This window comes from Prionailurus viverrinus, chromosome E3, assembly GCF_022837055.1.
Source record: "Prionailurus viverrinus isolate Anna chromosome E3, UM_Priviv_1.0, whole genome shotgun sequence".
Taxonomy (NCBI): Eukaryota; Metazoa; Chordata; class Mammalia; order Carnivora; family Felidae; genus Prionailurus; species Prionailurus viverrinus.
In genome coordinates, this window is record NC_062576.1 from 35,338,990 (window position 1) to 35,483,168 (window position 144,179).

Sequence of the window (144,179 nt, forward strand, 5' to 3'; positions counted from 1 at the left end):
CAGGGGGAAACCTTTTAAACTGGCCAAATATGGGACCATTTGAGTGTTGAAATACATAATGACAGAAATGGATTATAACTCATTGAATTAAGAAAACATCCATGAGTCTACAACTATATCTATAAATTAACTAATAGGGAAGATCGGAAGCTCTTTCTTACCTTAAATTGACAAATAATAAGCAGGGAAGGAATAAGAGACTTAGACAATCACCAGTGGCTGCTAAAATTAGTGGTGAAAGATTGATAGAGAAGATGATACTTACACAGCCTCACGGAACTTCCCCACAGATCATTTACGAATTACAAAGGCGAAACTATGAAAATTTGAAAACACAGCGGGGACAAGAAGAAGGTGAACCACACTTTCATCATTTGGTACTGACTACTGGCAACATGTTTTCTTTGGTACTTTTTCTGAGAGAGAGACAGAGACAGAGAGAGAGAGAGAGAAAGAGGGAGGGAGAGAGAGAAAAGGTAAAGGCAGGGACACCATGGGCTCAATCATCCTGCTGTATGAATGACGCTATGATCCATCCTTCTTTGCTGATTGTATAATTATACGATATTCGCAGGCCACCCCACCAACCAAATGCCTTGGGTCAAAATATTATCTTATAATTTTTTGGTTTAAATAGTGCTTCATAAAACTCCTCCATGGAGTGTTTTCCTCTCTGCACAGCACTCAGACACTGGTCTGTTCATTATAAACCACGAGGGAGCCGTGCATCCTGGATGCCTCTGTGTCAGCACAGCCCAGCATCAGCGGAATCTAACGGGCCACATCAATCACTTAACAGTAACAGACAGAGGCCAATTTCTCTCAAGAAGTGAGGTGGAGCCCAATGATTAAGAAATTTGGGGACTCGAGGTTTCTTTCCATCTTTCTTTGGCCCTGTGGATGTGGTACATTACTCTAAGTCTGCATCTCTTGGCTTTACCCTTTCTAAAAAGGGAAGGAGAAATCGAATTTTATGCTCACGTGTATTCTTGCAAGCTTTGGACCAAGTAACATCCACTGAGCACCTTTCCTAGCCGTCTCCTCTGCTGTTGGGCAGGTGCACTAAGCAGAACAGAAAACCCTTCCACCAGGGGTTCTGAGCACAGTGGGAGACACAGGAATTAAAGAGCAAATTATAACGCAGGGCAGTTTCATAATTTCATAGTGTTTCATTGTGAGGGAATATTCCCCATGGTAGAACAGTTGAAAAGTGAATCTTATAACTGGTCTAAACAATGATGCAGAGTCAAGGGAAGAATCCCATAGAATGCTGCAAATCGCAGGAGAGTGGCCACGGGTGTCCCAGCCTGTGTCCTTGGCAGACGTCATTAACCAATCCTTGTTTCCCTCTGAACTCCCATTCCAAAACCCTCCTTAAAAGTGTGTCTCAAAATCCTGGGGCCACCGCATGAGAGAGAGAAGATGGTCTAGAATCAGACAAATCTGGGTTAAAACTCAGCCTCTGCAATTATGGGATGTGTAACCTCAGGCCACACACTCCACCTCTCCTTCCTCGTCGAATCCCTCCCTGACACAGCTCACATGATCATGGAGAGAAATAAGGTGGGAAAAACTGTACCTGAGATGCTGCTGGTGGGGGTGCAAAATTACACAGCCACTTTGGAGACAGGCAGTTTCTCAGATAGTTAAATGTTAGTTTACCATATGTCCTGGCAATTTGACTTCCAAGTTGTGACTCGAGGGAAAGGAGAAGGTATATCCACACAAACACCCGCGTGTGAATGTATGTACCAGCGTGATTCCTATCAGCCAGAAGGTGGAAACAATCCAAATGTCCGTCACCTGATGCCTTGGAAACGAGATGTGGTCTATCCATATAACGGAATCTTTTTCAGAAGTAAAAAGGAACACAATAGGAACCTCAGAATCATTAAGTTAAAAAAAAAAAGCTGGATACAAAATACTCTAGATTGTGTGGTCCCATGTATATACAAAGCAAGAAAATGCAAATTATAGACAAAAGAAATTGATTTGTGGTTGCCTGGAGCAGGAATGATGATTAACCAAAAATGGTCTTCAGGGAGGTTTTGTTTGTTTGTTTGTTTGTTTGTTTGTTTGTTTGTTTTTAGGGTGATGGAAATGTTTTAAAACCGTTTCCTGGTGATGGCTGCAGAACTCTGTGATTTCACTAAAAATCACCGGACACTTAAAAAAATAAGTGAATTTTAAATTATACAGATAATACCCCAATGAAGCCATCAAAAAAGATTTCTAAAGTTTTAGCATGGAGCTGGGGGCCTGCAGAACACAGACAAAATTGTTATTCCAACTCCCTTGTTGCAAAAAGTCTTCTCAGGCTGTTTCTTACATCCAACGTGAACTGTTGCCTCTGCGGGACTCTAGGTAGCTCTTTCTTGGCCATAAAAACTGTCTTGCCTTGTGGGATTGCTTGTTGTTGGATACTGCATAATTTAACTTTTGGTATACATATTTTAATATTCCTCCCAAACAAGAATGTAAACCTCCCAAAGGATAGGGATAATCTCCTATTTATTTTCATATCCTCAGCAGCAGCAGCTAGCCTTCAGCTTGGCCCCTGGCACAAAATTTAAATTCCAATATTTATTAATGGATTATTAACTTCTACCCTAAAAAAAAAAATTCTTGCCGACTGTGATTTCTGATTGGGGAAAGGAAGTAATGACAAGAATGGCTACTTTCAAGGGTGAATACATTTTAGAAAACAGAGCAGCATAAAAGCAAGATCCATTTAGAGAGGCTGATTCAGGCTCAGCGTGGCTAATTAATTTACACTGCCATGATCACTGCAGACACATCTAAATTTTAGATTATTTTTATCTTGGCAAAGAAGCTCTTACCCAAGCCAGCTTTTTGTTGCTAAGCATTTAACAAAACAGACATTAAAGGAATCGGAGGAAAAAATTAAAGCTACCATACAGTATTCTTTATGACAAATTGATGTCTTTTAAAACAATCCAAACAGTAGCATTTTATGCGAGAACAACACTTAAGTCGATTAAATTAATTGATGGGTGTGTTAAGATCAACCAATGCACTCCCTGTCTTTTATCTAAGCAGGAAAAAGCAGTTGGAACAGCTTTCTAGAATCTCACATGTGACGGTTGTTTTAAGCTCACAAAGTGCTACTCAGACTTCAAGGCTTGTTCAAGGCAAACACTGAAGGCGGTGCTTCAGAATTTTGAAGTTTTGTTCTACAATGAAAGGAAGATAATAGCTGGTCACCTGCTATTTTGCCTATCTGGATCCTCCTCTTCTTATTCTGGGGATGGGAACCTCAATGTCTCCAGAGGAGTCCCTGTTCCTTCCTTGTTTAGGTAGGACTGAACTGTCTGTGAGGAACATACCCCTTCTCCTGGTTTGGGTTAGGGTGCTAACCAGCCAAGACTGCATGATTCAATTCTGGTACTGCGGTCACCATGAAAGAAAACTAGTGTTTGTGTTTCGTTTGTTTATTGCCGTTCTATTGTAAAACATTTAAAAACCTAAATCGAAAAATTTGCAAGTTGCAAGGAGGCATGGACCATCTGGATACTCTTCAGCTAAATTCACAATCGTTAATATTTTATGTTTGTAGTATGCTTTCATTCTTTATGTGCATGTGTGCGTGTGCGCACACACGTACATATGTGTGTGTGTGTGTCTATATACGTATATTTTTCTGCATCATTTGAGAATGAGTCACAGCTATCATGACCCTCTATTACCAAATACTTCAGCAAGAATCTTCTGGTCTTTCTGTGACGTAATTCCAATAGAATTATCAACTCGAGAACTTTAAGTGTTGATCCTGTATCATTACCTAATAGACAGTCTATATTTAAATTTAGGAAACGATCCTAATAGCATATGTTACAGCATTTTTGAATCCACAACACCATCCAGGGTCATAGTTGCACTGTGGTCATATTCCTGGTAGAATTACTAACAAAGTATTCAGGGGAAAAAAAAGCAAACCATGTTTCTCTACTTCATGAGGGTTGGGGGAGGAGGGGAGCAGATACAGAAATATAAATCATGGTATCATACTGATTTTTCAGGTGGGAGAAGCTAGTAATTATGGGAGGCAATAGCTTTTTCTACCAGAGTTTCAAAAGTTCCATTCACTGGACAACTTGGACAGCCATTAGCTAGATCCTTTCTTGTTGACCTGAGCAGGGTTTAACACAGCGACTTTTTCTCCACAGGGTCCAAAGCAAGCCAGGCTTCTAGTAAGTGACAAGGAAGAGTCCTGAAAGACCAGGGCCACTTTGGGGGCGCCTGGGTGGCTCAGTCAGTTAAATGTCTGCCTTTGGGTTACGGTTCATGAGCTCAAGTCCTGCACTGGGCTCTCTGCTGTCAGCGTGGAGCCTGCTTCGGATCCTCTGTCTGTGTGTCTGTCTCTCTCTCTCAAAAATAAATAAACCTTAGAAAAAACTCAAGGCCGCTTTTGTGCAAAATTGCGACTCACAACAAAAATCCAGCATCACCCATTTTGACCCTCTACAGACAACACGGTTTCTGCATCCCATGATTTTATGTGGCCTTCTCTCTCTGGCAGTAGAATTTCCTCCCCTGCCTTCCTTCCTTTTAGGACTTAGGGGCTTCATACTTACATGAATGTAAATAAACAAAGCAGAACTAACAAACGAGAACCACACATAAGAAAACTCTAAGGACGCTCATTTGCCTGCCTGTCTGTGTCCACTCAGGACAATGAACCTCCCGTCCCTGGTCCCCACAATGCACAAAACATAGAGTCAGGCTTCTGAGTGACCAGGAATGTTTCACAAAAAAAGATCCCCTGGAATTCAAGCACTTTGACCTAGGAGACTGCTCCAGTATTCTTGCTCAGGGTCTAGTAGCTTGGGCATTGGCCACAATTATAATGAGCCTTCATAATCTGGTTTTACACTGGGAGGCAGATTAAAGGCCAGAGATTGGAAGAAGAAAGAGAGTTTGCTGGCAGTTGATGATAACAAGAAGTGAACTCAGATGCCAGTCTTCCGGTGGGGAGGAGAACTACTCTTTAAAAAAATCACACAAAGAGCAGACACAGTTGTTGAAAAGCCTGAGAACATCTGGGGGCATTTAGCGCAGGGAGGAGCCCGCCTCTCCATGTGAATGAACCCAGAGCATTATTTGTTACATCACCCTTCAACAAAAAAGTGTGGGACATTTGGCCTTGAATCATTAGAGAGAAGTCATATTATTTTGGACAGGTTTTGCTTATGGAAGCTGAGGGGAAGGTGAAATGTTTGTTTGAAATGCTTCCACCAAATTAAAAACAAAAAACCAAACTAAAACAAAAACGAATAGTGAGGGTGTTTAAGAGGGCCAATTTAAGCTTCCTGGAAATTAATTTTTGTGGAGTGGTTCATTCCCTCATGTTGCTTTCATGGATGGGAGAGGCATAAGTGACTAAACGCTATCATGGAAAGAACAGAAATCCATCCTTAGAGGAACCAAGGACTTTAAGACAGTGTTGCATGGGACTGTCCCTGCCATGGAACCTCTTCACCTACAGATCTCAAGCTTCTGGCGTGACTGTGGAATTTATTCTGGTCCAGAGCTGTGAACAACATCAAAGGCAAGATGCGTCAGCCTTGCCCATCCGAGAGATGGGCGCAAAGAGTCAATGCCCAAGCACTGATCCCGAGGAGTGCGGTTCAGTTCTGAGGCTGGGAGTGTTTGTCAGACCTCCCTTTTCGCCACGTCTGCCTAATGAGTTTTTAAGGCCAGCTGCCTTGAAGGCTGTTTTAATGTTGATTGGTTCCATATGGAATCCCTTAAGGCTCTGTCGCAAACTTACTGGTTGAAGTCTTAGGGTCACAGAAGACACAGAAATACCAGAAAGAAAAGAGTGACAATAAATCTGTCTTTGTCTCTCTCTCCGTCTCCGTCTCTGTCTCTGTGTCTCTGTCTCTGTCTCTCTCTCTGTCTCTCTCTCTCACAACACACAAAATAAATTCGCATATTACTAGCATGGAACAAATGCTGTGAGAGGGGTAACGCTACCCTGATTTTGACAGATGGGATGAAAGGAGAAACCAGAAAGTTTCCGTACTTTTCCTTACTTACCCTCCAAATCAAACACACATGTAAGAAACATCCAGCAAATAGGGATACTCTGCAAATCCACTACTGCCTAACCACCTAGCCAGAGATCTTTTCATTATACTATGTGCATTAAGAATAAATCCCAATAAAGACAGAATCCATAAACCAGAGAGAAAGCACACAGGGGGCTAGGCGGATTACCAGTTACATATGCCGAGCGTGTTCAAGAACTGAAGGCGGTGTCTGCATCAGGCAGTAAAGCCCCAGAAGGAGCCCCACAACCAACCCTTATTCCCAGCAGCACCTTGGCCTAGATGTAACAGGCTCTCTCTGTGGGTTTTCTTTGTACCTCCTTCCTTTCTTTCGTGACACAGTCTATCACAACTTTTCTCTGGGCTGGACTTGGCTTCTCTAGGTAGATAAAGTCCACTTCTCTTAACAAAGTATCGACAACAACAGCCCCAGCCGCAACCATCCAGTTTTGAGTGCTCAGTGACTTCCTACAGGCTGACCACAAGTGTCACACACCATGCCACTTTTTATCTTCAAGGTATCCCTGGGTACTGGCAAGATGGAGAGAGGTAAACACTTTGTAAACTGGAAAGCACAATGGACTTGCTAACCAATGTCACTGCTGTTGTTATTATTTAGCTAACTCTGCCTCCTGAGCATAAAGGTCTTGCTTTCTCCTTCCCAGAGAGACTCCCCATCACCAGGGCCCCTAACCTAATCAAGAGTCTCTTTGGTCTCACATCTGACCTCCTTCCTGCCTTCAGCGCCCCTCTCCCTCAATCCATGCCCCCTCCTCAATAGCCAGATTCATTGTTTGATATGAAAATCCGATCTCACTTCCATCCATAAATCCAAGGGACGGATCGCTGTAATCTACAGGATGCACCCTAATCCCCTGTGGCTGTAGGACTTTGCTCTTCCTGTGGAATCATTACCGTGGTTCCTTCCAAACAAGCCAGACTTGCTCAAAACCTGATGCTTTCCCCTAAGCACACCCTCTGCCCACATCACTCTTGGTGTCCTTCATCTCGGTGAGCAGTTGTGTATGTGTCAACAGTGGACAAGGAAGCTCAAATGCCACTGTTCCATGAATATGTTCTAATATTTCCTTTCAATGCCTGCTTCAGTCACAGTATGGCGAGGGGCTCTCAATTCAATGGCTTTGCAGCAACGTGGGTGTAATTTGTTTACAAAAGTGTGATGGCGATGACAACAACAGTAATGCTGATCATTGCTAATATTTTATCAAAACTCTTTTAAACTTTATTAAGAGCTTTAGGTGCATGGCAATCCCATCATTCTTTTTACTACACCTGTCTCCATAGATGCATGCTCTGGGCTCAGACAAGTTATTTAATTTCCCCTTTCCCTTATTTCATTGACCCTTCTAGGTCACAGAGCTACCAATGGTGGAGGCTGCAGACACCAGCCTTCATCATTGTCACCGGCTTGCTCCCCTACCTCATTGCCCAGATTGGTGCTATCCAACATGGTGGCCACTAGCCTACATTACATTTGAATTTTAAGTAATGAGATAAAATTAAGCATTTGGTCCATCAGTCACACTAGCCACAGCCAAGAGCTGTAGTGGATACGGCAGGGGTAAAACATTTCCATCATCACAGAGAATACTACTGCAAGCACTGACTCAGACTGCGAGTCCCTGGAGACGAAGAACCTGGTCTCCAAGTTGGAATCCCTGAAACATATCACCATCGATCTCAGCGAAGCTGCACAGAGAGCCAGACACTTGCTACCTTGTTTAGACTTCTTGCACTTCATCGACAACGGAAACGAAGCTTCTTTTGAGCAAATGGCAACTCTAGCCTTACATCTGTCAGCCCCCATTGATGCCAAGCTTGGTCTGGAGCTTAACAGCTCCTACGTGGCGAACGAGGAGAGGTGAGAGTTTCAGTTCCCGAATCCCAGAAAGCACAGCCTCATTTGTACCGTGGTACACCATGATTAGAGCTCCGCACACAAACGCCTTTGCCATTCCGTGGGCTTGGGTCTGAATTCTAATGGGACACTGCCAAACTCGAAATCTGTTTTGTTTCTTCAGGTTGCAAATGAGATCTTTTCTCCAGTACACAATCCAATAGTACCAAACCTCCCGGAAGTTCAGTTTGTTTAAAGGCTCCAATTCTATCCTCCGCCTCCTCAAAACTTGCAAGGCTCAATTCTCCAATTATTAGCATCACTTCTCTTAGTAAAAGCAACAGTGCTTGGTGTTATTTTCAAGTGTAGAAAATGTCCTTAATTTAGTTAGGTCTGGATTTGGATCCTAGCTCAACTGCCTTAGTAAACTTTAGGCAAAGTCCTCACTTCTCTAGGCCTTTATTTTCCTTCTAGCTATAAAGTGGGAATGATATTCACCTTACTCATCTCAAAGGACTAAGGTGGTGAGGTTACCACAAGAAAATACGTGTCAATAGCTCAACACAGTGTATGATACACAGAAAGTGCTTAATTTGATGTTTAGTCATGGTCCTCACGATAGGTTTCTATTTTATTATTGGCAATACATTGGAAACTTTACAGAGCACCATCCTCTTTAACCTTTTCAAAGTCCTGATGAAGTGGGGGTTAGTGGTGCCACTTTTCAGGTGAGGACAAGGCTCACAGCAATCAAGAGAAATGCAGGGCTATCCCCTCCCAGGTCTCACGACCTGCAGGACCAGACTCCCAAGCTCCACGATGCATCAGTTCCAATTTACAAGAACAGCCGGAAACTCAAACCAGTTCGTGTGGCCCAGGGCGTCTGTCTGTAGACAGCGGCTTGACTTGCATAGAAAGTACCAGGCTATCTGGAGTATTTCTGCTGCACATCCTCCCGCTAACACTGTAGAACCCACCAGGGAGTGTTAAACTGCAGGTTTTCCTGAACAGGCTGAAAGCCATTAGCAGGGAAGAGCATTCCACTCTCTTGCTACCAGAGATGCTTTAGATGAATGCTTTTGGAAAAGAACCAGGAAGGCACAAATCAGGGGGAGTCTTTCTCTCCTGGTGATGCTGAGCAGGTGAAAACGAAACAACAACCAAAAAACAAAACAAACAAACAAACAAAAATCACGGTCATCTCTTTGCTTTTAACCCCTTTATATGAATGTGACTCACACAGCACCGAAATAACACATCTACAAGCGGGTAAGGGTTTTCCCACCCAGGACTTTAGGAACCCACAGTGCTAGTGATGCTGAGATTCATCCACTCCCTAAAACCCGCACTTCACAAGGAAGCATGCTGCCATCCCCATGCTTCGAGCCCCCATAACGTGTCACTGTTTCTCAGCTTGGGCTTGGCCTCGGGAAACACACATTGCTTTGTGTATCATTTAGAAATTTCAGCTGGTTCTGAAGGTTGAAGAAAACTGCAGACTTTCTTGGGGGAAAAAAATCAAGTGTAACATAGCAGTTTGAGGAAGATAAAATTTTATGCACATATGTAAATATATATTTAAATTTTACATATATATATATATATATATATATATATATATATATATACATACCCAACATGCACACAGTCTTTTACCTGAAAATGTGCTGGTGCATTTCCACAAAAAACAAATTTGCAGTTGATGCTGATGAAGGAGGTTGCACATTTTATTACTAATAAGTGACACGAGGGGCCTTATTACAAAATATTTCTAAACATACGAAATTCAGTAATGGGACCCCCAGGGGCCAGGCCCACAAAGTGTGTACCCTGGTCTGCATATGTGCAGCCACGTGTCTCCACGGTAACTAAGGCGGAGTACAGGAGGAGCTCAGAAGTGCTGGTGAGCAGAAACCCTAAAGCCTGCCGACTTTATTTTTAGTCTGAGCAGTTAGATTTCACATTTCATCAGTGTTCGGCTTGCTTCTGTTTCCTAACAAACACCACACGCACTTGCACACTCCACCAGATGTCTACAGTTTATCATGCAAATATTACATAGAAGCGATAATCATTATTAACGAACATAATCACCCTAAGTCGGGAGGCATATCATTCACTGCCAGTGTGTGCTCAATCCCTTATGTCCCAGAGTCAAAAGGGAAAAGGAGAAGGAGAAGAAGAAAAAGAGGAGGAGGAGGAGGAGGAGGAGGAGGAGGAGGAGGAGGAAGGGTGGGGAGGAGGTAGAGAAAGAGGAAGGAGGAGGAGGAGGGGGAAGGAGGACAGGGAGTAGGAAGGTGGAGGAGGAGGAAGAGGAGGAGGGCGATGAGAAGGAGGGGAGAGAAGGAGGAGGCAGAGAGGAGGAATAATGGTAAGAAAACTATGAGCAATCAGATGCATGCTTTAACAAAGAATACAGCTCATGTCCTGCCTGGGGGTTGGTCTGAAATTTCTTTCTGTTTTGCCAACATGTTTCTTCCTCTCCAAGAACAGAATCTGCAAAGTTGAAAATTGCCAGGATAGGTCAACAGTTACTCTTGGGTCCGCAAGCTTCTAAAGATGTCTCCCACCCCCACCCCAGCCCTTCTACCAGTGGTGATACCAATGAGTTGTAAGGTGGGAGCAAAATCAAGCAACTGTCTTCTTGCTTTCGCCTTCTCTTTGTTCTTCTCTTTCTTAGCAGTTGGTCCTTCACAGTCGGGCCACCTACTGCCCTTTTGTTTCTCCACAACAGAGGCCACAAACATGCAGCCTGCGGGACACGAGGGCTTGCAGAGGGCTAAGCTCAGCTCACATGGTGTTTACAAAACAAACACTGTCAACATTTAAAAATTGGAGGTAGCACATAAAAATCTAGATTTCTAGCTTCAGGGAGTTAGGAAGGGAGGGAGGAAGGGAGGGAGGGAGGGAGGGAGCGAAGAAGGGAGGAAGGGAGGAAGGGAGAAAGGGAGGAAGGGAGAGAGGAAGGAAACGTGGGCTACCCTACCTGTGGCCCACATTGGATGAAGCAGAATAGAACTGACCTTCTCTAAATGGGACAAGCATGCTTCATATTCCTAGGACTGTCACTTTTCTAATCTTTGCCAGGACCTCATCACATATTTAGTTGTTTAGATCCTTTTCCAAGCTATGATCTGTAATATCCCTCCATCATACCCTGGAGCAAACAGATCTCCTCACCGCCTGGACTTTATTGTTCTTACTTCACCCCCTACTTAAGGGGTAAATTCTAAGCTTCTCCTCCCTCCCTCCCTCCTTTCTCTCCTTCTTCCCTTCCTTTCTTCTACTTTCTCTCCTTCCCACCCTCCACCCCTCCCTCCATCCGTTCCTTCCTTCCTTAGGTAATTTCTAAACACTTTCTAGGCACCCAGCATGTCCCCAATCACTGTGAGTGACCTAGAGAAAGGTCACATGGCTTGTCATTTCAAGAATGTGGCACCTTTTGTTGTATGATCATATTTCCCAAACAATAAACAGAAACGTAGGACTTGGCCCTTAATCCAGTGCCACAGTTTCCTGGTCTGTAAAATGACCTTCACGATGACAAGGGTCAGGTTTGATAATGCACACTAAGGACTTATGCCAGGGCCTGGCAAATGACCAGGAACACTTTCAGCAGGGAGGCAATCTGGCACAGCGGGCCACCCCGGGGCGCCTGGGTGGCTCAGGCAGTGAAGCATCTGACTTCGGCTCAGGTCAGGATCTCGTGGTTCATGGGTTTGAGCCCCGTGTCGGACTCTGGGCTGACAGCTTAGAACCTGCTTCGGATTCTGTGTCTCGTTCTCTCTCTGCCCCCTGCCTGCTCACGCTCTGTCTCTCTCTGTCTCTCTCTCTCTCTGTCTCTCTCTCTCTCTCTCTCTCTCTCTCTCTCAAAAATAAATAAACATAAAAAAAATTAAAAAAAAGTCACAGGACATGGGCCATACACTCCAGTGGGACTGGGTCCAATCTCTGGCTCCCTCCACTTACAGCTTGTATGATCTTTGGGAGCGAAGTCTCTTTGAGGCTCAGTTTTCTCAACCAGAAAGTGGTTTGCTTACTAACACTGACCCTATACAGTGGCAGTGAAGAGTGCCTAAAAAGCATGGCACATGGCAGCAAATAGTACATAACAGCATTTTTTATTTTAATTATTATTTTGATTTTATTTTTATTTATTTTTGAGGGGGGTGAGCGAGAGCAAGAGAGAGAGAGAGTGAGTATCCGAAGCAGGCTCCAGGCTCTGAGCTGTCAGCACAGAGCCTGACATGGGGCTCGAACTCATGAGCAGGGAGATGAAGACCTGAGCTGAAGTCGGATGCTTAACTGACTGAGCCACCCAGGCACCCCATAATGGCACTTTTAAAGACATTTTTTCTGCAGTCTTAGAGACGTATGTTTGGGCAGTTGGGCAGAAAATTAGAAATGGAGAGTGTTGCTTCAAATTCAGGTCATGTTGTACCAGTTACCCACGACCAAATAACAAAACATCCCCAAACCTTGATGATTCAAAAACAATAAGCATTTATCATCTCTTACATTTCATGGGTCAGGATTTGGGGAGTAGCTTAGGGGTGTTGGTTCTCACTGGGGGGTCTCTTGTGACTTTTCAAGGTGTCATTAGAAGGCTTGACTGGGGCTGGAGAAGCCATTGCCAAGATGGCAGCCTCATATGGCTGGCATCACCCAGAGCCAACAATCCAAAAAACAAACGAGTGACACATAATACTTTTTATGTCTCATTATATGCTCTGTTGGTCACACAACCCAGACCAGATTCCATGCGTGAGGGGATTACACAACGGCATAAGCACAAGGAAGCAAAAAATCATTGAGGCAAGTTGGTATCACACTGTGATCTTCTTACGCATATACGATAACTGCCCAATATTGTTAAAGATGATGCATTATCCATTCGATTATCTTATGATTGATGGAGACTGGGAGTAACAGACATTGTATATTTAAGACCTTGGGGAAAAAGTTAAAAGTAAAGCTCAACTACTTCTAGAGAGTACGTGAAACTTGGATTGAATTTTAAAAAGGGGGATACACAGCCTGTCTCTAATTAGCAGATGTGGACAAAGAAAATATTCAAGATTCTTCAACCGTGGGGGCAGAGAAGTCTAACAGCAGGGTAAAGAACTAAGAACTCATTCTGGGAAACACTGCCATGCAGGGACGGGGTCTGGGCCAATTTAATCCACTTTCTCCAACTCTAGCCAAGGTTCGGGGCTGAAAAGATATTAAAGGGTTGCATCTCATATGATGAAACTTCCTTTGGATAAATAGGCTCTAACACTGGCATCCAAAACTCCATCTGCAACACGTCCATTTTCTGGACTAAAATGGTAAATCAGGTAAGCTTTGGAGACCTTCCTCAAAGCTAATCTTAATATTGGAGACCACATCTTTTGGCTTTATTTAATCAAATAGTCACTCATCACCCCTTGTCCATGCATCCAGGAAATAGTTGCTCCTTATTATAGAAAATACATTAACGATGAAGATGTCAATTCCTTTGCCATAAATCAACATATAGAATGTCATCCCAAGAATGGGATGTCAAGGACTGAGCACAGGCATGGTGGCTAAAAGGAGGGACTCTGGAACCAGATCTCCTAATCACAAATCCCAGCTCTATCACATAACAGCTCTGTGAGACTGGTTGCTTAGCACTCCATGACTCAGTTTCCCTACCTGTAAAATGAGGTTATTAATAGCACCCACTTCATAAACAACAGTTAAGATTAACAGGTTAATATACACAGAGCATCTAGTATGTACATAAAGTGATCAGAAGAATCTCAATAAATATCAGGTGGTTTTTATTACTTCTGAAATCAGCTAAAAAACCACTCGGGAAATGGAACAAGATGGGCGGACAAGAAAACAATGCACTGATTCAGCTGAGAGGGAAGGCTTTCATTTTATGTTATTTTTCCTGAGTTGAAGGAAGAAGAGAAAGATCTAGCACAAACTTCCATCTTAAACCAAGCTGGCATCTCTTGTTTTTATCTTTCATGTCTGGAGCCTGAGTCTCCAAAGACAATTGCGAAGGGATTGTGTTTGACTGATCAATCAAAAGCAGCCCCCTTGCTTGTCTTCTGAGACTCTGAATTAAAACCTCCAGGCAGGATTCTGGGGAGGACAGGACTGGCGAGGGGGCGGGCAGTACTCAGCACTGAGTGGGCTTTGATGGCAGAGAAGCAGCTGAGATAAAAAGAGCTCCTCCCAGCAGAGCTGAAATTAAAATGGGAAACATTTCATTAAGTCCAGTCCCGGGGAAGGAGCCCTGGGCAGTGAGGGCAAGCCCAGGGGACAGAGGCCAGGCACCAGCCCTGTCAGCCACAGGGAGGTGGGTGGGCCACTTTGCAAGAACAGCTTTTGCGCTCACGCCTGTTGGAGTTACTGTCACTCCAGTCACCTTGAGGTCTCTTTGCCGCAGAAGTACCGGGAAGTCAGCAGCTTCTGGAGTTTGGCATTCAGGGCACTTGGCAATCTGATCCCCACTGACCCCTCTTCAGTCTCCACCTGTCTCTCTTTGTCCCTTACCATGCTCGAAGGCCACATCTGCTCCCCCCAGTCTGGGCACCCACCAACATCAAACAGACCTTCACTCGGCCAGCCTTCAGCAATGTTATTTCCTTTGCCTAGATGGCCTTTTCTCTGCCTCTGCCTGTCAAGCTCCTACACATTCTTCAAAACCCAGCTCAGATACCTCTTCTTCCAAAACGCCTTACAGTTTCTATCAGTAATGCATCTCTCGGATCTGTCTAGACTCACTCCTTCCTTGTACTTAGATTTTAGACACATACTGCACCTAATAAGTTATGCACAGGTCACTGGTCCCCCTGTTTTTCTGCCACATTCCAGTGGTAGGTAGAAACAGGAGAATGTAATTCATCTTATTCTCCTATCAAGTTGAGTCAGAGAACCTTAGAGTGGAAAACGACCTTAGGCTCCCTTTAGTTCAGAGACGGTAAGTTTATAGCACACGGAAGCCTGCTTCTTCCATCTGTGCTCATGGCCGAGGCCATGAATCATTCAGAGCCTTCTTTACTCCTGTAGAGCCTGGCTTCAGAACCCTCACCAACAGGCTGTTCCAGGCAGCCACCATCAACATATTTGATTTGACATACAGCGTAAGACCTTGGGCCACCCCCTCCCTCTTTATGTAAGATAAAACCCATATCCTGAGAAGCAGTGTCCCACCCTGAACTCCCCCGTCTCCACTTCTGAGTCCCCCAGCTCGTACGACAGTAGGTACCCCACGCTGTTTCCCCAAAAACAGTGCTGCAGACAGAACAGCACATGTGATGCGCGTGGGTGTGGGTATAAAACGAAGGTCCAAATTGAAAATAAAAATGTGAGAAAGCAACATTTGCGAAGATTTGTTTGGGTTAAGGATCTTGAAGTCTCTGATCCTCAGTTACTTCATCCATAAAAAGGGCATAGTAACTACCTCAAAGGTAGAATGAGCTAACATACTCCAAGTGGCCGATGACAGTTGGTACTTAAGAAATATCAGTCCCAGGCACCTGGGTGGCTCAGTCAGCTGAGGGTCCAACTTCGGCTCAGGTCATGATTTCACAGTCACGGGTTCAAGCCCTGTGTCAGGCTCTGTGCTGACAGCTCAAAGCCTGGAGCCTGCTTCTGATTCTGTGTCTCTCCCTCTCTCTCTCTGCCCCTCCCCTGTTCTCTCTCTCTCTCTCTCAAAAGTAAATAAACATATGGGGCACCTGGGTGGCTCAGTAGGCTGCATGTCCGACTTCGGCTCAGATCATGATCTCACAGCTTGTGAGTTCAAGCCCCGCGTTGGGCTCTGTGCTGACAGCTCAGAGCCTGGAGCCTGCTTCAGATTCTGTGTTTCCCTCTCTCTCTGCCCCTCCCCCACTTGTGCCATGTCTCTGCCTCTCAAAAATAAACATTAAAAAGAATTTTGTAAAAAGTAAATAAACACAAAAAAATTAAAAAAAAAGAAATATCAGACCCATAACCTAAATTCTGATGCACGGGCCTGTGACCTATTTTCTCAACTGCAATGCAAATCTCTTAAATTAAAATTATGTTTTGAGCCACTGTTTAATTGCTGGGTAAACGTGTTGGCTCTTGTGCCTTACTTATTCAGTATTTGCTGAACATGAACTTCCCTCGCACATCAGAGAGGACACGATGTGTGCATCAAAGCATTGCATTTCGGTCAAATATTGCTTGAGAACGCAGGAGGGCTATTTCCCAGCCCTTCTGGAAGCTGGGGACGCCCACAGTGCTGAGTCTCAGTCGTCCTAATGTAAGTGGGAAGGCAGTACCGCATTTCCAGGCCCCGCCTCTAAAAGAGCCACCTAATCATCCACCGTCTTCTCCTTGTGTGTAAGGCTACTAGGTATGGCTTCTAAGATGACGAACCCACATGATGGGAAAAGCATGGAAGCCGGCATCCTTTGGGTACCAACCACCTGGGGGCGCTTTCCTCAGAAGGACTGAAAAATGACAAACATCAGCATTCGATCTTGGGTAAGCGGGCATACAGTAACAATAACAAAAATTTACACCAGGCTAAGACCCTGGATTGGAGGGCTTCTGTGCTGTCTCAAACAGGCTGGCTCATGGTTTCTCAACACTATTGACATTTTGGCCTTGGTAACCACTAGCTATGGGGCCGTCCTGTGCTTTGTAGGATGTTTAGCTGAACCCATTAGATCTAGGAGCACACCTTCCAAGTGTGACAACCACAACCGTCTCCAAACTTGCTCTAGATTCACTTCCCCTGGATGTTGGGGGGGATCACTGCTCCCACGGAGGACCATTGGCCTAACCCAAGCCACCCAACTCGCTGTGGGACAGCAATCCTAATGGCTTGCGAGCTTGTTGAAATACCAAATGAACAGGCTACAGACTTTACAAAACTGTTTCAAAACCAGACATAGAGGCACTTACTTAGGCAACCCTCTAACTCCTGAGTCACCGATAAGAGTACTGTGCCATATGTCCTTCAGAATGATATGTCCGTGCAGAGAAAAAACATGACTCCAGCCAATCTAATAACTGTGATTTGATTTTCAAGAAAACTAAAGTCTCCTGTGACACCTGGGGTCTCATCTGTCTACATCGGGCTAGCTCTTTGTTTGGTGGCCTGAGAAGTGGTGCAGCTCTGACTGAGCTGGCTGAAGCTCTGACTTTGACTCAGGCACTCCCTAGACCTCAGTTCCCCATCTGTAAAGTGGGGATAACAATGTCTTGCTCGAGGGGTGGAAACAGTGCGTGCAGAATGGCTTGGCGTGGCTGTTGACAGAAGAAATAGTGGATAAATGTTGGCTTTCATCATTATCACCACCACTGCTAGGATGATGCCTGGGATTCTCTTACAGAAAGAGTTTTCTTATCTAATTTGCCTAGTAATCAATCAAAAATCCAAAGGGACTGTCGAGTAAAATGTTAAATAAATCCTGAGGAATAACGATGAAACATTCATAATATATGCTCTACACTAAAACATCTTTACAACTCTCCAAGGGATTAGTCTTTTTAATGTAATATGTGAGGAAATGCTACAGGGGGGATAATATTGATCTGAAAGCCCTTTGGCAGTGACTTTTAAATACGGGTACTGTGTGCCACACATCATGTTCGAGCTCATGGCAAAAGAGTTGGAGGGGAAGGGAGTTGAGACTGAGCCCCAGGCAACACTCCCAGGTTGGTCCCATTTGTTGTAATTTCATTACCCTAAAAGTACTGAAATCTTTCTGGACATGCAAAGCTTAATCTCCACGGAGTTGGAGAACTATGAGGTGTTAAAGAGAAGCACACGTGTCATCTGTGAAAGAGCGAGAGGTTCACTTTCCCCAAAGATTTTAACTGCCCCAACTCCTTAGCCCTGACAAATGGAAATTCATCCTCTCATACCCTGAGACCATGCTCTGTGCATTCATGCAATTAGACTCCAACACAATACATGCCTGTCAATGTCTCTTGCGCTAGATGCCGGGTACAGAAATGAAAGAACAATCACCATGATTAACTCTTCAGACATTTGTCACGGGTTTATTGCTGGTACTGAGGTGGCCAATGCTCACTGTGGGCTGGATGGTAAGCAATTCAGCCTCTCTTTGTTCTAAGAGACAGAAACTCAGCTCAAATTAACCTAAGCATGAAGGGGATGTATTGGGAACTTCACAGCTGGAACCTGCTTCTGGTATAGCTGGATCCAGGGACTCAAATGCTGATATCTAGAATGTGTTTCACTTTTGTCTCTGCTGCACTTTTCTTTTCCTCTTCGTCCTTAGGTTGAAGCCTCCTCCCAGGGACAAGATGAGTGCCAGCAGCTACAAGCTTACATTTATAGCTCTCAGGAAATGTCATGCAAATAAGAAACCCATCTTCCTGCTGACTTCGGCAGAAATCCACACGTTGACTCTGACTAGACAAACCTGAGTTGTGAGACCGTCACAACCCAATCGTCATGGTGGCTCAAGGGTATAGAAAATGCTCATTGGCAGGCCTTGGTCAAGTTCTTACTCCTGAATCCCCCCCCCCCCCACTGAAACCACATACACCAAGGTGATTTCCCCAAGGGGAAAAAAATTGGCATGATGTAACAAAAAACAAACAAAAGGGAAATGGACACGGAGGCAAAACTAATAGGGAGTCATTCCACTGCTTTCCTATACATTATCTTTAATACCAGAAGCACCGTCTGCATTTTGTAATGAGAAGACAGAAAACGTGAGGTGGTTAACTGTCCAAACTCACTGGCTGTTAACACGTGAATGAGAGACGTTGGCCTCTGAATGCACCCTCGAACACTCACACTTTCTGCAAAGAGAGAGTAGGCACTATTTTTCTTGTGTGTTTTCTGAAGGGTCAGAGACATGGTGAGATGGAGGGGAGCATATGGGAAAATCGGACCTTAGGTCTGAATCCAGCTAGGTGACTCTCAATCCATCATGACCTCTGAACCAACCTTGCCTACCATCCTTGGGTCTCATGATTTTCTAGGGAAGTTTAGCTGTGAACTATGGCTCTTAGTTTAAACAAGGGAAATGGGCCGTGGCTTTTTAAGCACAAAAGGGATTTATTAAAAGCCAGTATTTGGGTTGTTTACAAGGTCACCAGAAAAGATGGAGGGCCAGGAGTAAAAGACGGGGAAGATGGCAGTCTGCATCCCAGCCAAAATCATGGATATTTGGATGACATCACTGACAGTGAATTTGCAACTGCTTCACTCATCCTGGGCTCTGCCGTATCTCTGTGCAAAACTTCCTGTAGTTTGTTATAATTTCAGAACTGGGCCCCAATTCCTTAAACAAAGGGAAGGGAGTGGAAAAACAAGTCTCCTTATAGAAACCACAAAGCCATTTCTGGTGATCGCTTACCATGCCTCTCCTTTGTTTCTGACATCTCCTTGCTCTGGTCTTATCTCAGCCCTTCTCCAAATTCTCCACCCTGAGTCCCACCCTTATATATCTGCCTTCAGACTCAGGGTAGTTTGGTTTCGTGACCACCCCATGCACTGTAGTTTGATCATGCCAGTTCCCATTTCTTCCTTCTCTACCAAAGCCCCGTGGCCCTTGAAATCCTCTCCTGGGTCCACCTTCCAAGAAGAACCACCTTCCTTCATGGCTTCCTCCCCAAGGCTGCTGACTGCACAGGGAGAGAGCAGAGCCAGAAAACACCACGCCAGAATGCCTCATGTGTCATTTCCAGCTCTCAAAGCTCCTGAGTTGATAATCAATGAAAGTGCTAATATTCAGAAACGAGCAGCTATCTGTGTAAGATTTTACGTCTCAAGAGATTGAGTGCCCAAAGCCGAGAACCATGATGGCTCCAGGTGAGAGGAAGTGCATAAGCCCCTTGCTTCTTGGCCCTCGAGAATCCCATGAAGAATGAGATGGCCGGTTAGCCCAAACAAACACTACATGGGGGCATTAGGAGGGAACAGCATTTCCAATGAGCATGAGCGACCCCCCCTTCACTGGGCACCCAAGAGTAGGCTCCAGGAAGAGGCTGTGAAGCCAGAGAGGAAGTGGAGGAAACAAAAACCAGCCCATGCACAGCATGCTTGCCCCTCAGCCTGTAACAGGACCCTACAGCTTCAGCCCCTCATCCCAGAAAATCATCCTTAGGTGAAATTATAGTTCAGACAGCATAGAAATCCAACAAATGAAGCACTTTTTTTTTTCAGCCCAGCAAGCTTTTTGGTGTCATTTCAAAATTGCAGCTGACACTTTAATATTTAAACAGAACAGAAGAGATATGGATTATTTATTTTCTTTTACTTTAATTTTACTTCTGTACCAGCTCCCAACTTTTTTTTTTTTAACTTTAAAACAACAAAGCCCTACATTCGAACAGCGGTTTCTGCTCGATTCATCAGGTTGTGAATGTTAACCTGACACTTACAATCCACCAAAGTCTTTTTCAGTGCCCCTCTCATCACCCGCTTCCATACTGCTATGAAATTACACCGCAAATATTTTTTGCTTCTGGGCAAAACCAGTCATATAGAATTTGACTATGATCTATATATGTATGGAGGAAAATTAATCTTCAATGCTTCAAACTTTTTATGCCTCATAATTTTATCAAAAATGTCCAAATGCATCATAATGGAGCTGCCAGAGACATGAAAAATGTCCCACTTTCTTCCTAAGCTTTTTTTTTTTTTTTTTTAAACATTGGTTTCAGGATGCCTTTTGAAGGCATTGTCTGGTTATCCTGTTTTATGGGCCACTCAACAACTGTATCAGAATCGGATGAAAATCTAAAATGGGGGAGAAACTATGTAATAGCCCATTTTAGATCTGTCATGGATAGGCCTACAAAACTGTGCCATTGGTCTAAGCAATTTTAAAACACTACTTATCCAGTCCAAGAAATGTTTTAAAGCCACATTAACGTGAAATAAACTACAGATGTTTCAGCAGTTGCAAGTGACAGGAAGCCAACTCGAGCAAAACGAAAGGAAAAAAAAAAAGGAACTCTTGGGCACAAATAACCAAAACATCCCGGGATGTTACTGATTCCGGGCCAAAGGCCTAGAGAATGCAATCACGCATGCATTTCTCTCCACTTCTCCAGGTGTGCCCACCCACATAGTAGGCATGAGGCACATCAGCCCCTCCAAAACCACAAATTAGCTAGAGCTTTGCCCACCCATCAGGCTGAGAGGGACTTCCTCCTTAGCAGAGCAGTCTCCAGGAAGACTCTGATTGGCTCAGTTTAGGTCACATGTCCATTTCAGAACCAATGACTGTGAGCAATGAGACAGAGCCCTCTGATGTAATGGGTAGGCAGGCAGGGTCAGTATTGATTCCATGGAGTGGATTCCCCATCAGAAAGAGCCACTGCTCCAGCAGGAAAAGAAGGTCTGCAGGAAATGCAGATGGAGAGACCCGCTACCAGCGGGACTGCGTTTGTCAACAGGTATGTCCACCCATAACCTACTGATCTATTCAGTTTTGGTCTCCACTGACAATTCCAGAAAAGGTTATTTTTTGGATGGGTATTACATTAATTTGACTTACATTCTGACTGTAGGCTTTGTTCTTCTAAATTAGACAATGGTGTTGAATTTCTCCATCAAGCAACCCTATTCCGACCATCCTTTCTCGTCATTTCTGTTTCCAATTCTTTCTTCTGAATGAATTTTTAAAACAAAAATCTCCTATGAACTGCAAAGATGTTGTGACCCACTACAACCTTTTAGCACCTATTTCGTGAAGAGCGCCAGAATTTGGGCACTTTGTCTTCTAACTTTGTATGTTGTGAGGAGAAAATCAGATTTGACCCTGTGATGACTCTTGGGTGTCTACACACTTAGGGATCCATGTAGCAAATTTTAGTGAGCTCAGGTTAGGTCCCCGGTACCATGCGAGGGACCAGCGATGGAACCAGGTTCAGTCCTGTACTCCTGGGCAAAACTGAGAGTCTCAGAGAGAAAACAGACTGTCCAAAAAGTCACGCTATTTGATAACTGAGACATATGTTCATGCATGTATGGTAGGTGGGTAGGCGGAGGCAGGAAGTCATAGTAATATAAAAGGTACCACAAAAGGAACATAGACCTAGTCAGCTCAGAAGAAGACTTCCCAAAGAAGCCATGTGTGCACTGTGATTCGAAGGATTAAGTAAGAATTAACCAGACAAAAAGGAGGAGGCAGGCATAAAGACAGTCAAGAAATTTTTCTTTGAGCCTCATTTTCTTGGTCCCAATCTTGGCAACTGTGTTACAGGAAATAATTCCAAATTTGCCTCCACGTTTGGAAAACTTTCATTGGAAAAAACTCATTCAGTAAAAAGGCGAAATACATATAGTTTAAAAACTGTGTATTTCCATGCTTCATAGGTACTTCATAAGAATCTTTTTTTTACTCCTATGTTTTATTTTATGTGTTTAAAGACATTACTCTCAGAAGAAGTCTATAGTTCTTGCCAGACCACCAAAGGATCTATGACACAAAATAGGTTAAAAACTTTTGCTGAAGGTAGCTTGAGTATTTTTTAAAGAAAAACATATTACAGAGCGCTATGGGAGGTAGCTATATATTTGGTGGCCGTTGACTGAGAAGATTCATAAAGATATAGCATTAGTATAAGCCCAATGTTTTAAATGACATTGCATTCTATTCTTTATAAGAACATTTATGCTTACTTGAAAACTAGTCAGATATATATGCAGATATCAGTCACCTACTCTAAAAAGAGTGGACGGCTGTTTCATAAAGACTAAGGAACTTGCTGGAACAAATTCACTGAACTCACGCCACCGTTGGGATGCTGTAGCTCACAGGCTCTGAACAAGGGAAACATCTGTTACTTGTTTGTTCTGCCCCCATCCATTCATTTTGTGAACTACCCCTCACCCTCTGTGATAATGAGATACCTGTCAATCAAGGTGCCCATTTCTACCATCCCAGGTATGGGGTGGCCTGAGTTCTTTGAGGAAATGGTTGCTTTCTTGTATTCCCTGGAAACAGGTACTCTAAGTGCCATGGAAGCCTGAGTTGCTGGGAGCACCCTCCAGCCAGGTGGAGGATGGACTCATCTGAGAATTAAACCAAGACCGTGGAGATGGAAGAAGATCCCAATGGATTCTTCATGTGAACCCATGGATTCGATTAGGCTTGAGGGCAGTTAGCTTCTGAACTTCCCAGGTATGCGAGTTAATGATTTCCACTTCCTCCTCCTCCTCCTCCCATCTTAAGCTATTTTGAGTTGGTTTTCTAACATCTGCAACTGGAAGTGGCTTGACTATCACTGTAATTCCTACTAATCCAGGCATCTGCAGGTTTGTGCCTATGTTCAGAGAGTCCATTATTACACACAGAGCTCATTATTACACAGGAAGTCAATTATTACAGGGAGTCAATTATTATGCAGAGAGACACTTATTACATGGAGACTCAATCTTTCCTCAGAGTCCATTATGGCACAAAATGGTCAGTATGCAAAGAGATGACTATTACGCAGAGTCATTTATTACACATCAGTTGTTACACTGAGAGTCAAATGTTAAGCAGCGGTCCCTTACTACACTGAGATTATTACATAGGATATTCCATTATCACACAGAAAGGCAATTATTACACAAAGTCACAATTAGCCATTACCACACACTGTGGCAATACATTGGAGAACCCTGTCTGTTTTATGTTGAACCTGGTCTTGTTATTCTCACTCTGGGTTCTAGTGCTTTCCAATAACCAGCCACTGTTGCTTCTAAGAAAGAGATTTCCGAGGGCCTGGAGGACTCCAGTGTCCAGAGACAAGCTGTAGACACTGTTTCCAAGAATTAAAATCTCCACCAGAAGGTCTGACAATATATTATTTATGGAGAAAAGGTAGGAAATAGAACTGCCTGTATGCACAGTACACCCTTCACCACACAAAACTCAGATCTGTGAACAGTTATCCCATCCCCCATAAACACACACACGCACGCACACACACAGAAGTGAATATAGACACACGCATACAAGCACACACTGAAAAAATCTAGAAAGATAAAATAATAACTATGCTTTACGGAACTTCACTCCATGCCACATACTGTGAGAAACGCTTTTCACACAGTACCGGATAAGGCAGTATAGGCTGGTGTGGAGGCTCACAGACTCTATGGAAGCACTATCCAGTAGAACTGTTGGCACTGTGAAAGTGTTCCATAATCCTCACTGACCAACACAGCGGTCACGAGCCATATGTGGGTACTGAGTCCCTCCCATGTTGCTCTTAGAATGGAGGGACTGAATTTTTAAATTTGATTTAAATTTAGTTACTTTAAATTCAAACTTAAATGGCCACAGGTGACCACGGGCCACCATATTGGAAAGCATAGTTCTAGAGCTGATATGCCTGGGTTCAAATCCCAGCACCACCACTTACTAGCAATTTCACTTTGACAAACTGCTTAAGTTCTCTGTGCCTCAGTTTCCTCACCCATAAACAAGGCTCTTTATAGTTCCTACCTCACATACCACATCTCTCTCATATAGACGTCAATCATATTTGTCTCTAGTTGATGGAGATATGGACTGTATTCGTTTCTTTGGGCTGCCATACACACAACCACAAACTGGTAGCTTAAAACAACAGAAATTTATTCTCTCCCATATCTGGAGAAGTCAGAAATCAAGGTGTCAGCAGGGTGAACTCCTTTTGGAAGCTCTAGAGGAGGATCTGTTCCATGCCTTTCTCCCAGCTTCTGGTGGCTGCTGGTAATCCTCAGTGTTCCTTGAAGACCCACCACGCCATCTCTGCCTCCAACTGACATCACCTTCTCTGTGTTTCTGCCTCAATTCTGTGTTCCATTGGACAGTGCTTCCATAGAGTCCAACCTCTAGTCTACACTCTGTGTTTCAAATCCCAAATCTTTCTCTTCTAAGGGCACTTGTCACTGGATTTAGGACCCACTCCTTGAGATCTTTAACTTAAAAGTGTCTGTATAGACACGTTCTCTACATAAGGTCAAATTCAAAGGTTCTGGGCATCAGGACTTGGGCATATCTTTTTTTTCCCACCACTCTTCAACCCACTGCATGAATGGCTTTCATTTTTTGTGATTTTTATCTTCACCTGTTTCACAATCTTTTTGAGAAGAAAAAATTACTTGTATAAACAGGATATTTAGATATCCTGCCCACTTCCCTCTTATAACTACTTCCCATTTTGAAAAGCCCTGAAGGATCCATGTTTCCATGTTTCTGCTCGTGGCAGGATATGTAAATCTATAGCAATTATTACCTTGATGAAAAGAGTACATGATAAGTCTTAATACAATTGCAAGCTCTGAAACCGAGGACTAATTCTAAGCAGTGGCTGACATTAACCTGTGTTCCCATGAGTCCATTAGGATTTTCAAAATACAGCACTTTCTCCTCATGCTGCATGCATACAAATGGGACTCAATTTATTGCAAATGGTATTCCTGAGCACAACACCAGTGACATAATTAAGAAATGTATTCAGCCTATTACTAATTTAACACTGTTCAGGGTTCTTATCAAAAAGCCGTGTGTTGCCCCACAGTGTTGCCGTCACATTTATGCATTGTAAATACAAATATATTTTATTCCTCGTGGGTTCTTGCAACTTCAATTATGCAATAAGTATTTATTTGGAATTCATTCTTTTCCCCCCATTTGATAGCCATCATTAATTCATGTGAAACTGATTAAGCCTCTTGTAAAGCTCCAGCAAACACCTTAGAAGACAAACTCAATTTGTAAGGATGTTGTCACAGTTCTTTCAAATGAGGAAAAAAATAGCCTCTAGATGGAATAACTTCTGGGCTGGTGGTTAGCAAAATGGTGAAGTACAAAACGGTGATTTTTACTATTGTTGTTAGCATCCTTCCCTCCAATCGGCATCCCAACTCCCAACGCCGGTGACCAAATGGCCTGACATCCCCCAAAGTGCTCTCACCATCTCCCTCAGTTCCTTAAACAAAGGCACCATCCATCCAATTTCCTGCCCAAATCTAGGGACCATCTGGACCCTCCACCTCTCACCCTGAACAAAGAAGCAAGTTCTGGTGACTCGGTCTCCTGCCTATAACTCCAATCCCTTCATTTCTCACCAGGGTAACCAATCCATCCAGGGTTGCCTGGAACTTTCCCAAGTTCTTCAACAAAAATCCCACATGCTAGGCATTCCTTCAGGCCCAAACTGGTATGGTTTGGCAGCACTGGCTCCATTTTGAAAAGAAATCCCTGTATTTTAGGAACGCCCTCAATCCTTAGCAAATGGAAATGGTTGGCCACCCCACTTATTACAACCTTTGCTTCTACATCCATATCCACAGTCACCCCTCCTCTTGACATGTGCAACAGTAATCAGAGCCTATTCTTTCACTGCAGAGGCGAGATTTCCATATCAGTTACATTATCCCTTTGCTTAAAACCCTCCAATGATTCCATTACATCTAGATTGCTTCGTATTGTTGCTATAACATATCACCACACACTAAGTGGCTTCAAACAACATAAATTTATTATCATGTAGTTGTAGAGTTCAGAAGTCTGAAATGAGTTTCACTGAGCTAAAGTCAAGGTGTTGACATGGCTACTTCCCTTTGGAGATTCTACAAAAGAATGTTTCCTTGACTTTTCCAGCCATCTTGGTTCCTTGGCTCGTGACCCCACATCACATAGCCTTTTATCCTCTGCTTCTGTTGACACACTGCCTTCCCTCTCTATATCTGATTCTCCCACTTCTTACAAGGACCTTTAAAGGGACCTTTGTGATTACCTTGGGTTCACCCAGATAATCCAAGATAATCTCACCCTCCCAAGATCCTTAACTTAATCATGCCTGCAAAGTCCCTTTTGCCATGTAAGGTGACATTTACAAGATCTGGGAATTAGGGTGTCCCCATCTTTGGGAGGAGGCTTTGGTAGGCCTATCCCCCCTTATTTTAGTGCTTGCCCTCACCTTTGGGATCTTAAATAGATCCACACAGCATGGAAGTCTTATGCTGGCTTTCTCTCAAGTCTTTGAATACACCAAGCTCATTACCAACATATGACCTTTGCATCTGAGGATGTCTTTCCTTGAACTCCTCATTCCCAGGTATTTAAAGGACTTGCTCTTTCTTATGTAAGCCCCCAGCTCATATCAGAGAAGTCTTCTTTAGACCACCCCTACCTCTGCCTACATAGCCCCCCCCCCCCTATTTTCATTACATTGGTCAGGGTGCTTGTGGCACAAGTAGAGACAACTCAATTCAAACCAGTTTCAAAGATAAAGAAGATACACTGTGCCACATAATAGAAGTAAATGGCCCTCAAGTTGGTAAATTCATCTACTCAATGATGTCTTCAAATATCCTGGTCTGTCCCACTGTCCTACTGAATATCTGAGCAAAATCAAACTTTGAAAATATAAGTTAGGGAGGTAACCCTCCTGCCTTCTACACCACTTCTCCGTTTTATTCCCTTCATTGTGCCTAGTACTGTATGTTTTATTCATTGCCTATAGTTTCCTAATAAAATATAGACTGCATAAGAGTAGAAACTTTGCCCGTCTTGCGCACGACAACATCACCGAACAGCCTGGCACATAATACATGCAGAATAAATCATATTTGGTGAAAGAATTTTGTTTGCTGAATGACTCATCCTGAATCAACCTTCATTCTTTCATATTTTTCTTTGTGTATATCTAATGAATGTCCACCGAGCACTGTGATATGCTGGATACCATGCTAGTAAGTTGGACTAGAACAGTGAGCAAGATAGATATAATATTTTTTTTAAGTTTACTTATTTTGAGAGAGACAGAGACAGCACAAGCAGGGGAAGGGCAGAGAGAGAGAGAGAGAGAGAGAGAGAGAGAGAGAGAGAGAATGAGAATCCCAAGCAGGCTCTGTGCTGCCAGCACAGGGCCCGATGCTGGGCTCTAACTCATGAAACTGTGAGATCATGACCTGAGCCTAAACCAAGAGTCAGATGCCCAACAGACTGAGCCACCCAGGTGCCCCTCAGATTGGATACAATCTTTAAGAGCCATCCCTCTGAAGATGGATAAAACAGAGACAATATTGGAGTAGGTCTTGACTTTTTCCTACCTCCATGCACTTAAGAACTAGGCTCCAAAGTTTCATACCAAAGCAAAGTGATTTTCTTTGGCATAGATTCTCAAACTTCAGTGTGCATTAGAATTGCCTGAGTTGCTAATTAAAAGTGCAGATTACTGCCTAAATCCCCTGACCAAAATTTTAAGGTTCTGATTCATTAAGCCTAGATGGATTCTGGGAATCTTTCTTTTAATAAGTTAAACAGTTACTAACTTTTGTAATCTTTCGAACAGTTATAATCAGGTGGCCTACAGCCCACCCTCGACGTAACCAATTCTATAAATTCTCATTCTAGTGAGAATAAGGATAAGCTTAATGGAATTTTGGGGTTAGGAGGATATGAGGAGCTTTTAAAAGACCTTCCCTACATCCTGAAAGGGTTCCAAGCAGGGTTTCCAGATTAAATACAGCTACATTTAATGTTACATAAACCACATATGTTCTTAGTGTAAGCATTTCCCATGCAGTCTTTGGGTCATACATTATAACATATTTTATACTATTTTTCATAGAGAGTAAAGAAAGATAATTTTTTGTTTTTGTTAATTGGGATGTTTTCCATTATTATTATTTGTTTTCATTTATTTTTTAGTTTATTTATTTTTGAGAGACGGGGGAAGCAGGGGACAGGCAGAGAGAGACAGAGAGAGAGAATCCCAAGCAGGCTCCATGCTGTCAGTGCAGAGACCAATGCAGAGGTCAAACGAATGTGAGATCATGACCTGAGCTGAAATCAAGAGTCGGACACTTAACCAGGGCATAAATTGATTACCTGCAGTTCACATTTAACTTGGTATCTTGTTTTTGTTTACTAAATCAGACAACTGTTGCATAAGCCTTGAGTTAGGCGCAGGGGGGGGGGGGGGGGGGCAAGTCACGTCCAGGAGGCCTTCCTGTAAAAGCTAGCATTTAAGTAGCCTGGTGAATGGAAGGAACACGTGTTCCACAAACTGAGGATGGGTTATGAGCCTGGAGACCAGAGAGACCGTGAACTTCTGGGAAGCAATACAAGCATTTCTCTACAGACAGAACACCGAAAGTCAAGGGGACAATGGTGAAAGGTGATATGAGAGGGAGGTCCTAGGCCAGATGATCAAGAGACTCCTATGCCAAGGGTAGGAAGCTACCACAATTTAACCCACCAAACTCAGGCTGAACTCTGAACCCCTGTCTGCTGGACGGTACATAAGGATTTTGAGTTAAAAAAAATCTCGTGTTTTCTTAGAAAACTTAAGCATAGCAGTTCTCAACCCTGGATGCAGAGGGATGCTTAAAAAATATATATGTTGGTGATGAGGCCTTATCTAGAGCAAATAAATCAAGTAAATCAGAATCTGTTAGAGGGGGCTTGGCCCCGGCATGGGGTTTGTTAAAGCTCTGAGTGATTCTACTATATAGACAGAATTGAAATCAAAGCCTTAGGTAAACCACTTCACTGGTTGAGCATCAGTTTCTACGGCTCCAAACAATGTGACAGATACCCCCTCCTTACAGCATTTGCTGTGTGGCTTAACCAAGAGGATAAAGAGGAAAAAACACTTCATGAGTTGAAAGACAAAAGATGTTGGGGTCCAGCTGTGTGGGTTGGAATCCTGGCTCCAAATCTCGGTGTGACTGGGCACAAGCCATGGAACCTCTCTGGGCCAACTTCCTCCTGTTCACGAGGACCGTAAAGCCTATTTCACAGGGCGTGTGGGAAGAAATGAAATCATCTATGTGAGTGTTTGGAATGGCGGTTGCACACAGACTTCACAAACGTCGGATATTATTATTATTATTTTGACCACCGGCTGTATAAACAATACACGCTCTTTTGTCAGAGGACTTGCAACTTGTAAGTGACCCGACGATCTCATTCACACCTGGGGGTTCATACCTGGTGAGGCTGAACAGGGAACTTTCTGAAGACAGATACTGAGTTGTGCACGCATGCCCACATTTCAGAGGCAGCTCTGCCTGGCGAAGGGCCAGTGAAACCTAAAAACACAAGCTGCAGATTCATCAGCCATGTGATGAGGGAGGTTCTTTGGGGCTGGGAGAGCCCTCCTCAGGCCTGGAAAAATGACTTCTTACAAAGGTATAGACGACGGTACTCTAACTCTACGTCAAAATCTTTCACTTGAATGTCCTCACTGGCATTGTGCTCCCTTCTAGCAAATCCAGCTGAGTGGGTATCTTTTGGTGCTTTCCACCAAAAATAGACAGAAATCCACTGGATGGGAGGGGTGGTGAGTGGATGATGGGCATTAAGGAGGGCACTTTTAGGGAGGAGCACGGGGTGTCATATGTAAGAGATGAGTCACTGGGTTCTACTCCTGAAGCCAAGACTACACTGTACGATAACTAACTTGAGAATAGTAATAATGAGGGGAAAACAAGAGAGAAGTTTTGGTTTCTGTTTTTAAGGAACATGGAGAGACGTCTTCATTGCTGTCTCACCTTCCTCCCTGCCTTCCTTTGGTCTCAGCTAAAATTTTCTTGGAACTGGTAGAGAATGGCTCCTACAAGACACACAGTGGCCGATGATGCTTTGGGCAACATGGTGGAGACTGGGGGGGTTGAGGTTCAGGGAGGCTGCAATTTCAGATGGATGATCTGAAAAAGCCTAAGGAGAGGACACTCGGGTAGAGCAGTCAATGAAGTGCAGGAACCAACACATGTGCGGAAGAAAGGCATTCCTGTAGAAAAGCGTCTGCACAGGAAGTAACCTGAAGCCGGGTTCCAGAATAAAAATGGTTGGGAAACTATGATATGCTGCTAATTCAATACCCATGGGGTTTGACGCAAATAGGTTTAAAGGCCTGCATGGGTCACAAGGAAAGGCCAGTTTCCTTCTCCCTTAATGATGCTACCATTTTCTGCAGCAGGATCACCATTGTAGGCAGGGCCTGGAGGGAACGCATTTCAGAGGAGACTGATCATCAAAGCAAGTGGCCAGAACACTCATCCCAGGAAAGGGAGGTGAGAGACAGCCCCCAGGCTGTGGGCTCCCATCCTCCAAACCCCTGGCCCCATTGCATCTGAAGATGGCTCACTGGCAGGATCTCTTATCACGAAGCACAGACAATGGCAGCCGCCAAGTCTTCCAGCTTCTCTGATTTATTGTCCAAAGCCCACTGTCTCCCAGCACTGCAAATCTCCTTCTGGGAGAAATGATCTTGAGCTGCTCTCATGACAGGCTTGTTTGCTCTTGAATCCCTCTCTCCTCCTGCACACGCCGTGTAAACTCCTGCTTGATCAACTCAAATGTCACTTTCATGGGGGATTCTACCCTGATCAAATAGACAATATCAGGTCCCCCTGTTATAGACTCTCAGGCTCCTAGGAGCCCACACGTGTGTGTTGTATGAGATAATGTGGTTAACATCCAGTTACAGGATGTAACTTCCATGAAACCTGTGTGTGGCTAAAGGGTACATGTTTAAAAATGGTAAAATCATGGCTTTTTTCCCGTTTATTTATTTACTTTAAATATAATTTATTGTCAAGTTAGCTAACATACAGTGTCTACAGGGTGCTCTTGGTTTTGGGGGTAGATTCCCATGATTCATCCCCAAAAATGCCCTCCTTAAGGCCCATCACCCATTTTCCCCTCTCCCCCGCCCCCCATCAACCCTCAGTTTGTTCTCTGCATTTAAGAGTCTTTTATGGCTTTTTTTTTTTGGTTTTTGTTTGTTTGTTTGTTTGTTTGCAAATATAACAGGAACACATTTCAAAAATTTCTATTTAACTCTTTCATTAACGAGGAAACCAGCAAGATGTGGATGCTCAAAAGGGCATTGAAATCTATAGCACAGGCATCAGAAATGTTGACAAAAAATTACACACAGAAGCAACTCTGGCAAAAGTGGTCAATATCCACAGGGCACAAATCGCTTGCCTTCCACGGGACAAGATTTGAATTTCTATGACTAAGAATCATTTGCACTGCTATCAGTTTTCTACCATTTATACAATTTACAGAGCTGTAAAGTAGCTCGAAGACAGGGAAAGACAGAGATAATGCAGAGCGGATTGCCAGGCAGGACACCCACTAATCTTTCTGGTTCACGTCAAAGCCTTTCACAGTGTTTCTGGATTTTCCTCGTTGTTGTGCTCTGACCGCTCTGCAGAGTGCTCTCAACATAGTAGATATGCGGCGGACGTCTGTTACATGCAGGGTGGTTTGGTGAGCACATTTATTGAAAGATGATCTCTTTTGTACTTAGCTCGGTGTTTCGACCTCTGCACATTTCCTTAGAGAGCATGTCTGCTGGTGCTAATGGACAGGGGAAGAAACTCCCCCCACCCCAGGATCTTGGGGGGACATCCTCAAAGACACGTTGGACTCCATAAAAAGTCCTCACTGGACAAAGGGGAGCATGTACAGCCCCCTCCAACACACACACCCCACATGCAATATATGAGTGGCTAAAATAGGCTAGATGCTATGGGAAAACTTAAGAAAATAGCTTTCTAAGGAGATCATAGATGTAGAAAGGTTTTGGAAATGGTAAAATGCCAAACTGTTGGAAAATGAGACAATAAACTATCCATTCCAGACCTCTGTCATCTGTGTCCAGCAAGACTAAGATGGCCATTCAAATAAATTACAGTCCCCAGAACTTTTAGTTTATTGCATAACTAATTAATCAAAAGTCTCACCCCCTTCTCTCCCTTTTATTTTAGTTTTTTAGAATTTTTTTCAAAGTCTTATGTATTTATTTTGAGAGAGAGAGAGAGTGAGCATGGGAGGGGCAGAGAGAGAGGGACAGAGAGAGAATCCCAAGCAGGCTCCACTCTGTCAGCACAGAGCCTAATGTAGGGCTCGAACTCATGAATCAAGAGATCATGACCCAAGCAGAAACCAAGAGTTGAGTGCTTAACTGACTAAGCCACCCATGAGTCCCAGATTTTTATTTTTAAGTAATCTCTACACCCAACATGGGGCTCAAACTCATAACCCCGACATCAAGAGTCATACGTTCCACCAACTGAGCCAGACAGATGCCCCCCACACCTCTCTCTTATCACATCCAAGAACATTTCACAATTTCTGAACCTCAACTTAGGGGTCAAGGCCCCTCTCTCCCAGTGGCTCTTTCCAAAACCCTGGGATGAAGCTTGGCAATGTGTTTCTATGGTCAAGCATTCTTTTCTAAAAATATCAAAGGCAAAATATTTTGCCTGCCACTAGTTAGAATTATTGACTATATTCCATTACCCTCTCCATCACCTTATCCTGTCTTAGGTGATAGTCCAATGGCATAATAAGGGTATTCCATCCAAGGGAATTTGAGTTGACCATACCTTTTTTTTGAACTGAATGTGATACAAAGATATAGTTTTCAGTCCCTGTCATAGAGAATTAAATTACTGCTACATCCCAGGATAAGAATGGCTTCAAGGAGTGTGTATGTATCTTCCCCATTGTGCCTATTCACAAGGAGGCATGATATCAAAATGCTGGGCAGGGGCTGTATCATAACATAGCTGGGTCCTTTAGTGTGAAGCTCTACAAATACGTGAAAAGTGAGGGAGGGGGGAGAAAGGTTTGAAATGTAAAGAGGTAGAAGCCAGTCCGCGAGAAATTCTTCCAGTCACTAGAAGTGTAAAATGGTATTTCATCGATTTGGTTCTTACTGTTAATTACTCAAAATGGAATTGATTAACATTAATAATATAGGAGAATATACTAGAATGTACTAGAATATACTACACAACTAGTATAAGTTGTGTAGAAACATACAACTTATACTATTTTAAGTTATACATACTCTTCTTTCTTAAACAGGAATTATACTAAATAGACTTGATAAAATTCTTGTGTTCAATAGGGCACAAACCTATAGCAATACGACAAATAGTGATATTGGATGACAAATCACCTATTTAATGAAGCCCAATCATCAATAATAATGGAAAACAGGGTCGTCTGGGTGTCTCAGTCAGTTAAGTGTCTGACACTTCATTTTGGCTAAAGTCATAATCTCACATTCATGGGCTCAAGCCCTGCATCAGTCTCTGCACTGACAGCATGGAGCCTGCTTGAGATTCATTCTCTCTCTCTCTCTCTCTCTCAAAAATAAACTTTAAAAAATAAATGAAAAGTAATAATAATAATGGAAAACATTCCAATTAACAAAAACAAAAAATTATCTTTCCTTTCTATGAAAAATATTACAAAAAATATTGTCCTACAAAAAAACAATTAAAGAATATGAAGTCAGAAGATGTAACAAAAAAGTATGCTATAAGTATGTCAGAGATAATAAAGAGAAAACATAGCACAATTTTTTTTTGATTTTGTGATGTTTTTGCTTTTTGTCAGCTTGTAAGAATTTATAACTTGTTATGATGCATGTTCTCATTTTAAATAAATATCTACTTTGGTAACACATTTTTGCTCATTATTTTATACTCTTCTCCTTAAAGAAGGCCTTGGAAATTGTATGACCATCAATATACCCTAGACCTACCCCCCCACCCCCTGCGCATGCAAGGTGGGGAGATGGAGAGGTCACTTCACTGCCTACCCCATTCCTTGTGCTCACCTCATCACTGACTGATTACAATAATCACTGATTATTTTTAAAAAATAGTATTACCTTAGTTGCTGCAATGTAGGCAGGCAAAAATGGCAATGCCAAAATACCAAACATCATACAAAACAGACCTGACATCAACTCCACATGACTCCAAATCTCTACTACCAAGATGCTTTTTCGGTCAACATGGCAGCAGCTTTGTGTCATGGAGGAAATTCTCAAATAACTTAAATGAGGCAGGCAGAATTGCCTCTCCAAAATGCCCGTATCCCAATCCCCAGAACCCATGGATATATTACATTATATGGAAAAGGGGAATTACAGCAGAAGATGATGGAGTTAAGGTAGCCTACCAGCTGAACTGGAGATAAGGAGATAAATCCAGATGACTCAAGTGGGCCCAAAATAATCACAAGAATCCTGAAAAGTACTAGAGAGAGGCATAAGTGAGCTGAACAAAGAGAGGTGACCACAGAATCAGTATCATAGGGATGCCTGTTGCTGGCTTTGAAGATGGGGGAAGGTTTCCCCAAACTTGAACAGCCTCAAAGGTAGAAAAGTCACAGAAATAGATTCTCTCCTAGAGTATCCAGGAAGGAAGGTAGTTATGCCAACACCTTGATGTTAGCCCAGTAAGACCAGTGGCAGATTTATGACCTAAGTCACAATAAATTCATGCTGTGTAAGCCATTAAGTTTGTGGTGATTTGTTAGAGCAGCTGTAGAAAACCAATACACTAAATGCACTTGAGTAATCAAGACACTGAGATAGGAGACCACTCTACTAGTCGAGATTCTTTGGGTTACAAATAATAGAAAACCCATAAGAACTGACCTTATCATGAAAAGAATGTTATTATTGGCTGGCAAAACAAAAATGGCCAGATTAGATCCCGTACCATAGATGAACCAATCATGGTAGCCAAAGAGGATGTCATGACCCAGTCAGCTTACCCCAAGTTGTATGCTCCACTCTACACCCTTCCAAATGGGGCGTAAATCAGAATCACACAGGTCCCCAGATGGAGATCGGGCATCACTGGACAGGAGGAAGGAGCAGCCGAGTGTAATAAGACCACCACAGATGTCCCTTTCACTTCTCTTTTACCCAGTGTGTGAAGGACAGACATTCACCCAGACCAGGGCGAACACATGAAAACAAGGCAGGAAAAAAAAACCATTGATATTAGAACACACATCTTCTGGATGATTGATGATTTTGTTTGTTTGTTTGTTTTTTTGCTTTTATCTTCTGTCCAGTTAAAATAGTCTGGAATTGCACCTGAGAGGTTGATTAATAAACCTTCAAAAGCTGGTTGTCTTGAAAGGATCTGAGTCCATTTTGATGTTCTTTTGTTTGTCCCTGTAGCTTAAAGGCCACCAAGTCAGAGCTCCTCTTGGTTGATTTTCTCTTCCACTAAATGTTCAGTTGCTATTGTTTTATTGCAATCTATTTACAAGAAATGGGCGATTTTTTTCCCATGATGCCGGGAGCCCTGGGCTCTGTTTGTTTATGGCTCCTCTGTGCACCAGACCTGTCCTTGGGGTTCAACTGCCAACATAAGGGATTAAGGAGCTAAGTAACTCTGACTGGAGGAGGAATCTTTCAAATGTGCTTCTCTCACACAGCTCTTTTGCAGGCAATTTTTATTTAACGTACACACACACACACACACACACACACACGTTACAGCCTGGTAACAGAACAATTACATTTCCCAAGGTCCATTCAATCTCTTTTTATGCCATCTTGGAAAATAGCAGAATACACAGGTATAACAACTGTAATTGTCCAAATATACATATTTCCATCCGTTAATAATCTGCTTTCTCCTTTGATCGAAAGTACCCCAAAGGGATATCTCTCTGTCTGTTCTGCCACCAAACAGCCCACTTTCTGTTGCGATGGAACGGAATCCGCTCAATTGCCTGGAAACCATTTCTGTCAGAAGTGTTTTAGCTCTGACCCAGGTGATGGTCAACACCACTTCGCTTTACTTGGTAACACGCTATCACAGGGAACATGTCTATTTCTTAAGACAGGGTATCCAGGGAATCTCCAGAGTGGAAGGAACAATGTACCCATCCTAAAGGCAGCGTCCACTGTCCCTCTGGCCTGGACTGCTCCTCACAAAGAAGGAATTGAGGGCCCCGATGCACAACCACTGAAGCCACCCTCTTCCTGACTGGCATTGAACCCTGCCCTTGCATCCGTTAAGTGTAACTCAACACGTTGGTCCATCACACAAAATGGGAAAAACAGTAAGGATGAGGATGGGAGTCTTCTAGAGGGCTTCCTAGCACCACACCCTTGGCACGTATTAGCTCATTAAGTCCCCAAATGCCCAGGAAGCAAGGATCCCTGTTACTCCTGCTTTGTGGCTGAAGGAAACTAGCTCTAAAGACCTTGAGAAATGTTCTTGATAGCACTGTATTTCTCAGTATCAGCACTATGGACACTTTGGGCTGAGTGACGCTGTAGTGGGCAGGGAAATTTGGTTCCCTGTGGACTGTAGGATGCTCAGCAACATCCCTGGCCTCTCCTTACTACCTCCCAGTTGTGATGATTTAAGTCTCCAGACTTTGGACATGTCTCCTGGAGGACACGCCTGCCCCAGTTGAGAGCTGCTGCTTTATGTCACAGCTAAACAGCGGAGTCCAGATTTGAGCTCATTGATTTAATTCTAGAGCCCCAATTCCATACTGATCCTGGATCATCATATCTCTAAAGTACTTCTCTTCAGCCTACTGTCCAGTAAAAGTACTGTCACCTCTCTTTCCACAGAGTCACCTCCTTAATCTTTCTTTCCTATTCCTCTGCTGTCATTTATATTCCTTTATAGTTGGGCATCTCTCCTCTCATAAATGCATCCCTCACCCCCATCATACACCTTGCTATTCTGAATGTTCCCAGGCCGGGGGTTTTCTGGGACCCTACACTCCTCCACGTCTCTTCTATGAGACAGATGATCTGATGGAAAGAGCATGGTCTTTGGGGCTGGAGAGTCCCAGACCTTGCTATGTGGCTTGCTGGCGGTAGGTAGTAATACTGCCTCCCTGAACCTGAGTTTTCCCCATTTGCAAAGTGACCAACATCTCTGTCATGATTCTTCCCTTCTCCACTCCCCTCTCTTGACTTCCAGGAAACCACCTTCTCAGTCTCTTCCTTTCTGGCTCCTCTGCCTGCTGTGCTTAAGGGTCCACCCTTGGCCCTCCCCTCCCACCCCTCTCTCTGGACCCATTCACTTTCCTAGCTCTGGAGATCAACATGGCACCCAGTTTCTCAGGCTGGAAGCCTGAGAGCCATCTTCGAGCCCCTCTTTCTAAACCACCATGCTCTGTGGGGCTGTCCCCATGATTCTTCTGCCCCTCCTTCCTCACTGTGCAAAGGTACTCACAACCTACAAGCGACTTAGTCTCTCCACAGTCGATCTTCATAGACAATTACATTGATCTAGAGATAAATTTTGATAAGGCAAATTTTCACGAGGGGTTGTTGGCTTACTTTTACGACCTCGTGCCTTGTTTGACAATCTACTCCGATCTAAGGTGGGTGCTGAATCTATTCCTCAGGTAAATGCTAATCACCTGGAACCACTTATATTTTTTTGGCAGGACCCACCCAAAGTTTTGAGGACTCCTCAGCTTGTGTCTAACATGGACAGAGGAGAGAGTGGACACAAGGTTGACACGACAGCTGACTGCTCTGCCAGAATGGGAAATGGACCATGACTCGTGTTCCAAAATTTAATTTCTCCACATGTCAGAGGCACAGAGTGATGATGTTAGTGTGGCCATACTTACTGGGGACTCCATGTTTGAGCTTCAGGAGTTTTAAAGTAGCTGGCATACCCCTGGGCTACATTATTTCAAGATCATTAAAATGACAGTTGCCAAAATATTGGAAAAGTCCCAAGTTCCCTGCCATTTTTTTTTCTTTTACTCCCTAATTGCTAAAATAATAATACCAAAAAATTATTCTGCTCCAAAACCCTCCATTACTAACTAAAAACTATCATTTTGCCTGTCTTTCAGAGGCAAATATTTAGATTTAATTAATGGGAAAACATCCATCAAATCTCAAGACCTGTATCTTCTGTGGACCAGTGTATTTGATTTGGTTGCAAACAGCAGAAACCCAACTCAATCCAAGTTTTTGAAAAAGGAAGGAAGTGGGGCGCCTGGGTGGCTCAGTCGGTTAAGCTTCCGACTTCAGCTCAGGTTACGATCTCGCAGTCCGTGAGTTCAAGCCCCGCGTCGGGCTCTGGGCTGATGGTTCAGAGCCTGGAGCCTGCTTCCGATTCTGTGTCTCCCTCTCTCTCTGCCCCTCCCCCGTTCATGCTCTGTCTCTCTGTCTCAAAAATAAATAAAAAACGTTAAAAAAATTAAAAAAAAAAGAAAGAAAGAAAGAAAAAGGAAGGAAGTGATTATTTCACGTGGGTTAGAATCCCAGAGGGTAGGTCCGGAACTTTAGGCATAGGGGATACAGGGATTTGAACTATATCTTCAGGACTTTCCATGCCTGTTCTGTGCGGTTCCTCTCAAACAAATAGCATAATGATCACTGGCAACTCCCAATCTGTACTATTTTTAGCTGCTTCCGGGGGGGTGGGGGGAGCGGGGGAAAATAGTATGGAGAAAGTGTTCTAGGGAAGCTTCTGGTTGGTTCTGCTAGCTTACCCCTGAACCCATCATTGAGTCCAAGGTGGTGAAGAATGTTTATTGGCCAGTCCTGGACCAACGTAGCATGCCCAGAGTTTGAGATTTAATGTTTATTCATTTTTGAGAGGGAGAGAGACAGAGGGCAAGCAGGGGAGGGGCAGAGAGAGAGAGAGAGAGGTGACACAGAATCCAAAGCAGGGTCCAGGCTCTGAGCTGTCAGCACAGAGCCCGATGTGGGGATGGAACCCATGAACCATGAGATCATGACTTGAGCCAAAGTCGGACGCTTAAGCAACTGGGCCACCCAGGTGCCCCCCAGGGTTTGACTCTTAAAGGTCTACTTGGCCCACACAGAATATAGAAATGGCAGGACCCCAAAGGAAAAAAAAATGGTGCAGCTACGAACAGAATAGGAAAAATATGCTTGACAGTCTTGACCACAAGACATGTTTATCTTAGGCGCAGGGTTTTATTCCTTAAGTATCCTGGACTGTGACCATCTTCCCATAAGATTATTCTGTTGAAGGTCCATACACTTGTACCAAGGTTGGGGTTTAAGCTTTGTCTTAAAATTTACTGTTTCATTTGATTGCTTTTTTCAAAAACAGTTTTTTTAATTTATTTTGAGAGAGAGAGCACAAAAGCACACACAAGCAGAAGAGGGGCAGAGAGAAAGGATATAGTGCCCCAAGCAGGCTCCAAAATGTCAGTCCAGAGCTGGATGCGGGGCTCAAACTCACAAACTGTGAGATCGTGACCTGAGCTGAAGCTGGATGCTCAACTGACTGAACCACTCAGGTGCCCCTCATTTGATTGCTTTCAAAGCCCTTCAGTGTCCAACTTGGTTCTTTCAAACATTCTAACCAGAAGGTCATTATTCTAGGAGGAGAGAATTCCCAGCCTCTCTGTATGTTCATGGCATTCCCACATGACATAGTTCCTTCCAATAATTCGTCTCACTTTTTCATTCTTGTGATGATGCTCTAAATGATCTATTTCTGTCAAATTTCATATCTCAGACTTTTTTTTAAAAATGTATTTGCTTTGTCTAAACCCCATTTAAAATGGTAGCCACCAACCACATCTGGCTATGTAAGTTTAAATCAAGCAAAGCCATCACAATAAACCATTAACTCCTTAGTTGTACTAGGTAGGCTTCTAGTGCTCCATCCACTGTGTGCTTAATGGATCCCACATTGGAGAATACAGTATAGAACATTTACATCATCATGGCAAATTCTACTGGACAGCACTGGTCTCCATTACAAAAGGTTTCTATACTAAAGATAAAATTGCATTGGGTTACATATATATTCCATGCATATGGCCCCTCAGTACAAAGTGGAAACGTAACTGACCTTAAAAAGACAAGGAGTGATATATGTAGAACCCTGATTATACACTACCTATCATTTTAAGTGAGCACTGAATATTAGTGTGATTAAATACTCCATTGCAATTTTCTGAAAATGTATAGTTCATTTTGCAATAAGTTAAGTATTCCTTTTTCCCTTACTTCATCCAGACTAAACCACAGGCTTTTTTTTTTTAAGCCTTAACTGCATCACTTGCCCCCATTTAGTCTATATTTTGGCCATACTGAATTTATCACAATTCCCCAGAAGTACTAGAATCTATCATGATTTCAAGTCTGTCTTATGTTATTCTTAGTTCCTGGAAAAACTTCCACTCTGTCTTACATTTGTTCACCAGTACCTTCTCCATGCTCCCCATTGGATGTTAGATATTTGCTCCTTTAAATAACTGCATTAGAGAATCAATTACATATTTTAGTGCAATTACCACTCTGTATGGGATCCTATATTACAGTGTACTGAGGGCAGGGACCTTGTGTATTGTCCTTCCAATTCATACATCTATTGCATGTTGGGTTTTCAATATCTGTTTTATAAGTTGAAGTAAATTAGATTACCATTTAAGGGCCTCCAAAATCTGACCATGATGGAAATCTCCACCCTTTTCCCACCGCAGTTACATACAGATTCTATATCTCAGCCACCCTGAACCATTCATTCACTGTTCAGTGAACACGCTTTGCAGCCCCAACTTTACATACTTTTATAAATGTTGATTACTTTCACCAAAAAAAATCCTTCTTTCTGCCCTGGCATTCAGCCTTCACAACCAAGCCCAAATATGTTTTTCTGGAAACGTACCCAAGCCTACGCACTCAGGACAAGCCTTCCTCTGCCCCATTCTCTCACAGTAAATACTCTGTGTCTGAATACCTCTTTTAGACTACTTATCACAGCCTGATTTTTTATTACTGTTCGTCGTGTCCAAGTCTCTCTCACTTACTAGCCTGTGACCCTTTCAAGGACACAGACTATGTCTTATTCGTCTTTATTTTTCTCTTGCACTTAGCACAGGGAGTTACCACAATTGACACTAGAAAGTGTTTGTTGAATGGAATAGCTGTGCAAAGAAGTATTTCCTTTAAAGGACGTAAAAGAAAAAGAACAGTGACAGCTTAGCTGAAGAGCATACAATGAACTGAAAAACCACCAGCTTTGATCAAAACCCTGCCCCAGGAACTTTCCAGCTGCTCAGACATGGTTTCCTGGCATCTGTGGGAGAGATGAATTCTCAAAAAGGAACAATGTGATCGGGGCCAGCGGAGGAAGAAAAACACTAGCAAGCCAAGGGCACACACGGCGGCTCACACACTTAGTTTATGAATGTACCGCAGAGTTCATTTACAGCAACACGCGGCAGAGGGAGGCTGGAAACCTTGGCGAATGGGACGACCTGCGCTTTATATATGTGTTCGGTATCGATGTGAACAAAAGTTTGCGATGCGGTATTTTTGCAGAAGACTGCTGTGGGCTTAACATTTAAGATGATTGAGAGAGGCTGAAAAGAATTCTCTACTGTCAAGCATCGAAGAAAATATTAGAGTGTTTAGAAGGGCAGAATTGTCCAATATAGAAGGGATCACAGATATCCTCTGCTCCAGGGACAGCAAAGAGAAAATGGGCCGCTGACCCTTCTTTCCCATGGCAATGGCACATAAACTCCAACTCGGTTGCTAATTACTTCTTGTAGAGGGAGGACATGACTGTGGAATCCTCAACACAGAGCCCACACCGGAAGGGTCCACCTGTGAGAGGAGATGGTCTAGTGCCACTTTCTCACTTGTGGGATGATGAAGTGAAGCCCGGGGAGGGCAAGGGAATTCTCCCTGGCGAGCCAGTGAATTGGTTTAGTTAACTCTCTCTCTATACCCTGCTTCCCACTTCCTCACTCCTTTCTGGCTCATGGCTCCTACAGTGACGTATGCATCCCAAACAAAGTGTGCACACCGCAAACTCAGAGCGCTTTATGGGAGCACGTGTCACATGAAACCCAGCGAGAGGTCTCATATGCTACGTATGTTTCTCCAAGCTGAGAAAACAGCATCCCTCTCCCAGTCACCATAAAATGTTTACTGACCACCCAATCCTTATCCAAAAGTAAATCAGTATTTTTCTTGGATAGCAGCCTTATTTTGGATCTCTGATATGGCTGCACAGGGCATGCCCAGGGATGTGTCCAATCAACAGTGAGCTTTGCTTTTGTTTTTTTGTTGTTTTTTTTTTATTTTTTTAATATTTTTATTTATTTCTGACACAGAGAGAGACAGAGCATGAGCAGGAGAGAGAGGGAGATACAGAATCCGAACCAGGCTCCAGTCTCTGAGCTGTCAGCACAGAGCCTGACGCGGGACTTGAACTTACAGACCATGAGATCATGACCTGAGCTGAAGTCGGTTGCTTAACCGACTGAGCCACCCAGGAGCCCCAACAGCGAGCTTTGTTGAAAACCTTGGGCCTCCACCTTCCCCTGCCTGCTGCTGCTCAACATCAAGATTGCCCAGATAGAGACAGGGGCTGCTGAAAGGTATACAGCCTGAGTTCCAAATCATTTTGTGCCTCCTCTCCTTCCTCTCCATGCAGCTGTTTGTGGAGTTTCCCAGAGGGAGAACTTGAAAGGGCCTCTTAATAACCTTGTTCAGAGCTTCAGAGGAGAAATTAAACCTTTCTGCAAATTCAGCATGGAGCCGTTTCTGGCAAAACAATGATCTCAGATGGTCTTGTTGGCAATGGGGCTGCTTGGGAATTAACACTTTGGTCCCTGAGGGTTAGGAAACGTATCAGGGAGGGAGGGAGAGGGAGAGGAAGAAGGAGAGGGAGGAGAGAGAGAGAGAGAAATAGAGAGAGAGAGGAAGTAGGAAGAGAAGGAGGAAAGGAAAGAAGAGAAAGAAATGATTGTATCCATCATCTACTCCCCTTTGGAAGTAGCCTCTTGAATGCTTGGATTTCTCCTGGGAGCCATGTTCCTTCCCATTCTAAGTCTTTATGCTTTAGATAAGCATGGCTCTCAAGGTGGACATCTGACCCAAGCTGAACCAATGAAAACACTGCATCATTATATCATTCTGGCCTCAGTGATAGTGCCCAATCTGGGCTCCTAAAGGAGATCTTGACACTTTCCTTAAAATTTATTTAAAAAAAAATAAACTTTACTCCCTGTTTTCTGGGGATTCCTATTCTTTTAGAAATCTTAGAGCTGGTATTGTCTGTGTTTAACCACTTAAGAAAAGCCTTCCTGAGAATGAACTTCATGCACACAGAGAAGAGCACAATTTGGAGACTGACCAACAACATGATTTGGTCACTGGAGTCAACCATGCCTGAACTCCACCTTTTTTGAATGCAATCATTTGGCGCAGTAAATCTGTTCACTTGATCAAGTATATTACAGTTGGGTTTCTCTTGCTTGTAGTTTCAAACAACCTGATTATTAAATATGTTTATGAAAAACAAGGGCTATGGGGCCAAAAGTAATGGAGTAAGCTGGGTGCAACAACATTAAACATGAAGTAAGATTTCTCAGAAAATTGACTGTGCTAACACTTTCTGTATTCTTTAAGAGGGGACACACACAAAAGCATCGCTTAGACCTTGGTTACCATGGGCCTCATTTTTTTTTTAATTTTACTTTTCAGCAGAGCATGAAAAATTGGCTGAAGCCAGTATAGAGCAATAGTTTGGGAAAGTCTTTAGTTTATGACTCAAAGAAAATAAATATAAGAGACATATTTGGTAATGTAAAACCTTATGACTGAAACTATATACATATACATATACATACATATATATGAAAGTTCCATATATACATATATACACCTATGTTCCTTTAGATATACTTTTATGCATCAAATTTTAAATGACATACAGTGTGTGTGTTTGTTGGGGAAGCAATTCTGGTCTAATTTCAACTCTTTCCTCACTTATAAATTGCAAAACATACATAGTCTGCCGTGAATACTAATCACTAAAATTTATTGAGTAAATATTATGTGCCAAACACGCCAAGCCCTTTAGATCTATCAATTCACGTAATCCTCATAAATTAACCTCATGGAATGATGTGGCGATTACATTTTATCCCCATTTTACACATTGAGAAACTGAAGATTAGGGAGGTGAAGTGACTTACTCATCATGGCTAGTCTCTAGCCAGGATTCCAACGCAAATTTGTATGACACCATTGCTCAGTTTTTTTTTTTTAATTTTTAAAAGTGTTTTTACTTATTTTTGAGACAGAGAGAAACAGAGCATGAGCAGGGGAGGGGCAGAGAGAGGGGCAGACCCAGAATCTGAAGCAGGTTCCAGGCTCTGAGCTGTCAGCACAGAGCCTGACGTGGGGCTTGAACTCACAAACTGCGAAGCTGAGCTGAAGTCGGACGCTTAACCAACTGAGCCACCCAGATGCCCCACCGTTGCTCAGTTTTTAATCATTGCAATCAGAGAGTTGTCTCTGAGGTAAATTCTTCCCTTGCTCCCCAGTGGATCTCCATGTTTCTTTTCTCATGCTGGTCTATTTAGGAATGCTATTTTCTGATATAAATCTTATGATGATGATAGAAATGTAGTAGGTGCTACATATGAAATTATTTTCGCCCAGTGAGGCCCATTTTGGATTCTCATCTCCAGTGCTGGGAGGTAGCACATTTGTATTGTGTCAAGCCGCTAAATTTGCCGTAATTTGTTACAGCAGCAACAGAAACAATGCAGCACCAATTAGGAACCCGACACTATTCAAGGTGTCAGGAACAGAAAGAGTGCTTGACATCATCCTTATTTTTTGGCAGTTAAGAATGTAGCAGAAATTATGTCTGCTAGACATATGTCCCCGGAGTTGGAACATGGAAGCTGGAGAGAGAATGTCCACGGCAGGTAGAAGACTGGCAGAGGAAACGAAAGACAAAAGACGAGAAAAGGTTCTAACTGGTAGCCACCAAAGAGAACCAGGTTGCAGTCAACTTTGCCCTACCTCTTGAGTGATTTTAGGCCAGTGCTTGGAGGGGTGAATGACTAATGTTCTTAAAAACTATCAGGGTGAAGGTGGACCAGGACCCAAATGACAACAATTCCTCCCCCAGGGTTTTGGAGTAAATAAGAAAGGAAGAATAAATTTATGTAACTAGGGTTCTCGGTGATTAAAGTCCATACAATTAGGCTGGCTGATGGTTCGATTAGTAACCACTTACTACTTAGGCTCCCTCTGTAGATTCTAAATTTAAATTTAGATCCCAAACAGGGATGAGAAATAAAGTAAGAGAAAAAAAAATAAAACAACTAAGAACTTTCTGGATGCCTATTTTGCAGGGTTCTTTCTGTGTCTCTGACCTAGAGTTGCAGGAAGGAACGATGATTTCCCAAACTAACTGGTTTAAAAAAACAAAGCTCTTTGAAAGCACATAAATGTGGAATGTTCCAAGGGAATTAAGGCCTTCTGACCTCAACCTCCACCCTCAACAAAGGACAAAATGACTACTACAAATGCTATATACTTTGTTTCAGTCTCACTCTGACCATATTTCTGCACAATTCACATGAAAGAATTCAGATTTGGTTCTTTTTGCCCAGTGTGGACAGAATTGAGTAGACAGCAGGTAGAGGCAAGTGAAGACAGAGTTGAATGAAGACATAAGGCGGTGTCACAGTTTTGGGATATTTGGGGAAGGACAGCCAAGTGCTCTGTATGTAGAAAGCCTGAGAATATCTGTGTACTGGCAGTGAGCACAGAAATTGGTGTCCTAATGGAGGTCAATGACATGGGTCATATTAAACATTGCCCTGGACTGAAGGTTTGTGTCTCTCCAAAATTCCTATGTTGAGATCTGGGCCCCCAGTGCAATGGCATTTGGAAGTAGGGCGTTTGGGAAGGGATTAGGTCACGGGAGATTAGTGTGCTGATGAACCAGGCCCCACAGAGCTCTCTGGCCCTTTCCAGGACATGAGGACACATGAGGACACAGCAGGAAGTTGGCCAGCTGCAACCAGCAAGACGCTTTCACCAGAACACAATTGTGTTAGCGCCCTGACCTTGGAGTTCCAGCCTCCAGAACCGGCAGGGATACATTTCTGTTGTCTACAAGCCACTCCATCTACGATATTTTGTTATAGTATCCTCCATTTTTAAGTGAAGGACAGAGGTACAGAATGCCTCTGTACTCACATACTGGCATTTGAATCAGTAAGCTTCTCCAAGAAGGTTTTTCTTACTTACCAGACAGGGCTGAGCACCATTCCCTGTGCTTACAGAGTACCTGCTATATACCTCCCCACAGCCATTAACACTATCTGCTTTTTACTATGTGTTCTCAGAGGTGGCTGATGAATTTCTGTGAGAGACCCTGTCTTCAAGGAAGAGCATGTGGGGAATTATCTCAAAGCTGTGTTTTCATAGCAAGCACTTCATTTGAAGCATTAGATTGTATGTTCATGGGTGTGGTTTCGCACAGGGAGATAATCTGGGTTTAGATGGGGTGAGGACAGCTTAGCCCCGGTCCTAAGTTCTCTTTGGCATTCCAACTCCAGGGACACCCAGTATATAGCACGTCACCTGGCAGTGTCTGGAATGTGACACAGTTCCAGTAAATAAGGGTTAACTTGAACTGCAAGACCGAAATACCTATCAAATTAACTTCTGCGGGCTTCTTTCCCGAATCATGCAAGATCAAGTTGCTCTTGGATACTACATACGCAGCTGCTTCTGAAGCTATGGAGATACAGACTCAATCCACAAGTAAACAAAAAGCAGGACCCATAGACACTGATGGGGTTCAGAGTAGATGCTGCAATACATTTGAACACACCTCGCCCGCATAAATCCTGGGGCAGAACGTGGGAAGCCGGGGGCATCTTCTCTGAGGAGTTCCGTCTCAATATTAGATAATGTTTCTCTACTACATGCAAACAAATATCATTCTATTTGGAGTTCCAAACGGGGGCCTCCAGGGAACATGATCCTTGAGAAAATCTAATGAAAAACAGAGACCTTTTTAATGGTTAAGAAGACAGAACAGTGGAGTGTGTGTGTGGTCCATTAAATTTAAATTATTGTTATATTTAAGTTGCTTTAAGGACATTGAAATGGATGAAAAGACTACATTCAGAAATGGAAAAGGGGGGGGGGAATACATCAAGTAACTATTCTAGAAATTAGCAAAGAAATGAGTCTATCTGTGGGACTGCTCAGCACGCCGTGTGATGTGATCTTGTTACCTATCTTAAAGATTCTTTACCCCTTCCAAAATGTTCTCTTTGAGCCACTTCTCATTCTCCTGAAAATAGTGTTCCATTAGACTGGTCATGGGACACAACTTCCTTTCTCTTTCTTTTCCTCTTTCTTTCCCTCTTGCCTGCCTGCGTAATTTCCCGCCAACTGTCAACCTCACACCCTCAGGATACAGGCACATGGCACACAGAAAGATAACTCAGTTCACTCACTTAGCATGCAGTGAGTGCCTGCTGATGCCAGACCCCTGCAAAGGCAAGGGGACTCAGTCTTAACTGAGATGAGCCTCCTGGAATCATGGGGCACAGGGGTAATGCTGGTGATGGGCACATGGGAAGAGGGTTGAGGGAAGCTATGATGGATGCCCCACATACAATCTCCTCTTTGGAAACACTTGACTGGAAGATGATTACAGGGTTAATGAAAAAAAAAAAAAAGCCAGCAAATGCAAAACTCTAAGAAGACAGAAGATGGAGGGAGAGGATACCTTAAATCTAATTTAAATTAAAAAGATGTTTGTGAAACCGAAAATAAATCTTGCTCCAGAGTGATTACCAGATGAAACATTTTAGTTAGTGGATGGTGAACTGGCCCATATTTCATGTTCGAGCCAATGTTCACTCTTTGCATTACCTGAAGGGCCCAAGTGCTAAGCTGATGAATGTTCTGCAGGCTTAAAAGACCATTTATCACCACCACAGCTAATGCCATTTTCTGTAACATAATCCAAAGGCACTTTACAAAAAGCATTTTCCGCCTGGAAGTGTCCCCACTGTCACCTTCCAGGTGGCTGGTGGTGGCCATGGGACTCCTTACTGCCTGATGATTTCATGGGAGGATGTGATTCTCTGATACTTCACCTTTTGTTGTGGCTGAAAACTACAGGTTTCCTGTCTCCTTGCTCCTTCCTTGTGACCCTCCCTCCTCACCCCAGGTCGGGGGGCGGCTCATCAGATACAATCGTGATCTACATTCATAAAAGAGGTTAATGCCTTGGAAAAGCCCTGCCCTTTCTGAAAAGCTCTTTTAGAAGAACAGGGATGAGGGAAGATAATAAGTGACTGGAGGTGGGATCATGGTCAGGTAGAGGCAGAGGGGAAGTGGAAAAGGGAAAAAGGAAAGAAGGTGGAAGAGGAAAGAACTTGTAGGAATATATGTGGAGTTTAATAGCACCTGGAACATGGAGCCATGAGAAAGATTTGCACCATCCCATGGTGCTAGATAAGGTTGATTCATTTCTATTTATAGAATCATTAAGAAGTTTTGATGGTGGAACGGTTAAAATTATTAGCATCTTTAGGTACAAAAGGATTTTATCACTGTGACAAAGCCCATGTTCCATTCCTTGACATGATTACCAGTACATATATCATCTGAGTTGTTGAGTGACATATATTATATAACTTTTATTTATTAAAAAATATTCTGGGGGAGTGCCTGCGTGGCTTGGTTGGTTAAGTGTCCAACTCTCGATTTTGGCTCAGGTCATGATCTCATGGTTCGTGAGTTTGAGCCCCATGTAGGGCTCTGCAGTGACAGTAGTGAGGCTGCTTGGCATTCTGTCTCCCTCTCTCTTCACGATCTCCTTCCCTCCCTCTCTCTCTCTCAAAAATAAACAGTAAAAATATTTTGAAATGTTTTAAGCATAAGAAAAGTATATAGAATATTATAAAGAACATTCATGTTCTTATAATTCACATTTGTCAAACCACCATTTGCCTTAGGCATTCTATTTTTTTAAGAAATGAAATACTGCAGCAAGGCCCAGAAATTCCACTGCTAGGCATTTCCCCAAGTGAAATGAAAAGTTATGGTTTCACCAAAAACTGCCTATGAATGTTGACAGTGGCTTTGTTTACAACTGCTCAAATCTGGAAAGCATCCATGTGTCTTTCACTGGGCAAATGTTTAACAAAAGTGGTACGGCCATTCAATAGAATACTACTCAGCGATAAAAATCAATAAACTACGGATACACTCAACAACAGAGAGGAATTGCAGATTCATTGTTTAGTGAAATAAGCCATACTCAAACTGTTATGTACACCGTATGATCCCATTTTTATGACAGTTTGAAGTAGCTAACTATATAGACAGAATACAGATTAGTGGTTGGCAGGGGTTGGGGTGGAGAGAAGGGTTGACTTCAAAGGCACATGAAGGAGTTTTAGGGGTGATAAACATGTTCTATGTATTGATTTTGGTGGTGGTAACTCAATTGTATTTGTCAAAACTCACAGAACTGCACTAGAGTGGACAACTTTTATTGTATATAATTTATATTTCAATAAAAAAGAAAAAATAGTAAATTCAACATTTAAGTGGAGAGCACACATGTGTAATGGTACACTGTTGACGAGTAGTAAGAAGAAAGGTGCTTGGTTTTCTGAGAATGTTGGGTGGGAGAGCCACAAATATGGAACAGAGAGACTCATGTGCATGTCCTTGGACGAGTACCATATAAGCTTTCTCTATGTAAATGATGTTTGAGCCAGTATCTCTGGGCTGCATAGAAGATCCCAAGCCCAAGGTTTAGTGGAAATTAAGTAACCGTTATAAATAAGAACAACACCTTTCTTTGCATCAAATGCTTCCTTGGTGCACGTATTGAGCTATCTGTTTAACATATTTTGTTCACAGTCCTTACAGATCTTCCATGAAAGTATCATCATGTCATTTTCCTAATGGACAAAAACAGTTTAGAGAAGTAAAGTCTACATGCTCAAGGTCGCACAGGTAAATAAATGGCAAGACCTGGATTCAAAGTCAAGTCTGTCTGACTCCAACTTTCATGTTCTTTCATTCTGCTGTGCTTCTCAGAGCCCCGACCCCCCACAATGAATACTATGGGAGAAGAGATCATCTTAAGGTTTTCCCAATTCTGCCATACAGACTAGCATCACCTACTGGCCAAACAGACCCAGAAGGGCCAGCGTGTCCTTTTCCTGCACCTTCTCCCAGCCTGCCTTTCCATGCTTGCTTTATCTCTCCATTGCTGAAGGTGATACTTCTGCTGAGCCAAATGATGTTCTTCTTCAACAAGTTTTATACTAATGACAGGGTCTTGGTTGCTATAAAAGGGCAAGTAGGAGTGAGTTCCATTAGAAGATGGAATTAATGTAATAATTTAATAACTACCAATGTACTCCAATCCGTACCACTTTGCCCATCTTTATTTAGCTCTATCAGAAAATCTCAAATGGTGCAGTTGTCACGTAGAGTTTTATCTATTTAAAGAAATATATAAATCTAAAAACTTCTGTTTTTTTTAAATGTTTATTTGTAAGAGAGACAGAGCGTGAGTGGCGGAGGGGGAGAAAGAGAGGGAGACACAGAATCTGAAGCAGGCTCCAGGCTCTAAGCTGTCAGCCCACAGCCTGACATGGGGCTCGAACCCACAAACTGCGAGATCATAACCTGTGCTGAAGTTGGATGCTTAACTGACTGAGCCACCCAGATGCCCCTAAAAACTTCTGATCTTTTAAAAAATTGTATGTACAGGCACACATTTATGCACACACGTGAGTGCATATATGTACACATTGACCCTTGAACAACACAGGTTTGAAATGTGTGGGTCCACTTAAAGGCAGGGTTTTTTTTTTTCGATAAATACAGTATAACTCTGTAAACATTTTCTCTTCCTTGTGATTTTCTTAATAACATTTTCTTTGCTCTAGCTTACTTTATTGTATGAATGCAGTATATAATACATATAATATACAAAGTATGTGTTAGTCAACTGTGTTATTGGTAAGGCTTCCAGTCAATAGTAGGTTATTAGTAGTTAAGGTTTTGAGGAGTCAAAAGTTATATGTAGATTTTCTACTACATGGGAGGAGGGAGGTCAGCCCCCTAACCCTGCATTGTTCAGGTCGGCTACACATATGATAAATAAATATTAATAAGCATATTAACATATAAAATATAGGGGCACCTGGCTGGCTCAGTTGGTTAAGCATCCGACTTCAGCTCAGGTCATGATCTCACAGTCCATGAGTTCGAGCCCCACGTCGGGCTCTGAGCTGACAGCTCAGAGCCTGGAGCCTGCTTCGGATTCTGTGTCTCCCTCTCTCTCTGCCCCTCCCCTGCTCGTGCTCTGTCTCTGTCTCGAAAATAAATAAAAACATTAAAAAATTGTTTTTTAAAAATATATAAAATATATATTGATAAATATATAATATGTATTTATTTATATGTGTACATGTATTTGCTTGCATCCATATCAAAACCATATCTGCTGTATATATGTCCCCAACAAGAGAATTATAAGAAGCTATAAAAGCAAATTTGAGAAATAGTTGGCAAGGGTGCATACAGTCTCTTCAACCAATAGTGCTGAGACAACTGAAGGTCCACATGCAAAAGAATGAACATCGACCCTTATCTCACACCATATAAAAAACTCAGAATGGATCAAAGACCTAAATGTAAGTTAAAACAATAAAACCTCTTAAAGCTGAGATGTCTGTCTTCATGAAACATACATGAAATAAATGTGTTGGACTCCATCAAAATTAAACAGTTTTGTGTGGCAAAGACACTGTTAAGAAAGTAAAAACAAAAGCACAGAATGGGAAAAAGTATTTGCAAATCATACATCTGATAAGAGTAGTCAGACCAGGTAAAAGAGCTCTTAAAACTCAACAACAAAAAGCAACCTGATTAAAAGTTGGCAAAAGACTTGAAGACACATTTCTCCAAAGATCTATGAATGACCAGCAAGCACACGAAAATATGCTCAACGTCACCAGTCATTAAGGAAATGCAAATCAAACTCACAATGAAATACTATTGCACGCCCACCCAGATGATTATAATCAGAAAACACATAACCATTGGCAAGAACGTGAAGAACATGGAACGCTCATGGAACCCTCATGGAACCCTCATGCACTGCTGGTAGGAACACAAAATAGTGAAGCTGCCATAGAAATCAGTTTGGCAGTGTGCACAAAAGTTCAACATAAAGTTACCAATTGACCCAGCAACCTCATGCCCACACAGATACCCAAGAGAATTGAGAACATACAGTCACATAAAAACTTGCACATGAATGTTCATAGCAGTGTGATTCATAATAGCACATGTGTAGAAATAACCCAAATGTCCATCAGCGGGTGGACACAGAAACACAACGTTTAGGAATAGAGTGTTAGGGAAGAAAGGAAAGGGTGCTTGGAGTATGTAATTTCTAAGTTCCCTTTTTATGCCTATGAGTGAGATCAGGCTCTGGAGTCTAAAGGACCCATGTGAGGATCCAGCTGTGTCACTAACCAGCTATTATTAAGCACATTATTCTAACCTCTGAGCCTCAGTTTCTGCACCTTGAACTTGGGGATAATGCCATTAACCTTAAAGCATTGTTATGAGGATTAAGTGAATCAGCAAATCTTCAGGGGAACTTCCTCTGGTCCATGTCTTCTCCAATGATAACACCTCGTTACCCCTTGGGGACCCAAGCAACTATCATTGTTTAATGCACATGTGCTCAGAGAAGCGACTTCCCTGAGAATTAAGTTGCTAACACGACAATTATTGTCTTTCCGTTTCTCTCTGCGGGATCAGTGTCCTTCTGCCTGTTCAACTGTGTCCTCTTGAGGAAGTAATGCCAAGGTGCCTTTCTGGTTGGTTGATTCTGATATGTCTTGTCTCGTAGACATCATTTCTTTAAAAAATCTTGCAATAGTCCTTTTGATTTCTTTTTAGGTTAAAAAAAAAAACCAACCAAATTTCAGTCATCAGGTTTTCTCAAATTTTCTACTTCATGATCTTCATTGGGTCAAACACAAGAAAATTATGTTAAGAGGCTCAGATCAAAGAGGACCAAATTGAGTTTGATCTAATTCCATGAAACTTCTACGCCACCACCACTAAACACAAAGCCATCGTGTGACAGCATAGCAGGGGGAAAGTTAGAGATATTCCTACCCTAATGAGAAACTGCGTGTTAGATGGGCTTCATCGTGGGGGCTAGAGATATTTTTTGATTTATTAAATAAGACATCAGTGAAAAGACACAGCCAAAGGAAGCCTACTCATATTAAGTGTAAAATTACATTAAAAGCAAAAAGTAAATCCATGTTCTAAGAAGAGGGTTGGACAAAACAGCTATGCAGATTAAAGAATAAAAAAACAAAACACAAATGGATACTGGAAGGCGGATCCAGTGAAAGCTTCCATACATCAACCTGGTTAGAGTTGACATCACTGAAGAAAGTAAAGAGCCAACGGTCCTTTGGATGCACAAAATGGAACTAAAACACATCTGGAATTTCTTTCCAGTGTCATATTATTTTCAAACATAGAGAAACATTGAAAGAGTAGTATAATGTCTAATTGTCTGAATGCATAATACACATCCCACTCACATGTGCTTGATGTCTACCTATTTCCCTCCATCTATGTATATGCATATGTGTTTTTTTGCTGACGTAGCTGAAAGTAAGTTGCAGACATCATGACACTTCATTGCTGAATTCTTCAGCATACATCTCAAAAGCAGGGCATTCTTCTACACAACTTAAAAACTTAAATCGGCTTTTAAAGTCGCGGTCCATAAATCTTTCAGATCATAAAAGTAAAGGAAAAATATTCATTTTGCTGTCTGTGAATTGTCTTTGGTCTAGAATGACTTTGGGCAAAATCCATTTTGGCTTTGGTGTTATAATCTCACTAGGTCTATTCAGTTTGTATGATTTATTCTATAGACGGGATAGAATGGCCAGTCTGAGTGCCCCCCTACCTGAAGGGATGGAAAATAAGGTCGCCCTCTGGGGTTTAAAATATGGCGTCAACACATTAAAAATTAGAGTATGGGATATAATATTGCTCTGATGAAACAGGATGTTAGTGAGGTCTGCAAGGCTGGGCTTGAATAAATATTTGAGGATAAAGTCTAAGTTCTTCCAAAGGGTTGGTGATGGTTAAGGAAGGGAGAGTTACTGACTCAAGTGTCATGTCCAGCAGGCCCCTGTGCCAAGGAGTTTGGATGCTAGGAAGTCAACCTAAGGAGGTGGGCATCTGGGCTCACTTAAGCTGCGTGTGTTGACAGATGTATCTGGAGATCACAGACTGGTGGTACAAAGCAGCAAATTCCCATAGTAAAACAAAACAAAACAAAACAAAACAAAACACAACACAACACAACAAAACAAAATTCCCCTCTCCCTTGGTCAGAATCTCAGACTCACCAAGCAACCTTTGGAAATAACTTGGCATCCCCTCTACCTTCCTGAATGAGCTCCAGATAATCATCCCAAATTCTTCTGGCAGTTCCAAGTCTTCATGTTTAATTCATAAACTGGCCTCAGGTGTCATCACCAAGGCTCTTCATATATTCATTCATTCATTCATTCATTCATTCACTCACTCACTCAGAGAACCCCTACTAGATGTGCAATCTTTTGATGAATCATCATTATCATCATCTCAACTGATTTATCAGTGAGTATTTTACAATGTTCAGCATTATTCTAAGTGGCTTCTGTCAGCTTATTTAGTCATTCCACCCACCCCCCACACCACCACCAAACGTTCTAAGATAGACATGTTCTTGGCATTTAAAAAAAATCTGGAAATTGAGGTTGAGAGTTAGAATCAGGATATGAATTCAGTCTGAATCCAGACTGCCAGGGCTTACCCCATATCAGAGCAAACCTGCCAGAAATGCAACGGTAAAGAATTTCTTTCAATAGGGAGAACACCTTCTCTGGATAATGTCCAGAGGAAATTTCACCTAAGCAAATTCCATGTGGTGGGAACCCAGAGATCTGGGGAGTCACCGTTCCCCAGTAAATCCTTCCTCTGCTGTACGAAAGCATACCTTCATCTAAGTCTTACATATGGAATAAAATCTTACCAGGTTTCAATGATACAAGATTAGGAAGGGGGGGTGCAGGGAGAAAGGACTAGGGTAGTGGTTATAGAGATATTGATTACAGAGATTAGGGAAACATCATATACATTCAGTAAAGTAAATCTGAAAGACCTCAGGTCAGGAACACTTTGTCAACAGGTCACTGGATTCACTATATATACCTTAAATAAAACTTCATTGTTTAAGATATTATCAATCTTGTAGGCTGATGGCCTCCCATTATTCTGAGGCCGTATTTATTTTCTTTTGCTGCATAACAAGTGACTACAGACTTAGCCACTAAAACAACTGATCAGTCCAGAAGTTCCAAGGTCCGGGCCCAGGATGGTTGCTCCTCTAGTCTGAGTCTCACAAACCTGAGATCAAGCATCCATCAGGGCTAGAATCTCACCAAGGTTTAATTTCCTCTTCCAAAATCACCGGTTGTTGGAAGAATTCAGTTGTGTTCATAGGACCTAAAGGAAAACAACAACTCCCAACAGAGTTGTTTGTCTCTATCCTCCAGACCTACAGAGGGAATCTCTCTGATGCTACCTTTTCTTTGAAGGGCTCACCTGATTAGACCAGGCCCACCTCGTTAATCTCCTTTGTTACTCCCTCAAAATCAATAGATTAGTTACCTAGTTATAGGACTGATATTGCCTTATATTCTCAGATTTTATCCACACTCAAGGTGAGGGAATTATATGAGTGTAGGACACTGGGGTTGGAGTTTGAGGGTCACTTTAGAATTCTGCCTACCACAACTTTATAGTGCTTGCACCTGCTTCTCTCCGCCTGACACCATCCAGCTGAAACCCTCATCACCTCACCTTCACATTTCTGAGAGGAATCCTTGGCAAGCACTCCAAGACTTCCCTCTCCACACGGTGCCACCAGCTTGATCTTCCCCTTTCAGACTCCTTCTGTGCACCCCCCACCCCTCCACACCACTCAGTGAATAAAGTGTAAGCTCTTGGTAAGACAGACTTCTGGCCATGTCCCACCTTCCCTGCCAAACTTATTACTACCTGCTTCTCTGTTAATTATCCTTCCCATCTGTACAGTTCTCTTTTTTTCATTTTGGACACATAGTATTTAATAGGAACAAACCCACACTTCACCCTTTTAGTGTCAGTTTAGATTTTGTACTTAATTCAAGGTGTAGTCCATGTGCCAGAGGAAGGGGTTGCCAGAAACACTTCAAATAGTACTTAAGTGATCGGGTCAGTCTACTTATTGCCTTGGATCGCCAACTCCCTTGGATGTTCCAAACAATCTCACAAAAGAAAGACAAAGAAGGGGGGGGTGGGGGCTCATATTTTTAAGTTATATAAAAACAGCTGAACTCATTAGCTGTTAGAGAACGTGGCTTCATTAGCAGGTGTTCAGAGTCTGGGCAGAGCGTTATCAGTGATGTTCCCTCCAGGAAAGCTAGCTTGCAGGACTCTCAGAGGCGGCTTCCCTTCCCCACCCTACTTCAAAATTAGATTTACTTGGTTACAAATTGTACAACTTGCTGCGCTAAATAGCTGAGCATTTAACGGTTCACCGTGGCATTACCATTTTTATGGTCTATTAAGGCAATTGGAAGAGTAACAGCGGAATGAGGAATCAGGTAATTTATGGACATGTTTTATAAATTACCACACACACCTGCGTAAAAAGCAGAGTCCCCTTTTCATCTAATAAAATGCGAGGCAGAGGCACTTGGAGCAAGTCAGGGTGTATCACGCATCAAGGGTTTTTGCTAAGGAGCACAGAATTTCCTTGTCTTCCCTTCCTGAAATGGATGCTTTGGAAAATTAAAATATTCTGGGTCCTGGCCTTCAATGTCTCCCCACCCCACTCAGTGATCTATTTTCAATCAGATTGAGGGAGGCGGGTAGCCATTATTAAGAATTAGAAGAACCAGTTTCGAAGTCGCTGCTTTAAGTTTTTGCAATTTAAAATTAAAGGAAGCCAGCTCCCGAGAAGCGTCTTCTCCTGCTATCCTACTGAAACTTGGAACTTCAACCTCACCTTCTGCTCATTTTCCCCTCAATCGAGAAATCCAGAGAAATAAGACGTGCAACTCTGTCTTACCCAGCAGCCATGTGTTTCTGGGAGTTTAAAACAGTAAATCAAGGGGGAAGGAATTACCTCCCGCACAACAAAATCACAGTCATTTAGAAACACCTGACTTTGTGAGTTTTCCTAGGAGTGAACCCCCCCCTGCAGGTAGGAGGGACAGCTTTTCACGAATGGCTGCTTTATCACAACAGGGGATATGTAGAAGACGTCCCACGCAGAGTCACAAGCTGGATCCCAGGGTCCCCAAGAAGCCATACTTTGCATGCCAGCTTTGGGGAGTTAGCGCGGAGGGGGGAAATGATACCAGCGACATCCCAGAAGCCAGCGCTCCATTTCCACTTGGAGGATTTCCGCTCTTGAGAATGAGGCCGTCGAGATTTGTAAGAAGGAAGAGATGAGGTGAGGGGAACGCCAAGATCCCCGAACAAATAAGGCAGCCTTGCAGAATAAGGAAAACCAGGAGTTCTACAGATCTGCAAATCTGGGGGACAAATTTTTCTTTGGTGCTGCCTGCGGTTTGAACAGATGCTGCAGACATAAAAAGACGTCAGCTACAAAGACTCTCATTCTTTAAGGCTGAGCACAACAGCCAGCTCCTTTGTGAAGACTCGCCTTATCTCTGTGTCACAATGACCTCAATTTGTGTGCCACCACTGAACGGGACAGTTGAGTCCCCAGCCACACCTTGTGAGGCACTCAAGCATCCCGCGACGGTCCTTAGCTGCCGCGTCTGTGGTTCCCGGAGAGCAGGGTTGTGTCCCATTGTTTACGTCAGGTCGGATTCAGTGACTCTCCTAGTGCTTGGCAGGCCTGAATGCTCAGGTGCTTGTTAGATAAACAAACAACAGCAACATTTAGAATTCTATATTAGCTCGTTTTTATTAGGCTCAGATGATGCACCAGCATCTATGAAAAGGGATCAACATCTTCTAAGTTCAGGACACCTGTGTTTATTGGAGAGCTTTGTACACATGTACCAGGCTTTCCGTATCTTACCTCCTTTCATTTCTTTCCTCCAAGTAACCTGTGAGACAGGAACTATACTCTTCAGTCTGAGGATGGGACAAGAGGAAGGCAGATGCTCTGGATCAGCTCGTTGCACGTCGTAAAGCTACATGTCACACCTACTTAACGGCAGACTCTGAGCCTCATGTGACAGACCAACAGAATTAATCAGTTAGAAAGGCACTACCGTCCTGGCATCAGATCACTTGTGTTCGAAGCTCAGATCCCCCCTGCATCGCTGCATGTTGTGAGACAATCACCGGGTCCCCAGCCTTAGTTTCCCATCTGCAAGGTGAGGGTGGTGACGGGATGAATCTCATGGGGTAGGATTAAGAAATTACGGCAAATGCATGGAGGGACTTGGCTCGCCCTCTGGCCCATAGACACTGCTCCGTGATTGTTCCCCATCATCCTTCTGCTTGTGACCATCATCACCATCATTCATTACTTTTCTATGTTGCTCCCTCGTTATATCATTACAGTATTGTTGCATCAGAGTGCAGGCGTGTATGTGCGTTTAAGAGCTTTATGGAGGTTTAACTTATATACCATAATATTCACCCATTCTAAGTGTAGTTTGATGACTTTTAGTTAATGTACACAGACGTGTGACCATCACCACAATCCAGTGTTACAACCTTTCCCTCACCCCATAAAGTTCCCTAATGTCTGTCTACAGTCAACCCCTGAACCCATTCCCAGCCTGAGGCAACCACTGACTTTCTTTCTGTCTTTACAGTTTTGACTTTTCTGGAAATGTCCACATTGGTTCTCCCCCCCCCCTTCAAACTCTGGCCCATCCATATTAAACACATGACTTTTATTAAATATGCACATTGCGTGACTCCACCACATACTTACCCAATGGCATCCAGTTAGAGCCAGGGAATCTCCATAATTCACAGGCTGCACAGGGGACTTCCTGCGATGACAGGGTTGCAAGGTTGCCCCTGGCGAGATGGAGTCAGATCACAGCTAACAGAGCCCATGCGGCTGAGCAGAGAGATGGAAGGGGAGGCTTGTTTTCCCTGGAGTGCTAATCTGGGTGATGATTCCCATAACTGCTCTTCTGGAACGTCCCCCCAGAGAAGGCAGCCCAGCAGCCCCTTCCTCAGGAGGAGCTCCCACCAGACCCTGAGGACAGACCTCTCCTGACTCTCATTAATTCTCTCTCTCTGGGGAGGAAACAACCCCACATGCACAAGGGTGATCTCTCTTTGAGTCCTCCCTAGAGACCAGGGCCTAACTCTGAGCTGCTTCGGTAGGATTTGCAAACCATCTCTTAGATCACTTTCTTTGCAGAGCCTGCTGAGGATGCAGTAAGTCTTTGCTGCATAAAGTGACACTTCCAGACTCTGCAGAGCCTAAGGAATCCTCAGGGACAATGTTCGGTATCAGCGAGGCCTCTTGGAACCATGCTCCAATGAGGACTGGGGCTCCCTGAGGACTTGGGAGATTTCTCTGACTAACCATGATGCACTGCACTGGGTGCAACGTGCAAGGGCAGAGGGGCCGGGACATGGTGATCTGGGTCAGGGTTGCACACACAAATGCCTGCAAAGGCAAGGCGTGTGAAGGCGGGAAGGGAGCAGGAGAGGGTCACGGTGCCTCACAGAGTGTATGTGTCACCTAAAAAGGATGACCGCTATCCAGTCATCGTCAGCTGTCCCCATGAAGGTTACAGTCCCAGAGTTACTAGAGCTTCTCACTTCTCATGTCATGCTGCAACCCAGATTTGCATGTGAATATTTTATAACTGACAGTTGCATTTAAGTTTACAACATACAAAACATCGGTGGGCTGTATCCTACCCCTGGGCCATTCAGTGGTCCATCTAGCTGTGTCCGCTTTTCCCAATGGCTGGGACTGTGTCATGATGGAAGGGCACAGGTGATGGATTCCCACTGGCCTGCCTGTGTGATCGGGCTCTGCCCTGACTATTCACACGGACCAAGTCGTACATCCATACCCCCATCACTACCCTCATCCGAAAGAAAGAACCAGGAGCATCTACTCATGATTGGTCTTCGTGATGAAACGAAATCAAATGAAGTAAGGCAGGTCTGGCTCATAACACCTGCTCAGTAGACCTCCCTCCCTCCCCCTGACACCTCTCATTAATTCAGTAAAGTTTACCGAGTACCTGTTGTCAGTCAGGAAGGGAGCTGAATGCAAAAACAAGGTTACAGATGTTTAATTCAGTGTATCTTTTCTGGTCTTCTAGTGGGAGGATTATGGAATGTCATGCAAATATAATACCCTCACAATGTACCACATCCATGGAGACCTTTCATCTTAAAATAGTGCATTGAAACATTTGGACACAACCATCCAATTTGATGAAAATATAAAATGCAATCAAGAACAAAAGTGTTCACCTCCAAGCATGCCAGCAATGGAAAACCAGAACCCAGGGAAGTAAATATAAACAAAACAAAACAAAACGAAACAAAACAAAGCAAACAAAATGGTGGTTTCCTTAACTAGAGCATCCCGGTGTGGCCAGCCTCTTGCCCACACAAAGACCCAGAAGCTGTCCAGTGGGTGGTTCTCACTAATCCTCTCAGTACCTGGGGAAGAGCAAACTGAGTGGGCATCCTTGACTTTTCCATCTTTTAGTGAGGAAAAACATAGTAAAACTTTCAAGGAGGAAATGAGGAAAAGAAAAGCAAAAGATGATGATGGCCATTTAGGAGGGACATGAGTTGAAAGTACAGAGCTGAAGGTATCTTCACACAGCAATAGGATGCATTCTAGGCCAAAAAATAGCGAGTGGGTGGGAGATCCAACATACCCTTGAGAGTCTCTTGGGAGCGCTAATATAACAAAGAAAGCACTCTCCAGGTGAGCCCCCTCCTAACACCCCAACTCCAATACAACCTCAGGCAGAGGAAAAGCAGACAGAATCCTCCATAATCAGCCTTTACCTTGTGGCTGTGCATACAGTCTCCTTTTTGGTTGGAAAGGAGTCAAGAAATCATGTACATGCTATGAGAGTGACAAGAAGACATGGATTTATCTGTCCAAACATGGGGCGGGGGGCAGAATAAAGAAAAAGAAAATGCAAAACAAAGTCAGGAGTTAAGGAATAAGAGACAACTAAATGTCAAAGATTCGGGGCAGAGTGCTGAATGGCCTCCACCAGGGAGGATATCTACCTTGGGATTTACGGAAATGTTCAACCATTAGATCACCCTGACTATAACACATTTAAAATAATAATAATAATATCTCAAAAACAAGATGTAGTGACAAATAAAAATATAAATGAAAGCTAGCACATGCAAGGAAAGAAATGAGAAACAGGAAGATACTGAAATGATACTTTCAAAAGATGATTCTCAATTGGATCTGATCTAAAAGAAAGGCTTGTTATCAACTGGGTGGATATAGTTAAAAACTCCAAAATATCCAAGCAATCAGAGAGAAGGTATTATTTGCAGGAGACAAATAAAACCGGTTTAAACTAGAAAAAGTGATTTTCTTTCCAAGAAAGAAGTGAACACATAGGACAGGAAAGATAAAAATTTTCAAAGATATAATACAAGAAAAATTTTCTGATATGGAAAAACAAAACCGAGTCTACATAATTAAGGCACACAACATTTTAGAATGGTGTGTGATACCAAGCAATTTATAAGAGGCATATTTTGCCTACACTACTGAACATTTAAGATTTTTTTTTAATGATTCCCCATCCCCCGAGTCTTTAATAATTATCTACAAAGAATGAAATTTTGGCTGATCTCAGGTTTCTCCAAAATGAAATTTAATGCTAGAAGAAAATGGGTGAATATGTATACAACTATGATTCAGGAATAATCACAGCCCAGCAAGGAGTTTGTTCTAAAGGGGACATGCAGTAGGTGTCCACAACGAACTCAGGAAACAGAGCTCTTTAGAAAATCGGGCTCTCAGGACCAAAACTATGGTTTAGCAGCGCCACCTAGAAACACAGGCAGAATATCAGGCCCCACTGCAAACCTACTTAATCTTCATCTGCATTTCAACAGGTTCCCCACATGGTGCACTTGCACATGAATGTCTAACAGCATGCAAAAGAGAAGTTAAAACACACAAGTCAGGAATGAAGCCATTGTGGTCAAAAGACTATGAACATTGTCTCTGTGTCAATATGGTACTAATACTTAAGAACTGTGAAAATCATGGTCACAGAACAAAATGTAAATGTCATCAGCCTTGGCAATGTCAAAAGGATTAACAACATAACTGAAAAAATTGGAAGTTGCAGGTAAGTGAGGTTGGGAGAAATCTGTGTGAAGGGCTCCATCTTTTACAGCAGAGAGCCAAATGACATCATCTAAAAAGCGAAAGTACCTTAAAACATAATAATGACTCAAATTTCTTCATGTTTTTGTAATGTCTTTTAACATTCCAGGAGCCTTTTAGGAAATTATATCTTCTGCAATAAAAAAAAATGTATTTGGATCTCAGCCATACCATCAAATTCATGTTATTTTTTTCCATTGTTAACTCCAAGTGTCATGAAATGTGGTTCTTTTAATTAAAAGAAACATGTTAGGTTACAGTATTCATGTATTCTTAAATCTGTGTCTGTGCACAAAACAGTATTTAGCATGATTTTCACCTAATATTAATGCTGGTTCTTTTGGATGACAACATGTGGGGCGATTTGCAAATATCTCCTTTCTGTGTATTTTCCTTAATATTTTTGCGATGAGCATGTATTTTTTATAAATGCAATAAAGCTGCAGGTCACCTTAAGGGAGAGAGCAAGGGCACATACCCTATGTCTACTACGGGATGCTGCTTCCTTTGTTCAAAATTGTCTTCTCTGAGGCTTCCAGATGATGATGCTTGGCCTGTTCTATTACTATCCAGTCTCCTGAAACCTCATTAAATTGCACATTCAAGAGGCGGGAAGCAGACTGGTCTTAAGATCCCTTGTGTTTAATACACGAGGTGGTGCAATGTGCTTGATACGTGTTTGTTACATGAATGAATGAATCCTCCTCTTTCCATGAAAGCTTCATGACAAACCGAGTGTCCTTTTAAACATTCGGCCATGGTTGAGCTGGCTGACTTGAATTTCAAGGAAGTAAAGGATGAAAAATCTGGTGACCTTTTCTCAGCAAGAATCAGGATGTGGCTAATTGAGACTAATCCATACCATCGAGGTACTCAGCAGTTGTAAATCTGATCCTTAGGTTTGTATGAACATGACTTTTTCATGTTTGAATGTGGCTTAATTAAGCAAAATGTCTTACGTGAGGATTCAAATCCCCGCGTAGATTAAACGAGTCTATTTAGGATCCACTAAGACTTTGAAAGTTTTTCTCATACCGTAGCACATCGCATTACATCCTCATCCCACAGGGGAATAAAAGAAAAGTTCAGAGAGAGAGAGAGAATCACTGAATGAGAGGGCCACCAGAGACCACGGAGACCGCCAAGAACAACCTCTCGTTTTACCCACGAAATTGACTCACTGTCAAAGAAAAATAGGCCAGGCAGCAAAAACATGCCTGACTATTTCCTCTCTGTTCTGAAGTATACTCCACGGTAGCATCAAGACGCAGTGGAGGAACATGAATCTGTGATGCAGAAGAACCCAGTCCCATCCACGTCACGTGTCAACATGGGAAACTCCACGCATCTCTTTGGGGTCTTCAGTTTCCACTCCTTTGAAAAGTAAAGAATCATGCAAGGTACCTAGCCCTCAAATTTTATTACTTAAGACATGGAATACTGATTTCACAATAAAAATGGAATTAATTTACCTGGAAAAAGGACACATAAAATAAAGGAAAGCTGACAGATTCAGACTGGATCCAGGGCAGGGACTCTGATCCCTGACCACTTGCCCCAAGATCTTGTACACGAGACGTTCAGAATGACTCCTAGGGAAACCCACATACTCTCAGTACCTAATTATTACAACAAAAAGGAACAAGAACCACAAGGCCATGACTGAACCCTGCTGTTTCTATCTGAAAGAATAGGTAATAGGATCTTGACCCACCACCAGTTTTGTTATGAGGTAGAAAAGAGCCATCACCAAAGAAATAATTTTCGAGCAACTCCTGGGGGCAATGAGGCCTATTTACATGTTTAGAAAAAAAAATTGGTCAGTGTTGCCCAGAGAAATGATGATCAGGTAAAAATAATACAGCTAGGTGCGATGTGCCTGCACACATTGATGAAACCCAGTTGGGCTGGAACAAGGGATGAGTGAGAGATGGTGAGAATCTAACAGGAAGTAGAACTCTGAGCCTAGGGCCAAGGGTTCCAGAATTGGATAAAACTCTATTTTATCTGCACGATTGGAAAAATTTGCTTAAGTTCTCCATTTCCTAATTTTATGTAGCTCTTATAATTAGGACTCTCCAGTTATCTATGCCTTTCTCACTAGTTCCCCAAAATGCGCACTTGAACCTTGGTTTGCTTTTGTTATAGTATCTATGAAAAAAAAACAGTGGAGAGGAAAAAAAAGAAATGTGGGAAATCATAAAACTAACTACAAATGTTATAAGGTTCTTATAGTTTTTATTCAAAAATCGCTGACTCCTTTGAGTTGGAAAAAAGTGGTAAAGAAATGAATTTCTGAGCCATTTGCATAATGGACCAGTCACATCCTAGCCATGTGACTTTGGATAAATCAAACCATTAATGTCAAATACCTTGCTGCTGAAATGGGGCTATCTTTCATTAAGCAAAAACATATACATACATATAAACATACATACATATACACACACATACATACTGGTTTCAGTGATACATGGACCCGGCCTAAGAGGAAATATGATAGGCAGACAACTCACACTTGGCAAACATCGGCTGAGTGGCTTTGAAGGAGTCAACATACGTTTGAATATCAGCCAGGTAAATTAGTTCCGGGACCTCAAGAAATTGATATAACCTCTCTCTGTCTCCTTTCTTTCTAGATGACGGGCCAATAATAAAATCTACCCAGATTCATCGTGATAATAACACATGTAAATCCCCTATCAGAGAGTATGGTAATAATCCTACTCAGCAAATGGGAGCAAATGTTGTGTTTTGTTTACTGGATGAAGGTATGTCTTCTCCCTCTTGACTTGAAGTACTTTGGAAGCATGGATATTGTCTATTTGTTTCTTACTTCAAAGTGTTCCAATAACAAGCATGTAATCCACATTTGTTGAATTAATTAATTAATTAGGAGAATATGCAAGCCCTCTGTAGAACCCAACAGGAATAAATTCTTTTACTATGGGATTGTAGTATTATTTTCCCCTAATGGTTGTTGTGATGCCATTGTTAAACTCCCAAGGAAAATCCAACAGAGAGCCATTTGGAAGTCTTGAGTTACACTTCCTGGGGATGGATTGTGACAAAATATCCTAGCTGGTAACTACAGATGGTGCCTCTTTCACCATAAAGGTGTCTCATCTGTTTTTCCTGCCACTTCTTAGGCTATTTGCCACAATTAAGTACAGCAGCAGAAAGTCCCACAGGCTGGTTTATGTTGTGTTTAAAAAGTTAATTAAATTGCCAAGTTGTTAAGTTGTTAAATTTAAAGTTAAAAAAAAATCTATTAGCAAGTTTCCTCCTGATTCAAGTCGTGAGACCCATGTGTTTGATTTTCAACTTGGTCCTCTCCAGCAATAAACATTAAAAATAAAACAATTCCATTTTATGACCAAGCCCTCTACAATGTCTTTTGTGTGATGCATTAAGAGGAAAAAGGCAGTTAAATTAGAATTCATCTACACACACACACACACACACACACACACAACAACTTCCAAAGAACATGAGTCTCTTGGCGCAGTGGAATGGGGAGGGGCAGGGAGGGTTAAAAGTAAACATCTGTCCCAAGTTATTGTATGCCACTTTCTATTTTGTAATCTGATCTTGCGATATAATAAAAAACAAGATACCCTTCAGATTCCTAGGATGCTAGGGTCCCTGATAGGACTTTGGAGTGGAAAGTATTATTGGTGAGTGGTCTTAGGCAGCAGACAGAGCTGCCTTAATTCCTGGCTACACATATATGCCAGTAAACCACTCTGGGTTTCCATTTTCTCACTGGTTCAATGAGGGTATCATAATATATGCTTCATAAGACTGTGGAGAGAATTAATGAAATAATGGCATATCATTCTACCAAGGGGCACCTGGGTGCCTCAGTTGGTTGAGCACCCGACTCTTGATTTTGGCTCAGGTCATAATCCCAGGGCTGTGTGATCAAGCCCCACATTGGGTTCCAAGCTGAGAGTGGAGCCTGCTTGGGATTCTCTTTCTCTCTCTCTCTCTCTCTCTCTCTCTCTCTCTCTCTCTTTCTCTCTACCCCTCTGCCCTGTTCATACACACTCTCTGTCTCTGAAATAGAAGTAAATATATAAATAAAAACAGCTCTACTAAGAGAGACTGTATAGTATAGCATTTAGCATAGAGTTCAACCTCTGGGGCCAAAGTTCAAATGTCATTTCAGTCAACAATGTGAACTTGGACAAGTTTCTTAGCTTCTCTGCTATAGGCTTCAGGCCTCTGAAGTGGGTCTGACGATAGTGAGATGCATAGGGTTAATATGAAGGTTGAATGAAATAAAATGAAATAAAATATGATCTCTGTAGAACAGTACTTAGCACAAATAAGGTACTTAATAAAGAACAGTTAGGGTGATTAGAGGTCACACCGAAAGTGCATTCTGATATAGCACAGATATATTATTATATCTTATAATACTATGCAATATAGATTATATATACTGTGTATAGATATCCATAAACATTATATGTATATATACACATATATGTGCAAATATATATACGTACATATGTATATATGTATATATATGTAAATGTATATGTATATATACACATATGTATATACATATATACATACATACACACATATATGTATACATCTATATACCTATATGTATGTATACCTATATATATGCATATATGTATGCATATATGTATACCTATATATACATATATCTATATGTATGTATACCTATATATATACACGTATATACATATGTGTATATATATATATGTATACGTATACCTATAGACATGTATATGTATATATATATGTAGTGTGTATATATCTGTAAGAGCTAATTTAAGGGAAAATATGAGAATAAATTTGAATCCTAAGAGATGCTTCAGTTGGAACCAGTGTTAGAATAATCGAATCCACAAGTTGGAAGAGATCTTAGAAATCATCAAGTGTACCCAAAGCACTGAATGCATCTATCCTGCCATGTCTGACTGGCTGTCACTGGGAGCGTGCTGTGGAACTCTCTACCTTCTGACAGCTCTAATTTTTGGTGACCTCATTCTACTATCGATCTGAGGTCTGTCTCCCTTCCATATCAAGATTACACAGAAGACATCTGCTCAGTCTTCTACATAATAACTCTTGAGAGACTCGAAGGCAACAGTCATGAATCCCAAAGCATCTCTTCTCCAGGATAAAAAGCCTCCTTCCTCAGCAGACACACACTCAAGATTCACTTCAAATGCCACCACCTGTTGAAAGCACTAAGCACACTCTCTTTAGCACTCCCAAGCTCTCTGAGCCAGTCCTTCATTGCCTCTTTTACCCCAATGTACTGTCTAAGCATCACATTTTCATTTTCCTCCCCACCTAACCTACCATCTGGAGGGCTCATGGCCAATCCATCCCTGTATCTTGGTGGTGCCTAATTACAGCTTAAAAACAGTATGCTGGTTCCTCAAAAAAAATTTTTTTTTAAATAGAATTTATATTTGATCTAACAAATCTACTTCCAGATAGACACCCAAAAGAAATGAAAGCAGGGTGGGCTCGAAGACATATTTGTACACCCGTATTCGTAAAGCATGATTCACAATAGAAGATACAAGCAACCTGCTTTTTGCCCATCAGTAGGTAGATGGATAAACAAAATGTGGTACAGATATTCAACAGAATATTAATCAGCCTTAAAAAGGAAGGAAATCCTACTACATGCTACAACGTGGATGAACGTTGGGGATATCACGCTAAGTGAAATAAACCAGTCACAAAAAGACAAGTGCTGTATGATTCCATTTCTATGCCACTCCAGTAGTCAAATTCGTAGAGACAGAACATAGAATGCTGGTTGCCAGGGGCTCGGAGGAGGGAAGAATAGAGAGTTAGCGTTTCACGGGTGCACAGTTTCGGTCTTATCAATAAAAAGAGTTTCCAGAGGCGCCTGGGTGGCGCAGTCGGTTAAGCGTCGGACTTCAGCCAAATCACGATCTCGCGGTCCGTGAGTTCGAGCCCCGCGTCAGGCTCTGGGCTGATGGCTCAGAGCCTGAAGCCTGTTTCCGATTCTGTGTCTCCCTCTCTCTCTGCCCCTCCCCCATTCATGCTCTGTCTCTATCTGTCCCAAAAATAAACGTTGAAAAAAAAAATTAAAAAAAAAAAAGAATGATCCTCACCACAGGGTTTGTTTAAAAAAAAAAAGAGTTTCCAGAGACGTATGGTGGCAATGTCTGTACAACAGGAATGCACTTGAGACCACTGAATAGTACACTTAAAAAATGGTTAAAGTGGTAAATTTTATGTTATGTGTGCTCTCTCCCCATTAAATATGAAGGAAATATAATTGCTGCTGAATGGGTGAATGCACACATATTTTAACAAAAAAGACTAATACCCAATAGTCTTTGCAGCCACTTTGGCTGAGGGGCGGAAGGTCATTTGAGGAGGGCAAGGCGATTGCCGGTACTTCTCAATCCATACCGTTTCCAAGGCTGCCTATCTGCATCTACCTAGAGCCTGTTTTAATGAGAACAGAAGTGCCTTAAGCTGATCCAAGAGGTCAGTACAGATCCTGTTTCTATTCCTCACATTCTTTTTTTGAAAACTAAGCTCTACAGATTGGCTCAATGATGCCAGCGGTTTGGAGAGAAATGCACTCAACTTTACTACTGTGGTTGGTAGAGAACACTTCCTGTGGGACGCATTTTCCCAGCAGATAGTTAGCCCCATCTGTATACTCTTTCACATGCATAGAGCATAACTTTCACCAAGAGATCCAGGTTCCAATCTCAACGGTCAGTAAGTCGGTATGTCCTTAGACAAGTCCCACCATCTCCCTTTGAAAGTCAGTTCCTCCATTCGAAGACAGAGGTCACATTTTGACCATCGCTGAAAAAGCAGCAAAATGTAAAATTTTGAAGAGCTTGGATTTGGAGTCAGGCAGAACTGGCTCTAGGAGAAGGGCCAGTTCTTGACCAGAAGTGAAACCTGACTCTGTCAATTAATTTCTCTGATCTTCAGGTGTTTCTTCTTTAAAACAAAGATCGCAACAGGAATTACTATAGACAGGATTTAAAAACCAGTGAGGTAATAGCCAAAAACTCTTACCATAACACATAGTAATAAGAAGTCAGTTTATTTTAGCCTCTATTTTAATTATTCCTCTCTGCTCTAATGTTCTTGTTCAGGAGAAGGGCAGCAATTCTGTCAGGAGTTTCCTGGCGGTTCAGTAGTAATCATCCAAGACAGGCATAATTTTCTTATCGTCCTGAAAAGAAGGCCAGTGGGCTCCTTCATTTATGGGACCAGTTGGCCACCGTTGTGGATCTTAGGGCAGACAGACATTCAGAAACCAGAGTGCATGATGAATAAATTACTCAATAGATTTTTTTTTAATTTTAATTAGGTAACATACAGTGCAATATTGGTATCAGGAGTAGAATTCAGTGATTCATCACTTACGTACACACCTAGGGCTCATCACAAGTGCCCTCCTTACTACCCATCACCCATCAGGCCCATCTCCCACACACTTCCCTCCATCAACCCTCAGTTTGTTCTCTATCATTAAGAGTCTCTGAAATTTGTTTCCCTCCACTTCCCCCCACCTTGCATATGTTCATCAATTTTGTTTTTTAAATTCCACATGAGTGAAGTCATATTTGTCTTTGATTAACTTACTTCACTTACATAAGACATTCTAGCTCCATCCACATCATTGTAAATTGCAAGATTTCACTCTTTTTGGTGGCTGAGTAATATTCCATCACACACACACACACACACACACACACACATACACACACACACACACACACACCACATCTTATTTACCCATTATCTATCAGTCAGTGGATACTTGGATATTTGGGCTCTCTCCATAGTTTGGTTTTTGTCGATAATGCTGCTGTAAATACTGAGATGCATGTACCCCTTCAAATATATATTTTTGTATCCTTTGGGTAAATACCTAATAGTGCAATTGCTGTATTATAATGTACTTTCATGTTTAGTTTTTTGAGGAACCTCCATACTGTTTTCCAGAATGGCTGCACTAGTTTGCATTCCCACCAGCAGTGCAAGAGGGTTTCCCTTTCTCTGCATTCTTGCCAACACCTGTTGTTTCTTGTGTTTTTTATTTTAGCCATTCTGACAGGTGTGAGGTGGTAGCTCATCAAACTCAATACCCCAAAAAAAAACAACCCAGTGAAGAAATGGGCAGAAGGCATGAACAGACACTTTTCCAAAGAAGACATGCAGGCAGCTAACAGACACATGAAAAGATGCTGAACATCACCCATCATCAGTGAAATGAAAATCAATACTTTAAAAAAAAAGTTTAGTTATTTGAGAGACAGAGAGAGTGCACGCAAGCAGGGGATGGGCAGAGAGAGAGTGAGAGAATCCCAAGCAGGCTCTGCACTGTCAATGCAGAGCTCAACGTGGGGCTCCATCTCACAAACACTGAGATCATGACCTAAGCCAAAATCAAGAGTAAGGTGCTTACCCGACTGAGCCACCCAGGCTCCCAGCAATAGTCTTTTCAAAAGACATCATAAAAAGTCAGAAAATCCCCATAATCCAAACACACTGTGTGCACCTAAATTCAAATTCCTGCACTCTTTAGAGTTTGCATCAGCTTGTGTACAGTTTAGTCATTACAAACTTTGTTTTATTTGTTTTTATTTATTCTTTTAAAAGTTTATTTATTTATTTTGAGACAGGGGAAGAGAGTAGCAAGATAGGGAGAGAGAGAGAATCCCAAGCAGGCCCTGTGTCTTTAGTGTGGAGCCCGATTGGGGGCTCAAACTTACAAACTGTGAGATCACAACCTGAGTGGAAACCAAGAGCCAGATGCTTAACCAACTGACCCACCCAGCCTCCCCAGGATTACAGATTTTAAAATGTAGGAGAACATTTCATTGTCTGCCGTGTTATACAGCAACATTTGCTTGTAAGGTCCAGGCCACACAAGACAGATATTCATCTGTACCTTTAGGGCACTATGTCAAGGTTTGATGACACAATTTGTTAATTAAAAAAAAAACACAAAGAGTTATCTAATATACCTTAAAGTATGAGAGTCAAGTATCAAGTGCTTCAATTCCTTTGCAATATGTCTTTTCCCCAATACCATCCAGTGAAATCTTTACACTCAAGGATTTTGAAATAGCAACTCTTCTGGGAAGGGATTTCTCCTCCCTACACCTGGTTCTACAAAAACCACCTTCCATTATCCATTTCACAGATCCCAGGCACACAACATATGTCCCCCATGCCGCTGAGTTTCACAGGATCAAACAGGGAGTAACATAATCCTCCAGTGCAAGCCAGAATTGGGAAATGCCAGGTGACTGCCATAGGTGGGTAGCTTACACTCGGCTTTGCTGGGATATCTTACACGAAGGAAACGTTCACTCTTAATTTTTGTGAACAGTCAACTGTGGCAACATGGATGCCTATAACTGGATTTCATTATGGAAATGATGCGAAAGAGGGCCACAGGCTCCAAAATCCATTAAACTGTTTTCTATTGCTTTACATATTCTTCTATGATAAAAATAGCATGATATTTGAATTTTAGAAGCCTCTGCCTAAAGGGTAACAGATGGATATTAAGAAGATTATAATAAAGAGGGGGGATTATCAAGAAATAAAATGAGAGTTGGGGAAAGGATCGTCCTTACAGTTAAAGCAAATCAGTTTTGGGGGTGACGTGCTTTCTAGAATCTGACACTTCCCTCCTTGGCAATAAACCTCCGAACACCTTGGTCACACGAAAGGGATTTGCAGCTGTGGGGTGGCTGGGTTTTCTTTCACAGTGTCCGCTAAATGCCCAGGGGTATGTCTGCAACTTCCCTCTCTGAAAATGCAATGTGTTCTTAGGTCTACTCACGATAGCTCTCGACACAAAGATCCTCTCTTGTCTCCTCATGTATTTGTCTCCTTTGCCTCCTCTCCACGGAAAGGGGACCACCAACATGCACTGCAACCTGCCTGCTTACATTTTTCCCAACCTTAACCCTCTAACATTTGGACGGCAACCAACCCGGATTCAAAATATCAGAATCACCTTTCATCTTTGTATCCTTAACAACTTGGAATTGCTGTGGCAAGTGCCATCTCTCTAGCTTTTTTCTTTTATTTATTTATTTATTTAGTTATTTATTTATTTATTTAGAGAAAGAGTGATAGAGGCAGAGCGAGTGGGGGAGGGGCAGAAAGAAAGGGAGAGAATCTCAAGAATCTCAAGCAGCCTCCATGCTGTCAGCACAGAGCCTGATGTGGGGCTTCAACTTGTGAACCATGAGATTATGACCTAAGGTGAAATCAAGAATCAGATGCTGCATCAACTGAGCCACCCATGTGTCCCAAGCTTTTCTTTACTTTTAATTTTTTTTCAAATTTTTTATTTATATTTGGGAGAGAAAGAGACAGAGTGTGAGCCAGGGATGGGCAGAGAGAAAGGGACACACAGGATCGGAAGCAGGCTCCGGGCTTTTTTTTTTTCTGAGCTGTCAGCACAAAGCCTGACACGGGGCTCGAAATCATGGACCATAAGATCATGACCTGAGCTAAATTTGGACGCTTAGCCGACTGAGCCACCCAGGAGCCCCTAAGCTTTTCGCTTCTAAACAACCATATTGAAACCTGTATTTTACCGCACCATACTAAATGCCAGTAACGAACCATGTCTCACACCATGCTGGTACTTGTTCTCCTTGTCCATTAATTGATGCCCTCCAAGGCCTGGAAAATCCTTTATCCCATCCCCCTGACACATTCCTATATTTTGTTTATGTCGTTTAGAAATTCAGTTCCTGAGTAGTATTCAATTTTTCAGATTGTCAAAACAAAGTACATGTTTCTGTTCTCAGAATTCTTCCATAAGCACAAATTATAATTCCCAGGTATGGTATCATTAACCCATTAGTCATAATTATAATATTATAAGATCCATTTTCCATCTCTATTTGTTGAGTACTCTGTCTTTTCCTATCTTGGAGATATTTATTTTATCTCCTTTTCTTCTAGTTAAAGTACTTCCTCAATTAACTTCCTCAAACAGGTTTTGCTGTTGGGCAAGAGTTATACTTTGGCTAGACGTAAAATAATTTAATCATCATCCTTTTTGCCTCACATGTCATTGAATGTGGTAGACAAGATATCTGAACACTAGTTAACTGTTTGTCCTATGTATGTAGTGTGCTTTTAATCAAAAAGTGTAAAAAGTATTTTCTCTTTCAGATTCGGGTATTTCAGTAGGGTTGACTCAAAGCCTGTAAATCTGTGTATCTGTCTGAGAAGACGAGAGTCCTTCAAGTCTGACAAGTCTTGTTTTCCTTTCATTCAGTTGGGTCTTCTGTTTCTGTGAGTAGTTTCTCCTCCATCTCAGTCTTTTTTATTAAGAAGTCTAAATGTTACCATGTTAAGGCTTTTGGATCTGCCTACAAGTCTCTTAATTTCATACTGGAGCTTTATAGCTAACTAGTTAGAGAAGGGTAAGTTGTTTTGAGTATAAAAGATTAGATCAAGAAACAGAATAGTCCTGGGGCACCCGGGTGGCTCAGTGGGTTGACTGTCCAACTTCAGCTCAGGTCACAATCTCATGGTTGATAAGTTCAAGCCCAGCATCGGGCTTTGCGTTGACAGCTCAGAGCCTGGAGCCTGCTTCGGATTGTGTGTCTCCCTCTCTCTCTGCCCCTCCCCCACTTTCACTCTGTCTTTTTCTCTTTCAAAAACAAACATTAAAAATTTTTAAGAAACAGAATATTCCTAATACCCCAAAACCACCTTAATTGTCTGCAGTGACTATCACCCATTTTACCTCTCATCTCCCACCACAGCACATTGATAACTGATATTTTGATTTCAAACAGCATAATTTAGTTTATGGAAATAAGATACGTACTATTTTGTGTCTGGCTTTCCCCTTCACATTGCTGTCTACAGCTACTGATCATTTTTTCTTATTACTGTATATTATTCCATTGCAAGAATATGCCACAATTTATTTACTCATTGTACTGTTGGCGGGCCCTGGGTCATTTCTGACTTTCTCTTAGAATTTTGAAGGCCATTTTCTCCTGGACCTCACTGAGGCGGATGATAGGTTTGGCCTCAGTCTATATAGTGATCCTTAAAAGAAACATAACTATCTTTTCCTTGCGGGGGTTACAATGTTTTCTCTCTGAATATCTGATTTTTCACGACTGTGTTCTTAGTATGGATCTATCTTTGTTTGGGGCACCGGGGTGGCTCAGTCAGTCAAGCATCCGACTTCAGCTCAGGTCATGATCTCACACTCCAAGAGTTCGAGCCCTGCATCGGGCTCTGTGCTGACAGCTCGGTGCCTGGAGTCTGCTTTGGATTCTGTGTCTCCATGTTTGTCCTACTCACTGCTTGGAGGTTTGCAACAGTCACAGTGGATACTATTGACATCATCGTCTCTTCCTTACAAGTAGCCACACTCCATATTTACCTCATTGACCTGTCACCATATTCCTACAAGGAAGGGGTCACATTATCAGAACTTAGAGTTGTGCAAACTCTGGCTCAAAACATGAAGCACCTCTGTCCAATCTGGGAAGAACTCCGTTTCTAACAACTATCATATCCTAACCACAATCCGACACATTCTAAAGAGAGTTCATTCACACGAAGTGTAGGGAAGAACTAAAGATATGCTACACTGCCAGTACAACCAAAAATCAGAAACAAAACCAAGAATTTCAAAACCAAATAGTTTTAGGAAATACCAGGATAAATAAAGTCGACTTGTTTTAACTATGAGACTTACAGCCTTTATACATCTGAGCTCTAAACACCTCCAAGGGTTAGATGGGCAAGACAAATGGCATATGGCACTTCCTAAAGAAACTTTAAGACTATGATGTTTGTTTTTACCCAACATTCTATTATGAAAATTTGCCAACAAATGGAAACGTTGAAACAATCATACACGGAATACCCATGGACTCATCTCCCAGATTCTACAATTGAGACTTTGGTTTATTTGTTTATTATCCATCCATGCATCCATCCACTTACTTGTCCTTTATTCATGAATTAATCCCTTCACCTATCCACCATCTATCTATCCATCCACTTATCCATCTAGTCATCCTTTTCTCCATTCATCAATCCATCTTATATGTGGAGGCATTTTGAAGTACATTGCATGTACCTTTCACATATAAACCCTTCAGCATGTATATTATTCATAAGACATCAACGTATTTTGTGATTCTATGTTACTGAGGTCAACACTGCATAAGGCAAAATGCACCCATTTTCAAAATTCCTAAAGAGCTGTTGAATTTGGATTATACTTTTTAAGTTTTTTAATTTGAAAAGAATTTTGACAAATGCCTATAGACCAATAGGTCTATGTACACCAAGTTTATCACCCCCCGAAAGTTCCCCAAGGTCTCCTTCCCAGTGAATCCCTACTCCCACCCATTTACCCAGAGGAAACCACTTTTCTGGTTTCTTTTCTACCACCATGCCAAAAAGAATCATCTTTAGCATTTTTTCTCAGCACAGATTAGCTTTGTCTGTTCAAATACGGATCTATTCTTTCACTTATGTATTGAGATTCGTCTAAGTTGTTGACTGTATCTGCAGCTAGCAGAGAACCTTAATTCTTTTTTTTTTTTCTGTACCAACTCATTAATGCAGTATGGAGTACACATTAGGGAGTGCTGGGCTACAGACTTAGGGAAGAGAAAAGAAGTCATCTGAACAAAATAAGGAGTCTTTTTTCCAGGACAGAGAATCAATAAGCCACTCTTAAGGTTTTTTTAAAAAAATAATACAACTTATATTATGTTATACATATAAAGTCTTGCCTCCGTTAAAATGTACAAGGTAGACAACGTTTGATAACTGAAAGGGGCAAGAGAGAAACGTTTTTGGTTTTAAATGAGGACCCTGATTTATCTTCAATGAAGTTTGCTTTTATAACTTTTCTATAACCACTGCAGATCAGTGAGTCTTACTTTTGTCAACATGACTTCAGAAGCCTGCCTGCATCTCAAGGTTGTAGAATACAATCAGACACTGCAAGGTAACTCTCCCAACTGTAAAGTGCTCTGTGAACATAGGTTAGCATCATCAACGACCTTGATTTGAATAATCATCTTCCTCCCTTACAGACTCACAGAAATTTAAAGTTGCAAGAAAATCTAGGGAGTGAGCACTTCACCTATCCCTTCAGTTTCTAGATGCGAAACTGAGTCCGGAAGAGCACCTAACTGATCAGCTGGTAGAGGTCAATGTGGGATCATAATCCAGGTCACTCCAAGTGGCATGTTTTTTACTCTATCCAGTGATATTTCTCTTGAATACAAGTTTGATTTAAATCTGGTAAAAACGCCACCCAAAGGTAACTTGGGTTTCAAATTAAGAGGACCTGGAAAAACTTTTATCTGTATCTACTAAGGTCACCACAGCCATCCGGTTTGCCCAGGACTATTCTGGCTTGAGTACCAAAAGTCCTGACTGCCCAGAACGCACCTCAGGCCCAGAAAACCAGTCATCCGATACCCAGAATCTTCCAGGGGTCAGAGACAACGACACAAAACACATAACTGTATTTATATTTCAACCACTCTTGACAGTTGGACCATCATGTTCCTCAAGGACAATCAGAAAACCACTTAAATCTGCTCCCCACTTTTCCCCTGGAAGCAGGTGTCTCACAAGAAATGATTCATGTATCCCTTGGCCATTAAACTGTCCTTACCTATGGTGTAATGGTTACAAACTAAGACATTCAAATGATATCCCAGATTTAAATCTCAGATCTGCCCCGTACTAGCTGTGTGACCTTGAGCAAGTCACTTTACCCCCTTTAAAGCCTCAAAATGTCTTGCTTTGAAGTAAGGAGAATGCTTACCTTACAACCTGTTCTGTAGATGAAACGAGATTACTCGTGTCAAGTGGTTAGCAGGGGCCAGGCGTACCACTAGTGTCCTTTAACGCACGACTCGCCCTGTGATTTAATATGCAAGCCCTGTAAGTGAAGTGAAACACCAAGCTGGGACCAGCTTCCGCGCGTGGGGTCCCATGAACATGCCCCCTGGTTTGAGTCAATCAGGAAGAGCACTTCCCCCAATGAAAACCAGAAGAAATAGTTCAAACAGCAGGCTTTCACCCTGGCTCAAAGGGTTAAACAAAAGCAACTGCTTTTACATGGGAAAATTTTGTCACCATCTTTTAAAGTGAAACCTTTTCATCTGTGCTAAAGCTTCAGAAGTCAGATTTCCCCCAAACTCACTTTGAGATTTTTGCTAGCAATGGGACTTTAATTACCTTTCTCATACACAGGGATGGCTCTTGTCTTTTTTTTTTTTTCTTGTTTAAAGGAAGAAAGAAAGAACTCACTTTTTTTTCTTCGTTCATTCTTTTTTTTTCCTTCCAGACTGAAATCTTTTGTTCCTGGCACATTCCATATGCTACCCTTTAATATTTAATCAGCCCCCACCTCATCAGAAGACTGCTGGCCTCATTAGATAATTAATGGTTGCCAGCATCATATTTGCTTCAGTTAATACATCTGCAGCCAGCAATTAGCGCCTGAGTTTATTAGTTGCACTGGCTTCATTTATTGGGGAAGCATTCTGCCTTTGATTGAAGCCGCTGGGATCAGCATATGTGGACAGCTTGCCCCCCTGTTCCGCGGGATTCTTTTGTTTACATTTTTTTTTGCTACAGTTTTGCAACACTGTGCATCCTAGCCCCGCCACTAACAGTTGGTGGAGAAGATTTCCCTTTTATAATTTAGAAGATAATTGGGTAATTCTGTGCAGGAGAGAAGGGCTGCGGAATGATTCTCTAACTTTGGGTGGAGTGAGGAGAGAGGAGGGAAGTGGCTGGCTAATTTGTTCTTTTGGAAATGTCTATTTAAAAAAAAGCCATATACGGAAAGTTGCGGAATATTCACTCTGAAGGGATGTGTGCTAAGAAACGTGATCTAATGTGTTAGGCAGCTGCTTGGAGCTGGGGAGTTGATGGGTGGGGGAGGGGCTTCTTCTAGCACCCTTCATCTCTAAACCTGACTTTCCACATCTTGGCCCCGACTCCACCTCCATTTTTATTACTAAGTGGGACGAAGTCAGTTCGTGCTTTTCAGGCACGCTTTCCTGGCAACCCTCATCACTGCCAGTTTCTTCCAGGTGATTAAAATCTTGGCCTATTACCAAGATTATTTACCAAGTCAAAACCCTCTTCCTTCCTGATGCCAAAAATTGGGAAAGAGGATCATTAAGGACACAAAAATGATGTGATATCTGAATGAATGAGGGTATTAGTTTGTAGGTACATCAGAGAAACGCAGGACACAAAGAAAATACAACTCTCTGGATGGGGAGAAAAGGGAAGGAGAAAGCAGAAAAGTTGGCAAGTAACATCAGGCTTTCAAATTTCTCTGTGCCTCCTTTTTTAGGCCCAAAATTGTGAAATCAAGACCAATCTAAATACAGATGCCATAAATAGAAGGAAATAATGATGAAGATAAACATTTATTGAGCAGTTTCCAAGGGCCAGGCATCCTGCTAAAAACACTTCTAAAAATGTGTGTTTTCTCATTTACTACTGAGACATCTCTACCGACCTTTCTCCACATTTTAAGATTGAGGGAAATACATTCTGTAGATTTGCAACAGGTTTTCCCAAGATCCCACTACCTGTGGCGTCTGGGCCACCACTCGCTGAGGTCCCATCATGCATTGGGCACCTCGTGTACGTAAATCTATTTCCTTCTCATGAGAGCAGGTGAGCTCAGTGGGATTGAGTTCACTTACCTAAGGATCAGCAGCAAGAAGGGAGGTTGCTTCGTGCCCACGCCTCTTTCCCCTCCTGCAAAGACGGATACCATCTAGGGCCCCAACTGGGGTTCATGTTGAAGGAACAGTCTTTAATGGCTCCAGACTCCTCAAAGTCATATGCAAAGCGTCGGAATGCTTTCTCACAGCACTCAGCTCTTTTGCACGAGTCAAGGTAGATCCTACATGCTTCTTCAGGCCGACTGGCTTTTCTTCCGAGTTCAGTTGTCAACCTCAGTGGGACTACTGTAAGAGATAAACTACATCACCAATAAAAGTGCAGCCGGGAGATCCCTCCCCTCGCAACGCATTGCCTCTCAAACTGTAATGCCAGCACAAACAATATGGAAGACTTACCACGCAGATTCTGATGGCAAAGTGTGGGAGGAACTGAGATTCTAAATTTCTAATGAGACCCTGGGTAATATCAAGGCTGGTAAAGCAGTGGTTCTCAAACCTGGGCACCCCTTAGAGTCTCTTGGGGTGCTTGTGTTTCTAAACACCAATCTCTAGGCATCAGCTCAATCAATTAAACTAGCATCTCCGAGGGGCGGGGAGCCAAAGATTTGGTATATCTTAAAAGCACCCTCAAGTTATTCTAATACACATCCAGAACAATTGGCTTGAAAAGAAAAATCTTAGCAGGATGAGTCAGCCGAGTGTCCTATGAGTGATAAAACCAAGAAGGCAACAGAAAGCAGATTCAAGCCATCTCCATTTACAAGACAAGAATTAAGACTTTGCTGGTTATAAACCACATTCTCGCATTGTTCCTTAGGAAGGTACACAATACTATTAGAAGGAAACACGACTTACCATCTTAGATCCCCAACGAGTTTTCTGGGCAAAGACAAGCTGTTAAACATCCAGGGTTTCGGCGTTCTCGGCTGTAAAATGGAGCTAACATTTTAGCTACTGTTGGAGAAGGTCATGGAGAGGACGTGACCCGCCGCTGACCTGTCAGCCGAATCTAGGAATACCACCTGCACCTGTGGTTCCCACCGTGGCGCCGTTGCAAGGAGAGGGCGAGGTGTGGTGCAGACCCTGGCAGAGACCGTCCGCCCTGTGGACGTGGCCGAGCCCCGTGAAGGCTCCTCCACGAACTCAGGATCCTGACGGCGGGTGCGGAGACCGGCTTCCCTGGCGGTGTCCCCGGCCGAGCCTCCCAGGTAAGTCCCCTCGCTTGTTAACGTGCCACCTGCACCTGCGCGCGCTCAGCGACCCGCTGCGCTCTTGCCCTCGCGGCCCTGCGTCCGGGGCTGGTTTGCGAGCCCGGTGGCCGGGCGGCCAGGAGACGAGGAACTGGTCCATGGGAAATCCTGAGGCGGCCGTGACCTCTATCTGGGGAGGGAGGCCGACCCTCGGTGCCGGCGGGCCCAGCGAGCACCGGACGCGGGGAAAGGCCTCCGGTCGGCTTCTGCGCGCTTCTGGAACCGCCGGGGGGAAGGGAGGCGCCGGGACAGGTGGGCCGGCGTCTCCCGTGGGCTCGCGGCCCCAGGGGCCCTAGCAGGCTGCAGCCCGGTGAGAGAGCTGGCTGGAGGGCGGGGTTGGCCCAGGCCTGGCGGCTCCGGGGCTGGTACGCGAGGTGGGCGAGCGGGAGGAGAAGCTGGAGTCCTCGGTGGCCCTCTGCAAAGCTAAGAGGGCACAGGCCCCGGCAACTGAGGTCCCAGCCCTTCGAAGCCGGATCTGAGTGCGGATAGGTGGGCTCCCGGGGAAGCGATGCAAGAGGTCATCCAGAGGGCATGACCCCGGTGACCCACGAGCGCTGGGGGGGAATGTGCGCCTGCTCACTGCCCCAGGGTGGGAGCCGGTGCAAGGAAGCAGCCTGGAGAGTGAGGTGTGGTGGAGACTATCGTGGCTGAGCCCCATTAGGGCCTTTCTGTAAAGTCAGGATTCCGGCAGCAGGTGCAGAGATTCCCCTGGTCTTGCAGCACCCAGGACAAGCCTTGAAATTAAGTCCCCTTTGCTTATGAACCCTGCCGCCTGCTGGTCCGGAGTGGCATGTCTCCCTCTCCACCCTCTCCACCCTCTCCCGCAAGCTCGGGGCCAGTTTGCAAACCCACCCCTGCCTGCCTGACAATGAAGGGAAGTAAGCAATGCGTGGGTTGTCTGCAAAGTCCAAAGAGTTCTGTAGCAAAGCAAGGCAAAATTATTAATAACACTTCACCCTTGGGCAGCACAAGCTTTTCCAAGCTGGAGACTCCAAGGCAGTTACTATAATTATAATTCAATTCTAAATACCTGTAGTGTGCAGTTCTGTTAAAACAAAAACCATATTCATCAGCTTTTACTTTTCTTAAAAAGTAAGAGACTGAAAAGAGACCTCAGAACATCTTTGCATGTAGTGTTTGCCGGAATGTGCCGTGCCCCGTTGATAAATAGGATGGTTTCGGGTGGCCTAGGGATACACCTAAAAACAGAATCCTGTTTAAATATACATGAGAAAACTAGCAGATTTGGGGCGTTGACATTAAATTACGTTTTTGAATGCATTTATGTAAATGAAAACAGTCAAACAGTGTAAAAACCTTGTATACACCCTCTGTGCTCTGACTTAAGTAATATGTGTAAGTGCAGTAATGAATTGATGAAGGTAGAATGTTTGCAGTCGGAAGAACCTTGCTCTGATGTTGAGTCACAGAGTGGTCCAGCCATGCCCTTCCTCCCCAACTTCGTCCACCAAATGCTGTGCCCATCTGTGCCTTCATCAGCCCCCTATCATTGGCAAGAGGATTAGGTCCTTTCATGCCTTTAGGAGCAGCGCTGGGCATCGTGGTAGGACCACACTTCAGTTAGAAGGGGTGACTTTGGAAGGACTTGTCCCTGGTGCTTGTCCCTAGCGCTGAACAAGTCACCAAGCCTCAGGGACAGCTTTGCCTTTTTCTTTTTTTTCTTTTTTTTTTTTTTTAAACAGTGAGTCCTGGCTACATTTGCGGATCCCCTCCAGCCCTAGGAGTTAATGCGTTGTCCTTAGGATTAAAGTTTATCCTTAGAATTAGTAAATTCACTTTGTGGAATTTCCCTTAAAGCCATTGCCAGGGAAGTGTGCGATTCTTGTGCACGTGGCCGTTACTCGTACAGTAAGTGCCTTAGTGGATTGGGGTAGGAGCAAATGTGTCATTAGGTGGAATCGTAGGAACCTGCCATGTTTGTAGGTCAAGAATGGGTGAAAATCAGCAATCAGATGTCTAGTGATGGGAGAGCTGTTAAGCCATTTTGGGGCATATTCCATGTAATAATACACTCTGTAGCCCTCTGCAATAAAGCGGCGGAATGGTATTTAATGACAGAGATATTATTCAACAATATTGTCTTTTGCAGAAAACAAGACAAACAAAAGAAATAGCTTGACAAACAGCATAAACAGTGTTACTTGTTTGGAATATATTTCTGCAGAGAAGAAAGGACATAGCCTAGTCTGTATAAAAGTCAGGATTGCTTTCTTGTTTTCCTGCACTGTCTCCAACTGCTTCTAGTTTATTTAATAAGATTTTTTTAAGTTCATTTCAAATCAATTTTTTTTTATTTTTTTAATGTTTAGTTATTTTTGAGAAAGAGACAGAATGCGAGTGGGTTTGGGGCAGAGGGAGAGGGAGACACAGAAGCAGAAGCAGGCTCCAGGCTCTGAGCTGTCAGCACAGAGCCCGACGCAGGGCTCGGACTCAAGAGCTGTGAGATCATGACCTGAGCAGAAGTCGGACGCCCAACCAACTGAGCCACTCAGGCGCCCCTTAAATCAATGTTTAAATGTTCATTATTACATCCAGTTCTTGGCCAGTCGTCTCTCATCATCCACATCTGAGGTACTCAGTAACGCCTTGCTGCTACCCTTTCTTCACTCTAAAGTGGATTGTTTACGTTTCTTTTGTTAAATAGCTTCAGAATACTCCTCAACACGTGACCCCAGGCAGCCATTTCCAGTGCATCAGAATTGTTGTACAAGGCGATATTGATTTCTCATCCCTGCTCCAGATGCCTCCTTACCCGCAGCCTCACCTGTATGCAGATACCTGTGCACCTGTCTCATCACTCACTCGAGCCTCACTCAGGTCCCTCCGGCTGCTAACTGGATTTCTGTATCTTAGCTGCTCCTAGGAATTCAGGGTCACTATTAGTATATGACAAACACATTGTTGGATATTTTATGCATTTAAAAGATAAAGTCTCATGTCCTAGGTCTCAGGAAAACTAGAGGGTGTGGATGTTCTAGGTTGGATTGGATTGGGACGATCACTACGGATAAGCACTCGGCTTATAAGTACTTACAAGTGGTTAAGCTATTGGCCAAGGTTGCTTGTTGATAGGGAAGTCCATTGACTGGGCCAAGGTCAAGGGAGATGATCTCCAGCTTACAGTCTGTGGAAGGTGTTTGAGGAAACTGGGAGCCCATAGGGAACATCCATCTCAGGGCCTCTAGGAATCCAGGCACAAACAAAGGATAGAATTCAGGCTCTGATACGTGCCAAGAGCATCTACTGACTTAACTGGCAGAACTCGGGCCACCTAGCTCAAAGAAGGCAATTCCTCCCAACTCTGGCCAAGTTATGTGGGACGTCCCAGCAGGTCAACCCCAAAGAATCTCAGGCTTGCAAAGGCGAGAGGAGGCTCAATTCCCAAACTCTGGGACGGATCCTCTGAGCTCTCATTCTCGGCAGGTTGCTTTTAGCCCTCGGCCGGTATCAAGCCGTTCCTTGTCTCTGTGAATTCCAGGCACCCTATTTTCCAGAGCACAAAGTAAGCCCCATGGTGAATGATGATCATGTTCTAAGTTAATGATACTTTCCTCATACTCCATATGCAAAAAGTGGAAACTCTCTGATTTCTTCTTTGAGAGGCCATTAATAGAAATCTTTAAAAAGACAGTTTCTTAGCACTAGAAATATTAAGCTGTTATTATGGCAAATGAGCTTATTTTTACTTTCAAATGAAAATATAAATAAGTAATAAGTAAATATTAGCAGTTTCGGTTTGGTAATGAATAAGGACAGAATTGGGAACTGAAAGAGTGCGTGCCCATTAGAGAGGCCAGGAAATTAACATTTGTTGACATTTCACTGCTTTTAGCTTTAATGTAAACTAAAGGCAATTAAGTTACGTTCAACACATTTCCCTTGTAAATATTTTCCATTTCTCAGTATAGTAACCAAGATGTCTTATAATAGTGCCGTATTAGCCGTTGCCAAAATGGGGCGGGGGCGGGGGGAGCCTTACCTATCATCTGCCAGTATAAAAATAGAAAGCCCAAGTGCTTGAATAATTCAGTGTTTCCCTTCTATTTCTTACCCAACTCATGACTATGCCATTCACCATTCCTCTCTCTCTCTCTCTGTCTCTCTCTCTCCCTCCCCCCCCTCTCTTTTTAAAGAGTTGAACTCTAGGTAAATCTATAAATCCCCACTCAGAAGAACATGAATTATCCAATGCTTGAACAAAATGAAGACAAAAACAAGCTTGAATATTTAAACTTGGAGCAAGTATCTTCAATGATAGATCCTTTCAGACTCCAACTCATTTTTTTCTTTGATATCTACTACTGCTATAAAGTCCCAGTTTATCATATAACATTACAATTTATGGTGTAACCAGCTTGTGTACTGACTATAAACCCTTCATCACTGCCACCGTAAAGGGTTTATAGTCCATAAATAGAAGAGCAAGCCTGTCTTGCTTCCTTGTTTTGCCCACGACACACCACTTCAGACATGTCAACCCAGTTATTTGTTTTACATGCTGGCTGAGTTACGGGAGAATAAGTGGATACATTGTCTTGCCTCTCCGAAAATCCAGAGACAATTCAGGGTCACAAGGGAGATTAACAATGCAATGTTAGCTGGAAAGATGCAAGACAATGTGTCTGTTCTTATTACATCATTAATCTATAGGTGGGAAATAAAAACAAATCCCAAAATGCAAGCAATTAGGAACATGTTCTTTCTTTCAAAACCCACCAACCATGTAATAATGCCATATCATATAATTTTACAGTATTTACTGTTGTTCTCTTTCATATACTCTTTCATGTGTGCTTTGCTCTGTGTCAACCCTTTTTTTTGGAAAGAACTTTGGATTTTAGGACATGAGAAGAGTGAACTGAAATTCTATCTCTGGTCTTGATTAACTCTGTGGCTCAGGCAAGCTTCTGGTCTGTGCTTTCCTCATCTATAACGTGGAGATGATAATACAAATGTAATTTAAATTTCCTTAGTCCTCATCATTCTACAGGTACTGATACTGACAATGATGGTGGTGATGCTGATGGTGATGATGCTGATGGTGATGATGCTGATGGTGATGATGCTGATGGTGATGATGCTGATGGTGATGATGCTGCTGATGCTGATGATGGTGATGCTGATGCTATGGAGATGCTGGTGGTGATGATACTGATAATGATACTGGTGGTGGTGATGCTGATAATGAGACTGATGGTGATGCTGATGGTGATGATGCTGCTGATGGTGATGATGCTGCTGATGGTGATGATGCTGCTGATAGTGATGGTGATGCTGATGGTGATGATGCTGCTATGGTGATGGTGGTGGTGATGATGCTGATGATACTGATAATGATTCTGGTTTGTGGTGATGCTGATAATGAGACTGATGGTGATGCTGATGGTGATGATGCTGCTGATAGTGATGATGCTGCTGATGGTGATGATGCTGCTGATAGTGATGGTGATGCTGATGGTGATGATGCTGCTATGGTGATGGTGGTGGTGATGATGCTGATGATACTGATAATGATTCTGGTTTGTGGCGATGCTGATAATGAGACTGATGGTGATGCTGATGGTGATGCTGCTGCTGATAGTGATGGTGATGCTGATGGTGATGCTGCTGCTATGGTGATGGTGGTGGTGATGATGCTGATGATACTGATAATGATGCTGGTGGTGGTGATGCTGATAATGAGACTGATGGTGATACTGATGGTATGCTGATAGCAATGATAATGCTGATGGTGATGATGGTAATGATGACTTTATGATAATGATCGAGAGATAACAATGGTGAAAAGTAATATTTATTTACTGTCTTTATAGCCAGGCACAGTTTTAAGTGCATTATACATATTTTCTCATTTATTCAAAACAGGCCCATTTACCATATGGGAATAATGAGACTCCATGGTTAGATGACTTATTCATAGCTACATAACTTGTATAGTAAACTAGGATTCGAACCCAGAACTCTGATTCTGTAGTGCTTGGTCTTAATCATGCCATTACATTACCTTCCTTTAATGGGCCATTCAGATGAATCGTGATTCATATTTTATTTGCTTATCCATTATCTCCATAATGAAGCTTTCAATCTCTCCAAAGGTCTTCGTAAGACAATTCTGGGAATCCAGAACAGGGCATTCTTTGTCACTTGTATCTGTTTTGCCTCACTGACTGCAAAGCCCATGACTGTGGTTGGCTCCTGCCTAGAGCTGGCACCCATCATAGTGTTGATGTTTGCTTGGACAAGTGTAAGAACCCCAGTGCCCTAGAGGCTGCAGACCCCTGAGATTACAAAGCATGGCCCTTATCTTCCTAGTGCCAGAGCCAAGATGTGGTCCTGACAGAGGTTAAGGAGAATCCCTACTTGGTCTCCTAGATCCCAAATCATGCTGTTTGTGTGTCCCAATCTCATAATTCCTTGTGACAACAATTCCAGTGGCTTCTGGCTAGACCCTCTCTCTTCCTAGCCAGAGACACGTTCATGGACTGCATCGACAACAAGGCCACCTCCCTGTCATGCCCAAGTGCCCCATTTTCGCTGTGGTGAGCAGCAATGGGTATGAAAACTTCCAACTCTATTGCTGGCAGTAATTTAGAATTGGGGGAGGGTAGTCATATTCTAGAATATTCCAGAACTCATTGGATTAAGAAAAAATCCTTCTGGTAAATGGAAAGGCCCAATGGAAAATGTCCTCACTTCATGGGATGCCAAAGGAGGGAGAGGGTCCCAAGTTTAATTATCAGCACATTTGAATATCTTCATTCTGAACAAGACACAAAGAGGCTCAGGTGAGCCCTGAGGGATTTCCAGCCAAAAGCTGGCTAATCTCCAGTTAAACAGGGCCATTATCTCTCACTCCCCGGGAGAAAGTCAAGCAGAACTGATTTGATTAACAGCAGATTAACCTCTCTAACACAGCCATCCTGGGTTTACACCTGTCACTTTAGTATGACAATTTATATTTATTCAAAAAGCCATGAGACAGTAAATTAAACATTGCCCTAATTAGAAAAGTGTCATATGTTACAGTGGGGAAGCCACCTGATCTAATTTTCCAACAGGCCCTTTGCAAAGAACATGTCAGTGTGGCATTAGCAAAAGCCCTATAAACACCAACACTCCTGGGAGGGGAGAAATCCAGGCAGCTAATGGTACACCTTCATTCTTGAGAGGCAAGATTCAGCATTCAACCCAAGGTGCATCATTTGTGGCCCTGCTAAGTGCCTGGCAAGGTACCGTAAGCTGGGACTCAGCAAAGGGTCCCTGTCCTTGGTGACTTCAGAATCTAGCAGAAGAGACAAACCAGACCACGCGATTTTGAATCAGCTTGGGTAGAGAGTAAATACTCAGTGCTAAGAAGACGAAGCATACCTGCCTAATGCAGTCTTGGGGGAAAGGTGACAAAGAGATTATCCTGAAAAGTAATGACATTTAAAATGGTATTTGAAGATTATGGAGCCGTTTTTCAGGCTTAAAGGAGTAGTGAGGAGGAAATAGAACATGTAAAATCCTGATAGTGAGGTAATACATGGGATGTATTCAGGGACTTACTGGTTAGCAATAAGTCGCAAAATATGCTTAAATGCATAGCAAAATATGAGCACTGAGGGAGGTAAGAGTTGGGTCATGAAAAGCTGAGATGCCATACTAGGAAGCACTCTTTTAAAAAAAATGAGATACAACTTACATACAGCAACACATGTCCATCTAAACACATAGCTTGATGCGTTCGTATGTGGGGATGCATCCATGGAAATATCACTTAAATCGACATTTGGGAGAGTTTCAGCTATTGATTCTTGCTCCAAACCAATCAATATCCATTCAAGGTTATTCTTCTGATCTCTGTCACCGAATACAGTTGGCCCTTGAACAACACAGATTTATATTGCACGGGTCCATGTATGCGTGATTATTTTTTCTGATAAATACAGTACAGTCCTGTAATTCTATTTTCTCTTCCTTAAGGTTTTCTTGATAAAATTTTGTTTTCTCTAGCTTCCTTTATTGTAAGAATACAGTAATATAATACATAGAACATACAACATATATGTTAATAGACTGTTTATGTTATTGGTAAGGTCAACAGTAGGTTGTTAGTAGTTAAGTTTTGGGGGAGTCAAAAGTTATTCCTGAACTTTCTCCTGCATGGGAGGGTCTGTGCCCCTAACCCCTGCATTGTTAAAAGGTCAACTATACTATGTCTGCCTGTCTTTGAACTTCGTCTAAATGGGATAATGCAGCATATACATTTTTGTGTCTGACCTCTTAATAATATTATCTCCATGGTGATGTTCTCTTATCGTGGTTAGTTCTCTTTTTACTACTGTGTATCATCTTGTTTTTTATTTTTTTAGGTTTATTTATTTTTGAGACAGAGCCTGAGAGGGGGAGGGGCAGATAGAAGAGGGAGACACAGAATGTGAAGCAGGCTCCAGGCTCTGAGCTGTCAGCACAGAGCCCGAGGCAGGGATTGAACTCACTGACCCTGAGATCATGACCTGAGCCGAAGTTGGACGCTTAACCAACTGAGCCACCCAGGTGTCCCTCAGATTATATTTTCAATGTGTCATAATGTATCAGCCCCATTCTACTGTTGAGGAAAATTAAGATTATTATAGTTACAGATATTTTAAGTAATGCTATGATAAACAGTCTCACACATGTCTTTTGGAGAACATCAGTGTTCATTTCTGCTGGAGAGAAATTGTTGTGTCCTGGGTATATCTCGCTTGTGTAAAAGGCTGGGAAGAATCTTTATATACATTGTCCCAGTCACTCAACAGTCTTTATAGAACACCTACTATGTGCTGGAGGGTACAGCCATCAGGAGCGCAGCACCCGAGCCTCCTGGCACTTGCATTCTGCCATAATCTCGATTGACTACCTAATCCCGAAATCATAGCTGAATTAAATTTGCCATTATAATGCCTTCAAGACTGAAGAATAACAGTGACCCTTCTTGCAACTGACATTTTGCTACATCAGTTTGCTAGAACTCTTTAAGAAAAGGAAGGCATGGGGGTGCCTGGGTGGCTCAGTCTGTTGAGCGTCCAACTTCCACTCACAGTTTATGAGCTTGAGATTTGTGAGTTCAAGCCCCGCGTCAGTCTCTGTGTGGATGGCTCAGAGCCTGGAGCCTGCTTCGGATTCTGTGTCTCCCTCTTTCTCTGCCCCTCCCCGATGATGCTCTGCCTCTCTCAAAAATAAACACACCTTAAAAAAAAAAACATAGGAAAAGGAAGGCATGGAGAACTAGAGATCTCTTACTAAACAGCAGAGGAGGATTTTAGGGGAAAACATGCGCTGGAAACGTGCTGCCCACAACTCTGCCCTTGGATGTTGTGTAGCAGACTTCTTAGGATCCTGGAGAGAGGGTGACATGCACAGTCAGGGGTGCAAGGGGCCCAGAGCAACCGGGGCTTGACTCAGAATTGGCATCGTTCCTGGAAAGTGGAAGTGAACCCAGAGCATGTAGTGTGGGGAGAGAGGGAGGCATCTGACCCCACTAGGATGGCCCATGCCACCACCACCTACCACCAGTTGTGTGCAGCTGCTTCCTACAGTAGCTTTTGTGTTTGTGTCCAGGCTGGAATTCTGCTGGGGAGGCAGGACACTGGGCCAAGCCCAGTCTGTCTTCCTGGAAGAAGAGACTGGCTCTCTCCACTGTTCCCTGCCTGCATCCTCCTAAGGGCACACTCAACAGAGCCTGGGATTTGAGCTATTTTCCCAGCTTTTGAGGAGGACTATTTCCAGGGCTAGGGACTTAGCATAGCACAAGCAAAGGAGAAATGATACCCTTGCCATTTTGAATAGAAAAAACAGGGGCGCCTGGGTGGCTCGGTCGGTTGAGCGTCTGACTTTGGCTCAGGTCACAATCTCGCGGTCCGTGAGTTCGAGCCCCGCGTCAGGCTCTGGGCTGATGGCTCGGGGCCTGGAGCCTGCTTCCGATTCTGTGTTTCCCTCTCTCTCTGCCCCTCCCCCGTTCATGCTGTGTCTCTCTCTGTCTCAAAAATAAACGTTAAAAAAAAAACAGGCATATTTATATGATAAACCAAGCAAGAACTTCCAGGCAGATCACATTAATTGCAAGGGTTAAATAAGAACTTAAGAAAACTGTACAGTCTTTTGGCATTTCAGTGGAAGTCTAAGCTATTATCAGCCTGGATCCCCATCCATCAGAAAAATGGGGCAAAAACTTAACATTACCCTCTGAGAACACCCCAGTGATGTATCTAGAAACTCAAAAACCTTTTACTCTTTGATGCAAGAATTCCACTTCTAGGATATATAAATACGCAATATATTCACTGCAGCATTATTTATCATAGAGATAAACCAGTGAGACATTATGTATTCAAAATATGTGAATGGTTAAATAAATTATAGTGTATTCGTATGATGCAATATTACAGACCATTAAAAATTATTTTCATGAAGAGTGTTTAATATGCACTTATGATATAAATTGATGAAAAAGCAGTATTCAGGACTTGATGTACGGAGCATGATAAATTGAGTCCACCCTTTGTGTCATTGCCAGTTGGTTGATAACAGCTGCTCAGAGCTCTGTGTTGAAAAAGATTCTGAGGTCTTGTGTGCACCCAGCAGAAACCATTAGCAAGGTCTGCGTAGGCATGAGGAGGGGGAACAGTCCACCTGTGCAGCAGTTGCCATGCCGGCTTTACTCAGAATAATTTAAACTATGTTACATACAGTATGTATTCGTGCACAGGGGGATATTAATGGAGAGGAGTGTGGGCTGGGGGAACTGAGCAAAATGGAAGCAAAACTCTCTTGATGAGCAGAAAAACATGACTTGTTTGCTTCTGTGAGAAGAAAGGGAAGGATTTGTAGTTTCCATCCTAATGATTCCTTTGACTAAATAAAGTCATATAGAGGTACAAATGGATTTCACACCCACTAGAGTGACTGTCATCCAAAAGGCGGACAATAACCAGGTGGCAAGGAGGTGGAGAAGTGGGAACCTTACGTTGCTGTTAAGAATGTGAAGTGATGTAGCCACTTTGCCAAACAGGGTAGTAATTTCTGAAAAAGTTGAACATATTTATCGGGTGACCTAGTGATTTCACACCTTGGTATTTACTCTAGGGAAATCAAAATATATGACTAGCACATGACTGTTCTTAGAAGCACAATTTACAGTAACCCCCAAATTCAAAGCAACCAGAATGTCCACCAGTGGGTGAATGGAGTCACAAAGGGTGGTGTCTCCCCACAGCCGTCAAAGGGGCTGAGGTACTGATTCATGCTATAACATGGATAAACCTTAGTGACATTTTTGCAAAGTGAGAAAAGGCAGACACAAAGTGTCCCATGTTATATGAGTCCATTTGTATGAAATTCATCATAAAGGAGAGATCCATAAAGGTGGAACATAGATCAATGGTTACCTGGGGTTGGGAAGGAAAGCTATTAATTCTAAATGGGGGTGAAGAGTCTAATGAGGGTGGTGAAAAGGCTTCGGAGCTGGACTATGGGGATGGCCATCCAACTCAGTAAATTTATTAAAAAATCTTTGCACTGGACCATTTAGGAAGGTGATATGGATGGTGTAGAAATATATCCGGATGAGTTTGTTTGAAGACGGGGAAAGAGCTCACAGCAGGTTATCCGTTACTGTCTCTTGGTGGTAGCATCATGGAGGATTATTTTCTTTACATTTCTCTGTTTCTCTTGTCTCTATTTGAATACACATTTTTTGAATAATGGGGGTAGAAACTGCCATCACCTGCACCCCACTGAAACCACTGTCAGAATCAGCAGACCGCTGTGGTGAGGATAGGACTCTCCTATCACTGCCATTCCCATGGGGTGATACAGTTCGAACTACAAGCCAAGGACACCATGGTGGGTGCCCTCAGCCTATCCGTGTGGGTGTTGGAGGCAGTCCCGATGGCAAACATTTTTCTCTCCTCCCCTAATAACCAGATGAAGCATTTCACCTTTTGAGTGCTTATTCTCCAAGCTTCCAATTTCCCGGGGCCATGGCCTCCAGGTCTTAGACGAAGTGTGCAGTCATGCTTCATGCTTGAGAAAAATAGTGCCGTTGCTATGTAAGGTCAAGACTGTGCACCTGTTCGAATCCTCTAGGGCCTCCAGAGAAATAGACCTGCCAAGGTTTTCTCGACATCTCAGACTTCATTGCTTGCAGTGTCTGGCACAGTATTTTAAAGCTGCTCCGTAGGTGAAGGCCCTTCCTTAGAAGGAGGCCATTTTTCTATTGGTGTGGGAAAAAAAAAATGTCACACAACACACTAGGTTCTCAGCCTGTTACGTTTCCTCGTTTCCTCATCACTCTAGACATGGATTACATATCAATGAAGTAGGTAAAACAAAGGCCATTGAATAATGTAGCAAATAATAACAAGTGTTAACACTGAGTTCTTACTATGTGCTAGGTACCAGGTTAACATTTTATATACATTGTTTCATTTGCCCCCCACTACAGTGCTATTAATCATTATCTGTAATTCAGTATTGATGACATAGCTTCAAGGAGGAGAAATGACTCAGTAAGATGCAGAGCTTAAGTTTAGCGACTAGATCTGTCTTATTCCAAAGTCTGTGGTTTTGTTTTAATGCATCAATGCGCTTAGGAGCATAGGCAGGAATTTACCCAACTTAGCAATCAGATGAGAGCAAGATTAGTGAGAATCAACACTCACGTGTTAATTTAAATTCCCTTTGACGAAGTGACTCAAGATTGATTGTCTGCAACTATGTGGCTGACAAGACCTGGGAATGTTTGTGCCCCAACCTGATTAGGTTGAACGGTGGAAAGCCTTTCATCTAAGTGAAATACATCGGTGCTACATCAGGGTATAAAAGGTGATTTGTGCAAGCAAGGAAAATGTTTGCTAATTGTGTTGATACTCTGGTATCAGAAACATCTAGAAAGGTCTGGACTCTGCGTGATTGTCCGATAGTTACGTGGTAAAATAGTTTTTTATACTTCTGGGATTTTTGGTTTTTGAAAGTAACTTGTTAATTTTTATTTTATTTTCATTTTTAGTTATTGTTTTAGAGACCCTGGGGTCATGACCTGAGCTGAAATCAAGAGTCAGTGCTCATGGCGCCTGGGTGGCTCAGTCGGTTAAGCGTCCGACTTCAGCTCCGGTCATCAACTCACAGTTTGTGGGTTTGAGCCCCATGTTGGGCTTGAGCTGACAACTCAGAGCCTGGAGCCTACTTCAGATTCTGTGTTTCTCTCTCTGTCTCCCTTTCCCTTCTCTATCTCTCTCTCTCTTTCAAAAATAAACATTAAAAAAAAAAGAGTCAATGTTCAACCAACTGATCCACCCAGGTGCCCCTGAAATTAATTTTTTTTGTCCCTTATTTCTTTCCGTCTCATTTAAAGTAGATCAGGCCTGGGGCGTCTGGGTGGCTCAGTCGGTTAAGCGGCCGACTTCGGCTCAGGTCATGATTTCGCGGTCTGTGAGTTCGAGCCCCGCGTCTGGCTCCGTGCTGACAGCTCAGAGCCTGGAGCCTGTTTCGGATTCTGTGTCTCCCTCTCTCTGACCCTGCCCCATTCATGCTTTGTCTCTCTCTATATCAAAAATAAATAAACGTTAAAAAAATAACTAAAGTAGATCAGGCCTGCACCACCCAAGGAAAGGGAGATCATAGAAAATATCAAAATTTAATTCTACGCCTCTTAGAATGCTGAGGCCTCGCCCAGTTTATCTCTTGCCCGAACTACGTTAGATTTCCCAAGACTGACAAAAGGAGAGATGGAAAGGAAGGCCAAAGATTTCTAGTCAATGAAAAGAGAATGGACAAAATTAAGTCTGCAAAGTATTTATATAAATTAGAATGCACATACACAAAGCAGTCCTCTGCCATTTGCAAGGAAAGATACAAATAAAAAGATACACCATAACCACACTTGGTGGTCGCTGATGGGAAAAGAAACAAGAAATAGAGGAATGAGCAAGTGAAGGAAGAAATACAAACTGTAGGTACACGTGATTATATGCTGGGTACTAAACGGGGATATTATCTCTATGCACAGCAGCTCAGATTCCAAAAGAGAAAGCAGCAAAGCAAATTAGAATTGGAGGCAGTTGAGTCTCACAGGAAGACCCTTCCTGAAGTCAACAAGCCCACTTGTGGAAGGAAAAACTCCCAGCTAGGGGAGGGGATCCAAGGCTATGGGGAGGTGGGGTGGTTGTGCATTATTTCCTTAGTGAAATCCAAGGAGGCATCTGGTCTCACACACAGGTGGCTATGACGGCTCCATTTGTCATCAGGAGAGTGGAAAAGCACCAGAGTGTGCAAAGAGGAAAGTCTAAGAGAAACCTACCTCACCTGCTGTGGACCCCGGGCGGCGTTGGGGGTGGGGGGGCGCGGGAGACAGCAGGAAGAACGGGAGGCAGGTGGCTGACCCACCGAGGCATTGACAAAGCACAGAATGGCCGGAGAACCTGGACACTGATGGAAAGTATTTCCAGCTGGTATAGATGTATACAGCTGGCACCAATAGGAGATGCGTGCAGCTGGCCCTGGTCATGGCAAAGTCCATCAGGCAGAGTCCAGTATGGATAGACAATGATGAACAAGCCTCCTCCACCTTCGGGGTAGTTGAAACAACCCCCGCCCCCCCGCTGTGATGTATATATAACCCTTTTGAAATACATAGATGTAAACCCTGAGTTGTCCAAAAAATGCTAATTTCACTCAGGTTACCTTAAATTGATTTGGATTAAGTTTCTGTCATAAGGCCATTTGGAGGCTTTTGAGAAAAATGAATTTCTTTTATGAAACAACAGAAGTTTATGCATTTCCTGCCGATGAATTAGTGTCTACAGGTACTAATTATGACACTTGTGAGATGATTTTCTTTCTGATCATACACTGGCCTTGGAGGTCCTTGCAGACAATGTGACCTGGATGGATGGGGCCTCTTATAGGAAGGCAGGTCTGCAGTGCATTCTGCTGTAATGAGGTTTCTAGGGTGAGGATAAGGGCTGAGTTTTGAGTCATGGACATCTCCTTCTCCATGTGCCTCCCCCTGTCTACATACCCCAGGGGAGTGGGGGCAGGCACAGCCCTCTCTCAACATATTTTGTCATCTACCTCTGCTGTAGGAGACAAATGGACCACGGCTGTGTTTTAGACATTAGAAGGATTTTTCTCTTTGGATTTCTGCTTTTCACTCTTGTGTACAGGAAGGATAAATAATGTTGGAACATAATAAAAATGCTTTCAGTCCCCTGAAGCTAAGAAAGCATTTTAATGTAGTGAGTGATGTTGCAAAACCTTCTTTATCAAGAAACACGAAGGCAAAGCTTTTCAAATACTGGCTGCATACACGGACCTGCTGTGTAAGACACACCTCCCCAGAGATGGTCAGGAAGGGGTTTGCTTAGAAGATAGTGCTATCATCCCTCCCCTGTAGCCGAGGAGTAGAGATGAAGGGACGCAGGGCTTTTCAGGAGCTGGCTCTCACCCCCTCTCCAGCTCATCTCTTGCCACAGATTTTACCCCCTCGGCAGGCTAATGGAATTTCAGGTCTCCGACAGAATGCTCTCTGCAACTTCCTGCCCCCATGCGTTTGTCCATGTGGTTCTCTCTGCCTCGTATTCCTTTTGCGTCCTCTTCTTTTGATCTGTTCTCATGCTTCAAGACTCATTTCAGATGAGAGATCTGAAATGAAATCATTCTCTGAGCCCCTCGGTCACAGAGTAATGTTCTCTTTCTGTATACGCCCCAAACCACCTTGAATTTTCTTCCAATATTCGATATTAATATAGCTCTATAATGTTTTTACTTGTCTCCCTTTCCTTATAGGGGCAATCCATATAAACTAAGAAGGGGGGGAATTTTACCCAATATTATACTTTCTACTTACCCAAGTCAAGGAAGTTGCAAGAAATCGAAGTTGATTGAGGGCAGGATGGGGGTTGACAGGGCCTGGGGATGGGAGGGTGCATATTGGTCAAAGGATACAAATTTTTGCTTGTAAGATGAATAAACCCTAAGGACCTAATGTAGAGCCTGGTGGTTATAACTAATATGGCAAAGTCTTATAGACCTGAAATTTGCTAAGAAAGTACATCTCAAGAGTTGTCAACACACACACACACACACACACACACACACACACACACAGTGACTTCAGTAGCTGATGGATATACCTTAAATACACATGATTTTAATTTTTCACTAATACCTCTAAAAAGCTGGAAAAAAATCTAAAATAAAAAAAAATCTAATTCATGTTGAATCCAACCCAAACTCCTGAACTCCAAAACCAAGTGCACCATTCTTGAACTCAGGTACCACGTGCTTTCCCCTGTCCTTGTGACTGGAATGACATGCTCCCAATACCTTTCCCCCAGTTATATGAGGGTGTCATCTTTTTTTTTGTCTTTTAATGTTTAAATAAAGTCATGTCCAACTTCTGATCCAATATATGTTAGGAAACTCCATCTTGAAGGTCTTGCCAAGATTTCAAGGGATTCAGAAATGGAGTGTTAAATGCTTCTCAAAATTACTCTTAAAAGTTTCTCATCTAAGCCCCATCTTTTCCCCATTAAATATACATTTCCACTGCTCTAAATTCTCCATGGTGTTTTCCAGGAGGTAGTATAGTGAAATAGAAAAAGAATAGTTGTGAGGTGAACATGTTGAATCCAAGGCCAGGCAGCCAGGTAAGGTATAGGCTTACTGAACTGAGGGTCAAGAAATACCACTAAGAATGGGGGCAAGGAAGGAATAATTGTACCTGTCCTGCAATGTGGGTCTGAAGATTAAGTGAATCAGTGTATGTGAAGGGTTTAGAATAATGCTTGGGTACAGTAGGCATTTAATATATATATACATACACACACACACACACACACACACACACATATATATACACATAGTATGTTTGTTTGTTTGTTTGTTTGTTTATTTATTTATTTATTTATTTATTTTTGGGAATGTGCAAATGAGGAAGTGTCAGAGAGAGAGAGGGAGGGAGAGAATCCCAAGCAGGTTCCACATTGCCATTGCAGAGCCCAACATGGGACTCGATCTCATGAACCATGATATCATGACCTGAACTGAAACCAGAAGTTGGACACACCAACTGAGTCACCTAGGTGCCCCAGTAAATACTGTTACTGTAAGTCAGTACCAAATGTTTTGTTGGGAGAACCCAAAATGGAAAACCATGAGTACACTGGAGATAATGGGGCTATGTTTACTATTCTTGTATTTAAAGCTTAGCCTCCAGGGTCATTGATGAAATAACTCCTGTGTACTGAGAATAATAAATACTGGGGCGCCTGGGTGGCGCAGTCGGTTAAGCGTCCGACTTCAGCCAGGTCACGATCTCGCGGTCTGTGAGTTCGAGCCCCGCGTCGGGCTCTGGGCTGATGGCTCAGAGCCTGGAGCTTGTTTCCGATTCTGTGTCTCCCTCTCTCTCTGCCCCTCCCCCGTTCATGCTCTGTCTCTCTCTGTCCCAAAAATAAATAAACGTTGAAAAAAAAATTAAAAAAAAATACTAACAAGATAATGAGCTCAGAACATTCCTCAAAAAAAAAAAAAAAAAAAACCACACAGTTGTTTACTCACTTTAAGCTGCTTGTGTAGTTGCTACAGATTATGAATGAAGTCTTGTTTTTCAAGTGTAGTGCTACATAGTTATGTGAATTTGTATTTGTGTTATTTTTCTTTCTTTTGTTGAAGACTGTGATGGGGATTCACTTCTTGAATTAGGACTCTATTTCTGGACTAAGTGGGAAACCTTATGCAAAGCCTCAGCTCATGACTTGAAACACAGTAGAAACATAATACCCACCCTTTATTTTCATGTGGCTATGATTTGTGATACCAATGAACTACACTTTTGACTCTGACTGTCCTTGCTCTACATCTACTGAATCAGAAACCCTGGGGGGACGTCCTAGCCATCTGTGTTTTCATGTGCCCTCCTGGTGACACAGGCACACTGCAGTGACAGCCTATGTTCTGGGGAAGTGATACTGGAAACCATTGATTACTGAGCTCGAGAAGAAAACACCACCACCAATAATAGAAATGGGAGAGACCTCAACATTTGTTAGTCTACTCAGTGGCCAGGTCATCTAAGTCCTAAACTGGGTATAACCAGGAACTTAAAGATCAGTATCAATCGGGAAATGTATGACATGATCATGTTTAGGAAAATCCTTCTCTTCCTATTCTGAATTATGGAACCAACACCATTTATTGCAGAAAACATCAAAATAAGAAAATTTTAACAGAAAATAACGTTGCCAAAATTCTGCCCATGTGAAATAATTTTAAATATATTTATTCTGGTTCTTTCCTTTCAGACCTAACTCTGTGCCTGTAGGTGTAGGTGGGTTTACTATAAATGATGAGATCAAAGTTTGTATTGTTTCATATTCTGATTTACATGCTTGAAGTTTGGTCATGATTCTCCATAGAATTTTTAATCTACTCAGAGATGGAATTTACAGACATAAAATGTACTCATCTTTTTTTTTTTTTTGATGTTTATTTATTTTTGAGAGAGGGAGACAGAGCATGAGCAGAGAAAGGATAGAGAGAGAAGGAGATACATAATCTCCAGGCTCCAGGCTGTGAGCTGTCAGCACAGAGCCCAACACAGGGCTTGATCTCACAGATTTCAAGTTCATGACCTGAACCAAAGTCAGACGCTTAACTGACTGAGCCACCCAGGCGCCCCTAAAATGTACTCATCTTAAGCGCATATTTTATGAGTTCTGACAAATATAAACCTATCAGTCAACCACCACCACAATCTATATCTACAAATTTTCATATCACAAAAATCTTAATTATACCCTTTCTTAGTAATTCCCTGAGCCCTCCCTCTCTTTCAGGCCACCACAGATCTGCTTTATGTCAGTACAGATTATGTTGTTGTTTTTAGGGTTTCATATAAATGGATTCATTTAGTCTATAGCTTTTTGTGTCAGCATCATGTTTTGATATTTTTGTGTTTGTCTGCGTTTTTATAGCTGTATAGTATTCCATCGCATGGATATACCACAATTTGTTTATCCATTCATCTGTTGATGGACCGTTGAGATGTTTCTAGTTTTAGAGTATTATAAATAGAGGTGCTGTGAATGTTTACATTCAAGTCTTTGTGTGCACATATGTTTTCATTCTTTTTCCAATGAATTTCTAAGAGCACAATTGATGGGTCATATAGTAAGTTTATATTTAATTTTATAAGAAATCTCAAAAATGTTTTCCAAGCGTTATATCAGTTTACCTTCTTTGGGACTTCCAATTGCTCTATGTCCTTTCCAGAAATTGGTGTTGCCAGTGTTTTTAATTTTAGCCGTTCTAACTGATATGGAATGATAGCCTATTGTGGTTTGATTTTTCACTTCCCAGCTAGCTAATAATATGGACCATTTTTATGTGTTTTTTGGTCATTTTAGATCTTTTTTGGTGAAACTTTTGTTTCACCAAAAGTATCTGAAACGTATGCCTATTTTTTATTGGGTCATTTATCTTATTATTGGCTATATAAAAGATATGTAAAGATATACATCAGATATATATGTCGTATATGTGTCATATATATATATATTTGTATATATATAAAGATATATGGTAAAACCTTGGATTGGGAGTAACTTGTTCTGAAAGTGTTTGAGTGTTCTGTGTGACAAGCAAACATTTCTAGTAAATTTAAAAAATTTTTTTTAACTTTTACTCATTTTTTAGAGTGAGAGAGACAGAGCGTGAGGAGGAGAGGGGCAGAGAGAGTGGGAGACACTGAAACCAAAGCACACACCAGGCTCTGAGCTCTTAGCACAGAGCCTGATGCGGGGCTTAACTCATGGGCCATGAGATCATGACCTGAACTGAAGTTGGACGCTTAACCGACTGAACCACCCAGGCACCCCTCTAATAAATTTTAAATTGATGAATGAGTGATGTCTTGCAACACAAGTCATACATGATGCTGAACATCACATGATCACAACTGAGCCAATGGTTCTTGAAATTCACTTTGATACATGAGTGCTTTGGATTACAAGCATGTTTTTGGAACAAGTTATGCTCGCAAACCCAGGTTTTACTGTATACGTATGTATTTAAGGATTTTCAATATTTGTCAATATGAAAAATATATATTCAAATATATTTAAAACATATTCCCTCAGTTTAACTGCTGTTTTGTTCTCTCAGCAGTGGCTTTTAAAAGATGGGAGATTTTAATGTGGATCAAGCCCAATTTATCATTGTTTCTCATTTATGTTTCAGGCTTTTAATGACCTGAGAAATCTTGTCTACCCCAAAGCCATAAAAATTGTCCTAACTTTTTTTTTTTTTAAGAAAGTTTATAATGCCAGCTTTTGGCTTCTGGTGTATGATCCACTTTTAGCTCATTTTTATATAGTGTGAAGTTCACATTTTTCCAAATGGATCTCCACTTGTTCCAGTAATATTTATTGGAACTATCAACCTTTCCCACACTGAATTGCCTCAGGATATTTGTTGAAAATCACTTGATATGCACTATGTTTATAGATGCTCTCTTTGGTTCCATTAACCTATATCCTCATTCTCATGCCCATTTTTATTCCATTTTTATTTCTAGTCACTTCCTTGATTGTTGATAGGGTATGTCCACATAGTGGGGGTCCTCCAGCTCTGTTCCTCATTTCCAAAACTGCTTCAATTATTCTGTTCCTTTGAATTTCCACACAAATCTGAGAATCAATTTCCATGAAAAATCCCAACAGGGCTGGGCTTATGATATTCTTGAACCTACAGATTCAAGTCCCTTTACACTTTTTGAGACTTGTTTTATGATCCAGCTTTTCTGGGGCAAGTATTGGGAAATCTCAAGTTCAGAGGTACTGCAGCATTATTACTAAGTCATGATCCTTTTGGACTGTTCACTGAATGCCCCAGATAACACCAAAGACTCTCTGTTTTTGTTTTTGTTTTGTTGTTGTTGTTGTTTTGTTTCTGAGTAAGGCTTGATCATCTCCCCACACTGTATGATCTCTGCGAATTGCTATCCTTACAATTCGTCTGTTCTTTGTCAGAATTTTTGTGACTTTCCTCTGTGCATAGGTGGCTTCATGCTCAGCAAAGACTCAAAGGGACCGCTATGCACACTTGAGGCATTCATTTTCAACCTAATTCCCTCTTCATCCTTCCCCTCCTCCTCCTCCTCCTCTCCCTACTCTCCTCTTTGCTCCTTCTCCTCCTTCTTTGTTTAAGAGAAGATTTTGCTACAAACTTCCAACAGCTTAATTTCAGGAAAAAATCAGTTTTAGAATAGACTTCTAATTGTCGTATCTATTTATTTTTCATTATCTTTATAATAATTGTAAATTACATATTGCTTTTCAGCCTTTTATCTCAGTATAAAAATGTAAATTATACCCACTGTAATACATAATTGTACATTATATGTTATATAATGTATGGTAAATATATACTTATTATAAGCTATATATTATAAAATTATGTATAATTAGGGGCGCCTGGGTGGCGCAGTCGGTTGAGCGTCCGACTTCAGCCAGGTCACGATCTCGCGGTCCGGGAGTTCGAGCCCCGCGTCGGGCTCTGGGCTGATGGCTCAGAGCCTGGAGCCTGTTTCCGATTCTGTGTCTCCCTCTCTCTCTGCCCCTCCCCCGTTCATGCTCTGTCTCTCTCTGTCCCAAAAATAAATAAACGTTGAAAAAAAATTTTTTTTAATTATGTATAATTAAATATAAAAATACATATTTTATGTTTTGATATATATATATATATATATACACACACACTGTGAAATGATTACTGCCATCAAGCTTATTGTATCCACAATCTTAACGTGTCCACAACTTTACATAGTGACTGTTTTTTGCATGTATGATAACACGACTGACTCTTATAGCAGATTTCTTGTATACAATACAGTATCGTTCACTGTAGTCACTATGCTGTACATTCAATTTCTAGAACTTTGTAACATTAGAAACACCTGAAAATTTGCATCCTTTGACCAACAGCATCACTCTCTTCTTCCCCAGACTATTCCTTACAACCTCCAGGCTTATCAGCATCTCCAAATATTTGTTGATCTCCATATCCTCAAATCATCAAGGCCACTGGATACTTGTGCGTTCCTTCTCCCTCTAAGCATAGTTTAGATATTCCTCCCACAGAGAATGGAAACAGCTAGAGATTAACTCCTGTTTTTCCCTTCTGTCTAGTATCCCAGACCTGTGTAATATATTGTCTGACATATGAATGTCTGAACATAGTTGTAATGTAGTTATAGATACACAGTGAGATTTTTTTCTGTAATGGTGAGATATATATAATAGACATATACCATATATTATATGTATGTCTAACTTTCTTATAGTTTGCTAAACAGCGGGAGATTAAGGCTTGCCCCTCTTATGACCTCATTTTCAGAAGTGGAGGTCAGAGTTTATTTTTATCATGTAAAACAATGTCTGAGTTTGGGGAGTCCACAACTTCTATATCTCTAGTATCATGAGGACCAAGATTACTTCTAAATTTCTTTTTTGAATTCTTAGAATATGGTTCTCATCCTCTTGGTCACAATATGGTTGCTGTACCTCAAAGCATTACAGCAGCATTCCAGGAATAAAGTCAGGGCTATGGTCATCAATTTTTTTTCGTAAATATTATTAAAAGCTTTTAAGGAGCGCCTGGGTGGCTAAGTCAGTTAAGCATCTGACTTCGGCTCAGGTCATCTCAGAGTCCCTGAGTTCGAGCCCCGTGTTGGGCTCTGTGCTGACAGCTCAGAGCCTGCTTTGGATTCTGTGTCTCCCTGTCTCTCTGACCCTCACACGTTCATGCTCTGTCTCTCTCTGTCTCAAAAATAAACATTAAAAAAATTTTTTTAAATAAGCTTTTAAGAGTTACAGATTGGAAAAGCAGAATATAATTTTACCTGATTTTGTATACATTTCGGCAGTTCCCATTATGTAAATCCAATGGCCATTTGAGAAATCTGACTTCTTAACATAGCTTTTTCTAAAAAGAATGCTTGCCATACTCCTTCGGATACGTGATGTTTCCACTGGAAGGATAAAGGCATCCCCCAGATCTCATCAAGAAATTTAAATTACAACTTCTGTAAGGAGAATGTCATGTGTGTTTTTTTTTTGTTTTTTTTTTTTTAAGCAGTCTTAATGCAGGAAGTCCCTCCCCAGAGTCTTGTTGAAAATGCAGAGCCCCGGGACTTTCTCTCGGCCACCTCCTCATGTTCTGTTGTCTTCTCACTTGCCAATTCATTCATTTCTTTTAATTTTTGAATTCCTCTCCTCTTTGTCCCCCTTGTTCCCATGTCCCCTTGTCCCCCATGCTTTTCTCTCTTCCTTCTTCCTTTCCCTCCTCTCTGACTTCATGCCCCCCTTTTTAGTGTTACAACTGCTTTATATGCTGTTGCAGGCAGTGATCTTTTTCAAGTGATAAATGCACCGATACATCCTTAATATTTTTTATTATGTTTTTAAAGTTTATTTATTTAGAGAGAGAATGTGCAGGCACATACACATGCATGGGTGAGGGCCAGAGAGAGGAGAGAGAGAGAATCCTAAGCGGGCTCTGTGCTGTCAGAGGTAGGCTCAATCCCCCAGGAACTGTGAGATCATGTCCTGAGCCGAAATCAAGAGTCAGAACCTAAACTAACTGAGTCATCCAGGCGCCCCAAAATTTTGATTACTTTTAATTTGGACTTCAACTTCTATGAAAACAGGACTGTCCTTAAATATATGATGCCCGTAATATATTTTGAAAGTTCCCCTTGGTGAATGTTTCTTTTGATTAAAAAAAAAAAAAGAAATTCCCTAAGAATGCAGCTATTCTGGTCACCACGTGGTTTTAATTTGGTATTGATCTGTGTAATGTCAAACCTCGGAATAGGTGATGGCATTTTTGATCACTTCAGGAGAAAGGCGTGCATATGTACAATCCCTCAGTGTTCTTTAAAGGCCTCTATGGAAAAGATCCCCTAGGGGTTTAATGATTTTATAAAACAGGTTTTATTTTGAAGCTTGGCTCTCCTGAATCTGAAAAACAAGGAAAGAAGACAGAGACTCTGAACACAGTGGAGAAGAGACAGCAGCAGAGAAGATTGGGGAAGAAGGGGAGAGGACAAATTAGTGAAACAGAACCCCTGAACTTCGTAGAGATACCCCTTTTCTTCCAAGTGGTCTCCCCAGCTGATGTTGCTGTGGTTGGTTGCAGCTAAATTGAGTTGTGCTTTTTTTTTTCCCTCTTAGATATCAGTATTTCCTGGCTAATACACTATTGATGGGGGATCTTTAGGGCCTAAATCCCTCATTTCTCATAAACAGAACTTGGTTTGGAAACTCTCACACGTACAAGCTATGATGTCGTGATTCATGGTAAGAAGCACACACTGGGTCTTCATCCCGTTTCTGGCACAGAGCTCCTAAAACCCTTGGAACTTCCTAAGTGATAATCATCTTGGAGTGCCTGGATGGCTCAGTCTATTGAGTGTCCCACTCTTGATCTTGGCTCAGGTCATGATCTCACGGTTCATGGGAGTGAGCCCCACGTGGGGTTCTGCACCGACAGCAAGGAGCCTGCTTGGGATTCTCTCTCTCTGCCCTCCTCTGATCTCTATGTCTCTCAAAATAAATACATAAACTTAGTTTAAAATTAAAGGAAAAAAAGAGTCTTGATAGAGAGTGGTGCCTGGGTGGCTCAGTTGGTTGAGCATCTGACTTGCTCTCATGGTTCATGAGTTTGAGTTGAGAGCGTAAAGCCTGCTTTGGATTCTCTGGCTCCCTCTCTCTTGGCTCCACCCCCACTAGCTCTCTCTCTCTCTCAAAAATTAACATTAAAACATTTTTTTAAAGGGTCTTGATATTCATAACAAACCCTTCCCAACCACACCTGAGGTTGTACTGATTACGTGGTGTTGCAGAGGGGGCTGCTTGCCAGGAATCTGGACCATGTGATCAGAGGGTTGGAACTGTCTGTGGGGATAGAGGGGCTGAAGTGAATCCATGGCCAATGACCAATGATTTAATCAATCATGCCTATGTCATGAAGCCTCCCTAAAAATCCAAAAAGGACAGGGTTCAGAGAGCTTGTGGGTTGGTGAACACTTGGAGATTTGGGGAGAGGGGTGTGCCTTTCTCCACACCTTGCCCTACACGTCTCTCCCAGCTGCCTGTTCAAATCTAGTAAGTAAAATATTTCTCTGAGTGCTGTGATCCACTATTGCAAATTAATCAAACCCAAGGAGGGGGGAATCATTGGAACCTCCAATCTGGTCAGTCAGAAGCCCAGATGACAACCTGGACTTAGGATGGGCATCTGAAGTGGGGTTGGGGGTGGGAGGAGTCTTGTGAGACCCAGCCCTTAACCTGTGGGATCCAATGTTGTCTCCAGGTAGATGGTGTCAGAATTGATCTGGATTGTCAGACACCCAGCTGCTATCTGAGAACTGGTGGGGGGCGGGGAACCCACACTGGGAACGGTTACACATGCATGCCCTTCACATTTCCATTCTGCTTAATTTATAAAAATAGTAAGCAAAATGCCTTAGGGACATGGGCTGGGGGTGGCGGAGGGTTGCTGCTGCTGCTCCCTCCTGAGATAAGTCTGGGGAGAGAGGCCTGGTTTTCAGAACAGCACCGCAGGCCTCCCTTCCAACTTGAGCCAAGCAGGAGGGGTGTCCTCTCATCTTCCTTTCTGTCTGAGTGGAGTTTTGGCAGAAGCGCCTCCAATTTGTTTGTTTTTGAGATTTGCTGTCTTGCCTGAGTAAGCATTAAACAGAAGGAAACCTCTCTCTCAAGGTGAAAAATTACTTTTAAATTTTCCACTTAGCAAACGGCGTCTTGGCACCCACGTTGGAGAATAACATGAGGGCTGACCTCAGGGGCTCTGCACGAAGCCAAGACAGATAGACCAGGCTGTCTGCAGACAGACATCTCCCTCGTGTTCCCATCACCTCTCTGACTTACCCTGTTTTTGTCTTTTTTTTTTTCCTTGAAGGTCTAAATGACTTTGAAAGCCTTTGGATAAACAGATCTCCACCACGATGCCAACTTGTGTACTTCTTTCCTATTGATTTAGCCTGTAATTTATTTCTTTATTTCTGACACATTTCACTTACATTCCCAGGTAAGGGTACAGTGCTGAAGCTAGAACACTGTAATTAAATAATCGGGTGGCTGGCGGGCCAGGAGAGGCAGTGGTGAAGCTGTTATTTGTTATCCCCCTGTGTGGGGTCACCTGCTCCGAGACAGGGATAGGAGTGGCCAGCAAAGGAAAAGCCAAGTGCCTGTTGGCATGGGCAGGCTTTATTTTTGTAATCAGAGTGGGTTTTCAGGCTGAATTATGACAGTTCCTTCCAAATGCTATGAAATGGTATATTATTACCCCTTGCATGACTGATTCATTCAGCTGGGAGCTGGGGAGAAACAGGCCTGCTGAGTTACCCCATAGCCAAGACTTTACCAAGAAGGTGGGGCGGACAAACTGGGCACTGGGCTTTTTCTTCCTAACTCAATCCGTGTGAAGTCAATAGCCCGCCGGAACCCAGGCTTTGGTGCATTTTTCCGATGTCGTCGTTGTCGATGTGTCTGAAAGTGCTGATTCCATCAAACTACCCCTTCCCGTGCAGATTTCTGTCAGTCGAGAAAGGCAAATTCCATTAGCCGGCCATGATGCTTTAAACAAGTAGCATGGCTTTTCTCTTCATCCACGTCGCGGGGGATCAGCTTTCTCCTCTCATCAGGAATTATAACTGTGTGAAATCATCTTCCCAAGGAATGCGTGGGGCATTCCCTATTTACTCAGGGAACAGTGGGTGCAGTAATTGACGATGTGGTTATTTTTGAAGCACAAGAGCCATGTTATTAAGACAAAGCAAAGCACAATTATAGGCAGATGGCGTGCTTCTGATGCACTAGGTCAGGAGCAGGCTGACTTTTCCTGTAAAGGGTCAGAGAAGAAGCGTTTTTGTGTTTTTCAGGGCTATGTCCATATCTGTTGCACATTATCTTTTGTTTTTATTGGTTTTGCTTCTGCTGTTTTACGATCCTTGAACCATTCAAGGAAAGATTCTTAGCTCGGGGGCCAGGCATAGAGAAGATACAGCTCTGGCTTGTCCAGCTCCAAACAATGGCTTAAATGTGAGTCTCAGAATGAATTTTCAGGGTGGTGTAGAGAACATTTGTGTATTGACGAGACATCTTGGGGTTTAGAGCTAGTCTTCTCTGTGTCCCATCTCTGCTGTGGCTACTCTTAGTTGGGTTGTCTCAAACTTGCTCTCACCCTCTTGGAGCTACTTTTTTCTTATCTGAAACACTGGATAATACCTACCTTATATAAGCAGATGACCATTAGTTTTGAGGACAATAACCTTATTTTTATTTGAAGTAGGAGTTCTGATCCTAATGCTTGCAAGAGTGCCTAGCTTCAAGTAGACACTCAATAAATGCTTAGGTGAAAGACAAGATTAACATTAATAAAATATTATCTACATGAGAACCTTAAAAAAACACTATCTACAAGTTTGGAAAATGTGGTTGATTCATTAAAACAATAAAAGAATGCTTGTATTTGTATTAGTCAGTGTTCTCCAGAGAAACAGAACCAAGTATCCTCTTGGTTCTACATATAAAGATATGTAGTATTTATTATGAGGATTAGCTCATAGTATTATGCAGAATGAGAAGTCCCACAGTCTGCCATCTGCAAGCTGGAGGTCCGGGAAAGCCCATGATGTAGTTCCAGTTCAAGTCTGTTGGCTGGAGAACCATGTACATCAATGTCTGAGGGCAGAGTAAAGTGGGTATCCAAGCTCAAGAAGATAGTAAATTTACCCTTTGTCCGCTTTTTTCTTCGATTCTAGCCTCCAGTGGGTTGAATGATGGCTACCCACCTTGATGGGGTGATCTTCTTTACTCTATGAATGCAGATGTTAATCCCTTCCAGAAACAACCTCACAGACATACCTAGAAATAATGTTTTACCATCTATTTGGGCATCCCTTAACCTAGCCCAAATTGACATGTAAAATTAACTACCATAGCATTGTTTAGGCCAGGGCAGAAATAGTTTACATTGTTTTCAAGAATATATAGATATAATATCGTAAGAACATAATCATGGCTGAATCCTGACGGAGATCAAATAGTAGCCATCAAAGGCATTGTAATGTTGGCCATTCTTTCTTGTTTGGCCCAACCTGGGTTTACAGAATGCTATAAACAGAGGGAATTTCTGTAATTCCTACATAAAGATGCAGAATAAATGAGAGAAAGAGAAAAGGAGAAGGCTGGCCACAAGTGTCAAGGGTGCGCAAAGAAAAGGGAAGAGAAAAAAAGTAACATTACATATGATTAACATACATATCAGAAATAGTGAAAAGACTGGTTGCTTTCAAGATAGTCACTTTAGGAAGCTATATGCTCATTGCAAAGATGGACAAGGCTCTTTATTCATCTGAAAGTACCACTTGCAAACAGCTTTCTGACTTTAGGACACACCCAAATGCCTTAGTAATAGTGAATCTTTGTGTGTGGTAGAAAGGTATAGAATTTATAGGTCCCAGATGCTAAATTCAAATATTTATCCTCTAATTATGTGATAAAGAAAATATGATAAAATATTTATTTTAGAATCTAGGTGGTATGCTAATTGGATTCCCTGTACATTTTTCACCTTTTTAATAAGTTAAAAATTTTGCACAATTAAACATTAAAAATTAGGAAAAATTGATCCTCATTCTTCTAACCGTGTGTATTACTCTCTAAACCTTAATTTCATTACCCACAAAATGGAAATCATGAAATATATCTCACAGGATCATTGTGGGGATTGGTTGTACCATTCTACATTCAAGTCTTTGTAAAGGGAAATTCACAATGCAAATGCTGTTTATAAAATCTATGTCTAGGGAAATTTTTTTAAAATTCTTCTTTGTAATGGGCAATGCACACAGGCTGTCTACAGTGAAGAGTCATTCTCCTGATCTCTCCTGGCTTTCACCATCTCCCTTCCTAGTGGTGACCTCATTTTTCATGAACATTAGTAACAGAGTAACCTTAATAAAGCAACATCTCCTGTGTCTGTAGTGATGTCTCTTTTCATGTCTAATATTGTGTATTTGTGACATCATTTTAATCAGCTTTGAAGGACTTTTGTCTTCTTAAAGGACTTAGTCTTTCTTAAAGAATCAACTTTTGTCTTTGTGATCCTTTAGACATGAATTTTGTTTTTCATTTCTTTGAATTCTGCCTTCAATTTTGTTATTTCTTCTTTGGCTAATTCCTTTGATTTCATTTTGTTGGTTCTTTCAAAACTTCCTAAGTTAGGTGTCAACCTCATTTATTTATAAAAACGTATTTTATGGGTATTATATTAATATGTAAACATTCAAAACTATTTCCCTTTGAGTATCACTTTAGCTTCATCCTTAATCTCTTAATATCTAGCATATTTATTATAATGCAGTTAAATATCCAAAATTCCTTCTTCTGTGATGCATGGGTGGCTTAAATTATTTTTAAAATATCTTAATCTGTATTTATTTTGTTAACTTTGGTAACAAATTACTACTTTAATTACAGTACATTCCAAAAAAAAAATGTAGTCCATGTAACACCAATTATTTGGCACTTGGCAATGCTTGATTTATAGTCAGTGCATGGTTACTTTTGTTGTAAATGTTTGTGTGATTTTTTTAACTTTTAAATTTTTTTAAGTTTACTTATTTATTTTGAGAGAGAGAGAACATGAATGGGCAGAGAGAGGGGGAGAGACAGAATCACAAGCAGGCTCTGCATCATCAATATGGATCCTGATGCAGGGCTCGAACTCATGAACTGCAAGATCGTGACTTGAGCCTAAATTGGAAGTCAGATGCTTAACCAACTGAGCCCCCAGGCGCCCTTTGTTGTAAATGTTTTAGGTGTGCCAGGAAAGAGTGCTTACTCTCCATTTGCTCTGTATTCATCCATTGGGTTAAATTTTAATTAGGAATGTGAGATTCATGGCACTCATTGCCTTAGACCTTCATATTAGGATAAGATGAAGCTACTCTTAACATCTTGTTACATATGCAATGGCTCTTATCACAGAGATGGGTGAGAGGTGGATGCTTAATAATTGTGAGTGTTCTGAGGTCAGGAACACTCTCAGAAGTGACTGTTTTGAGGTCAGGAGTGTCTGTACCTCTCTGTCTTCATAGATGCATAACAGATAGTCAGTGTTTGTGGAAATAATGGTGACAGATAATTCACTTTTTTTTTCCTGATAGGAAAAGAAAATTAATTTGGGAAAAAAGAGAGAAACTTCAGTTGGCTTTATAGATAGTAAGACAGGTTATATTAGAATGGTCCTAAAAATCACATTTTACTGAATATCTTTACATAAAGAAATCAATGGCCTATCCTCAGGTTTGATTTATGTGGGAACTGCCTGGTGGTCCAGGGACAAAGAGGGGGCTACTGAGAAGAACTCATATGCTCTGGGTGAGACATTATGGTATTCAACAGAATAGAATAAAGCATTTTACCACCCATTGGTATTTCAACATCTTAAACTAATGATCAATAAATCTGATTAAATAAGATTAGAGGTCTCTAAGTGCTAAAATTCCCATGGCTCCCATGGTGCTCTCTGTCTGTCTAGCTGTTGTCACATTGGCGGATAAATCCAATCATTAAACCACATCTTTCTACAACTCAGACCTATCTTAATGGCAAAGGTGAAGGGCAGAAAGAAACCTGTGTGTCCTGCATGTATCAACCCTTCAGTGAGGTGAAATAAGCAGAGGGTCAGTGGTGAGATAGCTTTGTGTTTGTCCTGTTTTTCATCCGAAATGTATTTTTCATAGTAATGGTAATAGCTAAAATGTATGTGGTTTACATATATAAATTTATTGAATCCTCTTAATAGCCCAATGTGGTAGGTATTGTCCTTAGCCCCAGTTGGTAAATGAAAAAATTGAATACAGAGATGTTAAAAGATTTGCCAGTGGGTATATTAATTAATAAACTACCTATTTTCACTACTACTTTAGTAACTCTGATACATCATCTTAGCCGAAGTAGCTCTCAGCTGTTGGGTAGAGTCAAGATTACTCTGTCCATGGTACTCAGGTAGCTTCTGACGATGTGATCCTCAACAGCAGGGCTAATGTCTTTCTCCTCCCTGTGAAGCATATAGTTGTACTTGATGTATCATGTGATTGAGTTATTTCTCTTCATTTTGCTGGTTGTCTTGGGTACTGTGCTGGGATCTTGCATGTCTTCTCTCTCCTTACAAAAACAAGGGATCCACAGAATTGATTGGAGATCAATCTCCACTATCCATTGTTGGAGAACCTATGGACCACTCTGAGGAAGAATCATGGATCTCCTCCACACAAATCCCATTTTAAAACATGTATTCATGGAGATCCAGGGCTGGGGTGGGGGGTGGAGTTTTTCTCAAGGTTATTTAGTTTCTGCTGGCAAATATCAGAGTCAGGGCTGACATCTGATAAAAGCCAAGTTTATGTTTACAGTATAAATTCCCAATTCAGCATCCCATCCCAATGGTGCATCCCAATAAAAAATAAATTCTTAAAAATTCTAAAGATAAAAGCCACAGTAAACGTAGTTGCTGCTAACTTTGATTCCCAACTCCTCTCTGTTATGTGTGGGTTTGATTTTAAGTGTGTAGAAATGGGGAAGAAAGGAGAAAGAAAGTTTGATCTGCATGAGAGGTTTTTGAAATGAACCTTGAGATGACTATCGGGTGAGAAAAAGGAGTTAAAGAAAGCAAAATCCAAGAAGGAAAAGCAGGTGGCTACGACCAATGGAGGAAGGAAATTATTTTCACACTTTGTTGTAAGCCATGAGGTGGCTAAGTGCCACTAAGAAACAACAACAACAAATCATGGGGCAAAGCTGCGTGGCAGAGAGAAGAACATTTGTGTGTTGATTTCTCACTGTGCAAAATGAGACACAAAAGTGGCAAATAGAATAGGACCATGTTGGGTTTGGAGGAAGGCACCTGGAAATCAGCCAGCACCTACAGTCTACTAAACATCAAGAAGGAGAGGAAGGATGTGGGTGGGGGAGTCACCCCTGTGCTGTTCCCTGATTCAAGGTGGAAATGTGTTTATTAAATGACAAGTAATTTGATAACAATGAAGTTTAGTTGCCAAGACATTTAACAGGTACTAAAATGTCATATTGATTTGAACCTTGCTCTAAATGGCACATTATGTTGTTAGAGGAGAAAATTAAAAATCAAAACATGAGAAAGATACTTAATTAGGAGCAATCCTTTTGCATAAAAATGCTGCAATGAGTGTATTGCAGGCCATGCTCTCTACTTTTTCAGGTACCCCCTGGAAGCCTATGGTCAAGATACAGCCCTGTTTAATGCAAGCCTCTCACTAAGTTTAGGGTACCAACCTAACAGCTTAAATGTCAACTGTGGGGGTGGGTGTGAGGCTCAGGTTCAATTCAAATCCATAAATGAAGTTTCTAGAGTGTTAGAGAACAATGAGTAAAAGGACTTGAGTCAGAGAGAAAACTGTTAGGCTTGCTTTTTGTCTCCAAATTCAGGCAAGTTCTTAATCTTCCCTCATCTGTCAAATGGAACCAATATTATCTGCCTTGCAGAACTGTTGGAGTGAATGTCATTTTTAAACTCTTGTCAGCTGTAGAGACTCCATAACTGGTAACTATTTGTATTATCAGTAGTAGTAATATTAAATAATGTCATGAAAAATAGCATTTGCTGTCAAGAGTTTTGTACTACTTAATTTGTCGTCTGTTTTGTAATATGATTTCACAGATGTAAAGTCGTACGTATGACATTTCTTCATCCATGTTGGACCCTCTTGAATGTCTCTCTGGGCTTCTCATTAGGGAGAGTCAGCTTTGTTGGCAAAGAGGCAAGGTTTACCATTCTTCCAGTTGGATACTAACCCAAAGTGTATATACCTTTCAGTAAGTACATTTGGGCTGTTGAGTAGCCGGACCCTTGGAAAAGAGTAAGGTAAACCCTGAAGACGAGGTTACAAATGAGGCAGATAAAACACTACTGAGTGACAGGCATGGGCACAGGGACTCAATCTTGAGTGAACAGCAGGACCTTTCTTTTGACTCCTCTTCAGGAGTGCCTTTTGCTCTAGGTATTTATTCAGCAGATCCCTGTGTTTGATAATAAATACTAGGTGAGAGGCTGAGCTGAGCTCCTGAGTTTCCAACTTGCCTCCAATCCTATGATCTCATGGCTTCTGATCACTGAAAAACCCTTTGGAGGAGGTCCATGACATTTGGGAATGCTACGCTTCCCTGTGTATGCTTCCATCTCTGTAAGAGGTAATGACCCCTGCCCCGTTTTTCCACCCCTTGCTCTGAACTCCTTGCTTTCTACACACTTTGAGTAACAGCATGAGCTTTGGGCTTTCTCTTGTGGACTCTTCGAAACGAGAAGCAAAGCCTGATATCTGTGTTGAAGAGAGATGGGCAGAGGCACCATGAGAGGGGAGGCTGAGTCAAAGCGGGGGGGTTCGCTCCTTTGCTACATGAGTCACTTTTCCCTCCCACAATCCGGATTCCTTAAATTTCATTGAAAGGGCAAATGACTATATAGACATGACAAGGGGATTTGGAGATTTTGGAAAGGTGTTGAAGCTGAAATGATGAAATCCATGAATGTCAGAATACCCTTGCCTTTACCATGAAGAGACAAATGACTGGATTTATCCCCTACAACCTTCTTTATCTCCAATAAGGCTCTGAAAGCTACCGGCTATAAAAATGGACCATGACACACACAAAAAACCCTCTATGCTCAAAACTATTTATCACAGCATGGTTTGCAATATCAAAAGACTGCAAGCAAACCCAAATGTTCATCATTGAGGAACTGATTGGACTATCCATGTATCTACACAGTGGAGTTCTATGCAGCTGTAAAAAGGGATGAGAAATACCTCATTGTGTTGCCATGCAATTATCTCTAGAATATATTTTTAACTTAAAAAGACAAGGTGGAAGTAAATGTGCTTTATCTCAAGGTAACCAAGTAGATGTCAAGGGAAATTTCATTTAGTTATATTCTAGTGAACAAGGAAGTCAGAATAGAATAAAGCTATCACTATTTACACAATTGAGTCAGTGAGTGGGTCTGGTCAGCAATCATCATTGGCATATCATCACACACACACACACAAAAATAGAACCAGACATCCTATGCTTCTAATATAAGTATACAATGCCATTTATGATGTATTCTTGGCCAAAGGAAAATCATTTGAGCAAACCTCTAAGTCCAAACATAAATTTATAGGACACACAGGAGACCAAGAAACAGGTTAAAATATATAATGGCGATATAATCAGTAAAATCCAGACTGAGAAATTCTGCATGAAAATTGCCTTGTTTATCAAAAAACAAAGGTAGAGATGAAGGGGAAGAACCTCTGGATCAAAGAGGATTTTTGATGTTATTAGGAATTTTTGTTAATTTTTAGGTGTGGAAATGGAATGTGGTTATTTTTAAGGAGAATATATATGTACTGAAATATTTGTAGATTAAATTATATAATACTTGGCATTTGCAACAGAATAATCTAGAGAATGAGGGTAGAGAAGAACAAAAGTGGCTACATGTTGATGATTATTGAGTTTGAGTGATGAGTAAATTAGTTTCATTATACTCTTTTCTTTGTGTATGTATTTTCAAATTTCCATAATACATATTTTAGAAAAATCCTCATGTTCTTGGTCTCAAAGACAAAATGAAGACCCAGGAGGTAGACGTTATTGATAGGGATTTTTTCCACTTAGATGTGTAGAGATGGGGCACCTGGGTGGCTCAGTTGGTTAAGTGTCCAACTTCGGCTCAGGTCATGATCTCATGGCTTGTAAGTTCAAGCCCCATGTTGGATTCTGTGCTGACAGCTCAGAGCCTGAGCCTGCTTTGAATTCTGTGACTGTCTCTCTTTCTGTCCCTCCCCTGCTCATTCTCTCTTTCTCTCTCTCTCAAAAATAAATAAACATTTAAAAAGTTATAAAAAATTAAGAAGATGTGTAGAGAGAACTATAAGCTACGTATTTCTTTATTATTACCAATAATAATACTTTTATTTGCTTACTACCTAGTATATGCCAGTAGATTCTAAGCAATTTATCTGTTTTCATTGACTTAATGATTCCGGAAATCCTGTGAGGTTGGTACTTTATTATTCCCATTTTACAGATGAGGTCACTGAGATATAGAAGCCAAGTAAGTCTTCAAGGTCACACGGCTCAGGATGACTGAGCCAGGAATCCAATGGTGGCAGCCTGGGTCCAGGATTCAGTGGCTTCAGCCACTTCCTGAAATGTTTGGATATATGTTACAGAAAGTAGCAGCAGTAACATCAGCAATAAGAGCTAGCATTTATGCTGAGCACTCTTCTGTGGCATGGGCTGAAATAAATATTTTATGTCAGATGTCTTTAATTCGAGACAGTCCTATGTAGTAGTCTTGTTTTCATTTATAATGGAGGAAAACAAAACTCAAGGAGGTTAGTAGCTCATCTGCGATCACTCAGATACAGTCTGGTGGAGGGAGGATACTATGTAAGCTACCAGTTGCTGAGTAAAAAACATCCACCACTTACTGGCTTAAAATAACAGTTCTTTATTTAGCTCAGAGTTGCAGGTGGCCAAGTTAGGCTGGGCTCGGTTGAATGGTTCTTTTGACTTTGGCTGGGCTCTCTCATGAATCTGTTACCAGCTACATTCTGGCTTTGCTTGTGAGAGTCAGCTGTCTATTGGGTGGAGTCCTTTGGTCTCATCTTCCCTGGTAGGCTGGCTTGTTCTTACGATGGAGGCATGGGGCCAAGAGCATGAGTGGACTTATACAAGACATCACTTTTGCCATATACAGTCCAGATTCAACGACTTAGATAGACTTCATCTTTTGATAGGAGAATATCGTAAATTGATTACATTGAAAATGGAGTGGATTCTGGGAAGGAGAGAAAATTGGGGCCATTTTTGCAATTAATCTACCAAAGGCACAAACCCAGCTCTGAGTAATTTGAAAGCGATTGTCTATCCGTCCCTCATTTCAGGTTCTACTGCAAATTTGGATTACTTATTACCAGTCTGGTCTGAACTTAGCTAAATCAGAGTTCGACATCCAGGTAAATTCTAAGTGCTGAGCCCATGTATCCTTGGAGCAGGATATCAAGGGCTTGCTGTTGTAACTTGCCATAGGACAGGATTACACCACAGGAAGGCAGAAGACTAGGTACCATGGGAAAGGAGAGCATTAACAAAAAGCCCCAGTTACCAGGTAATGAGAGATTCCAACAAGTAAAAACAGCAATGCAGCCATAATAGAATTTCAATGAGATAAATTCTGCTTTCTGCCCAAGTTTAGCCACTCAGGAAAGAAACAATTACCTTGTGAAAATGGAACACTCACCCTATATTATCCCTTCATTAAAATATTCAAATGAAGGTAACAACACTGTTATAAGCTCATTTATAAAGAAAAATAACATTAATGCATTTAACGCTAATGCATTTACCTCAGAGCGCTTCCCAGAGATGTTAAAATGTGAAGTTTATAAAATGTTCAGTGATGTTGAACTTGAATTGCAACCTAATGCTTGAATTGCTACATTTAACATTAAAAGCATGTTATTAATCTTCAATTTAGGGGAGAATAATTTCACTCACTGTGCAGGAAAAAAAAACCAGTTATGATGGGATTTCATTCAGATCAAATTTGCTTTAATTGCAATTCTATTAAATTAGAAATAGACATTTTATCCTGATATGATTCTTTGATGTCTTTAGTTTTAATGCTAATAAAAGCATTATCACCACAGGTGTGAGCTGCATTATGTACAATAATTAGGACTTAAATTAAAGATGTGTCAAGCTACCCAAAAGTAATTTGGGAAACTAATGCAAAAGAAATAAATCAGGTGAAACTTGGGGAGGTAGGTTAGTTCCCTACACCTTTGCCAACATCAGTTTCTCATTATTGTATTTTCTTTTAAGAATAAGAATAGGACCATTAAGAATAATACCTTCAAGACATGGTTTAAGAAAGTATCGTAGAGCAATTGAGTGGAACACTTGGCAGGCAAAGAAAGGCAGTGTAGAAAGATATTTAATAAAATGAAGAGGTATAAACAGTGTGTGTTAAGTAAAGACAAAGTCATAAGTTTGTATACTCTACTGTATTTATAAAGTATGTGGAGAAAAGTGTGGGAGGAAATACAAATGTTAATGAGTCATGAATCTTTCAGTGGGGAGTCACAGAGATGCTTTTCAATGTTTTGATTCTGTGTTCTGTCATCATTTTTGATAATTAGCAAATATTCTTCTGTATTGGGGAAAGTCCTATCCAAGAACAAAATGCATTCAGGGTGACTGAGCTTGTCATGATCAAAGACTGTTTTGTATTTCTTTGTCACATCTAAGCACTGAGATGGGTTCAGGCAGATAACACCCTGTGGGGTGATGAATGAATGAATGAATGAATGGGTGAATGGGTGTGTTACAAGAGCTGGAATTCAATATGGAGCTAACCAGAAGGTGGTCAGGAATGATGGCTTTGCCTTTTGTTTTTCCTGTGAAGACCTCTCTTCAGAATCAAAATCTCTTTATGTTCTTGAAGCATATTAGAGGAGAGATGACCAATGTGACCCAATCATGCTCTTCTTCAAAATGGATGAAATTTGGGGACAGAACCAGAAGATATGAACTCAGTGTCAGTACCTCAGGTGATAGATGAAAATCTCCCTCTCACATAGAAGTAAATTGATCTACATATGGCAATGTAACAGGAGACTTTTGGATTTTTTTTTTTGCCAACCTTTGTTAAATATTTTATTAATGTTCGCACCCACTGTGTATCAGGGAAGGGACCATATGCTGTTGGGAAGGCAAAGATAAATGGAGACATGTTTTCTGCCCTCAGGGTGGCTTGGAGTAGAGAGAAGGGAACAGGCTTTAAAAATCCAACATTTCTAGGGTCTGATCCAAGTGCCACTGGTTCCTGGCCGAATGGCAAGTGACTTGTCACTCCCACCTTTGTATGCTCATCTCTAAAATGAGAAAACCAATCAAAGCATACCGAATTTTGTAAAAATTAAACCAGATACCATAAAAACAAGTTGGTACATAGAAAGCACTCCGAAAAACGTAACCATCCTCACAAAAGAAAAAGATGTATAATAAAATACGACACAAAGTAAATATTTTAATGTGCCTTGCACTTGGTTTAGGCTGAATTTAATTGATTTCCGCATCCACCTGGTCTTACCCTCCCTAACTGCTGACGACAAGGAGGACCTTCTGTGCTCATAGCAATTTCATTATATCAAAGCAGATTTGGTTGCCACTGTGATGGTCTTTTGCCAGGAACTAAGAAATTTGTCACCACTGCCATGTCTGCTACTCTCTATCCTCTCTGAATCTTCAAGAGAACCCTCTAATGATTGGAGAAGGGTGTATGAGTCCTCTATTGCTGTGTAGCAGAATTCCTGTGAGTCAGGAATTAGGGCTTAGCTTAGCTGAGTGTTCTGACTCCCCGCAGAGAGCGGTCAGAGTGTTGGCCAGGGGCCGGAGTCTCATGTCAAGGTTCAACTGAGGAAGAATCAGCTTCTAATCTCACTCACGTGCCATGACCGACGGGATTCAGTTCCTCGTGCCTGTTGGTTGAAGGCCACCTCCATTTCTTGTCATGCGGGCTCTCCAGAAGGCAGCTCGCAACATGACAGTTGGCTTATCAGAGTAGGAGAGAGAAAGAGAGGGGAGAAAGGAAGATAGGCAAAGAGAGGGCTCTCTTTGTAATCTAGTTCAGAAGTGACATTCTGCCATCTTGTCTTATTCTACTCAGTAGAAGCCAGTCTTTAGGTCCAGCCCACATTTGGGGAGTGGGGAAGGGGAGAGAGCATCATGTCATGGACGTGGATACTGGGAAGTAGGTGTCACTAGGGGGCATCTTAGATAGTGGCCTTCCATGATAGAGGCTTAAAGAATCACTTAGATAATATTTGAACCTGTGCCTTAAAAGTGCCAGTGTTGGAAACCCAGGTTAGGCAGGTTTGGATCTTGAGGTCTCCATGGCGACTCCTGCATTCTTCCCCGTGATTTGAGCCTATAAGCTGGACTTACTAACGACAAAGAGGACAGAAAGAGAGCTAAGTCATCAAGAGTGACCTTGACAGGTCAACCTATCAGCTGCATGTTCAGGAAAAGGTGGAAAGACCTGAAGAGCCAAACTTGGCTCAGTATTCCCAGTGCTCGCTCACACACACACACACACACACACACACACACACACACACTCTTACTATGTGCCAGACCCTGTTCTATGTGCCTTACAATTCTATGAAGTCATTACCGTTGTTATCATCATCCCTATCCTGCAGATGGGGAAACTGAGCCTCAGGGAGATGGGGTCTCTCAGTCCAAGTGCACACAGCTACCAAGGTGGGAGGATGGGGATAGACAAACAAGCCCTCTCTCAGTTGCTAGGGTATAAACTTTCCCTGCAGCCCAGCAATTCAAGCCAATGTCCAGTGAAAGCTCTGGCCTATGATTCATGAAATTAACAGCTTCCCCTTTAGCACAGAGCTGCAAAGTGTCAGGCAGAGGCAGAAGTGACCGGGGAGGGGAGATCCTATCTGTGCTGTCACCTCCTGCAATCCTTAAAATATTTAAGGGCCATATGATGTTTTGTTTTCTCAGCTCACAACACCTTGCCCCATGCCACGGACACAGAAAGTTCTGGGTGTGACAGGCCAGTGCTTATGCTCTTTGCACCTGCTACTTGGTACCTATTGGCCAGAGGCTTAGACATCCTGTGTCTCAGTTTGGCAGTCCTAACAAGCATAGACATTGGCCTCTGACACACCTGAGTTCAAATCCTGGCTTTCTTAAAGTTTGTGTGACTTTGACCTTACCTTTTTTTCTTTTTCAATTTTTTTTAAATGTTTATTTACTTTGAAGAGACAGAGACAGAGTATGAGTGGGGGAGAGGCAGAGAGAGAGGGAGACACAGAATCTGAAGCAGGCTCCAGGCTCTGAACCGTCAGCACAGAGCCTGATGCAGGGCTCGAACTCACTAACCATGAGATCATGACCTGAGCCGAAGTTGGACGCTTAACCGACTGAGCCACCCAGGCGCCCCTGACCTTACATAGTTCATCCTGAGTTTCCCGATAATTAAAATGGAATAATAATGTCTTCTTGTAGGGTGGTCTTGATGATTCCACAAAGTTGTTTGCCAAATGTCTATAATGGGGACATGCATTCCATAAATGGTAGCTGGTTTTATTCTTAGCCACCGTCATCCAGGTTTTAAACAGGGCACTTTGCTTTCACTTTCCAATCCAACTTCCCCCAGACGATTTTCAAAAATGTCACTACTTCCCATTTTTAAAGGCAGAAGCTTTGTCCACAGCATCGAAAAGGCAAAACATTTGAATCTATGACTCAGAGTACCTTAACACTACTTAAATCCCCCCCCTCCCAAACATCTCAGTAGCTTCATAAACTTGTTTTTCCTCTTTCCTATACATCACAGGGGGCCCTCCTGAGCGTCTGTCCTCCATGTGGTATGTGGGGACCAGGGGCCCCCGATGCTGTGGCTGTGTCGCCTTGGGGCTCAGCTTCTAGCACCAGTGATGAGACTTCGAGGTCTCTGGTGACCCAGACTTCCTTTGGCCCAAACTAGTCACATGGTTTTACCTAGTTGCAAGCCACAGCTGAGAAACTCGGTGTCTGTGTGTGCTTAGAAGGAAAATCAAAACTGCATTGTCCCTGGCATCCAACATAGCAGAGAAGTGGGTCGACAGGTGAGAGAAAGTTCAAATGAATGAACATTACCTTAATATTGCCACGTGGATGGACACATTTACCATGTTGGGGTTTTTTGTTTGTTCGTTTTTAATACCTGGTCTTACAACTATCATTTGAAAGGTGGCATTACTAGTCTAGGCTGTGTTATGATTTTTCCGACTCATTCCCCTATCACGGGGCAAATGTTGAGGATCATTCTGGTTCTCTTCCCCAGAATGTTACAGCTTTATACCGTGAACACTGATTATGTCAAAGCGCCCACGTCCAACGGAGGCGCGTTGCCGGGCAGTTACAAGCCAAATGCCGAAATCAGCCAGTGTAACTCTCATGGCTCCTTAGGCAAAGGAATATTCACAGTTCCAGAGGCCAGCCTGACAGCTCTTACCCCAGGTTCATTGCCTCTGAATTAGAAGGGGAGGGTTAGATGTGTGCCTGAGTCAAATTAAACTTGACATGGGTTGTATTTTCTTCCATAGAAGCCAACCATCTATATTATAATGCTCAGTGGCCAGCGGCAGGGAAGAGGAGTCGTGGTTTCAAATGATCGGGTGGCTAAAAATCAAAGTATGGAAATGCTTCCCGGCGAAGCTCGCCCCTTTCCGCCGTGCAGCACAAACCGTAACTGCAGTCTGGATGGCATGGGGATTGCAGAAAGAGTGCAAATAAAATGCAGATTTGTTTCCATTTCATTCCATTCCAACGGCAGTTATTCATAACAGATAATGTGCAGCCGCTGCATTTCCCAGATGCAATGTGCTAAGGGTTTTGTGCAGTTAAAATTGGTTTTATAGGCAAGGGAAATGCCACCAGCCCTGCAAAATTGCCGCTACACTTTCGCTCCCGGATTTAGCTCTCCAGGATGAGGATTCAGATCCTGGGATAGTTGTTGCCTCCGTAATGCAAAATCCAAACTACCAGAGTCAGGATTATGCTGGGAAATTCACACGCACGCAGAGCGGCTTATATAACGCTATAAATTAAATATGAAGCCTCTTTGTGCTTTCAGAAAATCAGAGAGAATCAAAGGCTTGTACAAATTCTTCTTAGTCTGCTTGGAGACATTGTTGCCCCTGGAGGCTTCTGCACCCTGAGTCCTGATACTGTTCACATGCCTTTTCAGTTCTTTGTCATCTGCTCCAGGCAAAGGGTTAATCACAATTGACCTAAATGGCTTTTAACTCTGCTTTATGGCACTTTAAGACAGACCTGTCCAGCAAAATCTAAACCACATGGCAAGTGCCAGGGAAGGAGGGCGTGGGGGGCAAGACTGTGTGTGTGTGTGTGTGTGTGTGTGTGTGTGTATTTATATACATTTTATATATATATATATATATATATATATATATATATATATATATCTCTAACCCAGCTTTGCTCCTCAGAAACAGTTTATTGTTACCACTGCTCCAATTTATAGCGATGGGAAAACAGGCACCAAGCACGGACAAGTGGAGCCATTGCCAAGTAGTATTGGAGACTCTCTGGTCAGAACATAATCTTCATACGTGAAGGACATTTTTCACGTATAAAGATTACATTCTGACCTGCAGAGCTTAGCACTGGCTTTCCAGGCTTGTGTCGGATCCTTTTTTACTAATCTGCGCTCTCTTCAGACCGATGCCCCCTGTTTACTTTCCGTTGGTTTGATATTTTAATTTTCAGAGGTTGGGATCTGCCTGTGTTTTCCTGACAGTGCCTCTGGAATACAGAACCCATTTGCAAATTCAGCATTCTTTTGAACTAAAGTGTGCTGATGACCGCCCCACCCAGGAGTGTGTAATGAGAAGAAAATGTGCTTAGTGTACCCCAACACGGGACATGGTAGGCACTCTTTTAGCATCCACATTGGAGTGCACACAGGCAAGACTCTGCACCCCATGGCTGCCACAAAGCCAGGGTTGCTGAAGGCAGTTCAGACCATGCATGGCTGCTTCCCCATCATTCTCTGATCAGGATATTTAAAGCAAGATGTGCATAATCAAGTAATTCTGATTCATTTTTTGGGAAGCGATGGCATTTAGTGAAATCCAGTAAATTGTCCCTTTCAGCACTAATAACATGTTCTGAGCCTTCCCTCCTAGACTTTGTATAATGGTAATATAATAGGATTGCTATGGCAATTAAGTGATTGCATATTTTTGGGCAATGGAGGGCATCCGCTGGGGCACACACCATTAGTAAAATGGAAACCTTGTCACAGGATGGGTTGGAATCTGGCTCAGGAGTGGGGGACACGAGGCCTCATCCATTTTATTTCTTCAAGAAATTTGGGGGTGATTATAAAATCACTGGCTTGCGCTGCCCCCCCCCCACACACACACACTGGGATTGCACTGGGAAGGGTCTAGTAGGGTGTCTACGTAGCAAATGACCATCATCAGCATTAAAGGAACTAACAAATACTTATATGCACAGATGCTGAATAAAGTGGATTATCAGATTTGCTTTCTGATGGCAGAAGGGCAGCATGGAGGAGGGTATTCAATACCTTGTAAACATCAGTGACTCTTTTGTTTGCAGACCATTTTATGGTTTCCATACAGGGGAAGCTTCTTGGGATCTCCTTGGCTGTCCCCTTACCCCCTGCTCCACTTGTAGACACACCAACTACTATGTGAGATGAGTAGTTAAGAAAACATCCCCATTTCACAGATGAGGATACCGACTCCTGATGCTCAGTCCCAGCTTAGGTCCCTACAACTGGACAATGCTGAAGAGGTGACACCTTGACTGGCTGGCATCAGCGAATCTCTGTTCTTTTTCACTTTACAGCTGGCATTATAAGCATTTGTTAAAGCTGGAGTTTAGTACATGGGTGATTGCTCTCTGCTGTCCTGTGCGCTTTGCTGTGTTTGAAGTATTTCATAATGAGAAAGGACCAGAAATAAAATCAGCTGATTGCTGAAAGTGGGGATAACAACCCCAAAGTATTTTGGGGGGGTGTTCATTTTAGAACATGGATAGTATAGGGATGCCTGGGTGGCTCAGTTGGTTGAGCCTCCAACTCTGGCTCAGGTCATGATCTTGCTGTTTGTGGGTTTGAGCCCCACGTCGGGCTCTATGCTGACAGCTCAGAGCCTGGAGCCTCCTTCGGATTCTGTGTCGCCCTCTCTCTCTGCTCCTCTCCTGCTTATGCTGTTTCTCTCTCTCAAAAATAAACCTAAAAAAATTTTTTTAAAGGAATGGGTAGTGTAAATGGTGATACTAAGTGCTCATTTCTGGGTTCCCATTTCCCATATTACTGTCTTTTGGAGGAGCAGCAATAAAGCAGTGATTGTAGGGTTTTCACCTGCAACAGTAAGGGTTAGTGCTGTCAGGAAGGTGAGAGCCTTGAACACGGTGTGCTGGCAGTGCACCAAGCAGGGCAGGGCCGGGGGTCTTTACACATGCTGTCCCTTCCACACAGAATGTTCTCTCTGCACCATCAACCGTCTCTACCAAGTGTCCTTGTTCTGTCTGCCAGACCCTTTAGCAAGATGACAATGAGCTAACTGCTCAAGCTCTTGTACTCAAGGCCACCTTCATCCATTCACCATGGGAAGTGGGTCTCCTTTTAGTCAGCATGACTTACATCCCTCTGTTTTTATTGTGGTAAAATACGCATAATGTAAATCTTACCATTCTGACCATTTTAAAGTGAACGTTCAGTGGCATTTAGTACATTCATGAAGTTCTGCAGGCATCACCTCTGTCTAGTTCCAGAATCTCAGACCCCAAAAGGAAACCCCATGTCCACGAAGCAGTCACTCCACGTTCGCCCCTCCTGCGGTCCCCACCAATCACGAATCTGCTTTCCTGATGAATGTGCCTATCCTATTTATTTCTGTATAGATGGAATCATATAATAGGATTTTTTGTCTGGTTCCTTTCACTTACTGTTTTGCAAGGACACTATCAAGAGAGTAGGAAGACAGTCCACAGAACTAAAGAAAATGTTTGCAAATCCTATAACTGATGAAGGCCCGGTAGCCACAATATATAAAGAACTCTTATGACTCAACAACATAAAGACAACCTCAGTTAAAGATGGGCAAAGGACTTGGATAGACATTTCTCCAAAGGAGATGTACCAATGGCCAAGAAGTGCAGGAAACTGATGCTCAACGTCATTAGTCATTAAGGAAATACAGATCAATACTCACCCCACACCTTGTATTCATCGATGTATGATTCTTTCATTCATATCCTTTTCCTCCCCTTGACTGAAGGTTTCTATCTCTGTTCGTTTATTGTTGTGATCTCAGCACGGTTTGGCACCTGATAAACCTCAGTATTTGTGAATAAATAAAGGGATGGAAAAGGAGAAATAACATGCTTTATAGGGTCAAAAAAGGAAACAATGTCAACTTTTTGAATTATGGAAACATCACGGGCAGTGGTGGATGTCACGTTCATGGACAAATAAAGTAGCCTTTGCCCCCCCATCCCCCACCTCTGCTCCTAGATTGCATCTCCGGACTATGATACATCACGACTTGATCATTTCTTTTGGTGATGGTGGTTGTGTTGTTGACTGCTGTGGGCAAAGTGTTGTGCTTAGGTGCTGAGGATATGGCTGTGAGTTAATAAATACATGGCTTAAGCTTCACATAAATTCTTTGGCACAGATATCAGTCTCTCGCTTTGTAGGAGAAAGATCTAAGGCTCAAAGAATCCTTCAAGTGAAAGATTCAGGGACACACAGGTAGGAACTGAGTGGTCATACATCCCAGCATCTTATGTCACTACCCCATACCCCCCCCCCCCCACATTGCTTCTGCAGTCCCCACGTCAGACACAGGACCTGGGAATGGGCGATGGAGGAAGACAGGTAATAATAGACTCTGGATCTTTAAAAAGAAAAGAGGTGGGGAAAAGAAAGGAAGGAAAGAGAGATTAAGTCTTGGACCCCCATTGCTTCTTAGGATGAATAAAATGATAACAATAGTATTTATCCAGTACTTACTGTATGCCAAGCACTGCCCTAAGCACTTTACCCCATTGTCTCCCTGAACTGAAAACTGAGTATGGGAAATACATACTCTTTTGAACAGGAGAAAACTGAGGCACAGGGAAGTTGATTTACTGGCTCAGGTGCACCCAGGTAACAAGGAGAGGAATGAGGATTCGAACCCAGGACTTCCACATTCAGTGACCATGTCCCTCATCACTAAGCTGTAGGCACCTCCAAAGAAGAGTACAGCCCAGGGGCTCAGAGTAAAGTCACAGATTCCATTCACATCCCTGGGAAGTAACACTTTGTAAAAACAAGTGTTGGTAGTTCTCAGTGTCGTTGATACACCAGTGGGGAAGGACGGGGCTGTCTTGTCCCAAAACAGCTGGCAAGAAGAATTTCCTGCCTTCCCATTGAGTGAGAAGGCAAGCAGCATTCTTGCCCCTCACAGAGTCCTCCGAGGCTCCAACCGTGGACAGAGCCACGCGTGCTGGGGCGTGTCTGGGGGCCGGCTGTCCCTGGAGAGTCCCCCACCATAGGGGCTGCAGATACCTCGAAATGAGACACCAACTGGGAGAGCAGGAAGAACGGAGGGCAGGAAAGCCGGCTTCCAGGCCCAGCTCCGTGCCTGCATCGGCGATGGTCACCGCGGAGCAGCCTCACAAGCTGATGCCCGCCTCTGGGCCCCTCTGCACTCCTAGGGCCCCACGTGTCCTCTCCCCAGGTCCTTGCACCTCTGGCCCCTCGCACCCCCTAGCTGTCGGCTGACACACTGCATCTTTCTAGAGGTCTTCACAAGCCATCGAATCCACAGTGACAACCCTCTCCAACAGTCAGAACCCCGTTAACCTATTTTATCTTTTTCATAGTACCCACCGTTACCCAAAATGATCTTTATTCTCTTGTTTGTCTGATCATGGGCTTACTCCTCTCCATGTAACCTCTGTAATTGCTTTCCATGGGCACTGCTGGGACCGAGAGAAACATGTGACATAAGTTGAGTAAAAAAAAAAAAAAAAGGAAGGATAAAAGACAAAAAAGGTGAGAGACTTGTACGATCACCAATTCTTCATTGTTTGGAAAAGGCACCGGAGGCACAGAGAGGTTAGCCAGCATGTCCAAAGGCACACAGCACGGCAAAAGGGAAAGAGAGCCTCACAGACTTCCTTCTCTCTGCCTATAGCACGTATTCCTTTTCCTGTGATCCCTCACTGCCAGGATGGTCCTCATGCTCCCATGTGTGAAGGTTTCCTGAAATAATAGTCATGCTTCCTGCATGGAAGGTAATCTGACTGTTCCAATGGCTTCTACGCGATTCTGGAAATCTTTGTTATATCAATTTGAGCCTTGCTTGTGTTCACATGAAGCTTTCTCTACAAGTTTTGAAACAGAAGAAAAATGTCCCTCGCTCCAATTTGTCGCCTATCCTAACCCTAAGCAGTCTTTGAAAAAAAGGACTCCGTGGGACACCTGGGTGGCTCAGTCTGTTGAGTGTCCATTTCAGGTCGTGATCTCGTGGCTGGTGAGTTGGAGCCCGCGTTGGGCTCTGTGCTGACAGCTCAGAGCCTGGAGCCTGCTTCAGATTCTGTGTCTCCCTCTTTCTCTCCCCCTCCCCTGCTCGTGCTGTGTCTCTCTCTCAAAAATAAATAAACTTAAAAAAAGAAAAAAAAAGGACTCCGGTTCTCACTCTGCACTCCAAAATTGTTCCCTATATTTGTTTAACAAATGTATGTTGTTATTTTTGGGATGAACAGTAGATACAGGGAGAGAAGAAATGGTGTTTAAGAATGTTACCATCTAGACAACCTCTCCTTTAGATGAGTTTTTGCTTTATTGCAGGCACTTAAACACTGGAGTAAGAAAAGCATCCCAGTTTTGATCATGTTTAAATACTCACTGAAAAAAAAAAACAAAAAGCAAAACAGAACTTAATTCAAGAAGAAATGTGAAACCCTCTTGATCTCTATGGAAACATACCCAATTATCAAGACAATTTCCAAATAACCCAAAAGCTTGTATAAATGTCTCTCAGCGCTGGAAGAGTGAGACTAAATATTTACCACATGCCAAACGAAATTAAGATTTATCTGGCACCAAAGGAAAAAAGAGAAAGCTGCTTCTGCGTGCCGAAATCCCACCGCTACAGAGAGAAGCAGGGCCTTTTGAAAGGAAAACGTTTTAACTGTGTTTACAAGGGTCATTTCAATGTTTTTCAAACTCTGCTACTAAATAATGCATGGTACTCGAGTAGAACACTGAAGCAGCCCAGTGCTGCATTCTTGAGGGAAACCTGGATGTCCAGCCGGAAGGGAAGACACTGAGGACGGGACAGCCTGACTCCTGCCTTCCCTAGAGAGGCTGGCGAGGGGCCAAGGGAGGTCTGGGCCTCGGGGTCTTGTACAAGGCTTGCCGCTATTTCCTAGGTCACCAGGAAACTGGCCTCTCCCCAGGGCTGAGGAGCTGCAAGACGGTTGGTGGGGAGCTAGGCACCTGACACCAAATCTCAGCCTGCTCATTTCTTTGGAGGGTCCATTATTTAATGGGGGTCGCCAGCTAAGCAGGAAGAGTTGCTTAGCTCTCAGAGTCTCAGGAAGATTAAATCAAATAGCATGTTCAAGGCACAGTGACTGGCACATAGTAAGCACTCAGTTAATAGTAACTGTCTCAGTAGGAGGAGGCAGAGACCACGATCACTGCCACGTGTATCTCATGTGTCTTCTGCATTTCTTGCCACCCCTGCGGGTAGGTTGGGGCCGTGTGACTCATTGTGGCCAATGGGCTACCAGCAGAGGTGACGTGGGTCACTTGGGGCAGAGGCAGGTAGGCGGGTAGGAGTCGGTGCGTGTGCTTGAAGCGCTCTGCTCCGCTGCCATGGCAGCTGTGGGAGCCACGTGGAAATGGTGGCATCATGAGATTGTAGAACCTCCATGAGTCTGATTTCTGAGCCAGTGAAGCTCACTGCTGACCCTGTGGGACAAAGAACAGGAGTGAGAAGTCCTGTTTTGTCGTGAGGCTGTTGGGATTCTCGGTTAGTTGGCCACTGCAGGATGGGTCTGGTGACCAAGATGCTTTCTATTTTTTCTATCATTCCTCAATCACAGCAGAATCAAGGGCAGATTCCGGGAACCAGGAGCCCTCAAGGGGGGGCATTCTGAAGCTGGTGTTCACACACAGACATATTTTTGTCAACTCATAGCGTCTTTGTGTGTTTGTATATATTAGACAATTTCTTTCTCCTTTGGATCTTTCAAGGAGTTTTTGCTTTATTCCAGACATTCACAACATTGGAGTAAAAAAAGCATCCTGCTTTTGAAAATTTTTAAATACTAACAAAAAACAAATAAAACTTAACTGAAGAAGAAACTTGAAGCCCTCTTTATCTCTATGGAAACAGCCAATTATCAAGTCAATTTCGTATATAGTATATGTATATAGTATCTTCTGTGTATATATATGTCGATATACACATAGCATATATTTCTATATATGTATATATATATGTACGTATATGTGGTGTAGGTGTGTGTGTGTGTGTGTGTGTGTGTGTGTGTGTGTGTACCCAACTCTTAATTCCTGCCTGCTGTGGCTTGTAGCAGATTCCTGCATTCCCTAGAGAGGGTGGAAAGGGGCAGAGGGAGGTCTGGGCCTCCGGGTCTTGTACAAGGCTTGGTGCTGTTTCCTGTATCACCAGGAAATTGGCCCGTCCTTGTGAGCAATCTTAAACAGTTTCTGAAATCAGAAAGGAATGTATCTATTTCCTTCCCACGCATTGTTGCTACCACGCTTTTCTGTATTTAGAAACCCCATCCTGCCCCCTGACCTTTCATTGTTCCCATTTCTGCCCTGACACAGATCTCTTCCCCTGACAGTGGAGGCTCTCTGAGACCTGACTTTTCATTCCTATTCCTTTCTCAAGACTCTCCTACTGTCCAGCTGTGCTGTTCACATCCCTTCCCCATCTTTGAAGGATTCCAGATACTCTGAGTACCCACATCTCTGCTTTTATCATGTTGCCATTCTGAAACATTTCTCTGGCATCCTTTCCAACTCTCTAAGAAATAATAAAAACCACTTACTAAACATGAACTTAGTGTCTGTTTTTCTTGAAGGAAGGGACCCTACCATAGGAAACTGAGACCAGACTATTTTTTAGAAATTGTCCCCGAGATTCCATGGACCTTGCCTTTGGCTTTTTTCTTTTTTTTTTTTTTTTAGTTATTTGGAGAGAGGGAGGGAGGGAGAGAGAGAGAGAGAGAGAGAGAGAGAGAGAGAGAGAGAATCCTAAGCAGTCTCTGCATTGTCAGCGCAGTACCCGATACGGGGCTTGAACCCATGAACCACGAGATGACGACCTGAGCTGAAATCAAGAGTCGGATGCTTAACCGACTAAGCCACCCAGATGTTCATGGATTTTTTTTTTATAGCAGCTTTATTGAGATAGAACTGACATACCATACAATTGGCCTATTTAAAGTATACATTTAAATGGATTTAATTTAACATTAATAACTTAATATGTAATTTAATATAATCACAGAATTGTGCAAATGTCAGCACAATTTTGGAACATTTTCATCACCTGCCCCCCCCCCCCCCCCCCCCGCCCAGACAATCCATACCTATTAGCATTCACTCCCTTTCCCCCTCACCTCCAGCCCCTGGAAACCACTAATCGATCTGTTTCTGGACATTTCGTATAGAGTCACATTTAGCCCTAGTGTCCCAGTAGAAGTTTTTGCACAAATGTGTGTTTTCATTTGTCTTGAGTATATCCCCAGGAGTGATACAGCTAGGTCATTCGGTGAATCTGTGTTGCAGTGTGTGTGTTTTGTTGTTGTTGTTGGTAGTTAAATTAAAGCACGATTTAATCTCCCTTCCCATGACCCATGTGGGGAGGAAAGGAAAAGGTCCCCAGCACAGTGCTCACCAGCACTGTGCTTGATTGAGGCAGGTCTGTCCCAGACCTGCCGCCTCTGGCAGTTTCACCCAAAATGTGGCCTGTTTTACTTGTTTGTGAAGGTGACAAAGGTTCCAGCCGGGAACATGGTTTATTTTATTTTATTTTATGTATTTTAATGTACATTGGTTATTTTTCAATTCATCAAACTGTTGCAACTAAAATCACAGATCACCGTTTTCACAATCAAAGATTGGGAAATATAAAATGACAGAAATTAAACATTTTATGCCAGGCTTTTTTTTTTTTTTAAATTCTCGTTAATGTCTTTCAGATGATGAAAGATTTGTGTCCGTGATACAATGTGTTTGTAGAAAATAATGGTGGGAATGTAGAAAAACCGAGGGGAAAAACTTTAGCCAACCCAGAAAAACAAACAAAACAAAAAAACAGAACAAAACCCACCACCGTTCCCATCTTTTCCTGTTTGCTGTAAATTCATTGAAAGCGAGATAGGGACCAGAACAAGGGGATTCAAGGCCCCAGTTCTGGAATCCGGCTGGAATCAGGCTGGAGTCTGATTCCCACCCCCACCACCCAAGGGCTGTTTGCCCTCAGGCCAGGTAGGCGACCTTCCAAGATTTGAGGGAAATTTCATCTACTTCCCAGGGCTGTGGTGAATTCTAGGCCTTGATGTAGAGACAGGGTTTAGCGGCGCATCTGGCGCGTGGTAAGGATCCAATCACTGGTCGTTATTTTATTGAATAATAGTGCTGTTTATTTTTATCATCCTGTGAGCCTCTCCTCCATATGATTTAATATTCTTTTAAAAACATGACTTTAGGGGCGCCTGGGTGGCGCAGTCGGTTAAGCGTCCGACTTCAGCCAGGTCACGATCTCGCGGTCTGTGAGTTCGAGCCCCGCGTCAGGCTCTGGGCTGATGGCTCAGAGCCTGGAGCCTGTTTCCGATTCTGTGTTTCCCTCTCTCTCTGCCCCTCCCCCGTTCATGCTCTGTCTCTCTGTCCCCAAAATAAATAAACGTTGAAAAAATTAAAAAAAAAAACAAAAAAACATGACTTTATTTTGGTTGCCTCGTCTCTTTCTGATATACCATCATTTATGTAACCTGTGTCCTAATTAGGTCCTGTATGTTTCTGAGCTCTAATAACTTAGATAATATTGCAGTTTCCACGTTACTCTCGAGCCGGCTTTATGTTGATGTCCATGTCCTCGGCCTCCCCCGTCCTCGACACGTCTGGGATGTCCCCACCCAATGGGATGTCCTGGCGGGGAAAGACAAACTGCTCAAGCCACCTCGTTTCCCAAGACACAAACCCTCCAACGGAAAATAAAATCATCCATCGTTTTTTTCCAGGAAGAAGCCGCGGTGTTTGCTCGCTCGGCAGTCCTCCTCTACCGTGGGGGTAATTTGTAGCTTGAATGATTGAGACAAACACTTGGCGTGAGTCGGAGAGAAGTAGGATGTCTGTAATTGGAATATTTTGTCTCATTTATTCTTGATAATGTGCCATATTCCACTCCATCAGCCAGAGGTGATTGTTCACGGCATACCATACACCTGCTATCAGTGCTTATGAAAACCAGATGTGGTTCATGGTTAGATGCTATTTTAAAGCAAGGGTGAGCCATTTTCCTCTAATGGCCCCTCCCTTCCTCATTCTCTCTCTCTCTTTCCTACAACTGTTTGTCCTCCCCAGGGTTCTAGTTAAATTTATTTGGAGTCCAGGGATGCTGGCCCATTTTTATCAAGTCTTGGTAATCTACTCAATTCCCTGCAGGTAGTGCAAGAAGCCGGTGCTTTGGGAGGAGGCAGGCAAGTCTAGAATGGTCAGGAGGGAATGCATTCCTGCCGGTGAGAGTACCTCCTCCTGGTGTGGCCAGAGTAGGCACTGAAAGATCTGAAAGGTGGTCCTCCTGGCGGGGATCTTGGTAAGGTCAGATTGGGAGTATTGAGCAATACGCCTCAACCTTTGATGTACATAACTTGGAATCTTGGTCCTGATCCTGTAAATCTGGGTGGGGGGAAGCGAAGGGAGGGGCGCCGAGATGATGATTTTCCTAAAAAATCTTCCAGATGCTGGCAGTCCTGATCCCCGGACCGGAATACAGCAGGGGTCAGTGCACTCTGCCTGCTGCCTGTTTTCATACTTTATAGGACCTAAGAATGATTGGGGCTGGAGGGGGGGGGGGGGGGGGGAAGGGGATGAAATACACATACAAATAGCATTCATTACCCATGAACATTTCATAAAATTTAAATGTCAGTGTCCACAAATTAAGTTTTATTAGGACACAGCCACACACACTCAGGTCTGGACCACGGCGGCTTTCATACAACCTGTCGCAAAGTTGATAGCTGTGGTAGAGCTCATACAGCCCCAAGAGCCTAAAATATTTACTGTCCGGCCCTTTGGAGAAAGTGCTTGCCAATCCCGGGTCTGGATCTGGAAGAAAAAAAAAAAAAAGGCAGAGGTGTCCTTTAAGGAACTGTGTTACTCAGTACAGCTGGAAGGTGGGAGATAAGACTGAAGATCCCGTATGTTGAGTTTGAATATCAATAATGATTCAAAAAATTAATATTACCATAAAACAAGAGTTGAACTCTGACAAGTAAAAAAAAAAACAACTCTCCAAATCTTTATTCTTCCCACCCTCCACCTCCTGACCCCAATTTCTGACTTAGAATGGCCATAAATTTGCATAATGGCTTTCTTTTGTTCTTTTTATTGCCAACTAATTGAATTAGGACAGAAAAAAAAAATCCTTCAGTCTCCCACCAGTTCGGTACTCCTGTAAATAAGCATATAGGTGAAGAAAAAAAAAAAGGTGAACAGTGGGTTTCTCTTTATGGAGTTTTGGTTTTGTTTTGTATTTGTGTTTGCTTTTTATATTTAGCTTATAGACGTTAGGGGAGTCAGTGATAGAATTTTGATAGGTGAGTCTTTTCAGAGAAAAAAAGAACAATTCACCTTACACCTTCCTTTCCTAGAGAAACTTTCATCTTTCTCCCTGTTGTGCCATAGGGTTGTGTTGGTTTGGGCAGAGACAAGGTGGAGGCAACTTAGAAAGTTTCTCAAACTTGTACATTATTGAGCCTTTAAAAAGGCTTCTCATGGACAGGGCTTGGAGTGGACTTTGCTGCTCCTGAATTGATTCCTTCTTAAATTTGCTGCCCCAGGAGCCCAGTGGCAGTCTGGAAGCACAGGGAGGCTGAGAGCTGGTCTTGCCTTTAGGTGAGCATTTACAAGGCCCGGAATAGAATGGTCAAGATTCCACCCCCACTCCCCACCAGTAACTCTTGCCCTGGGGACCATTCAAAGCGTGCTTGGATTTGGAAACTCTTTGGGCATTTTAAAATTTACTTGATTTCTTAGGGGTACCTGGGTGGCTCAGTCCGTCAGACTTTGGTTCAGGTCAGGAACTCACCATTGGTGGGCCCAAGCCCCACGTTGGGCTCTGTGCTGACAAGCTTGGAGTCTGGATCCTGCTTTGGATGCTGTGTCTTCCTCTCTCTTTGCCCTTCCCCCACTCACACTGTCTCTCTCTCTCTAAAAACAAATAAACATTAAAAAAACTTTTAATTAGGGGCGCCTGGGTGGCGCAGTCGGTTAAGCGTCCGACTTCAGCCAGGTCACGATCTCGCGGTCCGTGAGTTCGAGCCCCGCGTAGGGCTCTGTGCTGACGGCTCAGAGCCTGGAGCCTGTTTCCGATTCTGTGTCTCCCTCTCTCTCTGCCCCTCCCCCGTTCATGCTCTGTCTCTCTCTGTCCCAAAAATAAAAAAAAAAAAAACAAAAAACAACTTTTAATTAAAAAAACTATTTGACTTCTTAGAGATAATTTATTTGACTTCTTGTTCCCTGTGCAAGAAGTTCAGTTATTTCGCCAGCCCACTGGGCTCTCTATGCTTAACTCTACCCGTGTGATCTCATGCCAGAGCTCAGAACTCAAGAAAACTCCAGTGAAACACTGGCCTTGCTGACATCCTTATCGTAAATGCTGCTCCTTTCTCCCAGACAGGAATGCCCTTCCTTGTTCTTTCCTCACGCTCCACAATCAGATAAGAAAAACAAAGATGTACCACTTTCGCTGTATTCCAAAGATGCTGGACCACTGTGTTTTCAATTTAATTTATCTTCATGTATTTTTAAAGTTTTGTTCTACCATATTATCCAATAATTACACTACTCATTATTTACCCACAGAAAACGAAAACAGATTCAGAAAGATACGGGCCCCTGTGTTTATTGCAATATTGGTTACAACGACCAGGATACAGAAGCAACCTCAATGTCCATCAGTAGACGAATAGACAAGGAAGACACACACACACACACACCTTCCTTGTCTATTCGTCTACTGATGGACATCTACCTATATCTATATATAGATATAGATAGATGTATACACACACATGTATACACACAATGAATTATTACGCGGCCATGAAAAAGGATGAGGTCACACCATTTGTGACAACATGGATGGACCTAGAAGGTATTAGGCTAAGTGAAATAAGTCAGAGAAAGACAAATACTACATGGTTTCACTCGTGTGTGGCATCTAAAAAATCAAATGAATAAACAAAACAGAATCAGACTTATAAATACAGAGAACAAAGGGATGGTTGGCAGGGGGGGAGGGGCTGGGAGAGTGAGTAAAACAGGTGAAGGAGAGAGAAAGATACAAGATTCCCAGCGATGGACAGAATAAGTCATAGGACTAAAAGGCACAGCACAGGGAATGTAGTCGATGATATTGTATTGACGTTGCATGGTGACAGGGGTAGCTACACCTATGGTTAGCACAGCATAACCTGTAGAGATGCTGAATCACTCTGTGGTGCACCAGAAAATAATATAACATTCTGTGTCAACTATACTCAGGAATTAAAAAAAAAAAGATGAAAACAAAGAAATCAAAACCAAACCTTTACTGAGCTTTTTTGCCCTTTATAGTACTTATGACAATGACCCTGTTTACGTCAAGTCTCAGAAGCTGGGCAGGATGCACACCACTAGGGCTCCTTCTGTCTTCCCAAAGATCCCTGTTCCTCTCCTTTGCATGGCCAGAGTTGAGTTTTGCTCTTGCTTCTTCTGGCACAGAAAGGGCTTTTAGCTCATGCTCCTTGCTCAGCCCAAGTGAGCAGCTCCATCTCTGAAAGAAATCAGAGGTTGGGGCACCTGGGTGGCTCAGTCGGTTAAGCGGCCGACTTCACCTCAGGTCATGATCTCGCGGTCCATGAGTTCGAGCCCCGCGTCGGGCTCTGTGCTGACAGCTCAGAGCCTGAAGCCTGTTTCAGATTCTGTGTCTCCTTCTCTCTGACCCTCCCCCGTTCATGCTCTGTCTCAAAAATAAATAAATGTTAAAAAAAATTAAAAAAAAAAAAAGAAATCAGAGGCGAGAGGCCACTTAGAACACCCATCTTTCAAAGGGAGGTGACATATTCCAGCGAGGACAGATTCTTTGCACCTTCTTGTAATGGTTCCTGACACCTTGAACTGCAAAATATGCTGAAAACTCGATTGCCTGTCTCTTCCTCTGTCTCTCTCACCATCTAGGTCTCTCTCTGTTCTGGGAACAAAGAAAAACTTTTAAAAGAGAGAGACAAAGATCAAAAGGGTTCTTAATTTTTTTATATGTCTACTGAGTCCAGAATGCAGATAAAGGTAGTGGGGGTGGGCAGGGCCAGTTGGAATAGAAAACCGAGCCTAGGAGCAGCTGACATCAGATAGGAATACTTCATTTAGGAGGAAAAACACCTGTCACCTCTAATTACATTCCGTGGCCCTTGCTGGATGCTACCCCAGAAATGGAATACTTTGATGTGAAGAAATAGCATCTTGACCTTTCTGCACTGACGCCAATGCAATATTCGTGGAGGGAGGGAGTCAAACCTGGACTTGAATCAGTTTGCTGTTCCTCCAAGATATTATGTAACACCATGTTCATCTTCTATTAGCCACCTTTTCCATCATCTTTGTAACTCAAAGACAAAACTGTGATCAACTGAAGAGGCCGATATTAGTTTCCCACTGTCTGTAACCAACTGTCACAAACATAGTGGCTTAAAAACATAGGTGATTATCTCTGAATCAGGAACAACGTTCCTGAGTTTCATTTTGCCCTTTTGTTGTTTTCTATGTTTTCCACGTAAGAAGCAAGCATTCCTTAGGTGAGTCAGGAAAACTGAAGTAAAATAAATAATATAAAGATACATGATAAAGTCTTTTAAAAGGCAACTCCAGGGACATCTGGGTGGTGGGCATCAAAGCGTCCAACTTTGGCTCAGGTCATGATCTCATGGCTCATGGGTTCGAGCCCCACATTAGGTTCCCTGCTGTCAGCCTGTTGTCTTGCTTTGGATCCTCTGTCCCCCTCTCCCTACCCCTCCCCCACTTATCTCTCCCCAAAATAAATAAATGTAAAATAAATAAAGGCAACTCCAGTGTGTAATGACACCTTCATACCCAGTCCGTGTGAGGCACACCTGTGGGCTAAGCAGCCTTATACACACTTTACAGATTGGAGACTAGGGAGGCAACTTGAGTTTCCCAAAGCCACAGGTGATGAATGTCAGACTTTGCCAAAGCCACAGATGCCTATCAGACACATTAGGCCTGTACTAGGCATAGGGGTTTAGTGCAGATCAAAACAGGCAGAGGAACTGTTTACATTTTAATACAGATATAAACAAACAATCACACATAGATAGATGTCGACCTGTCAGAGGAAAATGTCAGGAAATTAAATTGGAGACAAAGGAAACTTTTTGAAAAAGTGCTGTTTAGCCTTGGACTCCTCAAATAGGGGAAGAATTAGGGAGAGAGAGAGAAACCACTTGCAAAAATCCTAAGTACAGACACTTTCCAACTTCAAGGTCAGCTGTGCTCTTTCCAGTGTGTTCAGCCGACTTTCTCCCGGCTCTTGGTTAGAAAATTCCTAAATAAATAACCCCAAAGGGGCCATAGCCAATATCATCTCTACAATTTTTGTGGGTTTTTTTGTTTTCAACCCTAAAGAGCATATAAATCAATTTTCCTGTAGGTGGTTCCTGAAAACATATGAGTGGAGAAAATCCAAATAAATTCTTTTTCGCAGTATTATTGAAAACAAAACAAACAAATGAACAATAACAACCACAAAACCCCAATATGCTCTGAATATGGCTTAAGGAATTTCTCGCTTCATTTTCTCAGAACCAATTTCCCCATTTATATAAACCTCCAGACCCCCTGAGTAGATGGCCTAGAGCCCTACCTACTCCTGAATTCCTGGAATTGATTATACCCAATTCCAATAGAATGCGCGTGCATGCTGAGTTTGTTTTTTGAGGGTGTTTTATTTTCGTTTTTGTTTTTTTGTTTTTTTTGTTGTTTGCTTCTCTCTTTCGCTTTTGTCTCTGTTTTTTATTTTAAACAGTGAATGTCAGCAAGGGTGGCCTTAAAGCCAGCACAGAGCCACTGTGTGGACACTGAGGGCCTGCAACCATTATTAAAATGCATTCTCACTGGAGTTGGAGCCTTTCAGCTGAGAGGGCTTCTGTGGAAATATGTCAGGAGTGGAGAGCCTGAAAAGTTCACACAGCCCCGTGCTTCGCCACGTCCTGTTCTGAAGTCACAGTTCAAATCCAGTTGTCTGAAGTTGATTCAATTCAATGGAGTGAGACCCTCCAGCAGCCTGGGCAATCCGACCCCATTATTCTTCTCCAGCAAAGTGGGCACGCCAGGTTTGGAAACTTTTGAACTGTGTCCTCAACACTCAAAATCCAATTTCCCAGGCTTCTTCCCTGAAAAAATAAGACAAGGAGTGAAGGGCTGCATATGGTGAGGCTAAGGGGATGTTTTCTTTCTTTCCTGTTTTCTTCTCTCCCATTAAAAGAAGTAACAATAAAATGACTTTTTTCAGATGCAATTTTCACTTTGTGCAGCTACTGAGGAATGGCAAGGATTGTCGTTACCAGTGTGGTAGGGGTGGCCAGCACTTAGGGAACTGTGTTTCCCCCTTGATAATTTATTTCATTTTCCTACTTCCATGTGATATGATTTTATTTCTTCCTCTTAATTTCTTTGAGTTGTTTTGCACAGTTTTCATTGCTAATGCACAGGTATAGGAGAAGGCAGGCATGCCAGGGTGGCCCATTCTTGCTTTCCTGACTTTCTCTCCTTTCGTGGTTTCCATGACACCATGTTCCATTGGTTCCTCTTCTTCACTCATCCAGCTAGACCTCCTAACTCCCTCGGATTGCCTTCACTGATTCCTTTCTGCATGTACCTCACTTGTTACTATAGGTTCTGTCCTGGATTATCTCATCAACTCCCTTATACTTGAATCCATAAGCCAACCCACCTACACCTGACCACTAGCTGGACTTCTCCACTTGGGTACACCATGGATACCACACATCAATCCATCCCCAGCTGAGGCTACCACTCATTCACCTCCTCAATAAAGTGTCAACAGGCAACCAACATTTGGTGACATAGTGTAATGATGAGGAACAGTGTTTTATCAGCTTCACCGCTGATGGACATGACAGTTCTTTGAGGGCAGACTACCTTAAATCCCCAGATGTTTCCATGGGAACTGGACATTGTTCCTTCTCTTAATTCAGTGAACTGATTCAGGTCGCCCCTGCTAATTTTATTCTTGCCTAAGGACTCTGAATCAGTTGCAGACTTAATTTACCCTCTAGTGGGCAAGTGGTAGAGAACTTGGCATCTCCAGAGTGAAGCAGAGTGAAGTCACTCTTGTTGATACTTCTGGAGGTATTTTTGTCCTGGATTGGGTTGTCTTTGCGAACCTATGCTCCTTTGGGACATATTATTGGTCTCTCCTGTGGAATCTCTTGACTTCTTTTCTAGAAAGCTTGGAATCTACAGGAAGACGTATTTGTAACAACAATCCCACCTGGCTTTCACATAAGGAGATGAAGGCTTAGGTCTACAGAGCAGGCAGGGAAGGATTCACTACCCAACAGACTGAACCCCAGGAGTTAGTTGCTACATTGTAACACTTCTATTGGTTCTCTCTGGTGGGAACATCTTCTAAATCAATTTATTTCTCCCTGTTCTCACTGCCATAGTTTCATTCTAAGACCTCAATTTCTTGCTTAGATTATAGGAGTTGTGTCTTTTTTCTGCAATCTTGCCAATCTTTGTCCATTCCATCTTCCTGTTATCTTTCTAAAATCAAGATCTAATCGTGCTGTTTCCCTTTGGCTAACCTAGGCCATTATTTTTGCTTTGTTTTCCTTTCTGGTATGGAGGTAAAACTCTTAGAACATAAAATTAACCATTTAAGTGTGCAAAATCCAGAAGCCTTTAGTGCATTCACAGTGTTTTGCAACTATCACCTGCAACTCCATCCAAAACCTTTTTTCACCTCCAAAAGAAACACCACACCCATTAGGCAGTATTTCTCCCTTTGTCCCTCCATCAGCCCCTGGAACCGGCAATCTGCTTTCTCACTCTATGCGTTTAGCTATTCAGGACAGTGCATATCATGATATGAACCATACCATATATGACCTTTTGTGTTTGCTTCTTTAATATTTTCGAGGTTCGTCCACGGATGCAGTATATACCAGTACTTTATTCATTTGTTTGGTCAAATATTATCCCATTGACTGTACACACCACATATGTGCATCCCTTCCATTGGCTGGTGGCCATGTGTTGTGTCTACCTCTTGGTAACTGAATACTGTAGCTGCAAACATTCATGCACACGTTTTTGTTTGAGTACCTGTTTTTAATTCCTTTGAGTATAAAGCTAGGGATAGAGTTGCTATATCATACAGTGATCCTGTGTTACCTGGTGAGGTACGGGCAGGTAGTTTTCCATGGCAGCCAACAAGGGTTGGAACAAGGGTTCCGACTTCTCCACGATGCATCAACCCTTGTTATTTCTTGCTTTTTTTTTAAAGTTTAATTAGAGAGAGGGAGAGACAGAAAACGAGCAAGGAGGGGCAGAGAGAGAGGGAGAGAGAGAGAATCTCAAGCAGTGCACTGCCAGCACAGAGCCTGACCTGGGGCTCAATCTCATGAACTGTGAGATCATGACCTGAGCCAACATCAAGAGTCAGACACTTAAAAGACTGAGTCACCCAGGCACTGCATTGTTATGTCTTATTTTTTGTTTGTTTGCTTTGCTTCTTAAATTATAGCTTAGTATTGGTTTCCTAAGTTTGCCATAACAAAGTAGCACAAACTGAATGACTTACGGCTTTGGGTAGATTCCTTTCTTCTTCCAAACCTACTTTCTTCTTTGGCAAAAGGGAGAGCATGTATATAGTTATCCCAAAGTTTCTTTTGGGGTTCTCAGTCTCTGATCCTAAGGCTACAAAGTTGTCCTATGCTTGATGTTACCCAGGTGCACGCGCACATTCACACACTCACACTGCTCCTGGTAGGGTTTCCACTCTCAGATGTTCTGTCTGCTGCAGGATTCCCCATCTAGGGTGTAGAGATAGAAATCCCCTCAGGACCGAGGGAGGCCTGGGTCCCAGGGGGCACTACAGCCCACAGGACAGTCACCTCTGAAAAAGAACAGCATTCTCCATTTAACCTAGGGTGTTGTGTGAATATTACCATTTTTCTCATGTGCCAAATGCAAGAGGACTGGGGAGCCCTTGCTGTTTGAAGGCAGGGTGGTCCACTTGAGGTAAAATCCTTCTGGACCTGAGCGGCAGGTCAGGTCCTGTTGTACACATGATTTTCCCTCTCTCTGTGAAGCGTTGGCTTGAACTCCTCTCCTTATTTGGGGTGTCTCCTTACCCTTAGAACTCTGGTCAGCCAGACTGCTTTCAGAGGTTCTATCAGTAGGGTCTGGTCGGGAGACAGAATTCACACCAGTTATCTTAACAGAGGGAATTTAATATAAAGAATTATTAACTAGGTATTGAACTAAAAAGGCCAGAAGAACACAGAGGTCTCACAGGTGGAGAGCAGCTCCTACCTCTAGGGCTGGAGGAACAAAGAAGAGAGGTTGGAATTATTAAATTTTAAAGGCTTGAAGGAGTCCTGCCCAGCTGGGACTCAGACCTCTGAGGGCACCGTCGGGCTGGTGCTGAATCTCTGAGCTCAGAAGAGAGGCAGCACTCTAATCCGAGGAGGGGGCCGCTGGCCAACTGGGGTTTGAGTCTCTGAGGGAGTATAATGAAGCCAGTTCTGTGAGCCTTTGGAGAAACTGAAAAGCGGACTCATTGGCTGCTACTGGAACATACTGCTGCAGCCAGATCACGGGAGCCAAGCTGGGATGATGCAGATAGAAACAGAAAGCAGAGAGGAAACCAGTGGTAACCTGACAGGCAGGAGCAACTCGCGGCTTCCTCCTCCAGCTTGGCGGGGTCCTCTGGGACCCCTCTTTGCAGAGCCTAAGCGGGAGCCACTTAGCAAAGCAGAAATGTGGTTTGCTCAGCTTCTGTGGCACAATGCAGGGTGTATAAAAGTAGGTTTGAGACTCAGAGGCAAGAGCGTATTAACTGGCACTGAACCCCCCTCAATACCCTCCCTCGTGCTGAAAGCAATGAGCCTCATCCACGCTCCTGCAGCCCCTGATATCATGCTGTTTATCAATCATCATAGTTCTCTCTTGTCCCTTTGGCAATGAGCCATTTGAGAGCAAGGCTTCTGTTTGATTCACCTCCATGTCCTCAATTACTCCAGCATCGTATCATAGTACATGTTCACTAAGTGGCTGCATGGGTGAGGGAATGGACAGAGCCAGCAAGAGAACATGGAACCCAAGGTGGAAATTGTCAAATCACACCCAGGACAACAGCATCTGACATCTCGGACCAGCACTCGTTCTGCGCACTTGGGTTTTCAGAACGTGTGGCCAAAGAGATGGTGCTTCCACAGCAAGCAGCTAGATGGGTGAAGAAGGCAGAGATGCACACAGAGTTCCATTGTGGGTGGGGATAATGAGACACCTGCTAGGACCCAGGTGCTGAGAAAATGCTTAGCAACAGTGAAGCCATCAGTGGGCCACGGACAAAGGTCTGAAGGGAAGGGCAGAAGTGGCTTTGCTCAGCCAGGAATCCAGACTCTTCAGAGCCGGGAGTCTGCCTGTTCCTCTAGCTCTGTTGCTTAACGGAAAAATCCCGTTCAGCCTCAGTCCACAGTCACTCCCTGTAGCTTTCCTCTGCCTGAAACTCCAGCCTCTACCCACCTGATTAATTCTTAATCATCCAGAAACACTCAAACCAGTTGTCTCCTCTTCCGGTAATTTTGCCTCCCAAGCTGCTGCTTATCTTATGCGTCTGCAGCTCGACATCCTTTTTCCCCAAAGACAGCAAACTAGAGTCATTAATCCAGGTTCTGGAGCCCAGATGCCAAGAAAACCTGATGCCATCAGTTGCCAGTGGCCCGCTGGGCATATTTCTTACCCTGCCTCAGTTTCCTCCTTGGTAATATAGTTGTCACGGTGCTCCCTCCTACAGAGCGTATCTGCGACCATTTCAACACGTAAGGCATTTTT